This window comes from Tauraco erythrolophus, chromosome 5 (assembly GCF_009769465.1).
Source record: "Tauraco erythrolophus isolate bTauEry1 chromosome 5, bTauEry1.pri, whole genome shotgun sequence".
In the NCBI taxonomy this organism is placed as follows: domain Eukaryota; kingdom Metazoa; phylum Chordata; class Aves; order Musophagiformes; family Musophagidae; genus Tauraco; species Tauraco erythrolophus.
The window spans coordinates 23,219,510-23,361,747 of NC_141469.1; the positions used below are offsets into that span (position 1 = coordinate 23,219,510).

General features: G+C 45.7%; 2 protein-coding genes across 2 annotated transcripts; both read left to right on the forward strand.

Annotated features, from left to right (window-relative positions):
- The first annotated feature begins 17,608 nt into the window (after nt 1–17,608).
- SLC4A11 (solute carrier family 4 member 11) lies at nt 17,609–110,361 on the forward strand. Its single transcript, XM_086611609.1, has 21 exons — nt 17,609–17,834; nt 31,032–31,082; nt 41,845–41,997; nt 52,685–52,731; nt 57,233–57,464; nt 58,103–58,165; nt 58,708–58,789; nt 68,229–68,352; nt 72,067–72,273; nt 77,392–77,476; nt 86,953–87,078; nt 87,848–87,961; nt 88,844–88,976; nt 89,287–89,360; nt 94,381–94,630; nt 95,397–95,503; nt 96,675–96,843; nt 99,510–99,683; nt 104,491–104,686; nt 106,847–107,016; nt 110,259–110,361. Exons 1-21 carry the CDS (start codon nt 17,609–17,611, stop codon nt 110,320–110,322), a joined length of 2,847 nt encoding a protein of 948 aa, XP_086467735.1. The 3' UTR covers nt 110,323–110,361.
- A 16,006-nt stretch (nt 110,362–126,367) lies between these two features.
- Nucleotides 126,368–135,406, forward strand: LOC104383911 (5-hydroxytryptamine receptor 7). The gene is made up of 2 exons (XM_009992198.2): nt 126,368–126,876; nt 134,635–135,406. The coding sequence occupies exons 1-2, from the start codon at nt 126,368–126,370 to the stop codon at nt 135,404–135,406; spliced, it is 1,281 nt and encodes a 426-aa protein (XP_009990500.1).
- The last annotated feature ends 6,832 nt before the right edge of the window (nt 135,407–142,238 follow it).

Here is a 142,238-nt window from a genome sequence, read left to right on the forward strand (position 1 = left end):
GGGTTTTGTTTGTTGGTTTTTTTTTTTCAAGAAGTAAATACTGCCTGGCTGCTCTGTGCTAGATTATTTCTTGCCAAGGAAGGTGGTGAAGATGGCTAATACCTCCTCAGATCTGTCCTGTAAATGACCAAAGCGTGTGCCTCCATTCCTTACTTAGGGGTAGGGAACTGAAAGCTAGACAGCTCTATACTTGTCCCTTAGTGCACTAAACCAACCTGAAACAGCTGGTACAAGGGTTTCATCCTATCTGTGCTATTGAGGTGTGTTGATTAACTACTATGGGTTTCTACTTAATAGTAGGAAAACAGATCCCCTTGTTGCTTCCTTATTGCAGCCTGCAAGTCGTTCAGAATCATAGGATCACTTAGGTTGGAAAAGACCTTTAAAGTCATTGAGTCCAACCATTAACCCAGCACTGCCAAGTCCACCACTAAACCATGGCCCTCAGCACCACATCTATACTGCTTTTAAAAACTTTCAGAGATGGTGACTCAACCACTGCCCTGGGCAACCTGTCCCAAGGCTTGACAACCCCTTTGGGGAATAATTTTTTTCCTTATATCCAATCTAAACCTCCCCTGGCACAACTTAAGGATGTTTCCTTTCATCCTACTGCTTGTTACTTGGGAGAAGAGATCGACCCCCACTATGCTACAACCTCCTTCCAGGTAGTTGTAGAGAGCAAAAAGATCTCCCCTGAGCCTCCTTTTCCTAAGCCACTTTCCATCATTTATCAGCAGTCCTGGCTAACCAGGGAAGTCCCAGTTGACTGGAGGTTAGCAAACGTGACACCTATCAACAAGAAGGGCTGGAAGGAGGATCTACAGACCTGTCAGTCTGACCTCAGTGCCAGGGAAGGTTATGGAGCAGATCATCTTGAGTGCCATCCTGTGGCACATGGAGGACAACCAGGTGATGAGGTCTGGTCAGCATGGGTTTATGAAAGGCAAGTCCTACTAGACTAGCCTGATCTCTTTCTATGACATGGTGACCCACTTAGTGGATGTTGTCTACCTAGACTGTAGTAAAGCATTTGACACTGTTTCCCACAGCATTCTCCTGGAGAAACTGGCTGCTCATGGCTTGGATGGGTGTACTTGAGGTAAACTGTCTGGATGGCCAGGCCCAGAGTCAAATTCAGTTGGTGACTGGTGACAACTGATGTTCTCTCACCAATACTCAATAATGGGGCCAGCTATGCTTAATATCTTTGTCAATGATCTGTATGAGGGGATCGAGTGCACCCCTAGAAAGTCCACAGACAATGCCAAGTTGGGCAGAGGTGTTGATCTGCTTGAGGGTAGGAAGGCTCTGCAGAGGGATCTGGACAGGCTGGATCCATGGGCCGAGGCCAATTGTATGAGGTTCAACAAGGCTGAGTGCTGGGTCCCGCACATGGGTCACAACCACCCCATGCAACACTACAGGCTTGGGGAAGGGTGGCTGGAAAGCTGCCCAGCAGAAGAGGACTTGGGAGCGATAGTCAACAGCCAGCTGGATATGAGCCAGCAGGACCAGGGAAGTGATTGTCCCCTGTACTCAGCACTGCTAAGGCTGCACCTCAAACACTATGCTCAGCTTTGAGCACTTCTGCCAGCTCCCTCAGTGTCCTTGGGTGGATCCCCTCTGGCCCCATAGACTTGTGTGTGCCTAAGTGGAGTAGCAGGTCACTAACCATTTGCCCATGGATTATGGGGACTTTGTTCTGTTCCTTGTTCCTGTCTTCCAGCTCAGGGGCTGGGTACCCAGAGAACAACTGGTCTTAATGTTAGGCTGAGACAAGGAAGGCATTATGTACCTCAGCCTTTTCCTCATCTTTTGTCACTATGTTTACCTTCACATCCAATAAAGGAGGCAGATTCTCCTTAGTCCTCCTTTTGTTGCTAATGTATTTATAGAAACATTTTTTACTGTTTCTTTTTACAGTAGTAGCCAGATTAAGTTCGAGTTGAGTTTTGGCCCTCCTAATTTTCTCCCTGCATAACACACGATATCCTTGTTGTCCTTGAGTGACCTGCCCCTTCTTCCAAAGGTGATCAGCTCTCCTCTTTTTTTTTCCTGAGTTCCAGCCAGAGCTCTCTGTTCAGTCAGGTTGATCTTCTTCCCTGATGGCTCATCTTTTGGCACATGGGAACAGCCTTAGGATTTCCTTCTTGAAGAATGTCCAGCCTTTCCAGACACTTCTGCCCTTCAGGACTCTCTCCCAAGGGATACTGTCAACTGAGCTCCTGAACAGGCCAAAGACTACCCTCTGTAAGGCCGAGATAGCAGTTGTGCTGATGCCACTCTAAGAATCAAAAAGTCTATCGCTTTGATTGCTACATCCAAGATGGCCTCCAACCATCACATCACCCACAAGTCCTTCTCTATTCACAAAGAACAGGCCTGGTGGGGTGCTTTCCCTAGTTGACTCACTCATCAGCTGAGTCAGGAAGTTCTTTCACATGCTCCAGGAACCTCCCAGACTGTTTCCCCTCTGCTGTATTTTATTTCCAGCAGACATGTGGTGAGCTGAAGTCCCCCATGAGGATGAAAGCTGGAAATGGTGAGACTTCTTCCAGCTGCTTATAGAATATTTTGTCTGCCTCTTCATCCTCATTGGGTGGTGTATAACACACACCCACTATGTCTGCCTTGTTGGCCTTCCCCCTGATTCTTACCCATAAATGCTCAACCCTATTGTCACCATCATTTTGCTCCAGACAATCAAAACCCTCCTCAACATACAGTGCTACCCACCACCTCTCCTTCCTTGCCTACCCCTTCTCAAGAGTTTATAGACATCCGTTCCAGCACTACAATTATGTGTCATCCCACCATATTTCCGCAATGGTAACTATGTCATAGTTTTTTTTGTGCCTCACAATGACTTCCAGCTCCTCCTGTTTGTTACCCATGCTGTGTGCATTGGTGTAGGTGCACTTCAGTTGGGCTATTGATCCTGTTGCCTTTTTAAGGGGAGAAGCCCTAATTCTACGTGTGTAGTGTTAGAATTCTCAGGCACTTCCATGGTTTCTAACGCATCAATAAGGCTTGTGTCTTTACTGTTGCATGGTTCTCCATCCCCTACCTCCACTGAGACAGCAGACCTAAGGACCTTGCTAGCCCACTGACCCTCAAGTGCTCGCATGCTGCCCCCAGGCTTATCTTTAGTGAGCCTAGTTTTATCCCTTTGAGACCGGCTAATTCCTGTGTGAAGATCCTTCCCCCTTCGAGACAGGTGTGCCCTGACTGTTGTCAGCAGGTCTGGTGTTATGTAGACTGATGTTTGTTCAAAACCCCCAAATTCTGCTGGTGACACCATGCTTGGAGTCAGGTATTGATCTGCTGGTTCTTGTTTCTTCCCTCATCCTTCCCTGCCACTGGAAGGATAGAGGAGAAGACTACTTGTGCTCCTGATCCCTTAACCGATTGTCTAAAGGCCCTGAAGTCTCTCTTGATTGCCCTCAGGCTTCTTGTTGCAACTTCATTGCTGCCTACCTGAAACATCCATGTTGGGTAACAATCTGAGGGCTGTACCAGGGCAGGAAGCTTTCTCTTCATATCTTTAACCCCAGCCCCAGAGAGGCAGCGACTTCTCTAATTAGTGGGTCTGACTGGCATATAGGGCTTCCTGTTCCCTTCAGAAGGGAGCCTCATATAACCATGACCTGTCTCTTTTCCTTGTGGAAGTGGTTTTGATGCAGACTAGAGACTGACTTAACGTCAGTGACACTTCTAAGCTAGACAAACCATCATCCCTGTTACTGTTCAGTTCTGCTCGCAGAGCCTCGTACTTATTAGAGGAGTTGTGGCTGCCCCATCTCTGGAAATGTTCAAGGCCAGGTTGGATGAGGCTTTAGGCAACCTGGTGTAGTGGAGGGTGTCCCTGCCTATGGCAGAGGGGTTGGAACTGGATGATCTTGAAGGTCCCTTCCAACCCAAACCATTTTGTGATTCTATTTCCAAGGAGACACCTGATATGGACAGATGAACCCACAGCTCCTCATGGGGCAGAGAAGCAACCTGGTAGTGGAGGGTGTCCCTGCCCATGGCAGGGGTGTTGGAACTAGATGATCTTTGTCCTTTCCAACCCAAACTGTTCTCTGATTCTATTATGCAAGAGCACCTGGGAAGGTGGGGCAGTCACAGAGAAAACATGTCTGCTGTGCCAGGTAGGAATTTGTCACCATTTCCCCTAATCCCTTAAGTCACTGTGGAGAGAGGATAGGGAATCGTCTGTATGATGTGTCCTGTCTGCCTGCTGGGCCTGTCTCAAGGAATGCAGGATGAGATTTCAGTAGCCTATCTCTTATGCTCCCTGATACTCTTCACCCTACTTTGTGCTAATGGTGGGGAGGTGAAGCCATGAATTGGTCTGTCCAGAGGCGAGAATAAACCCATCAATTAGCTCAGCTTAATCTGAGCATCTATTTCTAAGCTTAGTTCTAACTTAGCTTTATTGCTGGTGGGACCTTCAGCTCACAATAAATCTCTGTTTCTGGCTGGCCAAGTGGCCTTCTCGTCCCTGTAGGGACCAGGTACTGGCACCCACATTCTCTTCCTAAGACCCAAGTCCCAAAGTGCTGTTGTGGTGCTGCGTTAGCTTTAATTGTTGTTTTACTGACTTCAGAGGGCAGGTGTCTCCTTAAAACTGATGTTCCTTTGAGGTGGTGGCCTCACAAAGCTGAGGAGATGTCATAACCCAGGGGTATGTGGAGACCTCCTGCTTTTGGTCCCCATGAATCCTCCACAAAGGATAGTGATGCCCCCTCTCTGAGAGGACTTGAACAAGGATGCTACTTTTCTCATGCTGAGCTCTTACTCTTTGCTGGCTACTTGAACTTGATGTGTTTCTTAAAATGCCTCTACTACTGCATCCTTTTACCAAATATTCTGTTCTGACCCCAGTCTGTGCGGTGTCAAGTTGAGTTGTTAAAACTTGGAAAACCAGTGCACTTCTGCTACTTGTACCCTAGTGCCCCATTGCTGGGGGAAGGTGGCACTTCAAGGAGAGAAAAGCGAAAGGCTTTGCATGCAACCCAAATTAAGTTAAACAAGCACAGCAGACTGTGAATCTGTTTTAGCAGCGAGTAAAACGCTATTGGGCTTTGAAGCTTGTTGTGGAACTTGAGGGTGGTGTGGTTTTTTTCTGTTCTTGTGTATTTGCTGCCAGCAATTGTATCTGCTCAGTGAGATGAAAGTCATCATCCCAAAGTGTGAAGAACCTTCACAACTGCATCCCAGCATACGATGCCTTTTTGCATTAAAAGTCAGGGTTTTAGCTCATCTGAAAGCTGTTACAGTTGCTCCCGATCACCAGCTTCTCTGTGCTGCGAGTCCTCATGAACCTGCTGCTGAGTTTGATTAAAAGCTTCTCTTTGCCTGGATCTTGGTCTTCATTAGGCTTGTTCTTGTCTTCACTGCTTCCCATGTGTTTTTGCTTGGTATGAAACTACACTGGCGCCTGGTGCCCTCCTCTTCTTGGTCATAAAGGTTTCAGGTAAATACTTATGTCCATGGATGTGGTGTGATCCAACTGGATGTGTTGGGCAAGGGGCTTTGCAAGTGCACATAGCTAAGATTTAATGTTATTCCTTATTACATCTCTAGATGTTGCTGAGCGTGCCTGTTTTTTATCTATTGCCCTCAGTTGTGTAATTCTTTATTGCTCTATTACATGACATCATCTGGTTCTGCTGCTCTGGTCTGTTCTCTGAGCTTCATAACATGTTGAGCTGAGTCTTGAGTAAGGACTATCATTTATTTCTAAATCCATTAGCGTTCTGAAAATAACTAAATAAACGCTGTGCTAAACTCCTTATCACCAGCACGTTGCCTCCAGCAGCAGTGAAAATATTCACATTGTTTGGGTTGCTGCTAACTGCAGAAGAGAGGCTGGGTTGCCAGTGGCTGGACTAGTTACTGAGGTTTTTTTTTCTTTAAATTGTACTCTTGCACAAAAAAAAGGCTGGCAAGTGTGTTCTCTACTGGAATCAACAATCTCTTAATGCTCTGAGGCAAAACGAAGGCTGAAGTCAGCTATTCAGCTGTGGCTCTGTGCAAATCCATTGTGTGTTTATCTCTGCCTGAGACTTACTCATTAGGCTGGCAGGACTCTCTGTATAGCTGTAACATCATTTAAGGATGGGTTTTTCCCATGATCTTGCCCACACAGAAACCAAAGTCGTGGAAAATCATCTCTTGCTGAATGTCACCTCTTAGGTGACTTCAGTGGCCCGGCCGGGTCTTGGCAATTCTACTGTGTCCCATAATGAGGAGTTGTGTTGGTTCTCAGGCACATGCTGGTAGGAGGGAGATGGAGACCAGGCTCTCTGGTCCTTGGACGACTGCTGCTGCAGGGTCTAGGGAGCAATGATCCAGGCAGAGATACTGTGTCCTATTGTTAATGAGCCATGAAATGGAGATGTGCTTTGACGACCTCCATGGAGACATCCTCTGTTTAATTGCTAGAGGAAGGTAAACTGACACTCAGGTGTTCAACTGGCAGGCTAGACCTTAAGCTATTTTGTGGGAGATAGATTTCAATGCCATGCTCCCTTGGAAGTAACTTTTTCCTTTATGCCAATATAACTACGAGTGATATTCCTCCAAATCCTGCCCTCAGGAGCCTGAAGACAGACCATAGCTGTAGGAGCAATGAAGTCCACGTGCTGCTGCTCCTCTCTTGAGCTGCTCGATTTACATCATCTCCCTTAGCTCTCTTCAGCTTTCTTACCCTATCCAGATATGATGTGCCTCTGCTTTCCTACAAGAGGTGGAAAGACTTGAGATGGTGTTTTGATGCACTGTAAGACTCGAGGTCTGGATTAGACTTAGGTTAGGCTTTTGTGTTGGTACTTTCCTGGGGAAATCTCTCTTCTCCTTTCCACACCTATCCTACAGGGAGCCTGGGAAGCCCTGTGATGTGCTGTACTGTACAGGATGCTTTCATTGGTCAGCCAAGGCGAGTGCATGGGGCTGCACTGTCTACTGGAAGCTTTCAGTGGTTACAAGTCTGTGTCAAACCTACAGCTCGCTGGTTGCAGCCTGGAGAGATCTCAAGATGAATCTTCTGCTAACTAAACTTTCTAGCAGACCACCAAATGTCCCTCTTGCTCCCTTTGTTTTCAAGATAAGCCCAGTTAGTGGGGACCTAACCCAGTCTTGTCTTGGTGTGTTGTGATCCCATCTTTCTAGAAAGGTGTGAGTTTGGCCAGTCTTGGACTACCTGATCTCAAATGCTTCTTGTGAAATGTCTTGTGAAAATCGATGGCTGGATGAGGAGCAAGTCTTTTAATATCCCTACTGAGGGGAAGGCCTGACCATCCCCTGTTCCTGGACCTACAGGAAAGAGATGGCTTTCTCATTCTGCAGTCTAGGTAGCTTTCAGGGATGGCCAAGCAGTCTCTAGTCAGTTTTGGCCCTTAGGGACTAAGATAAGGAGAACAGGGTTCTTTTGGTCCCTGCTAACCAATACGGTCAGGAGACAAAAGCCTGGGCAGCACTGGTGTCTGTCACATGAACCACAGCTTAGTGTTGCAGATGTTCAGGCACACTAGCTGCTGCTCTGCTGGCAGGTGGGATCTTCACACTGCAGGACCTTCCGGTCAGGATGCGTAAGTTTTGTTAGATAGTCCTTGTTCCTGCTGTTCCTGTAGAGGTGAGACATAATGGGAAAACTCCTCCAAAGAGGATACAGTTTATTCCTGCGGCCATCCCCTGCCCCAAATGCCTGCTGCTCAGGAGGGCTGGAGCAGGGACTCTGCAGTCAGATCCTCTCCAAGCTGCAGTTCCCTGCTGTAGTATCCACCTTCTTTCCATGAAGGCAATGGTTGGGTGAATTGATCCCCTTATGTGCTTGCAAGGGACCCTTAAAATACCTCCTTGGAGGTGAGAACATCTTTGTCTCAGGAAAAATTAATTGTGTTTTAGGGCATGGGGAGGCAGATGTGTTTTAGGGTAAGGACTGTGCAGCAAACGCAGTTACGATGTCTGAGCTCTGTCCTGCTCGCATCTCCTTGTTCTAGTTGGTGGTAACACAAGTTGGCTGAACGGTCCTGGACTAATAAAACCTGCATGCTGACGTGACTTTTGCCAGGGAGTTTCTGCCTCTAGCTCTGGCAGAGCATGCTGGAGAGACTGGCTGCCTTCCCTAGCTCCTACCAGTGCCAGGAGGAAATCACCATCTGGGTGCAATCTGCATCTAAAGGACTCTGACCTTCCCAGCAGCTCTCAGTCTGAGCACCATCCCTGGTCCTTGCTGTCCCTGCACAGCTCCAAGCATCTGTAGGAGAGAGCCAGCAGTGCTTGAGGAGCTGTGGGAAGCTGTGGGGGGGGGGGGGGGGGGGGGGGGGGGAGGGGGTGGTAACTCCAGGAGGGAAACAAAAGAATGAGTATTTATGTCTCTTTTAATCAAACATAACTAATTTCTCCTTTGTCAGACATGACCAGCTGTCCCCTTCTTAGTTGTGAACATGAGCAAGGAGAAGCAGAGTGTTGTGTCTTTTGCCTTAAAGCATCAGGCTTCTGGGTCAGCTCCTTGTGCTGTTGCCTCTTAAATTCCCCAGATCTCCCTTGTGCTAACGGGACTGTTGTGCCTTTTTACTGGAGTTGTTTTGCGACTGTTTCTGCAGTCTTTTCTCTTGTTTGGATGAGATTTGGACAGGGGAGCTCTTAAGGGGCAGCTTGAGATGCGCTCCCTTGTATCTGGGAGGTACTGATACTGCTCTAATATTTATTTCTGCATTTGCTGTGGGCTGGAGGACAGGCACAAAAAAAATAAATCTGACAGTTGCTAAACTCACCCTGATGACTCAATCTACAGGCTGAAACTGTAAGGTCACTAGTTACCTTGGCCTCTAATACTGAATCTTCTTGACTCTTAAAAGCAAACCTGGTGCCCCAAAACCGCTTCTCTGCAGAGCATCTTCAAATACATGTCCTGAAAATGGGCTCCTTAGTGCTGTGGTTGAGATCTGTGGGATCCAGCTCCAGGGGTAGGATTAAAGAGCACTGAAGCAAAAGGTGGTGGGCTAAACTCTTAACAGCTCCTGTTGGAGTTCTTGTCGTTTGGAAGGGTTTTAGTTATCTGGTGGTTCCCCTCCTCGGAGGGGGGTTCCCAGCAGGACACTGTGCTCCCTCTGCTGTGCTGCAGCATTTATTGCACTGTCCTTGCAAGCAGAGCTGCTCTCCTGCAGCTGGTAGCACAGAGCAGAGCTGTGCAACGGGACCTCGATTTACGGAGCAAATGGATGTTTCGCTTGAGTTGCAGCCAATGCAGCAGGAGTAGGGGGGATCTGAGGAGTTCAGAGTATGATTAAAAGAGAATAAACCAACTCTGACTGCAGGTATGGTAGTACTTAATTATTTATTATTATTGGTCCCATAAGCAGCTTCTTTGCTGTTGTTTAGTCTCGGCTGTGTCACAGGCATGGGAACCCCAGCGCTGCTTCTTGCTTGAGTATTGGAGAAGAGTTTCTCTGCAATGCTCGGGTCCACCTAGTGTTACTTTCTGGGCTCCAAACTCTTACGGTCTCCAACATCAGCCCACCAGAATAATCACAGTCTTGGCAAAAGCGTTGTCTTAAAAAGCAAGTATACCTGGTATGTGTCCCTGGCTTGGAGAAAATGCAAATATGTTCTTCTCAGTTACATGGCTGATCCTGCTGGACCAGGCAATCAGGTCTGGTTGTGAAGGCATGCAAAACCCCACTTCCCGCTGGTTTCTAGCCACAAACCTGCCCAGGTACAAAGAGCTGCTGAGTGCCAATCAGACAGTCAATAAGAAATTACTCGCTAAGAGAGGATAATGAACATCTGCCTTCAAGGGAGGTTGTCTTTGTGCATAAAGTTAGTAATTTGCTCTAGGGGAATACTCAGATGAGCTTCCTCAGAAGCTGAAGGGCTCAGGGGTGGGATGTAACTCTTGCTCCTTGGATCCAGTTCCCTCTGGGTGACTGTGCTTAGCTGGGCAAGTGGAGACTACTTGCAAAGATCAGGCCTGGAGACACTGGGGCAGACCAGCTAGTGCCAGACAGAAGGTATCTGATATCTCCTCTGGTGCCTGGCACTGTATCAGATAAGCTGATACCTTCCAGAAAGCTATACTGGTGGTGCAGCTAATATTTCTTGCAAGGGACACCAACTGCTATAATAATTCTTCATTATCATAGGGAAATATGGTTGAGTTTAGTGTATAAAAAGAAATGAATATGGGACCCAGTCTTCCACCGACACCTGTGTACCCATAGCATGTAGGTCTTGAAGGAACCTTATAAACACCTGCAGGAGACTTGAATGAAATACAGCCCCACAAAGTTGTTTGTATGAAATACAGCCTCACAAAGTTGTCCTTGCATGTTCTCACATATATTCCTGCAGTCCTCTCCTTCCTGGTTGTTTTCTTTCAGGAGGAACTGGCAAGGTCACCACTTGGGAGACTGGGCTCCCAATAACCTGATGTAACTGGGCACCATGAGTTCAACTTGTGCAAGGAGTTAAATGTTGTAATAAATCTGTACCATTTGAAGCAACAACTATTAACTTCAGTGTACACATCTTCCAAACCAACAAAACTGGATTAAAATCAGACCTCCTTGCTCTTCCTTCCGTGATCATTTTTGAGTAGGAATGGGTTTCTCTTGTGAGCTGAAGGAGGTGGCACTTAGCATTTGAAACTGGGAAACAAGCTGATTCCTTGAAATTAATCTTGGTGCTAAATATGTATAAATGCTCTTTTCTCTCATATTTGCTGGATTTACACAGTAGTTTAAGCCTTCAAGTCTTGGCAGGGGGTTTCCCACCTCCAGCTGAAATGGTGTCAAATGGTTTTCTAGGTGCTTTTTCTGGGTGTGATTTGCTGATTTAGAGGATGAGGAAGATTCATCCTGGGTATGTTGCCTTAAGACCAAGATCTGGATCCTTGAGACAGGCTGGATCATTGGGCTGAGGCCAATGGCATGAGCTTTAATAAGGCCAAGTGCAGAGTCCTTCACTTGGGGTATAAAAACCCCAAGCATCGCTATAGGCTCGGGGAAGAGTGGCTGGAGAGCTGCCTGGCAGAGAAGGACCTGGGGGTGTTGGTTGACTACTGGCTTGATATGAGCCAGCAATGTGCCCAGGTGGCCAAAAAGGCCAATGGGATACTGGCGTGTATCAAGAATAGTGTGACCAGCAGGAGCAGGGAAGTGATCCTGCCCCTGTACTCGGCACTGGTGAGGCCGCACCTGGAATATTGTGTCCAGTTTTGGGCCCCTCGCTTTAAGAGAGATATTGAGCTCCTGGAGCGAGTCCAAAGAAGGGCGACTAAACTGGTCAAGGGGCTGGAAAATAAAACTTATGAGGAGCGGCTGAGGGAGTTGGGGCTGTTTAGCCTGGAGAAGAGGAGGCTGAGGGGAGACCTGGTTACAGCCTACAAATACTTAAGAAGGGATGGTGGGGAGGTGGGGGAAGGGCTCTTCACATTAGTGATGGGTGACAGAACAAGAGGAAATGGGTATAAGCTTAGTCAGGGCAGATTCAGGTTGGATGTTAGAAAGTATTTTTTTTCTCTGAAAGGGTTGTCAGCCACTGGAATAGGCTGCCCAGGGAGGTGGTTGAGTCCCCATCCCTGGATGTGTTTAAGAATAGGCTGGATGAACTACTTAAGGATATGGTTTAATGGGAGATTAGGGACGGTTGGACTGGATGATCTCTAAGGTCTTTTCCAACCTAGAAATCTATGAAATCTGTAGCAATCAAAAGCCAAAGATGTCTTTAAGGTTTCTTTAAATGCTCTTCACTCTTATTTTCCAAATTTCCCAGAATTGCTGCATCTAGATCAGCTCAGACTCTTCTGGAGGAGAGAAAGATTAGGAAACGGAGAAACAAAACAGTTTGAGTCTAGCCTTTATGGTAGTACAGCTATTTATCCTAACATGATACTGTGCATACACTGGAGGTGATGCAAATGTACTCTTGCTGGTCTCTAATTTCTACCTTGATTTTACTTTGGCAGAGGAGTGTTAGGCTTCACCGCTTCCTCAACTGCTTCGTGTTCAGTGCTCCTGGGGAGACTGATTTGAGCAGGGAGACAAAAAAAAAAACCCCACATCAAGACTTGCTCAGGTTGTGAGCAAACAAGGTAGTAGTGGCCGGGGAAAACTCACCAAAAAAAAAAAGGCAAATTCTGTAAGAGTTTAAGTGTGTCTTTTTCTTAAAGCAAAGGTTGCAGGTTGGGGAGCATTGCTCTGCATCTGCTTTTAAAAACTCTGTTGATACTGCTTGGTTTTGTAGAGAAACTCGAGGCACATCACTGTGCTGTGCCCCAGGGATTTATTTTGAATCCCAGTGGGCTGCTTTTGACTCAAACATGCCTGTGCCAGGTTATTTCAGAGGAAGTTTTGAAGTGGCAAAGAAAACCAGTCTAGATGATGGTACTCTGGTGTACATCAGCATGCTTTACGGGAGAAGCAAGATTTTTCAGCCTGATGCTTTTTCCTAGCTCTGAAGTTTTTAGCAGCTGCTGCTAATGCTTCTAGTAGCCTTGTGTCCTTAGAAAACTGATTGTGTTTTGTTGGGGCTTTTTTATAATTGGAATTGGAGTGATAAGCCTCAATACAGAATGTGGAAAACAGACTTTAAACCCAGGCTGACGGAGTTGAGGTTGTTCAGCCTGGAGAAGAGAATGCCTCAGAGAGAACTTCTAGCAGCCTTCCAGTACCTAAAGGGGCTACAAGAAAGCTGGAGAGGGGCTTTTGACAAGGGTGTGTAGTGATTAGGGTAAGGGGCAATGGCTTTAAACTGAAAGAGGGGAGATTTCTATTAGATCTAAGGAAGAAATTCTTCACTCAGAGGGTGGTGAGGCACTGGCACAGGTTGCCCAGAGAAATTGTGGCTGCCCCATCCCTGGAAATGTTCAAGGCCAGGTTGGATGAGGCTTTGAGCAATGTGATCTACTGGAAGGTGTCCTGCCCATGGCAGGGGGGTTGGAACTGGATGATCTTTGAGGTCCCTTCCATCCCAAACCATTCTGTGATTCCCTTTTGAGTGCACCCGGGGCTGTACCGAGGGGTCGGAGCGCGGCGCCCCGAGGGCCTGCGCCCGGCCCGGGCCGCGGGGCGGTCGGGCGCTAGGACCCGGGCAGGGGTGTGACACCGCTCCGGCCCTTCCCCTCCCCGCCCGCTCCGGCACCGCCACTTTCTTTATTTTTTTTTTTTTTTTTTCGGCTGGGCCGTCTGTTTTTTTTTTTCCTGTGTGTGGTGGGGGAAAAACCCCACAACTAAATAAATAACTAGATAGAAACCCCTCGAAACCACAAGAAAGCCCGAAAAGTGTCGAGATGGTGAAGATGGGATGAAGAGGGGGGGAACCCCCTCCAACACCCCCCCGGCAGCCATGGCAGCGCGACGGGTGTTTCACCTCCAGCCGTGCGGTGAGAGGCAGAGAGGGGGGGCACAAGTGTACTGAGTTTTGCCGGTGTCTTGCGCGGTATCGTCCGTCCGTGCCCCCCGTTCTTCCACCCCGGGTTCCGCGGGGCTTGGGGATGCGATGGGGAAGGGCGGGCTGGGGGGGGGGGGGGGGGTGGGGGGTGTGGGGATGTGTCCTGCGTTCTTCTCTTGGAATGGTGCCGGGAATGGGGGCAGAAATCTGGGAAGTCTTCGGTTTGTATCATTGCTCAAGGCTGTTTTGTGGGGAGATGGTGACCCCCGCCCCCCCCCCTCCAAAAAAAAAAAAAAAAAACAAACACAAAGCACCAAACCAACAAACAAACTTGGGCTCCTCGGGGCACCAGCGAGATGTTCCAGCCCAAAAAGCACAGATGGTGGGGCTGAAAAGTACCGGGGCTGAAGGAGCGAGGGGAACCTTCGTGGCTTTTTTTTGTTCTGGGGGTGTTCCCCCCCCTTTTCTGGTCCTTGTTTATACCTGCCTTGGAGGGCAGGGCACGGAGCGGTCAGCTCTGCTCAGCTCCGGCCCTTTGCTGGCCGATGCCGTTGCCCGCAATAAATGGTGTAAAAACCGCAATAAAAAGAAAGAAAAGGTGAAACTGTATGGCTCGGGCTGAACTAATTGTAAAGGGCTCCAGCAGCCGTCTGCATTGGCCAGAAAAAAAAAAGCGATGTGCTGTGTGGTTTGGTGGTGGTGGTTGTTTTTTTAAAAAAGGCGAGGGAAGGGTGAATTTAAATACATTTTGTGATTTATGTTAAACTTTTTTAAAGTTGTGTTTTGAAGTGCCTCCCGTACCCCCGCTGTACCAAAGGAAGCGCTTCCTTCATCAGCATGGCTGCGTTAACGCAAAATTAAATGACAGGGACTTGGGTTCATGTACGAAAGTTGTGTGGTTTGGAGGTTTTTTTCGTCCTGGAGTAAAAGCAACTGTAGGTGGCACAACAGCTTTGCTCTCTGCAAAGCAGCGAGCAGGAGGTTTCTCCTCGAACTTCCCTTGAGGATCTCTTCTTGGGGAGGGTTGTGTGCTTGATTTTATTTTTTTTTCCCTCTCCTTCCTAGTTCAATGAAAGTTTTTGCTTCAGACCTGATATTCTTCCTCAAAGCTTTCTTCTGCATTGCTGTTTTTCACGTCCAGGACTTTGGCTCTCCCTTTTGAGACCTGATGGTGCAGAGACTGGCTGTCCATCAGCAATATCCATGTGAACAATCTCTCTTGGGGACATAAAATTTTTTTCCCCTCAATGTGCAGTTTGCAGGATTTCTCACGTGGGTTTTCTCTAGATATGAACATAGCCCTGTCCCTCAAATGCCATAGCTGAAGCTATACTTAAGGGATAAGCTGCTTGACCCAGGGCTGGAGAAATCCAGCAGTGTTTCAGCTTTCTCACCTGGGTTACTGTTGGAGTTGGTTTTGTGGTTGTTGGGTGTTGGTTTTGGGAGGCTGGAAGGAAACAGCGAAGCAACACTCTAGTCCTGTCTACACTGCAGCCTCAGTCATTCCTACCACCCCGCGTGTCGCCGGCTCCCTGCTATAATCAAGACGCGTTGGCTCATCCATCTCAGCCAGAGTCCTCGAGTTTTGAAATATCTGTGGCTTTTGCACAGTTGCTGCTCTGTAAGTGTTGTGTACCGCAGAGGAAGTCCCTTGCCGGCTCTCGTGTTGTTCCTTGGCAATTTGAACACTTCGGCTCGTTTAAACGAAGACAGCCAGAAATACGAGTTGGACTGTTAAACAGAGCCCTCGTGTGACTCTCCCAGTGGTGCAAGCTGCCTGTATGTAAACTTGTAGTGCCTCGACTTCGAGTAAATCTGTAGTAAATAATTTTAAGGCTGTAAATGGTTGCTAAAGCGAGCTTTATTCTTGGCTTTAAAAGCAAAGGGATCTGAAATAGAAGCTTTCTATATTGTCTTAAAAAAGCGTAAGGGAAAAGTTTGGTGTTTCTTGCAGAAGGGAGCTTGAGGTTAGCTGCAAAGTTGGATTTTACTCTGGAGTTGTTGGACTTAGCCTGGTGCTGTTTTATTTGCCTGTATCAGACTAAAACCTCAAACCCTGTCCTCGCAGAACTGCGGTGATGCGCTCTGTGTGTACTTTATGCCTAAAGACAGGTGCTAAATCACATTGCCTAGGGAGAAAGCTGTTCCCTCTTTTTTCCAGTGAGTAAATCTAATACTGTGCTGTCATTCAGATGTCTCTGGGAAGCCAGAGTGATTGCTATCAAAGTTTTCTACTGCTCCAGCTTGGGTGACACTTGAGTTACTTCTTCGTAATTCAAAACCACTGAGTTTCTTCTTCCTAATGTAAAACCACTTCAAGAAAAGTCCCGTTTCTTTATGTAGGATTTCTCCGGGAGTAAACAACTCTCTGGGACGCTTTAATGACTCATCATCATGAAACTGTCATCTACTCTCTAAATATGTAAATTACTGCCAAGCACACCAGCAGATATCCAGCATATGTTAAATCCAAGGTACCCTTGCTGCTAGCAGCAGCTGAGCACAGTGTGGGGCTATTGCTGCCAAAGTGGGGCAGGGAGTCTACTGTGAAGGATGCAGTGCAGTAAGCTTAAAAAACTGGGAATGCTGAGGCCGTTCCTTGAAAGGTCATCTTAACTTGACTCTGAGCAGTGTTCTGTGGTTGTGAAATCTGCAAAGTGTCTCCTTCAGGAGCTTGTGCTGGGACCTGGTGAAACTGAAAAACTTTTTTTTTATGCAATAAAACTTTCTAAATACGATGTGGTATAAGCTCCCTCTAAAGCCTTTCTGCAGAGCACAGTGACATGCTGGCCTGGAGCAGAGCACTGCAGGCTTCTGCATCTGTCGGTGCTGGCTTTGATATCAGTGTTTAGCTGTCACTTAAAACTCCACAGGTTTTTCTATTCCCCCTTTCTAAATTCGACCCTTGCTTGGACTTGCAATTTAAAAAAAAAAGTTAGACTGAAGCCTGTAGCATTTTGTTATTGAAGGAAGGATCTGCAAGCTCTGATGGACCAGTGGGAGCTGTGATATGGGTAGGGCACGGAGGGAAATAGAGTCCAGGTTCAGTCCTCATAGATGCCCTGCCAAAAAAACTGCAAGAAGGTGGGGAGAAGAGCATGAAAACCTGATACAAGCCATTGGAGTGGTTAATGTGGCCTCTATGCTTGCACTGGACAGGAGCTGTTCTTCCCTGTGTGTGCTTTTTGGTTCCCCAGGTTTGAAGGACCCGATGCAAACCGCAGCAGAAGGATTTGCAGGGCTGTGGCTTCCTTGAGGGTGTTCCTGCAGCCATAGCATGGTGGGATGGATGGAGACTAGCGAATGGAGGCTCTGGCAGGGGGAAAACTCGCAAATTCACAAAAAATCACAACACTGGTAGAGAGAAGATCTCAGGCAGTCAGTGTTTGGAGCTGGGCAACCTTTGTCTCAAGATGCTGTGGGAGTGGGTTTCAATCAGCAACGGTGATGGAGTGAGTTATTGCTGGGTGCTACCAGCTCGTGGGGGGTAGATAAAGAGTGGAAAATTAGAAAGGGGGCGGTCTAGGGGCTGAGGATGAGGAGGCCTTCCTTCCCTTTTGGTGTTGGGGCAGGTGCTGGCACCCTACAGTGGTGGGAGCTGCCACTTGGGCTCAACCTCTGGGGGAAAAGCACCTCATGGGGCACAGAGTTGGGCATCAGATTTATTTTCCTTTTCCTCTCGCCCATTGCCATCTCCTTCTCCAGGAGCTAAATGCCTCTTCCCCCTGCTCTGAGCCTAATTGCATCCCCAGGGTTTAACACGCGTGTGTTTGTTTTATTCAACGTGTTGGCTGTTCCCACCGGAACAGGCTGATTTTTTTAAAAATTTTTTAATTATTATTTTTTTTTTAGGGGTTGGGCTGGGGTTTTTTTTGCTTATTGTGCGCAACAAGCTACCGCACAAGATATTCATTGGAGGTGGGGGGAAGGAATTGTAGTAATGCCAATACTTCTTGAATATTATAAACCTGGCTTATCAGCCCGACGCAGAGCTGGAATTTGTCTCTTCCTGTGCTGCATCTCTGCTTTCTGAGAGGGGCGTTTAAATACAGGCTGGAGACGCAGCCTTTCCACTGTGCTCTGCTGGGCTGTGACAGCAGCAACGGGGCTGCTTGAGCAGCTGGTTTTCTTTTTTTGTTGTTTGTTTTTTTTTGCATTAATTCCTCTTCAAAAAGGAACTTCTCTGGGTAGAAGGCTCCGAGACTGCATGTCCCAACAGTATCCGCTGAAGGAGGTGAAGGGAGACGCGGTTTGCTTCGTACCTGGCTCTCCTCTCTTCTCTGTCCTAATGGAGCCAGCTTCTTTTTGTTACCCCCGGCTCACCTTTCTCCGCTCGCCCTACGGTCAGTTCGGGGCGAGCGCTGGCTCTTCGCAGGATTTGGCCCCGTGGCCGCAACGTTTGGTGACACAGAGGTGGACCGGGCCGGTGGATGGTGCGTGACCAGGGGTGAAAGGCTTGGGGATGGGAGAAGGGGGTGGTATAGGGTAACGGGGAAGCCTGCTGGGATTTGGGGGGCTTTGGAGTTGGTGGGTGAGGAGGAAAGCAACTCAAGTAGGACTCAGTGGTTGCATTGCTGTGGTCGTATTGATGCACTCCTGTCTCGGATGTCTCTTGGTGGTGCTTGCTTGGGTGCTGTCATCTCCACCAAGGTGCAGCTCTGGTCCTTGCTACCTCTTTGCAGCTGGGCAGGCTGGCCAGGGAGAGCTGAGAAACAACCTCAGTATGGAAAAAAAAATATAAAAATAGAAACTGATCTTAGCCAGTCTTTTGTTTCATAAGCTTGTTCGCTTGCTGAAATGAATCCAGCAGTGGTTGAAACCTGAAATACCTGCTGGAGGAGGGTGGGCAGGCTCAGTTCACCTTTAGGGCTGTGATGCTGTCACCTGTGTCCTTTAAACTCTTGTTAAAGGTATCAAGTGTGGGTATAGGGGAAGATATTAAAATCCTCTATTGCACATTTGCCTTGCTGCAAGGAAGTACCTTAAAAGCCTCAGCTGGGTTCAAAATTTTACACATTGCTTTACTGCAAAGGATCTATAAGAGGGCACTGAGTAAATCCTGCTGGTTTAGGAGCTGAGCTCTGCTGTTAAGTGCTGATCCCAAGGACAGGAGTCTTGCTGGTAAAACTTTTTTGGGGAAGGTATCAGGCTTGATGAGATGAGGTCCTGAGCAGTGCGATGTAGCTTTGAAGGTGGTCCTGCCAGGAGCAAGGAGCTGGGGTTAGAGACCTCCAAGGGTCTCTTCCACCCTCCAATGCTTTATGAACCACGGTTATACTTCCTTTCTATCTTATTAACAGTCTGAATATGATGTACCTTACCTGGAAAAGCTCATCGAGTGGCATGCAAGAGGGGGAAAAAAAAAAAAAATGGAGGAGACTGGATGAGCAGTCTCAGCAGAGAAAACGTGTAGGAGGTGTTTAAAAACATGCATTGCCTGTGGTTTCGTGCAGCGGAAACAAGCCTGTAGCAGGGACTCAAACCCAAGGGTACGTGGCTCTTGAGCGAATCCCTCTGCTAAGAGCGATGCCTCTTCCCGAGCCATGCCCGGGCTCGCCTGGCGCCGGGAACGGGTGCTGCCTCCTGGCAAATATCGATTGCTGGGGAATCTTCACTGGAGTCTGCAATTGTCAGAGTTACTGTAGAGGAGTGACCTCGTCTTGGCAGCGTTTTGATAACTCGCTGTTTATTTCTTACTTTTTTAGGATTCTGTCTTTATGAAGGCTGATTTAATGTTGCTTTGGGGAGTTTTTCCCCCCTTTTTTCCTTTTTTTTTTTTGGTCAGCATAGACCATTCCTCCAGGCTTTAAATATCAAGCTGGGGGAGACTTGGCTTATTCTTATGAAAATCTGGAGTTGTAAGGAAAGTGGAAGAGTAGAATAGGCTAGAGGGAGGGGGGAGAAGATGGGGCATCTTCCCTCTGAAGCTTTTTCAAGCACCACAGTTGAGCACTGGGCAGACAGACTCGGCTATAGCTCTCCTTGGATGAGGTGAGGTCTCTTCAGCTCTATTTTCTGCAACTTGCTGTCAGAGCGCGGTTTGACTGCCCTGTGTCTCATTCCGTTCTGCAGCCTCCTTGTCGAATGCGTGCATTAACCCTTGCACTGCTGCTGAACTGTCACGCTCGGTAGCATGGAGAGAAAAAAAAACCAACACCCAAACCACTGGCACCCAGCCCCGCAATCGCCTCACAGAGCGCAGTGACTACATCTTTAAGAAATCTATATCTACCTCTTGGCAGCAGTGGTGGTGGTGTTTGTGGTCGTTTGCCCCCTGCCCCCTCCCCTTCTTCTTCCTGCATCTTTGCATCCTCTTGTTTCTCTGTACTTCTGTCTGTAAGGTACAATATCTTCTCACTTCGGTTGAGCCTGGCTGCCACAAAGCTGCTTTTTTTCTTTTTTAAGGAGGCACACGGGTTTTCTCAGTACAGCATCCAGCAAAACGCCGGCTCTGACGTGCAGGGTCACTTTAATTATTCTATTTTTTTTTTTCCTCCCTCCTTGCTACTAGAAGCAAATAGCTCCGAGAGGCAGTGGCATCTAGGTGGCTGGAGGAGACCGACCCAAAGCCCAGCCTGGGCTGCGGTGGCATGCAGGGAGTGGTGCTTCGCAGGCGTGAAGTTAGTGGCCGGCTGGCATCACTGCCAGGGCTGGGAGAGCTGGGCTGGAGGTGCCCGTCTGGGAGCTAATGGGTCGCCCTCTCACTCCACCCATTCGCCGCTCGCCAATTGGAAGTGAGGGAGAAAGATGCTCTGGATGGGATTAATATTGGAGCCGTTGAAAAAGCACGAGCCGTTGCCTTCTCAGCCACCTGAGCCAAGTGGCATTTGGGAACAAGTGCAGTGGCTCGGGGGGAAGGAGCCAGGAGGGGAGCGGAGGCTGTTTGAACAGCATCTCTATTAAAGAAGTAGCACAGGTAAGTTGTGGTCTTAAAAAAAAAAAACAAAAAAACAAAAAAAACAACCCTAAAACTGAAGTAATACTGTTGCTGGGTGATGCATTTGGACAGGAAATCTAGAAAACCAGCTCTGCCAGCTCTTTAATTATTTAATTCACTAAAGTAAGGCAGTACTTGATGCATTTTCAATGGGCTTTGCTGCTTAGCGATGATATCTATTGCCTGTGCCGGATATCTCTGTGCTGCTGTGTTTTAAGGATGGAGTATACCTTTCGAATTGAATTTACATTAACTGGAGTGCTGCCTTTTCAGGGTTTGAATTTAGTTTGCGAGATATGCATGGGGAGATGAGCACAAGAGATCTGAACCTGTTCTGGATTTTCTCTAATTAATGCTAAAACATTCTACCAGCCTGTCTGTGAGGCTTTGCGTACTGATGTTTCACGTGGGGGGGAAAAGTGCAGTGCTGGGTGAAAACAAAATGTGTATATGTGATCTGCCTACAATGCTAGCAAACATCATCCCTGTTGCTGTAGCCATGGAAGCCATGTAGACGAACCATAAACAATGTCTTAATGAATAACACTGTCATGTATTGTCAATCTGCAATTGTTTCACCACCGGACAGGGGCATTTTTATTTTGGGTTGATGATGGACAGCAAAATCAGATGGGGTGCTGCTGGCTTTCCCCCCACCCTTGGTGTTGTCACTGCTGTTTTGGGGCTCCTAGACATAAAAACTGTATGGGGTTGATTTGTGTGATCCTGCCCAGCCTGTCATGATTTGAAATCCCTGTTTCTGTGGGGAGGGTTAGGGGTGCAGAGGGCAGCTGGGCTGCCATTGGGGTATCCTTTGGGCTGTTTTCCCTTTTAATGGCAGGGGGGAAGGTTTTTCTTTGTCTCTTGCCTGGAACCACAACTGTGAAAATGTGTTTGGGGGCTGGGTTCATTGCTCTCTACTTCTGTGTCTTTCCATGTTTCCAGTATAGACCTTGTTTAATATCTAACTTCTGGGTTTGGGTGAATTAGAGCTGGTGATCTCTTGTTCAGATGCTTTTTGTGGGGTGGTGGGGGGAAGGGGTACAAGAATAACTTCGCTGCAAGGTTTGGCCCAGCTGCTGCTGTCTCTCTAGTTTCTGGTGGCAATAATACAGGGGATAAAAACTTTATAGTAATGAACTTCGTGTTCCAAAACATGATTTGGGTACCCTGGGGTGATGCTGGAGTGTGAAACTGGTTGTGCTGGAGCATCTCTTCCCCTTAATCCCAAACAAGAGGTCTGTAGCTACTAGCTTACACCTTGCAGCTGCTTAATTTTTATTATTTAAAACAGTTGAACCACTGCAGGGAACAGCTCTCTTCCTCTGAATAACCCCAAGCAGGTGAAATGTTGATTGACTGTCTCTTAACCATTTTTGTGTTTTACATGGTACCACTGCAGATAAGTGGCAGGTGGTGGCCTCTAGAAGACCTGCTTGTACAAGGAAAGCATTTCAGCAAAGAAAAATATCAAAGCACCTTTTTGAAGCCCCTTTCAACCCTGACCAAGATTTGGAGCCATTGCAGTATCTTTTTTTGATTAGGAGTTATTAAGCTTTTGATGGGACCGAGTAAGAGCTTGTCTGAAAAGCTGTCAGTAAGAGTTAATGCTTTCTAAATTATTTAAATGTTTCAGGAGAAGTTGACTGAAAAGCCTCAACTGGTCTATTCTTGGGCCTTTTGCCAGCTTGTGGGATCTCTGGAGGTATCTGCTTTTGCTCCTCTCCATGTAGCGCTTATGCAAGAAACTCTTGCAAGTCTCACTTTTTTTTTGAGAGGATCCAACAAAATGAAGTCTCCCCCTTTAACCAGGAGTGAGGGGGGGGGGGAGGCAAATAGCCCAAATTCTGTGTCAGCCAGCCTAAATCCCAAAGTGTCGTCGTTCTCTTGGCTTGTCCTGCTGGCCAAGAAACCCAGCAGAGGAGGAAAAGCTATTCTGTTAGCAGAGCAGCTGCGTGGCTCTTGATTTCCAGGGTCGTTTCCTCTTGCAGCTCACCTCTGGGAGGCACCCTTGGATATTAATTGCTTGGGTGGGCTAAATTGTGATGAGTCGACCTGACCAGCCTGGTGCTGCTGGTAAATCCAAGCACCATGAACACCAGTCTTCCACGTGTATGGGTTTGGGGTTTTTCTTTTTTGGGGCGAGATCTCTGGTAGCTGTTGCTGCTGCAGCCAGTGATCTTCTATTAAATGGTTTTATTGCGGTGGGTGCTCTGGAGGAAGGTGGGGAGGGCATGAAGAGGGGGAATTGTTGAGTGCAGGGAGGAAAATGCTTTGAAAGCAGACATGTCTGATCCCTGAGCTTGTGTGTGGGTGTGTGTTTGCCTGGGAGGGAGCAGGCAGGAGGATGCTTCCTGCTTTATCCTTCCAGTATGATGCTTTATTATTTTCACAGCCAGTGACTGTGAAAATTAGTTCTGGGCTTCTGTTTACCAGAGTGACCATGGCATGATTTAAGATCTCCTTGTGCCATTTCCTTTCATCAGAAGAATATCCAGCCCCTTGCATATAATCCTTGGTTTGAGACTCTTAGTGCTTGCTGAGCCATGAAGCTATGAAGTTGAGTTTTCTGCCTGGATTGGGACCGGCATCTGGTGGAGGATGCTGTTTAGATAGACATATGGAGCAAAGCTTTATGTCTAAGTAGCTGGTGCATGGTGGGCTAGCCCAGGACTTGTCAGAGGGCTGGTGTTGTGTCCTTCAAAAATCAGAGAAATAGGACACTTCACAGGTGTTAGAGATATTTAGTTCCCTCTTAGTCTCAAAAATGGGAATTTTGGGGATATGAAACCCTTATGGGAAGCAAAGAGGTGGTGAAAATCCTTTAGGGGTACTTCTAGTAGAGGGGCAGGGGAGACAAGTGTCACATCTGTGCAATTCTGTGGCAAGAAGAGTATGTTCTCTACATACTCATGAACAGTATGTTCATGAACAGAGTATGTTCTCTACATACTCAAGAGTATGTTCTCTACTCATACTCAACACACATAACTTTGAGTGCTCTTTATTAACAGAATCATCCTCTCCTGCGAGGATTGCTGAAGAACTTGGCTGTGTCTACACTTAAGGAGGGCAAAGCTTGTGTCCCTGCAGGCCTGAGCCTCTTGGCTAAAGCAGCAATTTCCTATTGGATTGGGCTACTTGAAAGCATCTCCCGTCTTGGTATCTACTCTGGCCAACACTTTTATCTTCTAAAAGCTTACCAAGGTGAAGGGATTTGGAATAGATTTAAATCTTCCTGGGTCATGGCTGTCTTCTAGACTGTTTCTAAGATCTCAAAAGTTGATTTCTTGTAGATGTTTGCGTGTGGGTGATGTGTTAACTCATTTAGGTAGAGGTCTCGAACAAGAATTGCTGCTTTGTTATGAAGTGGTGCCAGTGCCTGATGGTTATACCGTACTGTGCCTACATTGAAGCTCTGGGCATGGCATGTGGGGATGAGGCCCTCGTCCATCCTTTAGTGTCTGGCTGTGTTTTTCAAAGGCTTGACAGCTTCATGAGGAGGAGGAATAAGCTGAGAAGAAAAGTGGGGGCAGCAGTGCAGAAGGGGAACATAGACAAGGGAACCTGCCCTTCCCATGAGTGCTGGCTGGAATATGCCCTTGGGTTTTCACTGTGCTGACTGGTACGTTGCTAACTCTTTATTCTTCAAATACTGCTGTAGAAAGCAGTATTGGAAATATTTGGACACATGTGATGTGCATGTAACTTGAGAGGAGGAGGAACACAGCTGGTCCTTTACGGAGCTGGGTAGCTTGTCGTGGGGCTCTGCTCAGCCCTTGTCGGCAGGTATGCCACTGAGATGAATGAAGGACAAGTTGAGCGATAGGGCTCTAGTGTGCCCTGGGAAAGAAGGATTAATCCCCCTCAGTCGCTGCTTGGGATGAAACGTGCATGGATGTGTCCACACTGAGAAAGCATGGATTGTGCTTGCAGGGGGTGTGAGACTGTAAAGCTGCAGTGAAGAAGAGTTCTTTAGTTGATCTTGACTCTTATCTCTTGAAGATAAAACTCCCTGGAAGGTAGCGGAGTGCTGTTGTTTCCATGTAATGACACAGAAAAGGTCTTTTTACCCCTCTTGATTTTTTCTATTATGTTTTCCTTTGCCTTTATCAATACGAACCGATGCTTTCTGGAGGAAAACCTACGTCTGGGTTTGCCACAGGCAGCAGTGCTTATACTCCATATTTACTGGGCACATTCCTGCCCAAGTATTAACAAACATGCCTTACTCATCTTATGCTTCCTTGAATTACAGAGGTTGGTTTTGAAACCCTGACTTGTGTGGTTTGTTTTTTTCTTTTGTCACACCTCTCTAGGTGTAGAGAAAAACAGGTAAAATCTCAAGCTCTTGTCCTGTATGTCAATTATTATTGCCTAGAGCAGCTGCGTATGAACACACTCCTTATCTCTGACTGTGCCGCTATGAGCCGTGCTTTCACCAACGTTTTCCAGTGGAAGTGTGCAGGGCTGTGAGAAGGATCAGCTGCTTGAAGTGTAGATAGAAATGAGGAGTGGTAACTTGAGGCAAAACAGCTTTTTGCATGCTGCTGTCCATTCGTTCTTGCTGACTTGAATAGTTTTAAAAAATTGACAACAAATGTCTCCACCAGGAGACCTCACTGCTTGATTCTTCCCTGAAGACTGCCAGAATCTCATGTTTTATGAGGAAAAGTGATGTTATGCAGGAGGATCCTGCAATATTGATATACTTGGACCTGATCAGCTAGTCAGCGGGATCAGATTTGCTACCTGTCAATCTCTTTTCCTGTTCTTCTCCAGCTATGAAGTGAATTCTCCTCCAGCTGTTGAGCTCTTGCTGTGTACGGAGGTTTTTAGACTCTGTTGCAAGCTCCTTTCAGTCAATGCTCCACACAATTAAAAAAAAGCCTCTCCTGCAGGTTTCCCTTGGGATATTATTCTTTCTCTGTGTGGTTTTTTAAGTCTATTTGGTTTTCTGCTGACTTTGGATGGAGGAGAGCAGCATCACTTGCTTAAGTATGTTAAGCACAAATTGTGGCTCTTGCCCCTGCCCCAAACTGCATGAACCTGAGTGCAGCTCCCTGGTCACTTGTGCAGCTGTGGTCTCCCTTGTCCTGTGATGTTAATTCACGGTGAGGTGAAGAGAACAATAAGTAAGAAGCAAACTGAGTGTTGAATATCCGGCCTGATGGAGCCTTGGATAAAGGGTGGCTTTGTCACCTTCCCCCAGATCTAAGCCTTAGATGAGACAATACACCTGTTCAAGCTGGACTTGGCTCCAGATCTGTTTGAGGTGGTGCAACCAAGTGCTGTGTTCGCCATCAGGTAGGGGAGCTGCTGCCTGGCTATTTAATGGTAGCGGTGGATGCTTTTTGCATTAACGGACAAACTCCTGGAAGTCATCTTGAAGTAGCCAAAACCTTGTGTCAAAGCTAAAGCCTTACGTGTCTTTTGGGAAGTGGATTTCTTTCCAGATAACTGGGCAGTTGAGTCTGTGATGCTGAGAATTGGTAATTCCTTCTGAGACAAAGTTGGGAAAGCCTGAAGGTCTTTCAGCTGAAAAGGTGATGTTTGTTGTACCTTCTTGCTCAGAGGATCAAGTGTTTTGCTTTATCAGCTTTAAGGCAAGCCTATGCCATTCTATGATTGCATTTGCTGGTGAGTTTCAGAACTGTCCTCGGAGCTTCAGCAAAGCAATGTTGAAGGAGGTGGTGGAAACTGGGATATGGGAGCACACACTGAGTAAAAGTTGGTGAAGGTACTCAATGTTTTCCCATCAGTACTTATGAGGTAACTAAATGCTTCAGGTGTACAGGCTGCCTATGTTCAGAGACAACCCAAGAGCAGCCAAGGTTAAACGGCCTGAAAGTGAATGAATATCTCTCCAATAACTCTTTTGAAATTATATTGCCTCAAAGTAAACTCCAATTGAATATCAAGACACTAGAACTTGGGGAGATTTACTGGAGGGAAGTCATAAAAGCTGAAGTCTGTAATACCACTTGTAGAAAGTTTGGGAGAGCTGTTTTTTGCTTCAATATAAGGCTTGTGCTGCAGAGGGCTGTTTACTCGGAAGATGCCAGCAGCAGAACATTGTAATTGAGTTACTGAAGTATCCAGAGAATGTGTTTTTATTTGTAATCCGCTAATATTGCAAGGCTTAAGAGAACTTATTACTAATATTAAAACAAGAGAGTTAAAATGGTTTATTAGATCTGAGACAGGTTTCCCAGAGGAATTTAATAATGAAGGATGGCATGGTAGAGCCTGTTGTGTTTTTGTTAAATGCAAATGTAAAAATGGTAAGAATGTAAGAAATCAGGAAGCATATCCATTTCTTGCCTGATACTTCCCACTGTGGATCATCTGATTCCTCCTATTCCTAAGGCCAAGCACCTTACGCTACAGCAAACTTGACTGTCCTACTAGTTAAGTAGTAAACTTCATATACCTCCCCCTTGGTGGCTCTTGTAGTTACTGCAATAGCTTCAAGTCAAAAGGCAATGACTGACTTCTGAATTCTTAAGCTGTATCCCTGAGTGTAGAAAAATAGACTTTGTTTTCCATTGTGCAGCGCTTCAGCTCTTCACTTTTCACCTTTTGAATTCAATGCTCAGAAAGGGATGAGAAACTAGTCAGAAGCTTTTCTTTGAAAAAGCAGCTAAGCAGTGACACTTTTAATGCCTGTCCAATTTAGTCTCATCTAACAGAGATCCCTGTAGGGAATAAGATGGAGTGGCAGTAGAAACTTATTTGCTGGAGTAAATTAACTCTTAAAAATGAAAAGCACTGCTGAAACTGTCAAAAGAGCTATACCACCTACTTTTTGGTAGATAATGGAAGATGGTATCTTGTTCTGCCTTTGGACAGGGAGAGCAAGTGATGAGTCTGGTTGCCCTGTCCTTGTAGATGTTGGATGAGAGAGAGTCTGGAGAGTGAGGCCATTGATCTCCGAGAGCTACTAGAGGCACGAGAGCAAATTTGATGTGTGGAGTATCTTAGCTTCTCAGGGTAATGCTTTCTAGCTTTGCCTCTAGAAGCCGGACCTTATGTCATGCTGAAGCTGCTTTACTTGGATTTTTTTAATCGCTGAGATCTGAAAGAAAACCTGGGGGAAGGGAACTAGCAACATGGGTTTGGTGGATCTGCGGGAAGTGGTTTGCTGGTGGTAGAGAGGAGGAACTCCCACCCTGTAGTAATGAAGTGCTCCCAGACTTCAGGTCGTCTCCTCCAGCCTGCAAAGGCTAATGAAAGGGCTGATGGATACTTCACGGAAACACTTCTGCAACTTCTGGCAAACCCTGGATCATTTGCAATGTTGATCTCTAATGTATTTGGAGACTCGTTTTCCTACCCAGGCTTCCCTAAGCTCAACAATAGCATTGGGTACTGCAGTGTTTCAGAATTGCCCCTTGAGAGAGCTCTTTCAGTTTCAGGAGTGGAGGTGAGATGGGGAGAGGAAATGCAGGTTTTGGGGAGGGGTGAGCGTTGGTCAGACTGTGGGTATGTGCCTTATTGCTAGAGAAGAGAGGACTCCGCCTTGCTGTCAGTTCTGTACAACTCAAACCCATTGCTCTTGTCTTCAGCAAAACTGGACAAAGGAGCTGAGTCCTTGGATGTTCAAATCCCGTAAGCCTTGTGAAAGTAGAGGTACATGGAGCCTTCTGTTCCGTTTACCTTGCTGACTGCTGCTGAGCATGCACGTAAGGACAAGGCCAGCTAGACTTTGCTTAGCTTATGTTTATGGGATGCTAGATACACTTCCTTGTGCTAAACTGGGGAAATACGGGGAGAAGGGGGAAAGATTCACCCCCTTTTCTCCTTCCTTTGTTCTACTTAGTTAAAAAGTTAGGTAGATGTCTCTCTCTTTAGATTCTGAGATGCAGATGATGTAGCCCCCAATTTATTCTTCCTACCTCCGCTTCTGCTAATGTGCTGACCTTTAAGCAAGTCCCGTAACTCGGGGTGTGTGTCTGGACTCGTGTAAACACCCCATTGCCTTTTACCTGCTGGGCATGTTACACAGGGTTCCTGATGTTAATGTGCGTAGCCCCTTCCGTGGGGGTTGTATCAACTTTTCCAAATGCTCCAAGACTGTTTTGAAGTCTGAATCCTGTTGGTGCTATGGGACAGCATTACATAGGGAGAAGACAAATTACCAGGGCTGGACTTTAGCCAGGATATAGTAGGGTGAATGCCTGACTTTTTTTTTTTTCCCAAACGTGCCATTGCATCTTTAATTGCAAGGTTAAGACCTCTGTTTTATGACTCATCTGAAAAAACAGCACCTCCAACATAATTGCCTGAACATGTTGCCTAGGGGACTATCGCTCATTAGTGACTCAGACAAACGAGTGCCACCTAATGAAATGGCACTGCCTGCTGTAATACCCCAGCCTTGCCCTTTTCATGCCTAGTCCACGCAGCGACCAAGCCAGAATCTCCCATAAAGGCATGACGTCAACCCAGGCAATGCTGCGGTTGGAAGATATTTCTGATGAAGAAAGCAACCAACTCTGAATTCCTGTTAATTGGATGTTATCAACTCATAGAAATCACAGAATCATAGAATGATTTGGGTTGGAAGAGACCTTTAAGTATCATCTAGTTCCAACTCCCCTGCCATGGGCAGGGACATCTTCCACTACACCAGGTTGCTCAAAGCCCCATCCAACCTGGCCTTGAACACTTCCAGGAGTGGGGCAGCCACAACTTCTCTGGGCAGCCTGTTCCGGTGCCTCACCACCCTCACAGTGAAGAATTTCTTCCTTAGATCTAACCAAAATCTCCCCTCTTTCATTTTAAAGCCATTATCTCTTGTCAAAATAGGTGTGTTCAGGTAAAAAGCAAACAATGTCTCATCTTTCCTAGTGAAAGATGAACATGTTGCTTCAGGCTCCCTCAAGCTATAATACAAATGAGAAATTGATATACCATCCTGGTGGGAATGTCAGATCCTTCGGTAATCCATCTGCCTAGGCGTATTTTGTTTGTTTCTCTGAAATGCGTAAATGCAATCATTGGACAATAAGAGTCTCTTTAAAAAACTTTCCTTTGATCATTAGCATGCTAATCAGTCTGGATGGATCTTAGCTTTCCCTTCCAGGTGGAGGGAAACAATTGACTGGTGTAATGGGTGCCCCTTGGCCACGGTGCCTTTGTTCCTCTAGCCCATTGTTCTGGGATGAACTTGGAACATTGTGTTTCTCTCCTGGACCAGACACTTGAATTGCCCTTGGGTTTATGGGGTGTTCTTTTTTTTAATGGTCATCAGGGTGTCTCTCCAGGAACTTGTGCAGCCAAAAGCTGTCTGCACTGGAAGGTCTGAGCCATGCTGAGCTGTGACAAGCGTTAGGGCTGGAAGGTGCTGTCATCAGCGGTGTGACTTGTATCCGTCTGGTGTACAAATGCTCCCAGTGGACTAGGATGAATTATGATGCTTGAAAACGTGGCACACTGTAAAGGGGAAAAAAAAAACCCACATAACCAGTAAGCCAAAAGTTATGGGGTAGAGACAGGGTCTTTGGGAAATGGTCTCATGCCTCAAACAAAAAGCAGGAAGCCTAATCTGTAGAACAATAAAGCAGGCAAAACCTCTTTCCTTGTTGGCCCAAATTCATCCCAGGCTTGCGTAGGTAATGTTTGATTAGCCTAATGAAGTGGGGAAAGACAGAGCAAGTCTATTCCTTTTTCTGATTGCGTTTTGGCTGGGAAGAGGCATATAAAGAGGCAGGATCTAATAGCGGCTTTCAAAGGGACTGCTTAGGTGACTCTTGCTCAAGGCTCAAAATAAAGAGCTCTGGTAGCTCCCTGTAAAATGAGGCATGCACCTGTGCAGAATAGCTGGTGCTTCTAGCCCACGCAGTCTGAACTGTCAAATACTGTTGGCACTAACAGCCAGGCTGGGTTTGGGGCACCAGACTTTGATCACACCTGAAAAGCAAGTGCTTCTGTGCTGTTTGAGCATCTGTTTGCATGGTAAATACCCAATTTGCCAGCAGTTAACTGCAGAACTGACTCACTAACAAATAAAGTACGTTCTATAACGAATCATGGGGGCTTGGTCCTGGTGCTGCTGTGTTTGTGGGTTTGCTCTTGGTCAGCGTCATTTCCCATTTGTGGCTTTCTCATGAGACCCTGTTGGTGCAGATGGTGTTTGCTGCAGGACCCCAGCTCAGGAAGCAGGCCAAGGAAGGCTGCAGTGTTCTGGTGCTTATCTTCAAGTGCCAAGCACTGTTTTGGGATATCCTAATGATTAGGAGGAGCAGCAGAGTAGGATGTGAAATTCCTGCTCTCATCTAAATTAAACTGATGGTTCTTATCTGAGCATAAGCTACAACCTAAACTTCATTATGGCTTGTGTTTTTTGTAAAACCCTTGCCGATGCTTAGCCTGTATTATTTTTGGTTGCACTTGTTCAGGTTTGATAGGTCACTGAGATGATCAGGCTTGTCCACATCTTTAGTCTTGCTGTTTTGTGGTCCTAGCTCAGGATGTCCGAGACTGGCAGTGACTGTGACTGGATAGGATATTCTGGTAAGTGTGAAAGTCAATAAACAAAAGGTTAAAGTTGCCACATTGAGGAAAACCTGATGCCTCCAGTATTTTGGGGCTGGCTTTCTGCTGTAAACCAGGCCTACAGTGAGTTCAGCTGTAAGATGATGTTCAGCATCTTGATTCTTATGTTTCCTTCTCTTTTCTGTCTTCTTAGAGTCTCCACCAGCAGCGATGTCAAGAAATGGATACTTCTTTGAAGAGAGCGGCAAGTATTATTTGACTTCTTTGTGCGTAGTATCGCCTTACCGGTGGGAGGGCAGAGCTACAGGGTCAGCTGAGAACTCGTAACAGGTGATGCAAAATCTGTTTGGCTTAAGCAGCGTGCAAAGAGTCTTGCATGGTAGTTGTGTAATCTAGTGCTGGAAGCAGACTCTGCATTTTTAAATCCTGTAGATATTCTAGATATTCAAAGCAGTAAATAATCATCTTCATGCTGTCATCAGTGACTATTCTGGGTGGCTCCTTGTTTTTCAGGTTCTTTCAGGATGTTTTCCTGTAGTGTAGGCTGGCAGGTGTATCTACTTATCTTTTCCTGGAGCGGCGATCATGTGTAGGTGTCAGATCCCTTTGGGGACATCCTGCCAAGAACATCAGGCAAATGTTGGATGGCTCTGGTAAATGCATCTTTCAGTGGCCTGGAAAGATTTTTTTTTTTCTTTCAATCAAGGTTAAGTTGTGGCATTTGGAAACTGCTTCAACAAAGGTGGCTGAGCATGTGAAGGGGGGTTTTAGGGAGAGATCATCCTGAGATTTCAACTCAAGACCGGCCTTGTCAAGATGTAGTTTCTAAGGGCCTGGAGCTTCTTGCCCTTGAGAAGGTGCAGTGCTTGGAGTATTCAGGACTTCCAGCTGCTGAGAGCAGACTAAAATGCTCCAGTTATTCAGGCCTGTAGATACTTGTTGCTGTCCCAAGGCTCATCTTTCTTGTTCCAAGGGGCAAAGTCTTAGGTTAACATCTGGGAAGGGGAAACTGAATGTCTGCCGGATGTCAGCTGCAGTAGATCCAGCTTTGCTATTGACAGAGCTTCCTTTGGCACTGGCTTGCTTGCTTTCTCTGAAAGTGTTACATGGAGCCAATTTCTAGGAGTAAAAGGATGAAACTGGAAGCAAGTACTCTCAGCTCTAGTAAGGAGTCTTTTTGGAAGACTGGCTTGAGTTCCAGAAGGACAGAAATTAATGCCTGATATCAGGGATGCTTTATTTCTTCAGTATTGGCAGGTTTTCTGAGCGCATGTGGGACATGAGGACTTGGGTAGTCATGCTCCTACCTTCCCTAGGTTGCTTGTGGCCCCTTGGGATGTGGTTGGTGCTTTCTTGAAGACTGGGAATGTAAGAGGGTGATCCCAATTGGGACCTGGAGAGATGTCTAAGCTGCCAGCATCTGGCTGAGAGCAGTGTAAGGGCTTGGGGAGGAATACTGCAGTATGATTTGGAGGAAGAAGAAAGGCAGCTGTCTTCTGGAGCCACCTACTTCATCACAAGGCTTCCTGCCACAGGGAACATGAGCACAGCTGTCTGTCCTAGCACCTTATGTGAAAAGCTCTACATGCCCCCTTCCAGGACTCAATGTCTTGTCTTCCTCAAACTATCCAAACAAAAAGGCAGATCTCTGGATGTTTTTAGAGCATGTGTTTGTAGTTGTGGCATTCCCTGTGCAAAGCTCTCCTATGAGATATGCAACTTGGTGCCACGGCAGTGAGCACTTATTTTTGCCCTATTTGTGTTATTACTCAGCTTCCTCCCTCATCTTAAGGAGACAGCACCTTAAGAGCAACCATTAAGGGCATTAAGCATGAAATCATGTATGCTTCTTTCCTGTTGTGCTTCTGCATGGTTTGGGAGAAGGAGGAAAAGTTGGTTGCCACATCATCTTCAGCTAGCACGCAGTATTGAATACTCTGTTAACTGTGATTGAAAATACAGTTGATTCCTTGGTTATTTCACTCTCAAATCTGCTGTCATTCTTGTTCCTCATTACAAACTGACCTTTTTCAATAGTTCAGTTGCTACTGAGTGATGAGTCACCTTCTACTGCCTGATTTAACTGAGGGCTTGTGTGTTTCTGCACAGAATATATGGGCAGCACATCTCAGGGGTTGCCAGTGCGAATATTCACATCCCTCTGCGAGGCAGTGCTTTGGCTTTCTCTGTGCAGAAGCTTCACGCACTCAGATTCTTGAAGACTTACCCAAAAACTTAATCAGGGCTAGAGGAAACCGCAGAGAAAGAAGTTACCTTTTCACATAGTTTCAAAACTACATGTTTTGAAATGGAGCTGTAATCATTAAGCTGTTTCTTGGCACCACTTGTTTGGATCTGCCAGCTCATTGCGGAGATCAAGAGATGCTCTTGCCTCACCTTTAAAATAATAAAAAAACCAAACAGCTAGTCTCCTAAACTGTGTGCTGTGGGGAGGGCAAAGATTCCCTTAGCACTTAGATTTTTCTTTTCCCCTTTCTTGGTTCTATTGCTCTTTGCGCAGTTGAGTTTTTTCCTTATCTTCTCTTGAGATCTTGCATATACATATGCGTTTCTGTATCATTAGTAATTAGGATGTTTTTGTTTCTGACCATATCTGAGGTTCTGTTTGGAGACTGTGTTTGTCCCTACCATTTAACTTCTTTCTTGCCCTTGTTGCATTCTCAATAGCAGCTGCAGCAACGCTAAAAGTGAAAAGTTGAGACTTCAGTTTTAGTTTAAATTGTTGTAGAGTGAAGGTAATCTGGGCTGCAGCACCAAAGCAGTGCCTTGTAAGAATCTCCTGGATATTTACTGTTCATAAAAACTTATGGAAGTATCTAGTAGTATGTAGCTCTGTTAAGTACTGAGGAAAGCCCAGGGAGGATTTTCTGGTGAATGGATGCTCATATATGACTATTCTGGAAGTGCAGAGGGTTATTATGGTCCCAACAACATACCAACCTATTTGATGACTTCCTTAACTGGTTAAAAATCTGGGAAGTTAATCAAAGGAGCCCATGTCTTTAGCTACAAGTTCCAGTTTTCAGCATGCTCTGGTTTTCCCCTATTGCTGGAAGAACTTACTGAAAGCCCCTTTTGTGGCCTTCAGTGCATTACAGAAGTAGAACACATGCAATATGACTGGGGGGAAAAACCAGCAATCAATGTGCAGAATAACTACTCATCAAGCCCCACATTGTCTCTGGGCTGTCAGTCTCCTACACCCTCCGTGGTGGTGGGGGGGCAGTATTCAGTGCCTGTTACAAGTGGATTAGCTCTAAAGGCATTGGTGTTAGCTGCAAGTGATTAAATTCTGCCAGTGTACAATGAGCTTTTTTAATTGACTCAAGAACTTTCCCTGAGAAGACACAGAACCAGAGGCTTTCTAGTTCCTCTTGCAAAATCCAAAGGAAGGAGTCCCCGTATACTGCTGGGTATATCTGAATTGTTGCATTGTTTTAAAGCTGGCTCAACAGATATTGCAGCATAAATTTTTGTGTTCCAGAGCAAATCCCTCATTGCTTGGTCTCGTCTGACTTATTGGTTTTGCTGGCACAGTAAATTGCAGTTGTGTTGAAGGACCCCAAGGCTCCAGTCTGGCTTGGGGTGTTTGGGTATATTTTATCTTCTTGGTTTTGTTTTTCAGTTTGCAGTTCGGCTTGGTATCTGTGGTGGAGGGTTTTCTTCTCTTTTAAATTTATCTTTATCTGTCTTGGAATTGTTTGCCTAACTAGGAGATCAATCTAAATGCCTTTTCGAAACAAATCCTCTTGCAATGGGTTTCCCTTGATGAGATGCTCAGTTTACCAGCAGGAGATGCACTGCTGCTACCTATGGAAAGCCCGAGAGGGTGGCTTGCAGGTCTCTTGCAGATTGTTTTATTTCTGAGAACTGTCTATCAGGAGGCATATAATAAAATGAACACTCGTGATTTCTGTGGGTTCTGGTTTAGAACTGAAATTCCACGTGCTGCTGTGTTCTGTAAAAACAACAAAAAATAAAAACAAAACCCTACTGAGTTACTTGGATTATTCACAACATTTCCTAGAAATCTGGCTGCAAAATACAATACTGGAATTAATTCAAAAGTGCCTGGGTGTTGGGTGTTGCATTGGGGTTTTTTTGTAGCAGATCAGTTCTTTCAGTTCTGTTATGAATTATTACTGAAGTGGCAGGGGAAACTCTATTTCCATGTGGCTCTTCATGACAAAAGACTGACTTTAAAGTAGAGTTGGAAACACACGACCAAAGTTATGACTGGCCAGTAGTGGAGAGATCTGTTATTTAAAGGATGCAGGTCTGATCTTGGTGACTCCACCTGCTAGACACTTTCAACCTCTTTCATTTATTTTTTTTTTAGAAGAGAAGGTTGTGATTTAATCTGTGGTTGTGAAGCACTCTGAAAGCTTTGGGTGATAGACTGACATCTCCATAGAAGGTGGCCATGGCTCCACAAGGCCACAAACCCATATCTGATGAGCTTCCAGTGACTACTTAAGAGCTGAGAGGTGTCATCCAACCTTTCTCAAGCTCTTCTGCCTCTCAAGCTACCTGAGGAGGTGCTAGGATTGGAGGACACTCCTTTAAATCCAATCTTGATGATAGAGAGGTCGTTAGTCCACCTGTGCCAACCCATAATGTTCAGCTTAGTAAAGAGGGTCTTCTAACAAAAGCATGGGAGGTAAGCTCTAGATCTCTCTTGCCAATTAGTTGTCTGCAGCAAACTCTCAGCAGTCCAACAACTCAGTCTGTGGACAGCCCCTAGGCACCAGTTGTCTTCTCCTAGGCTGGTATAAACCCTGTCCATGTGCTGCCTGCTGCATGATGAGTAAACCTCCTTAGGACAAAAATAGCGACCCTTACCAGGGAATCTCAACTGTGAACCGAAAGAGAAGCTTAAAATTCTAGAAAGCATCCAGCTGAATGCAGAACTGCTTTATTTAATCAGCGTGGCTTAAATTTTTAGCTTTGTGGGAGCCAGCTTTGCAAAATGTGATTTGATAGCAGCCTTCGGAGGGGATTGCTGTGTGGCTACAGCACGGCAGTCGTTCTTGCCTGTGAAATGGAGTAATGTTGGGAAGGAAGGAATTGTTCATGGCTGCTTTTCGGGCTCTTGCGATTCAAAACAATAAGTAACCTCCCAACTTTGAAGTGTAACCTCAGCAGGAACATGTAAAACTTAAGCAAATATTTCAGTAAAAGATGCTGTTCTATCCATGATTGCTCTTTTTTTTTTTCCTGAAAAATGAGAGCTATTTTGATAAGTAGGTAATTATGCCAAAATCAGTGTATGAGATGTCACCAGAAGCTTGCCTTGGGTAGTGTGAGAACAAACAGGATGCTATTTAAACCCCTTTTCCTAGAATACCGTGCAGATTGTAGAACTGATACAGAGCTCTGCCCAGCCTCTCCTGAATCCTTCGATTACTTTATCCCTGCCAACATTAAGGGACTGTAAGGTTATCCAACCTTTGGAGGCAATGTGGGTCCGTGTTTTTGTGCAGAGAGTACAGGTCAAAATGGAGGTGGAGGCTCCATTATTAAAGTTTCCTTTTGCACCCAATGTTGGGAATTTGGGTATTTTGAGTGATGCAGTGGATCTGCAGTACTTGGGGAACAAAGCAAGCCCTCTGATAGCTTAAAGCTCAGGCTGATCACTTTAGCTCAGATTAATTAAACCTCATGCCTGTCTTGAAAATTAATGTCTATTGTTAGTTAGAGCAAGATGAAAATCCACAGGAGTGGAAAAATGAGATGAAGGTGCCTTTTCTTTTTTAACTTAACACCAATGTCGTGGCTGGTTTTTAGGTAGATAGGGGGCTTAATTCTCTCTTGAGTTCCTTAGCACTGTATTACAGCTGAGCACTGGGATGCTCAAAGAACCAGACCTGATTTTAGGGTAATGCCTATGTCCCACTTGATGCCCTCTTATCTTTAAAAGCTATTTAATATATATTATTACTGTTTCTGTTGTCTGTCTGTACTTGACTTGTAATTCTCCTGAGAAAGTGGATGCAAATAGCTCTTGGGCTCTTCCAAAACAAGAACTTGCAAACTTCTGCACTTGACTGTCTGCAGCAGAGCTGGCTATTTGGTTGTGTGAGATTTCTAGCTTGAAATGCTGAGAGTGGTGTCAACCACTGTATTTCAGTTCTGAATGGATCAGGATCAGTGACAAAAATATCTAAACCAGTGATGTCAGAAGGAAAGGCTTCGCTTTTCCCAGGGTAAAAGGTCTGAGACTCCTGAATCGGACAGGAGCACAGTGCATACTGGTGCTCCCTTGTTCTGGTGAGGTGGCCACAAGTGCTGTTACGCAAAACCAGTAAAAAGGACTCTCCTGCAACTTCCTGCCTTCTCTGCCTAAAAACTCATTTGAGAAATCTGAGATGACTTTTAACATGGTGAATCATGAATTACCAATCATATGGGCTCAAAAGAACCCTTTTAGTGTAACTTCAGCTTTCTGAAAAATTCTTGTGGGAGAGACTGACTCTGATTTTGGAAGAAGAGCAGATGCCACCCCATGATTCTGGAAGCTGGGGCTTGGATTGGGCTGAGGGAATAGGCATTGCTGTGCAAACAGGTGCTATAAATGAGAACGCTTTTCCAGACTTGTAGTGTACCTTGGAATTTGAGGGTAAAAATCAGTGGTTTCCGGAAAACTGCTTTGAGCATTCAGAGTGTTAACATAGCATATGTGGTCCTTCAGAAATAAAGCCAGCAATTTTTGCAGAGACTTGGCAGAGGTTGATAACTTTTGATGAACTTTGATTTTAGCTTTTCTACTTTACTCTGCTGATCTAGCTACGTGGATATGTAGCTTATCTTCTCCATGTAACTTTTCCTAAAACAGTAGCAGCAATATATCATCTACCTAAAAGACTTGTGTAACATGCACATGCCTGGAACTGTGCAACATCTGGATAATGCAAGAAAAAAACATGCCTATTTTCCCCCAGAAACCTCCTTCTTGGATGTTTTTTTTCCAGCTTGATGTTCTAAACTGAGACTGCAGCAAAGTGTGGCTAGATGCATTTTCCTCTCCTAACCTCCTGGTTGGTGTGCATGCTTGCAGGTGTTGATTAAAATACCGTGATTGGCTTTGTCTCATCTGAAGCACACAGGTTGTGCTGGGACTGTGTCTGGCGTAAGTCTCATAACCTGGGATGTGAGATGATGTCCTTAGTAATAGAGCTGCTTCTCTCCCAGGAAATTGAGTTTGAATGATTAAGATTTAGGCTTTCTTGGAGAAGTCTGCAGCCCCTGGGTTGTGAGTGCTGCTCCCATGGAGCAATTAAGCTTTTCTGGGCAATGTATATGATGTGGCTGAAGTTGGTGCTTCCTGCTAACTACTGCTCTGCTGATTTTTTTATTAGCCCAGCTGCAGCTGCCAGGTGCCACTAAGGCAGTGGAGGGAGAGGTAGAGCCACCTCGGATTGCTGCAGCTCAGTTCACTGCTCTTCCCAACAGAGCCCTGAGCTCTTAAAACTCAGCTCAAAAGCAAAATAGCTGCAGGGTAAGGACCTTGGCAGAGTTGTGAGAGGGGTGATAGCAGCAGGACGGAGGAGATGAAGTGAATCTGAGAAAGCAGTGAGAATAAGGAGAGAAGGCTGGAGATGAATATTGAGATATTAAAGCAAGGCAGGCCTGGGCTAGGCATGAATTATAGAAGAAGGGGTGATGCTTTAGAGAGGGATAGCTAGATAAATTGCTTTTTTTTTTCCTAAGCACCTGCATAAAATGGGGAGATGGCTTATTTTCATGCTATATAGAATGGGCTGAGGTACTGGAAGACCTAGGGTCAAGGTGTCTGCTGCTTACGGCTGTGCAGGGCGAGGAGTTCGTTTTATTCCTGCAGCACTGGTGCTGTCCTTGGCCTTGGGCACTTCTCATACTTTTTCATTTCTCTTTTCTATGAGATGGGTCCTGCAGGGTGGATTGTCCTGACTATAAGGTGTTCTTCAAGGTGCAGGAGATCTGCACTGATCTTCTCAGCCAGCCTTAACTCAGCTCCTGACTCTGGCTTCCTACTCAGCAAAACCTCCTTTCTCTCGTGCTTTTAGACCATATTCCAGGCTGAAGTGGCACTCCTTGTGCTCAGAGGTCAGACGGACCCTCCTGTGTAGCTAGCTCGTGGTGCTTCAGCAAATGCTGCCTTCATATGAAGTGATAGAGATGGGGGGGCGGACACCACTTTGGAGATCTTAAACTCTTCCTCAGCCAATTTGAGGCAGTTTGCAAAGGCATCTAACCCCACCTCCGCCTCCCTGAAGCAACTGCTTACAGCACAGGCGATAAAGTGTTACTGAGACCGTGCTTCCATATGGAAACCTGATTGCTATTTACATAAATTGTGCAATGGCTGTATTGGATTCTACTCTGAACTTCTGCAAAACGCCCGTCAGACGTTCAGAGGAGCTTGAACAGCTTCTGCTGTCGCCTGTGGCATCTGCTGCCTTTCAAGCAGCGGGAGTGGAACGCGGCGATGGTTGGTTGATGAGGGGGGAAACAGCTGCCAGGGCTGGAGATGACTGTTGAACCGTGCTCAGAGAGAAAGGTGCATCTACCATGCACACAGCTCATCCTCTTACCTCGAGGTGACCCTATATTTGTCAGGCATAAGTTGCTCATGTCTTAAAACAATGCCTTTGCAAGCTAACAGGCTGAAGGATTCAAAACAGGAGTGGTTTGAAGCCTTGAGGTGCTTTAGTGACAAAGCAGACACCTGCCCGGGAGCTCAGTTCCTGTACAGCCCAGGTTTGGGATTATTTGCAAGCTGAGTGTTTTTGTCCGTCCCTTGCCCAAGGGACGTGAGTCTCGGCTGCCTTTTGTTCTGCTTTTTCCTCCCCTAAAGAGGGAGGAACAGAGGATGCTTCCCTTGCCAGAGTCCTCGCTGACCTCTGCCCAACCCTCTGATCTTACTCCACCCTTGCCCTTCTTCCAGCCCCTGTGCTGCTTCTCTCCTGTCTCCAGCCCTTGCCGCTTTTCAGGGCTCTCTGCTGCTCTGCTCTTATCAAGCCAGCTTCAGTGGGCTTGGGAAATGAAACATAAATAGTCTTCCTTGCTTGGCTTTTGCCCATCTGTGTCTTAATTAGGACAGTAGGGAAAAAAACTTCAACCATGTTCTCTGAACTGTCTTGCCCCCATGTACCTCCCATCTGACCCGTTGAGTGGGAAGGACGGAGAAGCGTAGGCTTGTTGTGACAACTTCCCTGGGGCTGCAATCCTGGATGTGGCTGAGATGGAAAAGCCAGGATGATGGATTTGAGCTCACCCTAGGCTGATTTTTTTTTTTTTTTTTTTTTGCTTTGCAAGGCTGCCCGAGCTCTCCTGGCACCAGGGATGCTGTCAGCATTGGTGGGTGCTCTGCTTTGCTAAGGAGAGGTTATGGTGTCCATCATGCATTTTGGAGGAACCAAACCCCGGGTTTGGCACTTTGTCTGTGACTGAGATGCTTGCCTGGGGCTTTGTAGTACTTCAGAAGGCAGCAGGCACCCTGTCTGGCTGTCATCCATCCCTCCAGGACACAAGCTGCCCCTCAGTCATGGCACATCTGTCAGCCCTTGAGCAGATGTTTCATCCTTGGTGATGCTCATAGTGTCATGATACTTCAGGAATTGTGTCCAGGTGTTTCCTATGCTTTCCTCACCTTGCTTCTTTCTGTCTGTTTTTGGACAAGTTTCCGTTGTGCAGGGATGGAAAGAGCCACCTAAGCTCCACCAGCAGCAGAGGGACAGCACCCTTGGTGCATTTTGGGTGTCTAGGAGGCTGGATGGGGACAACAATGACCTGACTGCTTTTGAAGCCCTTCAGAGTGGTTCTGATAAGACCAATTCATATTTATTCCTGTTGAGCAGGTAGATGAAGGAGGCAGAGATTGGGAGGGGGGTTCATCTGAGGTTTTCTGGCAGGTTTCCTATGGGTCAGACAAGCAGCTCAGCAGTCACGTGAAGGCCTGAAGCCCCTGTAGCCCTCCTGGGGAGATGCCAAGCACCCGTTGGCATGTCGCTCGTGGCAGGAAGTGCTGCAGCCCATGTCCTGCATTGCTGAGTTCCTGTTTGTGGCTTCCCTGCTCAGGGCTGGTTGTTTTGTTGTGCGTTTTTTTTTTTGTGGTGGCGAGCTGCTGGCTCGATCTCTGAGACCGCGAGAGCGGCTTTCAGCTGCTGCCACCTCTACATCTGCTTATGAGGCTTTAAAAAAAGCCATCAATATTTCAGTTTCCATTCAAGCCTCGGCCTGGAAGCTCACTCTCTTCATTTTGCTGTAGTGCCTAAAGCAAGCTAATGAAATACATCCCTCCTGCTTCAAATTAGGTGTAAAAGACTTGTCAGAAGATGGGTCGAAGTTGCTGAATAATCCTAGTAATGTAAAAATTGACATTCTATAATGTCCCTAATTCTCCTAATTAAATATGATACATGAGCACACCACAAGAGTCCTCCAGCTGCTTCGTAATGGAACGTTGCAGTAAACCAGCTTGCTGGTGAATGAGACCAGGCTGACTCCAGTTCAAAGTGTTGCGAGAGGCTAAGGAGTTGTCCTCTGTAATTTAGACACTTGTCTCACTCTTTCAGTGCTGCCATCTCCTGTGACCTGCTTGTCTGTCCATATCAGATGTCTCCTTGGAAATGTTTTCATAGAATCACAAAACGGTTTGGGTTGGAAGGGACCTTCAAGATCATTCAGTTCCAACCCCTCTGCCATGGGCAGGGACACCCTCCACTACACCAGGTTGCCCAAAGCCTCATCCAACCTGGCCGTGAACACTTCCAGGGATGGGGCAGCCACAACTTCTCTGGGCAACCTGGTCCAGTGCCTCACCACCCTCATTGTAAATAATTTCTTCTTTAGATATAATCAAAATCTCCCCTCTTTCAGTTTAAAGCCATTGCCCTGTGTCCTATCACTGCACACCCTTGTCCAAAGCCCCTCTCCAGCTTTCCTGTAGTCCCTGTGATACTGGAAGGTTGCCCTGCTAACCGCCCTCCCTGTCTCCCCAGCAGGGTACCTCAAGTGTGACACGGACGATGGCTGTGAGACCAAGGAGGAGCCAGGGGGCGAGGAGCTCTTCGATGCAGTGAACTCCTCCATCGTGTCCGGGGAAAGCATCCGCTTCTTCGTCAACGTCAACCTGGAGGTGCCGCCGAATGCCGCTGGTGAGTGCCACTGCCCACCCTGAAACAGGGCCGGGGGACACAGTCGTTCCTTGCTGTGAAACTTTGGAGGAGCAACTCTTTTGGAAAACCTGATAAAAGCCTGGCTGCTGAGCAGGTCTCCAGCCATCCCGACTCCTTTTTCCTTCCCCTTTTTTGCAGTGTGGGGCCATGCCATCTCTCTTGTGGCTGTGGCCTGGGCACGGGGTGAAAGTTGTTTTCTAGTGAGAAATTAAGGGTTTTTTGGTGCGTGTGGTCCCTGTAGATAACTTGAACGTGGCTCTGGGGCTTCCCAAGGTTTTTGGAGGCTTTGTTGATCGTGTTTTAATTGAAGTGCTGGAGGTGAGTTGGAGCTGTGGATCACCCGGGTCAGTCTCTGCTCTCTACAGCACCTCTAAGGGAAGAAAGAGTGTGGGAGGACTTTTGCGGTTGGACATGTGCATTTTGGATTTAATCATCCTGGCTGGAGGCAAGCAATCCCTACATGTGCTGTTTTGAGGCAGATAGCAGAAACGAGGAGAAAAGCAGCTGGTTGGACACATCTGATGGAAGTCAGGCCCCTGCAGTGCACAACTACACCCATAGTCCAGGGGAAAACCCCGATGTGTGTTGTGCTCTGTTTATAAATACAAACTGACTGCTACAGGTGAGTCCCCAAGTGTCAAGTTGTCCCAAACGTGCTTTGTGGGATCCATGCCTGCAACTTTGCGCCAGAGAGAAGTGTGTTTGCTGGACGTGAGCCCACCAGTGAAACGCACTGCTGGGATGTCCACTCTCGGGGAGCTGCAGTGTCAGCTTGGAGTGGTGGCTTGGCTTGGCTTGGGCAGGGTAAGTGTTTTGGGAGGGGGTGGAGGAGAGCTGCTTGAAAAGCAAGTGTGACAGAGATGGCTTTACAGATTGGTGGAGGGACTTTGTGTCAGGCCGGTGCTGTGCTGCTCCTCGGGGGAGGTGGCTGAGAACGAAGAGGTGGCTATGCAGTTAGGTTGCAGATGGACATGTCTGTCCAAAACTGTGCTCCTTGTGTGCTCCCTGCCAAGCCAGTGTCTTTTAGAAACTTTGACCGACATGGAGAGCAAGGTGAAAGGGGACTTCCAAACAGCCTAGTTCACATGGATTGTGAAGGTATCTAACATGCTTTCTGTCAAGGAATAAAATCTCTAGATTGCTTGAGAGGTTGCTTTTGCCTGTAGCACACCATTTTAACATCCTCTGTAATGCATATAAAATAGCTTGGGTTGGAAGGGACCTTCAAGATCATCTGGTTCCAACCTCCCTGCTGTGGGCAGGGACACCTTCCGCTAACACCAGGTTGCTCAAAGCCTCATCCAGCCTGGCTGTATGCTAAATGGTGGAGGAGGAGGAGGACTGTAGTGGTATGTGCCTAGGAAAACGCAGCCTTTGGGACACAGCAGCAGCCAGAGCTTCATCGAGGCAGCCTGGAGCCTGCCTACATGGGCACTGGCTGTTTTGGAGATTAAATACAAGGGCTCTGGATTATCCTTGGCGTCACAGGTTCGGAGAGTGCTTTAAGTTTGCTCAAAGTTATTTTTAGATTACGAGCAAATCCCAATTGATCTACAGAGAGCAATTATTGGAAATGGTGCTGCAGAATAGGCAGGGCCTGGACCTCTGCTTGGCTGTCTTGAAGTCTCCTTTTTGAATAGGAGCGGTGACTTGAAGTGAAGAATAATATCTAGCAATTTTCAAGCCTGCAATTTTACAAATACCATCTTAATTGAAAGATTTAAGGGGAACTGTACTCTGCTATGACAAGTCTGGGCTTAATGCCGTGGGGTGCATTGTTCGGGATGAGGAATGCAAGTGCTGTGGATTCTTCTGCGTTTGAAGAAGCTGATTTTCCTTGTGTGTCCTCCTGGGCTTTTTCTAAGTGTGTTCCTTTCCTTTCAGAACAGGACAAAAAAGGCTTCTTTGTTTCCCTCAAGCACTGATATTTGTGGCAGTGGTATTAGTTGTATCCTTTTTTCTTCTGCTGAGATGCTTAGGATTTTTAAGGAAAAAATGGACTTCTAGTGTGCTGGAGTCCCCTTTCAACTGCAAGGATGAAGGTTTTAAAAATGAGCTTCAGACAGAACTGAAGTCCAGACTTTCATTAAGGCCATGTGTGAAGTAAGATTTTTTATTTTTTTTCCCATGACAGTATCAAAGCAGTCCAGGTAGCTGAAATCCAGGTTCTTCTCTGTGAGCATCAGCCATAGGATTCCTCAGATTCCAGATTTTGAGTCATCTTAGCTGTCAGCTCTTTCTCAGAGGTGATTTTGCTGAAGCATCTTCTGATTTTATACATATTAAATCAGTCTCTGGCTGCAGAGGGCATAGCTGGTCCTCTTGGAGAGCTGACTTCTCAGGTGGCTGAAAGTGGCTGAGATGAACCTGTTAAGCTCTTCTGCATTTAATTAAAGTAGCCTGAACTGCTGGAAGAAAAACTGCTCTTCACAAGCTTTTGAAGCTTTTTCCAGAAATGGGCTTTAACTGTGCCCTTGCTGAGGTGTATCTGGGAGTGCTGCTCCTGTTCAGCTCTGCAAGGGGATGTTTTTCAGAAATGCCCTTGCATTGCTGCTGCTCCTTGCTGAGTGTTTTGCTTCTCATTCAGGCTTTGCATTCCTGGGACAAAACTGTGGAGCTGAGCACCTGCAGCTGTTGTTTCCAGTAAAACAAACTGAATAGAAAGGGAGAGAGAAAAAAACAGACAGGTTTGTCCAGGCAATGCAAGATCCAACCCCCCCAAACACTTACTTTCCATCCCCCTAGGGAGCTAGTGCTCCAGGATCCTACAGGATCCTCTGATGCTCTTTAAACAGTGGAAAAGCAAGTGTGGGAATGACATCTTTCTGTCCCCATCCGATTTTCTCGATTTCTCCAATCTGGCATTGCCGTCTTGTGTTGTGCAACCCATCGCGACGCTTGCTGGGGTTGCTGGATGGTTGCTGCCTGGCCAGAGAGGGACTGACCATGGGCCATCTTCTGCAGAGAGGGCTCTGCAGTGCTGCCTGTGACTTACTCCCTAGCATCAGATGCACTTGCTGCATTAAACACACTTGCTTAATTTCCAGCAGGAAAAACCTCTAAGGTGACTTGAAACAAGGTGCGTAACTGCTCTGTGATATCTGTGGGTCTCTATGTACATTCTAGTCCTCGCAGTTTGGTCTCTTGGCTGAACATGGTGTCCACACTCTCTCCTGCTGGAGACTTTTACTGGCGAACTACTGTCAGGTTGGTGCCCGCCTTAGTGTAGGGCTAAAAGATCCAAAAATCTCATCTGAGGAGGGGATGAGTCGGTGCTCCAGGGGCTGGGTGCTGGCAATCAGTGTAAGTGGAATTACAGATGTGATGACAGCTCTGCCATCATCCTGTCAAGCTGTTAATCTCTGTATGATGTATGTAGAGCTCGCTATGAGCATAATTGGATGCACTTTACTGTAATTCTGTTTTTAAAAGATCATTGTGTGAGATTAAAAATTGAGCCAACGAAACATAGCATGGCTCATAAAACTCTGACAATTAACCGTTGTCGTAAAATGCTGGGCTGTGCGCACGGATGTGTGTAAAACAGGATAGCTTGAACGAATCTAGGGTTTAAGGTATGACCCATCTCATTCTTTTAATTAATAATGGCTGCTGTTGCTTGGAATATGGATCCTAAATCAGTGCACATGCCCAGGCACTAAAATGCTTCTCAGTCTTGATCCTTGAGACCTTTCTCCTGGGTCTTTCTCCCAAAGAAATAGCTGCTTTGTGGGAACTGATGATAACCTTTTTTATTCTCTTCTGCCTCTCATCCTTCCAGCTTAGGTTTTGGTGGCAAGACTTCTATTTTTAGCAAACATTGGTAGCTCCTACGTGAAGGTGGGTCTTTATCTGAAGCTGGGTGCTTTTGGACCTGCAATCTGTGTTTTCAGGGGAAGATCAGGATGTGTTTTAGAGAGACTGAGACTTCTACTTCAGTCACCATAAATGTATAGTAAGTAAAATATCAGATCTGTACCCTACTGCATATATTTTTTGCAGGGGTCAGTGCTGCATTCCTGCCCCAAATGAAGTCCCTTTTCCCTGAGGTCAGAGAGGGAGCCCCACCCCAGGAGCAGGGCTGTTGCCTTTCCTGTGCTGCATGTGGCAAATTCGACTTGATGCTGTGCTCCCTGGGGAATTTGTACCAGAGAGAATGAGGAGCGTCAGTGAGCTTGGTGTGCAGTGGAGGGGGAAGACCCGTCACTCTTGGGAAGACCTCTTTTTTTCTTCTCCAAACCAATGTGCTGCAAGCCTTGCTTGTTTTATAGCTACCGGGTTAGCTGTTTAGTGGCTTGCAGGCTTGTGCATGGCTTTACAACTGCTTTCCTGTTCTCTCACCTGGCTAAAAGTGTATTAACTCTTCTGTCTTAGTGCTACATGGATGCGAATTTGACTGTTTCTCTTTGTATTTTTATAAATCCCTCTGGAGCCTGAGCTGGAGAGGGGCTTTTTACAAGGGTGTGTAGTGATAGGACAAGGGACAATGGCTTTAAACTGAAAGAGGGGAGATTTCGATTAGATCTAAGGAAGAAATTTTTTACAATGAGGGTGGTGAGGCACTGGACCAGGTTGCCCAGAGAAGTTGTGGCTGCCCCATCCCTGGAAGTGTTCAAGGCCAGGTTGGATGGGGCTTTGAGCAACCTCATGTAGTGGAAGGTGTCCCGGCACAGGGGTTGGAACTAAATGATCTTTGAGGTCCCTTCCAACTCTAACCATTCTATGATTCTATACTTGTGTCTGTATATCTCTGTTCTGTGTCCCTCTAACCTGTCACAGAGCCATCAAACTAGGGGATTCAACCACTTGCTGCTTTATCTGCAGCATGCTTGGGAATAAATCCCTGCAAATAGGTACAGCAATTTGGTTTAGGTTGATCCTTGAAGTTGGCAGCCAGGCAGTGCAAACCTCGCTTGCAGAGGGTCTGCGAAGTGCACGAGGCCACAGCCTCACCAGCAGTCACAGTGTTCTCATCTGCTTGGCAGCTCCCTTAAACTAGCTGGGCAAGTATTTTCATCGTTCGCACCTTGGTTCTTGGTTTTAAAGCAATTATTTGAATCTTGTTCTTAGAACTTGGAGTTTTAAAACAGTTCACCTTCTCTTTTCCTCCGGTTACAATAGAGGGGTTTGCACAGGCTTTTAAGCTGAACTTGGACACAGTTTATCAGGGAGTTGTGTAGCTGTAGATGCTCAACTTCTGCAACCTGCATTGCTCCTTAGAGCCGATGCTCGTACTGGTGGTTTCAGCTGCAGAGGGGTGCCTGAAGCTGTTTTGGGGGGAAGAAGGGAAAATCCTGATGGCAGCGAAAAGCCAATCGGAAAGCAGGATGTGGCTTTGTTGGGGTGTGGGGGGGAAATAACGGAACACGATTTACGCTTCGGGAAAAATTAAAGCCTGTTCCACCCTCTGGACAATTGATCATTCCTAGATACGGAGAATCAACAGTTTCCTGTAACTCGCTCCAGAGGCACGCACGTGCACGCTCGCCGCCGCCGCTGCTCCGAGCAAAACACGATGCACTGACTCCTGGCCCGGCCCCTGCCGAGATGAGTTTTGTTTTTTTTCTTTAAGGAGATGAGGAGAAATGCTAGATGCTGGCGCCAAGGATATTCCAGAGAGAGCAGCGTCCAGAGACAAGTGGTCTGGGCCTGAATGGGTATCATTCTGCACACAATAGTCACATTTCCTCACATTAATACCAAGGTCCTTTTTATGTCCCGAGGCACAATACTGACCCACGCGTTCCATCTGATAACTCCTGTTTTAGCAGTTTGATGTCAGTGTGGGATGTTGGGCTCCCGAAGCTTCCTATACTCTAATGGAAAGTGGATACACCGATTGTGTTGCGGGGGCGGGAGACGGCCTCCTTCCGAATTTCCTGACGAGGGTGTTGTCAAAGCGGTGCTTACGAAGCCAAGGGAGGTGCGGGGGGGTTTGGGGAGGGCGGGTGGTGCTGCACGGAGGCAGCTGTCTCCCTTTTAGGTGCTTCACCTTGGGTTTGCTTCAGCAGCTTCCTCCGGGGTTTTGAGTGCCCTGTCCTTCCAGTTAGCACGGAAAAAAAGTGCACTTTTTGCCCTGCCCCAAACTTAATGATAAAACCTATTGCAGCTTTTAAAAAAAAATAAAAATAATTTGTGCTTTTGTGGTGCGTGCATGTCCGAGGAGTTGAGGGTGTAAGAAGTGACACAGTGCTTGGCACTCTTATCTGGTCCCTGGCTCTGTGCAGGAGCCCTGGTCAGTCTGTCTGTGCTGTCTGCCTGTCCAATTCCTCCACCACGGCTGGAGGAGTGCAAGGTGATGGTCCTTCACCTGCCCAGCTGTTGTGTGGTCTGTGCTGAGCGTTTTTTCAGGTGAAGTTTTCCTCCCCACCCTGCCTGCTCCTTTCCAGCCTGCTCCAGAAACTTGCAGCTAAATTGCTTATTCCCACCTGTCTTTAAAAACATGGATTTTGGTTTAAAAGGGATGAACCCAGCTGATTTTAGGCTTTCTGTTGCAGCTCAGCCCACTGCCCTGTCATGGGAATGTGGGATAGTTGGGGCACAATTATTTGTCTAATAAGGTTTAACCGAAATTACTGAAGTATTTTAGGGAGGAGACCAGACTTGGCACAGCTGCGGCAGGACAGCAAACCAAAGGATCCCCTTGAGATCCTGCTTGTGCAATCCATTGCTTCCAGTGATGAGTTAGAGGTATCTCCAGTGCTCCTAACAAGCTCTTCCTGTGCCATGTGCTGATGGGAATTTGCTTATATCTATTTTTTTTCAGGCAACAGATTCTAAAAACAGAACAGCTTTTGCTACTCATGATGTGGTTCAACACAAGTGGTCGAGGCTTAGATTTGCGCAGACCCCTGAAGAAAGCCCAGATAAATAGCTTTTTTTAAGAACAAAAGCCCCCAAACCTTTAATACTTTCACTTACACCAGATTCTTGATATTTTTCTGAGAAAACTGTGGAAGTCCTAATGTAGTATTCTACTCTGATTTATTAGCCTATTTACCATATGGATGCACTGGGAGGTGCCTGTTCATCTGGTGGTGTGCCCTGACACCTGTGTAGTGAAAAAGTTCCTGCTCTCCAAATTCCACTCCCATATTCCAAAGAAAATATGGTCTTAAGATACTTCAGACATCTGCTGTGGAGCTGCTTTGCTTCAAAGACTCTCGTGTCTTCAGGGCAGCACTGGGGACCTGTAGAAGGAAAAGGGATCTTAAGCAAAAGGAGATTTTGTAAGGCAAAAGGTGAAAAGCCTAAAATGTTGGCATATGATTTTCATGGGTTTGTTTTCAGAGTTGTCTTCACATAGAGAGTGGAGGGGAAGAGATTGAGGAATTTTGTTTCTCCAGGTTGCTATCAGGGCTGTTATGTAAAGAGCAGCTGGGATGAAACTGCTTTGGAGTATAGCAAATAAATTTCCCACTGTGTTTCTTGCTTCCAAGTATTAAATCTCCTTGTTCATGTCAAGAAGCTGGGCTGGTCCTGTTCATCTGCAAATGGTGGGAAATAAAAAATGGAGACATGCCACAGTGCCCTGGCAGGGCTCTCGATCTGCTGACACGAGGCTCTAATGTAGGCAGTTCATCACACTTGCTAAAATTGAAGTGAACTCCCAGCGAGTCGCTTGTAGCACATTCAGTGATGCTGTGTGCTCGTCTGCATGCATCCTAGAAATTTGGGATATGCGTGTCGCCTTGATGTGGCTGCCAGGGGATGTCGGAGATGCGTTGCTGACCTTTTGGTTTTCCCTTGGGCAGAACCTGGAACGCAGCCTAACAGATAAGGTCGGTCACCCCTGGCAGCTCTCCTTTAACCATGTGTGAGGACAGGGGCAGTAATGCCCATAGCTAGCTAGCTTGCCTAAAATAGACTTTTGCAGCATTTGTCCAGCGAGGAGGACCACAAAAACAGAAAGGAAAATTTTCTGTAGCCCTGACCTCTTCTTTCTCTTTAATTATACTTAACCTTGACATTTGGGTGTGAAATCTAGTTATTACTCCTGGTAGTGAGACACAACTGATGACTGATGGTTAGTTTCTTCCTTGTCAGTAGAAGGTGAATCCATGGTTTTCTGTATCAAACTTGTCCCCATGAAGGGCTCTGCTATGGAGGTGCAAGGGTTGAGGGTGTTGCATCTTTTCAGCAACTCTGTAACGGGTGAAGTGGTGATAGTGCCGTGAAGGAGGAGAAAATGAGTGGCAGGCTGGTGGTGGTTGGTCTTGGTCTTTACCTAAGCCATCTCCCAATGGTTGCATCATGGGCAACCTCATTGCAGGGTTTTATCCCACATTGCCTACCACTATCTATCCCACATTGCCTTCCACTGCATTGAGTAAATGGTTGGTTCATCAGCCAGGAAGAAGAGCACTTGAGAAGTCTCTGTGTACTTTTCCCCCTATCTTTCGTGTTTGAGTGGTTTTGCTACTCTCCCTCAGTAATATTATAGCACTCCAGTGGGTATTTAAGATAACTCAGAACTTGGATGGCCATATCAGTCCCTCCTTTCCCTTGATCAAGTCTGAGTGGCATGTGGCTCAGCTGAAATGATGAAGGCGGCTCTGGGCCTTCCAAAGCGTCACCTCTGTACCCAGAAGAGCTTTTTTTGAAAAGTTTGAAAGTCTCTAGTCCAACAGATGTAATTAGATGGTTTTGCTTGTGTTGATAAAGGCAGCACTTGGTGCTCATCTGAGATGAGTACCTGAGAGAGCTGTCAGAGAAGATTGATACGCTCTTGAAACTGATAAGAGGAGCCAAGAGTTGCTGCATAATAAAAGGACAGCATGAATTTCTGTGGCGTTTGCATGCGTCCGTAAGGATGGACTGCAGATATGCAGATCTTTCTCTATAGCACGTGCCTGCTATTGTTAAGGGTTGTGGGTGTTTTTTTGTCTCTCCAGAACTATTTCTGGCAAGAGCAGAAAAACCAAAACATGTTTTCTCCTCAATAAATATTTATGGGTTCCAAATCTCGCAGCATATTTTTGCATGTGTAATTAGGCTGTAAGTTGAGTAAGTGAGTGTTGGAAAACTACAAATGTAAGAGCCTGGGGAAAACGCTTGATGTTTCTGGTTTATTTGGGTGCTTGCTTTTTAATAATAAATAAGTGTTTTTGAGATAAAACAGCTTGTGTTTTCCAAAGGGTGTGTCAAAAGCTCTAATAATTGGGACCGTTGCACCAGCAGACTTGTCTAGTTAAGTGATGCTTTTAATGACGTGCACAGCATCCAAGTGAACTTGGAGAGAAGTTGGGTGATGTAACCAAAGCCTCTGAACCATCTTATTTTGTTTAGTGGGAGATGAAGGCAATCCTTTCCCTCTTCTCTACTGCAGTCAACTCTGCTCCCAGTTTGAGTTGCAGCCTTTTAACCCTACCGTGGACATGACTCGAATTCCTGTTTGATATGGGATAGTTCTGGTTAAAGCAGCTTCCTGTGTGAAAGGAAAAAAAAAAAACCAAATCTTTTTTTTGGCATTCTGATGTTTTCATGTGAATTGCAGCCTCAGTCAGCTTATTTTTTTGGAGAGTAGCAAGGCTGGGCTTGAAGGTGCCTGTGTGTGGTCAGCCTGTGAAATGGGATTGCAGCAGTTCTTACAGGTTAGGATTCGAAATCCAGATCTGGAAAGGAAGCAAAACCCTTGTCTGAATAGCTGTAACTCTGTTACATCTCTGTGTTTTTCCACAGCTTGGCCTCTGGAAAAATTTTTGGTCTTCAGTGGGTTTTTCCATGCTGTCACTACGCTCATCTGAATGAAAACTGTTGATGCATTGCCTGTATAATTTCGGTAGCAACTCAGTCTGGTCGGTTTTTTAGAGGGTGTGAAGATGAGGACTTAAGGAGAAGGATCCCCAGACAGCACCTGTGGTACTAGCGATGGTACAGAGAAGCTGCCTTGGATGCAACCAGTATGTGGCAAAAACAACTAGGCTTTATTTGAATTTTAGCTTATACCCGAAAAACTGCCTCATAGATACCCGAAGAGAATGTTAATGTTGGTGCTTGGAAGTTTGAACTGGGAACTTCCCGGGTATCCCCATCCCTGTATCTCAGCTGCATGTGAATTGACATTTAATAGTCTCTAAACAGCAGTTTTCTTTCCCAAGAGCTCTGTTCCTTTACGCTTAGATTTATGGAGGCAGCGTGGTGAGTTGACAGGACACTAATGTGCTCGTCGTCGGGGCGCTGCGTGCCATCGCTCGCAGCCCGCTCCCTTGGAAGCGCCTGGGTGGTGGTGTTGACTCCTTAACGAGGACAAGAAGGGTTTCCAAAGGAGTGTGACTCATGCAATCTTAGCCTCAATCTATCAAACGGCGATGCATGGGATTAAATGATTACCTAAAGGATTAGGAGTTAGATTTTTGGGAGGAGGAGAGAGGGGAGGGGTGGAGGGTAAAAATACATAGGGAATCTGAAAAGAAACAAAAAAAAAAGCTGCAGGGCACAAACCCCAACTGATCAGATAATGCCAAAGGCTGCTTCTGCACTTGGTTCACACTTCCAAAATGGGAAATGTTGTTAAAAATTGAATCTCTACTTTTCTCTAGAGATCATCCTCTGCCAAGAGAGTGATACTTCTTGTTCTGAGCCTTCTGCTGGTCCCCGCTGCCTGTCGGGTACCTGTGATAGTAACACTTTTCTGATTTGATTTTATTTTCTTTCTGCTTTCCAGCTGAAAACGAAAGTGCTGGCTGCGTGTTACTGCACACATCGAGGAAGGTAAGTAGGGATGCTGTGTAATCAATTTATTATGTTTTTCATCATGTAGAAGCAGAGAAAAGGATCTTGATACACTCCGTGGGGGTGGGGGGGTGTGTTTCACTGACCTAAACAGAGGGCATATTAATGCCTCTTTCCTTGAATTCCTCTGTCTTCCTTTAACCTGAAAAGCCATGTGCTGCTCATTCTCCAATTTCGCTGTAATTCTGATTGTCCCAGGCAATTCCTTGACATGTTAATTCTTCACCTTCTCTCCTGCAGCTGCCCGCAAAGGGGATCCAAGCATGCACCATGGGTTCAGGCTGCTGAGCTCCTCTCGAGCCGAAAGCAGAAACACCCAATAGACGTTGCTGTAATTTGGTTTCCTGTTTATTCCAGCTAATCAGATCTGCCTTCACGAGGTTCAGCAGGAGTGAATTCCCTGGAAACTTGAGGGCAGTTAGGAAACAACTCTTAGTTTACTCTTAGTTGCTCTCAAAATCGTAATTCAATGAAGATAAGGGGGAAACACAAAAAAATCCCCTTGTATAGGCCATATTACTACAAACCTCCGACTAGGAAAGTACACAGAGTATGCAGAGAGGAAATGGGTCGATATTTAATACCACATGAGGTCTTGGTCTTTGGGGCTTGTGATGCTTTAAGTTGTCTTGATTCTTGCCTCATCTGGCAGTTGGAGGGGCTGGTTGCTTGAAAACTTGTAGCATCACTGATCCTGCTAAATCATATTGCAGGCTTTGTTAGGAGATATAACTGGGGTTCTTAAATCTGTGTATCAAAGCCTTGGAGGCTTTTTGAGGAATCCCAGGGAGCTCTTTAACTCTGCTTTGCTTTAGGCCTCTAAGACACCTTGTCAGAATTTGAGTGGTTTCAGCAGGCTGAATTGTAGGGGGAGGAAAATGTGTAATAGCTATAGTAGAAGAAACCTTAACCCCAAGTTAAGAAAAAAAAAAAACACACCAAAACCAGAAAAACAAACAAACAAAACCCCAAACAAACCCAACAAGAACATAAAATTCAGCATTGTTTGATATTAAGTCATAGAAGCTAAAATAAGTTATGTGCTCTGGAATGGAAATATCTTTGTCAATAATTTGTCTTGTCCCATACTAGTGCCAAGGTTCTCTGAGTCTGTACACACTTGACTGAAAGTAACCTAAGAACTTAATCACTCAAGTGCAATTTCTAAGCCCAAATGTGGGATCTGCCTCTGATAAGAAATAGTTGGAAACTGCTAACACGTAAGTGTCTCTTCTATTTTATTTTTCCTTTTCAGGGCTGTAGGGATTCCTGCTTTTCTGGCCTGTAGCTCTTGCTTGAGCGTTTTAGTGTGCTGTTGAGCAACAAATACCAGAGAGCTAACATGCTTTAGCAGGGCTTGAGAAAAGATACTATTGCCAGTTTTCGCCTCCAGGGAGGGCGAGTGGAAATTTTGCGCTTCAAATGCGAAGGAGATTGGGACCTGAGTCACGGAGGAGATGGCTCCAAATATCTGGGAAGGGGAAACCACTAGCAGAAAAGTAGTTGGGTCAGAAGCTTTGTCTGGAGATGTTTCCCTGCTAGGTTGTCCCTGGCTCTGGTGGTAGTCTGTGGTTCTTGTGAGCCTTCAGGAGTGCTGGAAGGGCAATCTGTGTCTTGGGCAAGTTGCTCTCTGGCATGGCACTTGGTAGGCATAAATAAGGAGAAGCTCTTTGACGTGGTTTGAACTATCTAATCAGCATCATGGTGTGTTTCTGAAGGAATCGGCCCAAGTGACCATAGCAACAGCACAGGCAGAGCTCTGCTCAGGACAACACACTTTTTGGACACCCCTCCTCATAAGGTTCTTCCAGTGTCTGTAAGAGAAGGTGGTCTCCGGAGCAGCCACCCAACAGAGAACTTGCATTTTGGGCTGCCTTGAGTGTTGAGAGCTCTGTTTTTCCACAGATAGAGTGTGCAACTTTGGCCAAGAGACCTGCCTGAATTTAGGGAAGGCTGTTTCAATGTATTCCCCCTTCTTTGGCACAAGGGCCTCTGTTCTTGCCACGATGTAATGCACAGCTTTGCAGTCAAGGATACTCAATGCTATTAAAGTGGCTATTGGGTAGCTGTCTTGAGTTTCTTCCTGAGCAGTTTCCAGCAGCAGGTATCCTGCTGTGACTTGCCTATCTAGCTAAAAATATTTGTGAAGGAGCAATCATTAATCTCTCCTGAAACTACCGGGTGTCCTGAATGGAACAGTTCTATTTGAGCTATTTCCGAGGTGTTGCTGTACCAGTGCTTCCACTAACTTGATTTTGGTTTGTCTCGGAGTGATGTATTTGTAGCCTTTCATGGTGACTAGTTGCCTTGTGATGTTTTAATGTGCATATCTTCTCCAATGTTATGGGAGTGATGAGTATTGCCCCTATTTCCTACAAAGGACCCGGAGATGGGGGAATAAAACAGGACTGAGGCATGGAAAATTATTTACCCAAGGCATTGCCTGAAGCCTCTGACAAAGCCGGAGCTGAATCCTTATGACTTGCAGTAAGCTGTAGTACTGTCCTGCCACAACAAGCAAATGATGCTGTCATGCTCAGCTCACTGGAGGATCAGTGTTGATTGAGATGATGTGAGCAGATCATAGCCCTCTTCTGAACACTGTTGATTAATTTCTGCTGTCCCTCAGCTATCCCTCAACTTTCTCCTTCCACTGTTCTGCTTCTGGTGGCTTCTCTCATGCATGGGAGAAGTTGATGCCACAAAGGTACTCTTGATTTTTTTTGAAAGCTGTTTGGCACCGTGGCACTCCTGATGTTCTTACCCTTCCTCATATCTCCATGCATACCTCCTCTGCCATCTACCTTGTTAAATCCTGTCTAGGTCATTTTGCCTCTTTGCTGTTTGAACCTACATCCTAGGTTGGACTCCATGTGCCAGACAAGCTGAAATGAGTTACTTTTGGGAGGTGGTTGCTAGTCATATGGTGACCCCATGAGCACCAGTGTTTCAGATGGTGATAGGTGTTTTAACCTGTGCTCGTGCAGTGATAATGAGACTGACTTGCCTGCTTGCAGTTATATGGTCTCTTTTAGGTGGATTTGTAATGTAGCTGTGTCATTGTCTCCTATCCTAAGAGCAGATGGCTGCAAAGCCTTGGGGGTGGGAGCTGAAATCCTTCAGAGAATCCTCACTTCCAAAGATGCTGTGTAAGAAGTGATTGATGCAAAGTAAAACAGTGCTAACTGCAATGGATGTGTACTGACAACTTGATAGTTGCTGTGATAATTACAGTAATTAGTGAGATATTAGCATTTTTTTCCCTGTGTCTAGGCTATAAATGGAAAAGGTAGAGAAGGGTATATGTGAGAGGAGGTATCGATGACTCAGATCTTGGGGTGGTCCCGTAAATTGGAGGGAATGTGCCAAGGTCCTGGTTGTGGAGGCAGCTTGATGTCAGAGTTGTAAAAGCAATTGAGAACTTGATTCTTACTGAGCGTAAGGGAAGCTGGGGGTTTAAATGTATCATGACAATCTGGTCCTCAACATCATGAATTCAAGCCTGGCTGGTTTCTCAACCGATAACAAAATGCAGTTCCCATTTCCTCACTCAGTCTTAAGCTGTTGAAGGAGAGGACAGGACTCTGAGTGCTAACTGTGTGTGTGGATTTCCAGGGACTCTGAAATGGGAATGATGTATTTGTACCTTGATCACCCAATTAACGAACTTCACAGCTGACAAATATAGAAGGGAGTTGAGGTTCTGTAATACAGCGTGGCTGTTTCTTCCACCTCAAGGCCAACAAGCCTGGGACAGCAGGAGGAACCAGCAGAGAGTTGAGACAGTTGAAGCCTCTGTCTGCTGTCTTTTTTTCTTTCCTTCATCGATTCAAAGCTGAATGTTATGCACAAAAGAAAACTTCCTTGGGAGTGAGAACAATAGAAATTTAGAAAGTGTCGAAAAAGGTGATGAGCTAGATGGTATTCCCCATCTCCCACTTCAGGCTGTCTAACTGGGAGGCACTGGGGACAGATGGTTCCCAGTTTGAGAAATACTGGGTTAGGTTGCGCTGAGATGCGTACTGGTAATTTTTCCTGCTGCTGAGCTCAGAGTCCATTTCTTCCAAATAACTTTTCCCACATATCTGCAGACTACTTGAATTATTTAAACCTAAAGAGGATTTTAAATGCTACCTTAAGCATTTTTGCTTTTAGGCTAACTTCTGTGCTTTATCCTAGGCAACAAAACTTTTTTTTTTAAATTCTGCTTTCTATATCAGGGTGTAAATGGTGCCTAGGCATTCACCTGTGGTGACTCTGTTAGGATAAGCCTTGAAAATGCAGGCCTTCAATGCGTTAATAACATAACAGAAAACTCCTTTTCTGCTATAATGTGATCTGAATGGTCAAAGTGATTCCAGAACCATTGGTTTGGTGGCAGTAACCTCAGGAAAACTGTCTGTGAACTACCCACATCCTAGTCCTTTGCTGTTGGGTATTGTTTGCAGCTGTCTAACGCTCTGACCTCTTCTTAACACAGTACCTGAAATTAAAGAATTTTGAGGAGGAAGTCAGAGCCCACCGAGACCTGGATGGGTTCTTGGCCAGAGCCAGCATCATCCTTGATGAAACGGCCACGTCCTTGGACGATGTTCTTCGAGAGATGTTGAAACACTTTGCTGAAGATCCTGAGAACATGGAGCCAAGCTGCAACTTCGAAAAAATCATGAGCACTTTATTCACAGATTCAGGGACCCCACGAGAAGGGAATGGTAATCAACTCTTGATTTGGTTTTGCCTGTGGGTTACTGTTAAGTTGTCATCCTTTCTATTGGTGATGTGTTGAACACGCACGACTGTGTGGTCCCCAGACTTGCGTGTGACACTGGGGGTTTGTTTTTCCATGTTACCCCCAGGCTGAAGGGTCTCATGTCTCTGGGGTTTTTGTTTTTGTTGAGTCTTGCCCCTATTTTGTTAAGATATTGTACATAGTGGTGTCCTCTGGGGTGAGAAGTCTGCAGCACTGGAGTGTCTTGTTTGGACCTATTAGGTGTGCTCATCCTCAGACAAGTGTCTGATGCTCTTCAGCAAAGAGACACTTGCCAGTTTCCCTTCAGAAATGGCTCCTTTGCCTGGTGATTCTCCATCTGAATTCACATAGGCTGAGGAAATTTGAATGCTTTGGACAAGTAATTGGTTGGGGAGGGCTGAGCCTTCACATCTCTCCCAGCCCACTGGAAGGGATGAGAGGTGCTTTGTTTTCCTCCAGAAGCTCAACTAGGGCAGCCCTAGCCAATGTTCCTGGCTCATGTGTCACCTTAAGCTCTCAGCAAATGTCATAGTGTAGTCTAAAACGCTACCTTTTAGCCCAAGATGTAAAGAAGCTTAACTAAGCGTTGTTTCTCTGTAGGCACCCATGATGTTTCAGAGTCAACAGGAATGAATATACAAACATGTACATCGCACCTCAAATGTAACTGTCACAGCCTGAGTGAATTTGTTTAACAGATATGTCAAGTCCTGAGCATGTAGTAAGCATGTTCATGCTTTGGTTACTTCTTGCTACCTGTCTTAGAGCTTCGCATTTATAATCCCTTTAATTTAGGCTTTCTGCCAATAAGGAAAAATTAAGCAATGCCATAAAATAATACAAGTATAGTAATTAGGAAGAGGGGGAGAGAGGGCAAGGGATTCGGAAGACAACACCTCTTCCAGTCTTCTCTGTGTGTATGTTGAATAATGCTAATCTAATAACCTAATGCTGCAGTAGGTTGATGTTGGGAGGAGAAAACAGCTGCTTTTCCAACCTGTGAGTAGTCTAAGGACAGAATTCAAAAGCATCAGGACAAACGTTTCCATCTCTCTCTTGTCACCCCCACCCTTGCATCAACCCACTGTGCAGATAAATCAGTGCGCTTGGTATTAGTAATCAGCTTCTGTTTGAAAGGAAATATTATTTGCAGTTGCAAACCAAACGTGGACAGCCTGTAACGTTTCCCTCTCTTCTTTTTGTAGTTCACCTCTTATCAGATACAATTCAAGGGGTGACAGCAACAGTCACAGGGGTGCAGTATCAGCAGTCCTGGCTCTGTATCATGTAAGTACCTGGCTTAAATTGGCAGAAACCACTGGCTGCTCAAAACTTGTAACTTTTCCTGCTGCTGGGAGGAATAGTAGTGGTTCAGAACATGCCCTTGTGAGTCAAGATAGCGACGCCGTCTCCATCTATGCATCCTGGCCAGTGGGATCTCAGTCTCAGCATTGGGTTCTTCCTCTCTGCAAATGGTCAAGCAGCAGCCTGAGCAGAGATGACCACAGTCTCTACGGAGCGTTAAGCTGCTGGATGCTGTTGAAATCTGGTGTTAACAAGCTAAGAATGCTGAAAAGAATCTGAGCCAGAAAATGCTCATTACTGGGAAACGTTAACAAGAGGAACTTCTGAAAGGGACAAGCAAACTGGTTCATGGACTACTTTGCCAAAGTCTGGGAACTTGTACCAAAAGATTTCTTAGGTCCTTTGATGAAAACATTTAAACTTTGTAACTGAAAATTGAAGTCAGAAATTCCAACGCTATTCAGACACTGATGACTGTCTGACAATCAATTCAGACACTGGTAATTGTCAGCACTGTTAAACATTGGAGTGGACCCTTAAGAGAGTAAGGACTCTGTCACCTGAGATTTATGAGACACGGTGGCTTCACCCCAGCTTCTGCTTGACCAAAACTGGCTTTTGAAATTATTGTCCTAAAGTCAAGCGTGTTGGGTGAGCCAACCTGTCCCTTCACCGAGGAAGGCCAGGACCTGAGTCACTGAGCCAACCAAAGCAGTGTGATTTGACTTTTCTGTTGATTTATGCATATGCCCTCTCCAAATTCAAGTTGTCAAGAAATATGTTGATTCCCAGAGAAAATACTAGGATATGTTGGATGGGTGCCTAAAGGCTCAGGGAGTGCATGCATATATTTTAGCCTTCACAGCCAGTTTGCTAGGACAACTGTCACAACAGCTTTCCTTCTACTAGCAGTTCTATCCTATCCTCTGCTTATGGCTGGAAAAAATGTATTCTGCCTTGGAAATAGATGTTTGTTTTCTTTAAAAAAAACAAAACAAAAAACCACTCAAACAAACCAAAACACCACCAAGGAAAGAAAAACCTTCTTTCTAATCTCTTATGAAAGAGAAAAATGTGGCCTTTATGCAAAAAGGTAAATATTGCGTATCAGGGTTCTGTTCTGTGAAATAAATGAACTGGATGACGTATGTGCTACTATCAGCTCTACTCTTACGCCTGGCATGTACAGACTGGCTTGCACAAAGAAGAAAATAAGTTTATACAGTAAAACGTTCCTTCTGGTACTGATCAAACAAAGGGCTTTTGAGCAGCTTTCTCTACTTTGGACGCCATAGGTAGCGTAGTGGCAGTGAGGATGTATACATCCTGCTCTAGGAAGGGTGGAGGGTGGAAGCTTCTATTGTGGCATGTGACATGGCTCTATGGAGGGCTTCGGAGAGTGTTGACTTAATTACAAAGTGTTTCTAGAGGTCATGATACAAATGTTGTGATTATGTACACGAAGCTGAAAAGGGCTGGTTCAGCCTTTCTACAGAAAGTGTGCCAAAGCTTTAAATGCATCCATGTGAGTAATACCAGCTTCCACGACAAGACACATGATTTGAAAAATAAGCTTACAGCCTGAAGGTGTTTTGTACAAAACTTTCCTTGTTTCTTCCTTTTGTTGCTGTGAAGAGGGAGAAGAAAGTGATGGGAAAGCAGTGATGAGTTATTAACTATAATTATCTAATTATTGCACTGTACTTCTGTAGCTATTGTGCAACAGATTGTGAACCATATTTTTAGATCTTACGTTTTTCTTGAAGTCAGATTGCAAAACAACTTCCAAAACTCTGAAGTAAAAGGAACTTGTTGATGAAAAAAACTTTTCCTATGAGTGGGAAGAATCTTTAAGATACTGCTGTTCTTTATCCTTGCATTTAGTCTATACTCTTTGTTAAATTTTAAATTAGCACTACTGTTTTTGTGCACCTGAACTAATTTTTTATTCCTAGTTGACGAGATCGGCTTGAGTATCATAATAGGATTATATTAATGAGGAAGAGCGGCTCAGAGATATGGTTTTGGTAGTGCTGCTTCTGCGTTCGTTTTGAGGGGAAATATTAAAGCTGAAATTAGCTTACAGTCAAAAAGAAAAAACTTGTATATGATTTTCAATGAGTTGTGCAGAGCCAGGCTGCAGAAGAGCATTCCTAATAGACACAGAAATTTGATTTCGTCTCCCCTGTGCTGGAGAAGGGGCTGCTCTTCCTTATCTGACTATCCTCAGTGGGAAGAGGGGTGGGGAAAACCTAGGATGAAATAGCTGTTCTGCTTCTCTTGCAATTGGTGCTTTCCTGACAGTTTCAGGTCTATTGAGCTGCCAGCAAGGTCAGACGTACTATATGGATCAGGGCTATAGCCACACAACAGAATAAACCATTGGGAAATTGAAGATCTTAAGGCTTGAATGTTTCACTGAAGTCCAGGAAAACAACTGGCTTCTGATTCACTATAAGCTTTAGGGCTTTTTCTAGCAAGAATGACCAAAACTTGATCTTGCTGAAGCCATGCTAGAGCACATAAGCTTATGGAAACCTTGAGACTCCCTCCTTAAAATTTTGTGTAGCTGAGAGTAGCACAGTACTGCATGCCCCACTAACCAGCAGTCTTCAACTCTAGAAGAATGAAGGTTGCTAGGTATTTGTGTATGTGATGGTGTTCTTACTAGAAAGCAAATCTTCAGAGCTATAAATTACCTTCCTCAGTCAAGGACATAGAATCATAGAATGGTTAGAGTTGGAAGGGACCTCAAAGATCATCCAGTTCCAACCCCTGTGCCGTGGGCAGGGAAACCCTCCACTACACTAGGTTGCCCAAAGCCTCATCCAACCTGGCCTTGAACACTTCCAGGAATGGGGCATCTATGACTTTTCTGGGCAACCTGTTCCAGTGCCTCACCACCCTCTGAGTGAAAAATTTCTTCCTTCAATCTAATCTAAATCTGACCTCTTTCAGTTTAAAGCCATAGCCCCTTGTCCTATCACTACACACCCTTGTAAAAAGTCCCTCTCCAGCTTTCCTGTAGGCCCCTTTAAAGTACTGGAAGGCTGCTATAAGATCACTCCGGAGCCTTCTCTTCTCCAGGCTGAACAGCCCCAACTCTCTCAGCCTGTCTCCATAGCAGAGGTGTTCCAGCCCTTGGATCATCTTCGTGGCCCTCCTCTGGACCCACTCCAGCAGCTCATGTCCTTCTTGTGCTGGGGACTCCAGAACTGTATTTCAGGTGGGGTCTCACAAGAGCAGCGTAGAGGGGTGGAATCCCCTCCCTTGACCTGCTGGCCACACTGCTTTGGATGCAGCCCAGGATACGGTTGGCTTTCTGGGCTGCCAGTGCACATTGCTGGCTCACGTTGAGCTTCTCATCCACCAGCACTCGCAAGTCCTTTTCCTCAGGGCTGCTCTCAATCCATTCTCTGCCCAGCCTGTACTTGTGCTTGGGATTGCCCCGACCCACATGCAGGACCTTGCACTCGGCCTTGTTGAACTTCATGAGGTCCTCACAGGCCCACCTCTCCAGCCTGTCAAGGTCCCTGTGGATGGCATCCCTTCCCTCCAGCGTGTCCACAACACCACACAGCTTGGTGTCATCTGCAAACTTGCTGAGGGTGCACTCAATCCCACTGTCCGTGTCACCAACAAAGATAGCACCGGCCCCATTACTGACCCCTGAGGAGCACCACTCGTCACTGGCCTCCACTTGGACATTGAACCATTGACCGCAACTCTTTGAGTGCGACCATCCAGCCAATTCCGTATCCACTGAGTGGTCCATCCATCAAAACCATGTCTTTCCAGTTTAGAGACAAGGATGTTGTGTGGGACAGTATCAAATGCTTTGGATAAGTCGAGGTAGACGATGTCAGCTGCTCTTCCCCTATTCACATGATCTCATATCTTAGAAACCATGGACACAACTCTCTTTTTCTCCTATTCCTAGCATTTCCCGGAACAGCAAGACACAAACTGGCATGGAGATCTTTCCACTTCACTCTGAAGCTGCTGATTGATTGTTTCACTGGCTATCTCTCATCCCAAGCTCTCCAGACCTATCCCAGAACAGGAGTGCTAAACTGTATCCTCAGACTTAGTTATTTAGCATGAGGAAGTTCTCCTGTTAGTAGGAGCTTAGGAAGGTACCTTGGTACCCCTCTAGCATGCAATGGCTGGCAGCAGGTAGATGTACTGCCAGAAGGGTTCTTGGAGTTCCCTGTGAACCACCCAGACCTACCATGATCCAGAGCCTTGAGGAGATAACCTGGATGTTTTGCATGTCTAGATCAGGAAAGGTAAGGAATAAGCCCCTGAGAGCTATTGGTTTTGGTGTTGCACAGCTTTGTGGCTCAAAAAAACCCAAGGCAGGCCCCCCGCTTATCCAATGGAGAGTATATGGAGAAGTGACTCTCATCACAAGCCTGTCAGACCAAATTGCTTCTTTCACTGTCTGACAAATGGAGATGCAAATGGCTATTTTAATTTTCTTTTCCCTTGGAGTGAAGGGTACCTACTGCTAAGGATGTTAAAGTAACTGTTAGCTGACTACTGGTGGATCTCTCTCCTTGATGTCCTCTTAAGAGAAACACTAGCTGTGTAGGTTATTGAACAAGTGCTACCTGAGCTGAGTGGGATTCCTCAGGCATCACAGCATCCAGGTTATATTCTTCTTGCCAGGAGACAGATATAATTGCTTTCTTTCAAAGCTGAATCCTTAGGAAAAACATGAAGGCAAGCTGCTTCAGTAGAGGCTGGACTGAGTAGTTGAAGAGCATTTTCCTTTGGCTGCATTGATATGGCACGTGGACTGGTGAAGGACTGACTTTCAGTGCATTCAACTGGTTTGCTAAAGCTGTTTTCACAGGCCAAGCAGAGGGAAAAAGCCTCTCTGCAAGTGAAGAGTGTGACTTGGAGAGACTTTATAGCTTTGTGTTGCTATAAAATTGCCTACTCTCATATAGTGTGTCATTGCAGTGATTCCTCTGGAGAAGTTTAACTCGGAAAAACCCAGATAGCATTTCAAAAACAAACAGTTATTTTGGGTGGGGTTATTTTGGGTGTCAAGCAGTACTGCTGTTCAAATAGAGTAAAGCTTGAGTAGTAACTTCTCGGATTTAATGTATAACTGATGCTTGTGTGAAACATGTTACTAATGGATCTCTCACCAAAAGTAAAAGCAAAGCCTGGTTCATGTGTTTAAGAATTTGTCCAGACCCAGAGCTGCGTGGGTCTTTAGAAAAACCACATTGCTTCTGGTTTAGCTGTTGAGTAAGTTTCAGATAGATGCTTCAGTTACTGTGTATTCCTCAGAATAGTGCCCTTTCTTTCAAAAAGCAAAGTGGGATGCTATGGGAAATTACAGTTCAACTGTTTAAAACAAATGTTATCCTTTAGAGGAACGATTACAGGGTTCGGAGTCTTGTAAACAAAGAGACTGTTCTCCAAAATGTACGACCATCATCTCTCAAGTGCTCTTTGGGTTCAAAGAACCAATTAATTTTCTTGCAAGTGCCTGTAGCCACCCTTGCTGGGCTGTCCTGGGTTATGCTGGAGAACTGAAGCTCTTGAAGGTGCAGTGTTATGGAAAGGAGTTCTCAAATTCAAACTCTTTGTTAGGAATTTGGATCTCAAAGGAGATCTGTTAGAGAGAAAGATGTCTCATTTCAGTGCCTGCAGTATGTGTACAGGGAGGAGGAGTCATCTCCTTATGCATCAACTTTCCCCAAGAGTGATTAACTGCCAGAGAGCATGGGTCTTTCTGGAGCCCAGCAACATGCATTTACCGGTCCAAACCGATATCCAGCTTGGAGTGACTTTGGTGCTGAAACAACCCCGTGCCAAGCTGCGGGTGAGCTGGCTTGCTGGTCACAGTTTCATTCCTCACTTGCAAATTCTGGTTTCTGAAAGCTTGTGCCTGGAGCTGCTCTGCAGAGGAAGATTTATTTGCAGTGGATGAGAACAAGAAGTGTCATTGTTGTTCTACATGGGGACAGGAAAAGGCTGGCTAGCTGATTACCTCTGCTGGGCACTTTTTCTTACTGCAGGGGATAATTTGTTTCTGAATTAACTTCCTTTCTTGCCCTGTTTAAAGCGGGTTTCTGTTTCTCTTGGGTCTCCATAGTTTGACCCTTTTTATGATTTGTTTGAGAAATGTGTTATTAGTCTGATAACATCTTGGGCGTGGGGCAGACCTGCGGCGTGTGTGACTCGGTGTATCAGTGATTTTGGTGGAGCATTGCCAGTTCTCACCATCTGAGTGCCACGCTTAACACTACTAAATACGCAGCCTGGAAAGAGAGGAGGACAGCGAAGCAGGAATGCGTGCTATGGTTTAAATGCCCTTTTTTATGAGCTCCATTACTGGAAGATCTAGATAAAATTGCTGAGAACACAACCTGGCATCTCATTAAATCATAGCCCGGCGTTTCCTTGTGTGACTAATACTGAGGTGAAAATAGACTTTTCAGCTTGTTGGCCAAACCAAAGGAGAATCGAATTTAGCTCAACCCAGAGGAAAAGGGGACTTGGAGACTTTGGCCAAACCAGACTTGATTTAGAGTCAGCTGAAAATGTCTTGCTAGTTCTCAGGGTTTTTTGGGCTTTGGCTATTTACCCTTCAGCATTTGTTTTCTTAGTGGGAATTTACTTAAGTGCTACTTGAAAAAAGCTACTTCATTTTGAAAGTGACTCTCCTCTTGGCCCAAACTGTTCTGAGTTTTACCTGCAGTCTTGCATAACTTGATTTCTCCGTGTGAACCAAATAACTCTTGAGTTGAAGTGGTGTTGTAGCCCTGTAGATTGGCACTGTTGGCAGGACTGGCATCTCTGGATAGCACAGCCTTAGAGACAAGTTACTGGAGCTGAAACATGACCCTGTCCTTTCAGGAAGGAAGCTAGATAGAGGAACATATGGCTTGCTTAATTGTTGCACTATATAATAGATTTTTTTCTAAATAACTTGGCAATATTGCTACATGGCTTCACATATTGTAGCTATGGGAGCAAGGCTCCTGCATGTTGGCTTTCCTGCCTCGGGTAAGAGCAAACTGAAGTTCTGGGGGTTTTTACAAGGTTTCAGTTCTTGAGTTTACTCCAATGGAGTGGGAGCAGGCAAGCGGGTACCACTGAGCACCACTGCTGAGAGGTGGCTGGTAACTTCTACCTCCACAACATGTGTAACGTTACGTGCACATCCGCGCCTTGATATCCTCCCCCCATTGCAGGCACCACCAGCACATGTGCTGGTGTCATCAGCCCTTGCCCTGTAATAAGTTTTCTCTGGCCATGCTTTGCACTTCAGTAGTTTCTTGCTAGGTCAGGTAGTGCCATGGTAGGAAAGGGATGGATGGCTGGAAAGTGTTAGTACAGCTCTGTGAGCAATAGGTATCTGATACCTGTTTCTGGCCATCTCTGGAGTAGAAATGATGTTCAAACTGCCCAGAAAGCATTCCTTTTCAAAACAAATTCACCAGCGAGCTCAACGGCTGAAAGTGCTGAGAACAGAGCGCAAAGTGAGTGTGATTTTTGCTAACGGTGCATGAACCATTCGTTGTTGACCAGTTCAGGTGGATGAAGGTGAGAGAACTGAAGGTCTTGGACTGCTTGAAGGTTCTCCTGTTAGTCTAAAGCCCAGAGTTTACATATTTTCCCCGTTAACTTGTTGAACTGTAACACAAGGAGACTTGTATGCTCTCCAGCCACAGCAGGATTGCTACTGACACCTTTGATTTGTTTGTGATTACCAGTGTTGTCTGTGCTCATTTGATCCCTTGGCAGAGAAGTACAAGGATTGTTGCAGATCCAAAAGATGGACCCAGCAGAGCAGATAGCCTGTGCACTCTGTTTTCAATTACTTCAGAAGAGATTTATTCCTAACCTTAGGACCCGCCTTGATTTTTCTCCCTTCAAGGCTGATTCAAGCAGTCAGAGTAGAAAAAGGACAAGGGGCTGTGGTGGAGGGGAGTTGGGAATTAAGTTAAATACTGTCATCTTACTCATGACCTATATTGTTCTAATTAAGCTGTTTTGGTTGCTCTCAGATGAGTGCCTTTGTCAGATTAATTTGCGTAAGTAAGTTGCTTCCAATCTGTGATCGGGAAGTCAAACTCAATAATAAAATATTTGGTGGTAGGATTTTGTATGCAAGTTAAGAACTTAATAGAAAATGCGATGTACTCCTGCCCAGTACATCTGCAGCCAGAGATCTCCAGGAGCCATTACTGGGACAACCTTCAGGGTGCATGGGTGTGGGAATAAATGTTAAAAGGAAAGAGATGGGCTAGGATTATGGAAGAGAAGTCAAAGGAGAGATGATTTAACGACTGTGATAGATGCTTACTACTTGAGTGAAAGGGAGCAATCAGTTTAAGTGACTTTAAACCAGGAAAAAAAAATATCACTCTGGGGCCTGAAAACACATTTCCATACTACTTTCAGTGTCAGTAGACACAACCTATGTATGTGTATCATCAGTGCTTTTCAGAAGAGTTGAGAAGTAACAGGTGGCTTTAATGGGAACAGGAGATCTGCAGTCTAGACTGGTGTTAACCTCTTCCTGCAACTGCACCAAGCCACATTGCCCCTTTGTCAGAGTTTCCCAGCAGGGAAAACGATGGCTACTCAGATCACAGCTCTGTTTAAATATCCCAAGGTAGAGACAGACCTGGTCTTTCATGGCTTCCACATATGGTCTTGGTGTTTATTTCAAACAACTTGTTGCTAGTCTTTGTTATGGGAGTCAAACAGCCATCATGTGTCCAGCAGAGCTGGCTGGATTGCAGCCAAGGATTTCCCTCTGAGCAGCACTCCTGCCTGCTGCAGCCTCTGTAGACCTTGAGCAAGGAGGTCAGCTTGGTTTCAGTAACACTTTTCTGTACCAGAAAGGGGAAAGATAACAGCTGAGAGCAAATGGGGAAAGCCATTCAAACAGAGATCTGCCCAAGGCAGAATAAGTGGAAAAACGTTGGTCTGGCATCTTGCCTTAACGGTTCTAGAAGCACTTTGGGAGATGAGGTGAAGTGAAATGCAATGAAGTGGAAACTGCTTTCCAGTAATGTAGGTGTTGGGTTTTTTCTAAGAGGGTGGGTTTTTTTGTAGAAGCTTCTGTAGCACTGCAGGTACTAGATATGTTGCATCCTCTGTCTGTTGATTTCTTGGCTATTAAAAAGCAGATGGGGAAGAGGAAGAATACACCTTAATCTTGAAGTTATTTCCCATAAAAACATGAATATTCAAGTTCTACAAAAAAGCTAGCAGAATTGGGCTAACAGTAACTTAAAGTCACTGTTTTAGACTTTAGAAGTGACCCTTTCACAGCCAGCAACGCTGTTTCTCAAAGTCAAAATGGGTGTTTATAAACCTTGTGCACAGGGAAGGAGCGTACCATATGTCAAAGTGCCATGTATAACAATGCCATCTTCATTGACAGTTGCACTATAAAGTCCCTTCAGCGACGTCACGTTTGCATCAGCCGCCTGGAGAGGCCTCAGAATTGGGGTGAAAACTCCTGCGAAGTCAGATTTGTGATATTAGTCCTGGCTCCTCCTAAAATGGTGAGTATTGCTCTCGCTTGCTCTGGTGCTTCAGAGGGTTCTCCCAGGATTGCTTCATCTCCTTCTAGTGTTAATGGCAACACACTATTTTTAAAACACATGGGGATGTGAAAAGACCTGAGATCATCTCAGCAGTTGTCAAGATGGTTTAGACACTGTTAGAATAAACGGTTGCATCCTTGTCTCATACTGGCGAACGGCCTTGAGCCTGACTGGGAGGAGAGCACTGCAGATCAAGTGTGTCTGTAGTCCCCATGCACTCTTTGCAAGATCTGCTACTGTGATGCATGTAAATGACTCCACAGATTCCACCCCTTCCAGCTTTACCAGTTTAGCTTCTATTCTTAGAGGTAAGGAATGCTGTTTCATGTTAGTCGTGCTTGTGAAAGGGCTCTTGCGAGTCTGCAGCTGATACCTCACTGCAAAGATCTGGATTGCTTCCCAGCAAACTCTCTTGATGGATCTGACAGGTACGCTGCAGGTGTGGTTGCAGTAGTTGTGGATGGACTGATGTAACCAAGAAGATGATGTAGTTTTATGAGCTCTGTTGTAGTACGGGCAAGACTATTTGGGACTTGAGGTTCTTGTAAGGTCAGACTGTCCTGAGGTCCTTTGGGATGTGTTTTCGTAGCTTTTGGCACTTGAAAACAGCAAGGTTGAAGTTGGCTCAAGTGTACTTACTGGTTCTCTGATGTAGACAAGGCCAACAAGTGACATAATAGTACACTTTTACTGCCATATCACAGGGGGCATCAAGGTCAATTTGTGATCCCTGTTCTGCCTTCCTAGAAAGCACTGGCCTGATCAAGGTGATGTGTTCTACTAGCTAATGGTTGAACGGTTCAAAGCTCAAGACCTTTTCACACTTCAACAGGCTGTTTACACCTTGGGGCTACTAGGTCTGTGTGTCTGGGAGATGCTGGAGAGGTTAAGGACCTTGTCTGGAACAGGGCATATCCTGATTCAGCTTCCTGCTCTTCAATGCTATCTGTGTGACCCTGGGACCTTCTAGTCTGGTCTGTCTGTCTCCTCTCCCTCCACCACCACCCTTGTTTAAATGGAAATACTGGTGTTTCCTTATTTCCCAGGATTACTGGCAGATCTTTTCCTATCTGAGCAGTTTAATGCTTTTGGCGTCGATCTCAAACCCAACAGGCTGAAAACATATCGGTGTTCCTTAGGAAAAGCAGCAGGCAAACAACTGAACCCGTGCTCGATTGCGTTGATCTCTCTCTCATTGTATGGCAGGTCGCTTATCTCCGGCCAGCTACGTGCAAAGCACCCAGCGAACAGCTCCGCATCCGCTTGTATCCTGAAAGCTTGCAATTCCAATGGACGGCATCAAATTAAGGAAAGGGAGTGGAAGCCAAGCAGAGCGGCAGTTGCCAATATGCTCTTTATTTTAAATGAGTTTAGCCAGCTCTAAGTACGCATTTCTGGTACAGCAGTTAAAATAATTAACCTGCTGACAGTAACATTAAATGAGCCTTGCTGGGGGGGGTGGAGGGGACAAACCAGAAAACGGGCATCTGTTGCGCTGCAGAATCCAGTTCCTTGGGCTCCTCTAACACGGAGGATGGAAACAACTTGTTCTTTTGCAAATCTCTGTGCTCTTTCTCCAAACAGTTCCTCTCTCTCTCTGAGAAAGCAGAGAAAGAGAGCAGCATTGGGCAGCTTGAAGTAACCCCTTGCAGTGTCCGGCCCGAGGACCACTGCTTCTTAGAGGTGAAAGGAGGAGCCTCCCCTGTGATGGCAAAGCCAGGCTGGCTCTGTCTGAAAGGACCAAGATCAAAAACTGTAAAAGCAACTCCCAGAGTGTATTATCTTCACTTAAATCCAAATCCTTTCCTAGAAACTTACATTGATTGTGTCTTAGCAAGCATGTCTGAAGGGATGTTTCCTGTGATGGACGAGAGGTAGAGGTAGGGCAGTGTAAGTGATGGAGCGAGTACAGTTAGTGATGATTTTCCAGTTCTGGTGTCCCCACCACAAGAGAGACATAGATGTGTTGGAGCGTGTTCAGAGGAGGGCCACAAAGATCATCCAGGGGCTGGAGCACCTCAGCTACGAGGACAGGTTGCAGGAGCTGGGATTGTTCAGCCTTGGAAAGAGAAGACTTCAGGGGCACCTGATAGCTGCCTTCCAATACCTGAAGGGAACCTACAGGAAGACTGGGGAGGGACTTTTTACAAGATTGCCCACTGATAGGACAAGGGGAAATGGGTTTAAGTTGAAGGAGAACAGATTTAGATTAGATCTTAGGAAGAAATTCTTCAGTACGAGGGTGGTAAGACTTTGGAATAAATTGCCCAGAGAAGTTGTGGATGCCCCCTCCCTGGAGGTGTTCAAGGCCAGGTTGGACGGAGCCTTGAGTAGCCTGGTCTCGTTGAGAGGCGTCCCTGCCCATGACAGGGAGGTTGGATTAGATGATCTCTAAGGTCCTTTCCAGCCTATGCCATTCTATGATTTTGGGACTAGTGCAGTGCTACCCACATGCCCATGCCTCTGTCAAGCAACACTGAATTATTTGGTTGTGTTTATGAAGAAATTCTTCATATGCTTTGTTATGAATCATGAAAACTAATTCAGATCAATCACATATGCTTGCCACTACGTTTCACAGTAATGTGAGACGCTTGGAGCCTGTCCAAAGGAGGGTGGTTGGCTGGGTGTCTCTAGCAGTTGCTGCATGATGAGTGTTGAGTGTGGGTAAGGAGAGTGGGTTAAAACTTTTCATTGCAAAGAGCTCTTTAATGAGCTATGGTTGTACATAACTTTGCCTTGGCAAGTATCTTATCTGTCCTGACCAAAGTGGTACAAGCAGTTGAGCAGGTCAAGGTTTGTAGAGCTTGAATCTGGTGGGGTTGTGCAGGGATGGGCAGCTCAGTCTCCTTTTGCTGTTCCCTTTGTATCCAATATCCAAATTGCTTGGAGCAATAGGAAAGCAGGCTTGGATACTGTTGAAGCTGGACCCTCAAAGATCAGTCCTGTGGCTCACAGAGGTGTTAAAGTCTGCAAATAGGCACTTGTTTCCTTTTTCATGTTTGTGAGTCTCCGGTCTCTTCCAGGCATTTCATGAAGATAGTGCTGCTTATGTTCACGCTCAGCTGCTTCTTTCCATGCTTTCCTCTGTATGAGTAGTTACTTTAGCTGAGAGCTCTAAATCTCCACTTGTGCTGCCAGAATTGCCCCAGAGAGGCCAACTGAATTGAGTTTTAATGCCCAGAAAATAGGAAGCTGATGAAGCCGATGCGCACAATAATCTCAGTCTTCTGCAAAAGACATCAGGACATTTCTACCTGCAGGAACCTTGACGACAGTGTCTTTCCACCCCCGTAGCAGTAATACTGAGATGCTATAGGATGGCAAAAACTATTACTAGTGTAGTCTTAGCAGCCTTGAAGAGAGACCAGGGATAAAAATGCATGCTCAGCATGATTCAGCTTTGGCTCAAATCCTGGGAAGTTGATTAAGATTGATCAGTGCTTCTGGTCAGGGCCTATATGTTGATGCCTTCACAGGATCCTGCTGTGGTTGGTGTGTTCATCTGCAGCAGCTTCCACACGTGCCCTTCTCCATCTGGGGTCCTGGAAGCCAGGCAGCTTGCTCCTTCAGATGATGCTCAATGAGGCAAATAAGTGATTTTACCTTTTGGAAGCAAAAGAAAATAGTTTTACAAGGTGTCTTTTGTCTTCTTTTTTTTTCTTCACTCAGAAAAGTACCAAAACTGCCACTGAAGTGGGCAGGACCTTTGCTACAATGTTTTCGGACATAACCTTTCGGCAGAAACTCCTAGAAACCAAAACAGAAGAGGAGTTCAAGGAAGCCTTAGTTCACCAACGCCACTTGTTGACAGTGGTGAATCAGAGACCCTCAGCGATGAGCGATGGGCACAAGTCGCATGGTCCTAAGCCACTCAAGGTAAGGCTGGTCGACATCTGCCATGCCACTGCTTCAGCCATGTCCAAATGCATAAACATGAGGGTTTTGGGGAAGGAGGTGAAGCACTTGTGCTGCTTTCATCCCCATTGGGCTCTCCTAGCAAGCTCTCAGCGCTGAGATTTCTACAAATGGCTGCTCTGTGTACGTCCACCTGCCTCAGCTCCTGCTGTAAAGCTAAAGAAAACACTTCAAAGAGGCAGGTGCCGAAGGGATGCAGAGCAGTTTAGGGGCTGAAATGGTTACAGGGCTTTGATTCCAGATGCTCAGTCAAGAGTGGGATTAATGGATCACTGTGCGTTGTCAGTCCAAGGTACTTAATCCTTACAATCAGAAGTTTCTGAAGAAGCTGCTGCTTGTCTTTCCTGAAGCCAAAAGACTTCCTAGCCATCCCTGCACTGTAATTTCACTTGAAAGTTGCCTGTCAGTATTTGGCCTGACTTCTTGCTGTTTGATCTGTAGCTCTGTAAAACATTACTTTGTACTTTAAAGTTTGAGGGAAATGCTGTAACTCCGCTTTCTTTTCTGGAATTTCCTGTGTATTGGTCATCACTTTGCTTTTCCGTTCAGAAATCCATTCTTTAACCAGACAGCATACCTGAAAAACAAACTGTGCCATCTCTAGCTTGCTACTTCTGTCCCTGAATTACAAATGACCTTAAAGCTTTGAGTGCCTACAGTGCAGAAGCTGGTTAACTTATCACTTTTTTTTTTCCTGGAATAGACTTAAGGGTTTTGATCCGCACATCTGGAAATGAGCAAAGCTCATGTTTTTCCTGCAGAATCCCCTTGCTTATAGGTGGTGCTTTGAACTTTCCTAGACCCCATACCTGCTCTTAAGTTTGCAGAACAAGCCCTGAAACCCTCTTCAAACCTAGGCCATTCAGAGTAGTGGTATTTGGAGTAGTTGCAGTAATGTATTTAAGTAGAGCATGTTTAACCCTTTACTCTTGGTCTTTCAGAGGGGTTTTTGGTAGAGCAGTTGAAGTGTCTGGCTTTGTCTTCTGCTAAAGCTTGCTGTTCTGAAGTGCCTGTAGAGGATTTTCTGCACTGTGGTTTGAGCAGGAGGGCTGGATGCAACACTGAGCTCTTGTAGGTGTTATCCCTGAGAAGTGATGGTTCCTACCTGCCTCGCTGGGCAAGCAGCCTTGGTCAGGCAGACTTTGGCTCTGAGCCGGTGCTGTCGGTAGTGACGCTTGTTTCCTTAGCGCTTGCTCTTGGCGTTGACCGTTCTTGGTCTGGATTTGGCAAATCATTCTTTTTAAAATGTTTTATTCTTCAGCTCTCATGAAGCACAGCCTGTGTAGTAGTGACTCTGCTTTCTCTTGTCTCTTGGAAGAAGCTGTCTCACACCCTGCCTTGCCAGCATAGACCTTGAGAGCTGGGATGGAGATTTCTTTTCCTGGCAAGCAAAGATTTGCCTGGAGAAGTGAGGTTGATTTGAGATCATAGCCTGCATTCCTCAGTTCCTGTGAGAGCTATCTCCAGCAGCATCTGCTCCCTCTCTGCCTGCCCTGTGCGATAGCCTTCTAGAAGGGAAGCAATTAATATGAGCACAAACTTATTTGAAACTTGGGGGTGGTTCACAGGTTGAAATTACCCCCCGTGAAATAAAATACCCTAATCCCGAGCCACTGTGTTGTCAAAAAATCTGCCTCCTGCCTCCCTTATTCTCCTGATCCTGCAGTGATGGGGCAGAAATGGGCCTCAAATGCTCTGTGAGTGAGATTTTTGCAAGTGCTCATTTTTGCCTCTAAGATACTGAAGGGGACACGACAGTTGCATACCATGCTGTGCCTACAGCAGAGTCGGTTTGCTTTGGCTCATCTGGGAGGATTATTTAGGCAAGGCTACATACTCAATCATAATTAAGTCAGCTTGAAATCCTCTTGTTTACTGAAGCATCTAATTGTGATTTCGTTCATAGAGGAGCCCCAACAGTTGTGATGCTTTCTGACTGTCATTTTGTGTCTGTCTGATACCTGCGTGGATTTGCTGAGGGGGTTGGGCTGTATTTGCTCCGCATCAGCAGACAGAGGGTGGACAGTGTGTGTCCCTGGTCTGTGTAAAATAGTCCTGCAGCCCCCCACTACTTTAGGGGAGAACTGAGAAAGGGTCAACGTTGTTGGAGCAGATATTTTCTGTTTGGCTTGGTTAACTGCCCTTAAATGCTGGCTTAGCCTCTTCCTCTAACCCAAACGATGGTCACTTATGGCAAGAGACTTAGAGGGATTTGTAAAATGGAAAGTGGAAAATTCATGAACTTGGTCTAGGTGTTTGGTGTGTCTACGCTCCTTTTGCTGCTCTTTCCTCCCTCATGTATTGGGAAGCAGCATGGACAAAGCAATGGAAGGACTTCCAGAACAGGAGAATAAGGAGGCTGAAGGAGGATTTGGTGCTGGATACCTGAGCTGTGGCTTCTAAAGGCTGATAAGCCTTGAGCTTGGTGTTGGAATGCAGCTCTGGCCTCCTGGATAAGGCCACCTGGTATGAGGATGTTAAATCAAAAAGGCAACAGGGCCATGAGAGAGGTGCCACCACGAATGGGAGTAGAAAGCCAATAGGTCAGCCAAACTTGACCCACTGAAGGAGAAAAAAGCAGGGAATAGCAGTCCAAGAAATTCCCAGTACTGGAGTGCATGAGGAAACAGATCAAAAAGGGCAAGAACGAAGTGTCAGCACTGTCCTTCCCAAGATATTTGGAAACCTCACAAGGTGCAAACTCAGAAGATGGCAGGAGGCAAAAGCCAGACGATGAGGCTTTGAGCAATCTGGTATAGTGGAGGGTGTCCCTGCCTATGGCAGGGGGGTTGGAACTGGATGATCTTTGAGGTCCCTTCCAACCCAAACGATTCTGTCATTCTGTATCTGGAGCGGAGTTAGACAATGAAGATGCGTAGTGGATAGATTGGGAGATAAAAGTAAAACCAAAAAGGGCAGTAACTTCAGAGGTCAGTAAACTTGGTCTTTGATCTCCTCCATGCAACCTAAGTTGGGTATGAAGTTAGAGCAGAGAGGAAAGTTAAGGATTAGAAGAAAACTTTCCCCATACGTAACCACTACTGAGGTTTACATTCCCATGCCCTACCCTAGGCTAAACTTGCACGTACGGAAGAAATAAATGCATGAAGGAATTCGGGATCTCAAATATAACCCATTGGCTCCCCGTTCTCTCAAATGTGCCTCGATGTCTTGCAGGACAAGAAGTTAGGCAGTGCTTTCCTCTTCTGCACACTCACTGCTGCCTACGAACAGGCAATGTGCATGAGTGCCCCTTCCCTCCTGTCCCGTGCTCAGCCCTGGGCCAGCAGTGAGCGTGTGGTTTCTCCCCTGGAAGATGAGATACCCCGAGCATCGTTTCCTAGTCCTCACTGCAGTGAGACGAGTAAACATATTAGTCATTAAAGCTATTGTGATTCTCTGGCTGACTCGTGCCTTCAGGAATGTCTTTCTAGGGGGAAAAAAAAATTAAATTGCTTTTCAAGTGCATATGGCTTTGATGTCCAAATATGCCTCCAAATATGGTTTAAGCTCATGGGGTTTTTTTGGAAATGCTTAAAATGCAGATGTTATGCTGATGTCTGCTGTCTTTTTGTCCTGGTTGTTCATGTTAGAGAGATGAAACTATCCTGAAGTAATACAGGTGTATTGGCAAAATGCAAAGTGCAAGAGAATTGACTTAAGTAGGTGAAATATGAGATGTGATAATAGCTGATAAAGGAACTGGTCCTCTGACGAATCTTTTGCACTCCAAACCCTAGTGTTTGCTGTGCCCAGTGTGTTCCTTCAAAAGGAGATGTTTACTTGTTGTGTTTTATTTACGACTCTGATCTTCCAGGTGCTGCAAGGCAGGTGAGTCCCATGAGAAAAGATAAATCTGTGTAGTCTGTTAATTAAGCACTGTAGCATCAAGTCCTTTCTAGAGTAGTAGTTTTTATCCTTTTCCACATAAAACCAGCCAAAGAGTCAGGAAAGTGTCCATGCTGTTTTGAGATGGTCTGTTGGTGTAAATTTTGGATCCGAGATTCCCTCACCACCACCACCCCCTTACACTCTCTAAGCAGAGGTTGTAAGTCTTCTCTGCCTAGTTCTGCAACAAACATATGAAATGTTTTAGATGAGACAGCTGGGGTAATTAGCACTGTATAAAGGTGCATTTGAGTTTTTAGAATAGTATGTGTACTCTGAGTTGAGGATAACAGGAAAGAATCTGACAGGTGTCTCATTTGCAAGTGTTGCCTACTCTGACGCTTTCCGTGTGCTTTCCACAAGGATATGGTTGTGAGAATTGGGAGGCTGTAAGTCAATAGCAGCTGTTACATATTTCTCAAAAGCTCCTTATTGCCTGAGGTGTGTATCAGATCATATAAACAATCCTACTGAGTCTTGCCAGCCCCCAAACCAGAAATAAAAGGAAGTGCGTTGGGTTTTTGGAACCTGGACACAATGGTCTTACTGTCTTTCAGTGGGCAGAAACTATCATTTAGTTAGGTGAAGCTATTCTAGCTTGTTCTCTTTTTGGTGGAGTTTGAGGTGTAGACAGTTCCCTTATTACGTTGATTTGAGGTCTCCCTTTTCTGTGGCAGTGCCAAGGAAGGGAGTGCTTGCTGGCGATCCCCTTCCAGAGGCTTCACGTGGATTTGGGGAAAGAGGCTTTTTTGTGGTGACATCTAAAGAAAAAGTTGGCTGGAGGGGTGGGAAGGTCACCTCTGACCTGATGTTTATCCCATGGGGACCCAGGCATTACTCAGCACCCCAAGGTCTAATTCTGATGTTGGCCAGGGTGTTTCCAGTGGGTCACTTCCACACTGTGCGTGAGCTCCCTCACCTGCCAAGCAGGGATGCAGATATAAATGGGAGGGGGAAAAGGGAAGGAAGGGAGGAAAACAGGGTGGTCTGGGGGACTTTTCTCTCTTACAATGCTTTTGAGGATATAAATTGAAGTGCGAAGAGTTTATTTTTATTATCATTACAAAATCCGATTTGAATGCCCTATTCAAAATGACCAGTTTTGCTCCTATCGGTGTTGAATAAGGAGGTTAATCTCTTTAACAATACATGAGCCTTTAAACTGACACAGCACTTCCTTCCTTTCTTTAGTTGCATGAGTTTCTCAATGTTGGCAAGGGGATTTCTGATGACATTGCACGAAGATTTCCAGTGTACGCTTTGGACTTCACTGACGGTATGTTGGCCAATGTTTATGAAAGTATTGGCCTGATTTTGAATTTTTGTGATGCGATGTCCTGTTTACAGTGTGCATTGAATGTGTTCTTTGATATGCGTAATAGCTCTCTTATTTCTGATTTAAAAGACTATTTTGACAAAACCCTGCGCGTAGGCAGCGTGGCGCACTACAGATGAGAATCTTGCAGGGTTCCCTTAATGAAGATGCTAGCTGTATGTAGATGAGGATTTTAATTTTAATTAAGCAATGAAGCGATTAAATGGATTGATTATTGTCGTGCGTAGACACAGATCAAGTCATTGAAGCCGAATTAGTGAGCACTGGCCTAATAGGCCCCTTTCTGCTGTCTTTGCAAGCCAGCATCAATGGCAATTATGGTGATACTGCGGGAGTTGAGAATGCCTGAACAAAGTCGGAGCTGCAGTATCTTCAGCTTGGTGCTTTTAAAAACAGGATATAGTTTGTCTGCCGTACCCAGATCACAGAAGCAGCAATACGATGTTTATACTGAGCCTCAGGTTTCGGGCTTTATATAGCTCCCCCAATGGCCTTGTTGGTTTTAAGAGTCACTTTTTCCCTTTTTTACTTTCACATGAGATTCTTAAAGGCTGTGGTAAGTCTTCAGGGCTAACTGGTTAGAGCCTCAGCCTGACATTAAAACATGTTCATTTCCTTATAGCTTACTGGGAGTTAGTTAATATATTTGAGTATCAAACACAAAAAGTTTGTATAAAATAAACATGAGGAGTGTAGGCAGGAAGAATATTGGGGGTCTGTCAACACTTTCCTGCTGTTAAATCCTCCTTAGCACAAGCTACAGCGTTCCAGCCCTCTTCTCTGCACCTCTGTTGAGGGCTGTCTCCCTTGGAGTTGGCATGAGAAAATAAGATGTGCACCTGAGCTGTGTTTTGTAGACAAGTATTCTGGTGCAAAGACACCTTCCACAGCAGCTTAATCTGAGAGTAAGTGTGACAGTTGTGTGTCTTCCACTCCATTTCAGTTAAGATGGTCACCACTGGTGGAGGAGTGTAGCAATCGGTCATTGGCTGCTCGGCTGAAGGAGATGCCACGTGTCTGTCTGGGGGAGCTGGCAAGTGATTGCTTCCCACAAAGATCCAGCTTTATCTTCTGGAAGTGCTTCACCCACCATGATGGGTTCTGAAGTTAGTGGGTATCCACTCTACCAGGAAGATGAGATGCTGGTTTAGCACAGTGATTGAGTGCGGAATGCCTTCTCCAGGTGCTTTGTAACTGCTAGGAAGACACTGTTTTCAGGAGGCTTGGAGTGAAAGGAGGGCAGGCTCCATCTGAAGTCAAGCTAATGTTATGTTATCTGGAGATTTGAGAGTACATTGAGGAGAAAGAGGGAGAAGAAATTATTTTCAGGGTAGCAGCAGGAAGCCTGATAAAAATATTTCCATATGTGTGTGTGTGCATCATTGGCACCAGATCTGGCAGGGGACTTCAGCTCCTAATTTGGCCAACTCTGGAGTGGGTTCAGGACATTTCATTTCTATGGTCGTTGCTCTGTAGGGCAGTCAAAGTCTAACTTTGTCATTATAAAGCGATACTGAAGCACTTCAGAAGAGAAGTGCTGCAGGACTTCTGTTCAGGGAGAACCATCCCGTGGGGACTCATGTGCATCTCGAGACAAAGCAGTGTCTGCTTGCTCTACCTATGGCTGTCAGTGTCCTGAGCGCAGCAGGTTCACAGGCACAAATGCTTCATGAGATGGTCCTGCAGCCAACCTTGACTGTCAACAGACTTGGAAATCTATTTCAGGGTCTGTGTTCTGGCCCTGCATGTATCCAAAGTAACCTGTGCATGCTGCCTTTCATCCCTGGGACTGTCAGCTATAGCCAGGTCCACAAGCTTTCCGTAAACCAATGTACATAGCGGATCAGGCCTGGTCTAAACAAGGTGCTGGGATTGACTAGCTTGAAAGAATTGTTCTCTTGGGTCCATCTGCCCTGAGTGATGAAATACTGACATAGTGAGAACCCAGCATTACAAATTCCTGAAAAACAGTTTTAGGATGAAATACAAATATATGTTAAAAAGCATCAGTACGTTGTTACACGATTTCTGGAGAGTGGAAGAAGCAGAAAGGAGCCAAATGAAATTCAAGAACTACTGCAGCTCAAATGTGAAGTACTCACCTTAGGAACAGTTGTACTCTTTCAAACAGGATGTGGGGAAAAGGATTTTTATAAAACCTGTATGTATTAGTATGTGCCATTTCTTCCCAGAAACCAGAAATTAGGATGAATTCTTTGGGATTTGCGTGGAATAAAAACCAGATGGAGCATAATGCATCTGCCATAAACCACCAAGACCGAAGGTGATCAGGAATGTGAAATTCCTGGACCATCTCAAAGCAGCAGTGTACCAGAACATTGGGGATTTGAGCTATCCAAGTATCTACGCTCCAGACAACCACACGTGCATCATCAAAGAGCTCTGAATTACAAAAATGCCTTTTTTGAATGGTTGGAGTCTCCAAATCCTCAATCTGAGAAGCATCCTGGGGTTTTGGTTTAGACAGATAAACCAATTAAGGACCGGGTGATAAATAAAAAGGATTTTGTAGGGCCAGCAAATGTTTTGTCAGTTGGACTTCTCTAGGACTGGTGATCTTCACATGCTGCACAAAGCTGGCCATTAAATTATCCTTAACCATCAAGATTTGGGAGAGGAAAGAAAGGAATCATCTTTATCTTTTTTTCTGTTTTCCTTCAGCTTAGGCATTTATCAAGTTTAGGTCTGTTTTGGATTGTAAGTCTTGTGCGTTTTACTGAACACACAAGGATCAAGGAAGAGTTTTCTAATTTTTTGATCCAGGACTTCAGTGATATAATTGGCTTGTAATAGGTGTCTTCCAGCAGGAGCATCTGAAGATGAACAACTGAGCCTAAGAACACCTGTAACTTCCCTTTAAAGTTAGAATTAACGCAGTTTGGCATGTAGTCTCCTCTTAATGACTGCAACCTTTGTTTACAGGATTCTGCTTTCTTAAAAAAAAGTTTGTACATAATTTAATCCTGACCTTGTCAAATAGGCTCAAAACTTGTGTATCAGTATTATTACTCTTTAGACTATAGGAACCATAGGAGCTTTCTGAGTTTTTTTGTTTTGAGACTGGTTTGAACAAAGAAGGGAATTCTGCCTGGATTCAGCTAAAAGTTTCCTGAAACCCGTTAAAGCTACTACCCTTATTCTTCCGTGTGTATTTTCTGATACCACACGGAGGAATAAATGCTTATGAATGTAGAGCTTGGAGTGCCCAGGGGGCAAATTTGAGATGCCTGAGGTTTTTATGGTGAGCTTCAGTGCTGTGTTCTGCTGTATCGCTTCACCTCTGGGGAAGGGAGGGCGAAGGGAAGAGAGGAGACCTGAGGTTTATCCTGTTTTAACCTGTCCTCGGCACACAGCCGTGGGGGGTGGATAGTCCAGCTGGAGATGTGGGTTCCTCCCTGTCCTTGGTCCTGCAATGGCTTGCTAACCAGCTCCTGAGAGTAAGGCGAGTGCATCTGCTGGCAGCATCCTCAGGATTTGGTGGTGGTGTTTTGCAGGAGGGAGATCTCCAAAGCTCCCTGTAATCAGGCATGTTTAGAAGGAAGGCTTGAAGGCACTGGAAAAACGAGATTTGAAAGGAAAGTTTTGTCTTGCTAGTTTAAACCTGCTAAAATGTTGACTGTGGATTAGTTGTGGCATGTGCCAAATCTTCACTGACTCTTCAACCTGGTTACACTGGCCACCTTGTTTGGCAGGATTGCTTTCCTGACAGAGGAGGAAAATTAAAGGGATTGCGGATTTTTTTCCCTTTTCTTCAGTGCCTTTGCTGCCCTAGGTTAGATGTGGGGTAGCTCCTGTGTCACTCTGCAGCCTTTCGTTCCTAAATATCACCTGGATGTAAAAGTTCAACAGCTACTTGAAGACTGACTTGTTGGAAGCTTTGGGGCATCGTGACCTGGGTTCACAGCTATGATACTTTTGAAGTTTCTCTTTGTGTTAGTGGTGGATGGGAATGCATTAAAGGTGCATAAAACCATCTTGTTTTGTCTGTGGATGTTGTTTTCCAAGAGTCTAGTGCTTTGTGGTAAATGAACTGAAAGAAACAGGAGAAGGGAAAGCTCTGAGCCCTTGATTTGTTTCTTCACACTCCTGTAGACGAAGCATATGGAAGCAGGGACTGGTAACCTGGGATGAGTACAAGGAAGTTTCTTGTGTACTCTGAGACCAGGTTAGAAAAACTAAGGCCCTGACAGAGTCAAATCTGGCCAGCGATATTAGAAATAACAGAAAAGGATTTTATAGGTATGTGAGAGAAAACAGAAAAATGAGAGAGAATGTGGGGCCCCTCCAGAAAGATACGGGTGACCTGGTTGCTGAGGACATGGAGAAGGCTGAAACTTTCAACAACTTTTTTGCCTCAGTCGTCACTGGCAACCACTCGAACCACACCACCCAAATCACAGAGGATGCTGGCTGGGTCTCAGAGTGAAGAACCACCCAGGGTAGGAGTCGATGAAGTCTGGGAACACCTAGAGAACCTGAAAGTGCACAAGTCCATGGGACCTGATGAGATACATCCACGGGTCCTGAAGGAACTGGCGGCTGAAGTTGCTAGGCCACTAGCCATCATATTTGAGAGGTCCTGGCAGTCTGGTGAGATTCCTACAGATTGGAAAAGGGCAGACGTAACCCCCATCTTTAAAAAAGGGACCAAGGACAACCCAGGAAACTACAGACCAGTCAGCCTTACCTCTGTGCCAGGTAAAATCATGGAACAGGTTCTCCTGGTAGCTGTACTAAGGCACATAAAAAATAACCAAGTGGTTGGTGACAGCCAACATGGCTTCACTATAGGGGCAAGTCGTGCCTGACTAATTTAGTGGCCTTCTACAACAAAGCTACAGTGCTGGTTGACGTGGGTAAAGCAACAGATGTCATTTTCCTGGACTTGTGCAAGGCATTTGACACTGTCCCACATGACATCCTTGTCTATAAAATGGAGAGACATGGATTTGACAGACGGACCACTCGGTGGATAAAGAACTGGCTGGATGGTCGCACTCAAAGAGTTGTGGTCAATGGCGCTATGTCTACTTGGAGACCAGTGTCAAGCGGTGTCCCTCAGGGGTCTGTTTGGGGTCCAGTGCTGTTCAACATCTTTGTCAGCCACATGGATGACAGCATTGAGTGCACCCTCAGTAAATTTGCCGATGACACCAAGTTGTGTGGTGCCGTGGACTCACTTGAGGGAAGAGATGCCATCCAGAGGGACCTTGATAGGCTTGAGAATTGGGCCAGTGCAAACTGCATGAGCTTCAACGAGTCAAAATGCAAGGTCCTTCACCTGGGTTGGGCCAATCCTAGGCACAAATACAAACTGGGCACAGAGTGGGTTGAGAGTAGCCCTGAAGAGAAGGATTTGGGGGTGTTTATAGATGAGAAGCTCAATATGAGCCGGCAGTACGTTCATGCAGCCCAGAAGGCCAACCGCATCCTGGGATGTATCAAGAGAAGCGTGGTCAGCAGGTCGAGAGAGGTGATTCTCCCCCTCTACTGTGCTCTTGTGAGACCCCACCTTGAATACTGCGTCCAGTTCTGGTGTCCCCACCATAAGAGAGACATAGATTTGTTGGAGTGTGTTCAGAGGAGGGCCACGAAGATGGTCCAGGGGCTGGAGCACCTCTGCTATGAGGACAGGTTGCGGGAGCTGGGATTGTTCAGCCTTGAAAAGAGAAGACTTCAGGGGCACCTGATAGCTACCTTCCAATACCTGAAGGGAACCTACAGGAAGGCTGGGGAGGGACTTTTTACAAGAGTGTCCACTGATAGGACAAGGGGAAATGTGTTTAAGTTGAAGGAGAACAGATTTAGATTAGACCTTAGGAAGAAATTCTTCAGTACGAGGGTGGTAAGGCTTTGGAATAAACTGCTCAGAGAAGTTGTGGATGCCCCCTCCCTGGAGGTGTTCAAGGCCAGGTTGGACAGAGCCTTGAGTAGCCTGGTCTAGTTGAGAGGCGTCCCTGCCCATGACAGGGAGGTTGGATTAGATGATCTCTGAGGTCCCTTCCAGCCTATGCCATTCTATGATTCATATGCTTGACTTCTCTGCTCCAAATCAGTAAGAGTGGATTTTCTTTTCCAGCTAAGTTCTTAGTCTTGCTTGTGATATACTTTTCACAGGACTTTAGGAAAAACTCCTCTTCTGTTCATCTCCAGAAAATTGGGTAGAGTCCAGCAGCTACTAACATAAGTGAGAGGCCAGCTTGAGGGCATTAGCAGAAGTTTGTAATGCTTTGAGTTTTTATGGCTCAAAACCTATGAACAGATATCCTTACTGTGTGTTTTTTACCATTGAAAGGTGATTTCTTTTTTCTTTTTTTAAATCAGGGCTTTAATAGACACATCCTTGCTGCTGTGCTGCGGATCAGTATAATTAAACTTGTTTTGCGTTGGATATTTCAGAGAACTGGGAAAGAACATTAATAGTCAGACATTTCATAGAATATCCATCTGTCTCAATTTTGATTCAGTAAATGTACAATTAGTAAACTTAAGGAGCTCTAGTCCCAGTCTCTGGGTCTCTTGGTCGTTAACTTACTGATGCAGAATACCAAGCAAAGCGAGGCCAGCAATGCTGCAGGTTTCTCTGAAACTCTAACCTTGTCTTTGAAAGCTGTGACATTTCAGAAATTCAAGCAAGTTAAATAGAACTGTCATGTTGATGAACATAATTGCTTCCTATTTCAATGTGTAGATGTATCTTAATTTCAAGGGATTGCTTCTGTAATAGTCAGCTACTCAAATTTCGCAGCTGGACTGAGAGTTGATTTTTCTGCTACAAATGTACGTTGTGCAATTGGAGTGACACGTTTTTCAATGGCTTTATGAGCCTGCTGCAGATTAAATGCCATCGTAATGCAGCTCACCTTCTTTTAAATGAGGTACTGTCAGTCTCTGGGTTGCAAATAGACCCTGAAAACGTTTAGCCAGATGTTGACTTTAAAAAGGCAAAAGGTAAATTGTGGTTAGCACTGGATTTTAGTGCTTGTCTCAGGTGAATCTGTACAAGGAGGCGGTGTTTGCTCATGATTCTAAGTGCAATTAGAGTGATTAATCGTGTTGGTGAAAGAGTATGTTTAATCTGATGTAGCTATTGTCTCCATTTTGAACTGAATTTTGCTGCCCACCAGAAGGGATACTTTGCTCCTTGGATCTCATCTGACTGATTATGGACTAAAAGTACTGCTTTGTACTGGAAGTCTTAGACCCAGCCATGATGTGGCAGAAGGACCTCCATGATCAGCAAGGACTCCTACTTGCTTTGCAAGGACTGAAGCTGAAACTAAAAGCCTCGCATGAGCTTTTGTGATGCTCTTCAAGGCTTCTTCCTTTCTTCTGCCCTCTCATCCTATGGTTTACCTACCTGAAAGCTTTTTGTTCAGAAGGTATCTCATCCCTTCTGTAGCTTTCTCTGCTCAGCAAATGAGCCTTTTTTTTTCCTGTTAGTTGCTTCTCTAGTTCTTGTTTCCTGTCTTTTTATGCATGATTTCAAAGCTTTCAGGCATTGTTGCCTCTGGCCTTTCATGTTGGAAAGATTCCTTTGTCCAAAAAGTGGTGTTCTGGAGCAGTGTAGAGTCCTTCGAACAAGGATGTGACCATCTCTACTTTTGAGACTACCACTCAGTCCAGTTTGCCCTAGCAAGTCTTTAGTTTTCTCTAAAGATCTCAGGCACTTGGGAGTGTGAGGTAGGAGCCTGCAGCTGGACTTGAGATCACATGAGAAACTTTCATCTGCAAGAAGTAAATTTAAAGCCCTCTGGTTGCCAAGAGTGGTCAGGAACGTGGTCTGTGGTTTCTGAATCTTCACAATAAATTGAAAGGAATCTGCCTTGAAACAGCTGGTCCAATGACTCCTGGAAGGTCAGGCTCATATTTGCATGCTTGATGTCTACTGTCAAGTTTCCGCTCCTGCTTTTTTTAAATTATTTTTTTTCAAGGATGCTGAGCATTGGAAGTCCTATTTATGTCTGTTTCTCTCACGTCTGAACAGGAACGATCACAAGGTATCCTTTATTCATGCAGCTGCCTATTTGTTACTCACCATTTTTGGTTTTTGCATCCTCCTTCTGTCCCTATCTCTGTACTGCAGATGGTGCAGAGAAGAGATGTTAGGTAAGATCCCAAAGTCATTGAGCCATTGCTTTTCATTCCAGTGATACAGTTAGTCTGTTGTAGCAATGTCCAGATTTGCTCAGGTGTTGCACCAGCAGCCTCAAATGCAAAGCCTTCCCTTCTCTGGTTCGACTCATTGGCTTGTAGCTCCCTCAGCAAGGGACTGACACTAGCAAAGGCTTAGGTGGGCAATTGGGAGCTCAGGTGTAGATGCCTGTGTGGGAGTTCACTGCTCAGGAGGCTTCCAGAAAGGGGAATTGGGCAACATCAAGCTTGTGCAAATGTCTTGTAGCAGGATGGTCGTCAAGGATGGTGGCACAGGCAAGTTGAAGGCTGCTTCAAAGTTTTGTTTGAAAAGGTATTCTCTGGCGTAGCCTCTCTGAGGAGGCTGTTCTGTGGAAAAAAACTTATATTCTCCTTGAGCAATATCAGCTGTTGTCATCTCTCATCCTTTCTCTTGTGTGATGTGAGCTCACTGGGGATGAACATCAGCCTGAAAACAGGAAAGGGAAGGGAAGCTACTTCAGAGGCCCTTAAATTCATATTATGACACTTTAATTCTCTTTCTGGCTGCTTTTGTTTTGGCCTGGTGTGTTTTTTCCGATGGAGATGAGAGGGGGTGAGTGGATGGAAAAGAAAGAAGCCATTCTTTTGGAAGGGCTTTTTTTTTAAAGCAAAACTCTTAATGTACGCATTCCTGACCTCTTGTGCTATTTGTTTTTGTAAGCCTGCTAGCACTAATTGGCTCAGCATAGCATATTATTGATTCAAGCCTATAACCTCAGACTTCTGCCTAGGGAAAAATGAAGTGCTTCATGTTTGCCTGCCCAAAGCATCGTGAGTTGCAAAGATGAGTGATCATCGTGAAGCACGTTAGGGGCATAGCCTGCAATACCTATAAAGTTTGTCTTAAAAAGGTGGTGGTGGTGGGGTTATAAACCCAAAATTTACGGCTTCTGCTTTCATCCTCTTCCAAACTTTTGGGACTGGCAAAACTGAACAAAAGGCTTTCAGTATTTCCTGTTTTGACAATGCCAGAAAAATATGTTGAAGTAGTCTGGTGGCATGTTGGTGCTTCTACTTCTGGTCCCAGATGAACAAGAGTTATGCTTGTGCTAAAGCAAATGTTAAAAACCTACCTATCCATTTAAGACTGAAGTGTGGAATGAATTTCTACCTCTGCCTTTCAGCATTAAAATAACTAATTGTACACATTGCTGATGCAAGTAGGGTTTCAATGCTTTGCAAGTGGGCAGTAGTAACATGACTTTTGCATTTTACACTAGGTGTTACTGGAAGCAACAAAGCTATAGGAAAATACATCACGACTATGATCTTTCTGTATTTTGCCTGCCTCCTTCCATCCATTGCTTTTGGGTCACTCAATGATGAAAACACCCGAGGAGCTATTGGTAAGTGTCAGTTTTGTGCATCTGTTATAGGTTCTCATGTATTCAAGCTGGGTAGCTCTGGTCATAGAAAGTTTTGATGGATTTTATGTGCTGAAAAAAACACCACTGAAGGTTTTTCTAACTGTTATGTTCATGACTTTTTCCTCAGAAGACTAGAAAAGTTGAACACTACTTTGGGTAGTAGCATCTGACTTGACTGATGCAGATATATGCTACTATATTTTTAAATGATGCTCACTTCATAACTATGTAGCTATCTGCATGACATTCCTAGTACAAGATCCTGTGCTTTTGATCTGAATTTGTGTGCCAATATCCAAACTGTTGATAGAGCAGATGATGATTTACTCTGTCCCAGTCGTGGCCCTGAAGCGGTTCATACTGCTGTTACAGCTCCTAGGAATCATAGTTGAAATCTTGTCCTGAAGGCTTCCACAAACACTGGTTGTTTTTTTATAGCTGTTTGGGTTTTTTAATATTGTTTGTGTTTATTTCAAATTAAAACAACCAAAAAAAACCCCAAACCAAGCAAAAAAAACCCACTTAACTTTAATGGTTCAACATCTGGAAACCTGATGGCATCCTAAATTACTGGTACAAGTCAGCTGGCAGAGAGTCACTTCTTGTTTTTGTGATGTTTTACTTCTGTACCCTCTGAACACTGCTCTTACTCATTAGTGGTTGGCTTCTATGCCTTGTGAATGCTCTTTGGTCAGGGAGGTGTTGGTTAAAAACCCTGTTTGTTTCCATCCTTCCTAATTACTTGTAGATGTGCAGAAGACAATCGTCGGCCAGTGTATTGGAGGGCTGCTTTATGCACTCTTTTCTGGGCAACCTCTAGTTGTGCTCCTAACTACGGCCCCTTTAGCACTCTACATTAATGGTAAGTGTTAACACGTACGTCAGGGGACTGATGGGATCGACTGGTGGAACGGGACTTTGTGCAAGGCCCTTGCAATCCTGTTAGAGCTTTAGTTGCATTTCTTTGATAAATCAGTATTGAAGGGCTGCTTCTGGTGCTGAGGGAAAGGGGAGGAGTTTGATTCAAGTTTAAAGTTGGTTCCTAAAGGAATCATTTTGCATAGGAAAAAAACCACTTTGTGAGAATAAGCATTTCTTCTTCAAGGAGGAGATCTTTTTCATCTGATCATTTCCTCATGTGGCCACGTTTAACCATCTTGAGGATAAGAACCTGAGACAAAGTCTTTTTATTGTGTTTTTTTTTTTTAATTGGTCTTTTAAGGTGTGATCAATAACTTTCCAGTTACAGCTGCAAGCTGTTGTTACTAAGCTGGAGGTGTAAAGGAGAAAACTCAATATTTATAGGAACAGTCATGTGGGCTATAACTAGCTTGGAAGGTTTAAGGCGTGAGATTTTGTCCACAATGCAGTGACTGAGTAAACATGCTGCAAAAGCATATATGAGATCCCTTGCTCAACAGGGTCCAGAAATGTCAGTGAGAGCAAATTCCATGGGCTGATTTTTGTGGCCTTGATCTCTAGGAAAGATGCTTTGAGCTGTGTTGGGAGAAAATTTTCCAAGTGCTTCTCCCTGTTTCTAGTGGAGAAAAGGGAGGGAGGAGAACGATTTGGGTTGGTCCAGTGTTTGGATGGGAGTGTAAGAACAGAGTTTTAATGCTGTCTGCCACAAGTGTTTTGCAGTGAAGTCTTAAAATTGGTTCTTTTTTTGCCATCAAGCAGATGGGAATCACAGGGTGGTAATGACAAAAGTTTAATCTGACATGTCAGTGCTTCATTTTTGCAGTCATCCGAGGAATCTGTGATGACTACAACTTGGATTTCAGTGCTTTCTATGCCTGGATTGGACTGTGGAACAGCTTTTTCCTTGTGATGTACTCCCTCTTTAATTTCAGTCTTCTGATGAAGCTCTTTAAAAGGTAGCTATTTTCAAGAAGTCATATTTTGATCAGATTATTCAGCAAATGGAAAAATTATACATTCCACAAGCTCCTTAATTACAAACTTGCTGCAAAATGTATTTTGCAAGATGAGGCTAGTATCATTTCAGCTTATTGTTCCAGTGTGAAAGAAGCTTTTAAAGATTCACTGGGTTTTGTTTCCTGAGGAGGAGTCTAGCTAAAATTGGTGTATTTTCATGTAAATGCATGAATATGCTGATTTTCCTTTGAGTGGAGATGAATGCAAACTCTGCTAATGGCTATATTAATTCCTGGGATTTTTCCACAGGTCAACAGAAGAAATAATTGCACTTTTTATATCCATCACGTTTGTACTTGATGCCTTCAAAGGCATTATTAAAGGTAAGTCTTGCAACGTGTTTTTCAGTGCAAATCTCTGCTTTACTTTGTTGTCAAAGGAAAATACAAGGCTTCAAATATGCATGATGTTTGCTTGTTCCATGTTTGTCCAGAGTCTTCAGGAAAAAAAGTGTCTGAAGCAGCAACTGTCAGCAGTTTACCTGGATATGCAGAATTTCTATCAGTTCAAATGTCAATTAATTGGCATAAGATTACTGTTGTGTATTAACAAATGGAGAAATCTATGAAGACAGGCTGAGATAGTTGGGGTTGTTCAGCCTGGAGAAGAGAAGGCTCTGGGGACACCTTCCAGCAGCCTTCCAGTACCTAAAGGGGGCCTACAAGAAAACTGGAGAGGGGCTTTTGACAAGGACATGGAGTGACAGGACAAGGGGCAATGGCTTTAAACTGAAAGAGGGGAAATTTCGATTAGATCTAAGGAAGAAATTCTTCACTGTGAGGGTGGTGAGGCACTGGCACAGGTTTCCCAGAGAAGTTGTGGCTGCCCCATCCCTGGAAGTGTTCAAGGCCAGGTTGGATGAGGCTTTGAGCAACCTGGTGTAGTGGAGGGTGTCCCTGCCCATGGCAGGGGGGTTGGAACTAGGTGATCTTGAAGGTCCCTTCTGACCCAAACCATTCGATGATTCTATGCAATCGTTTTAATGTTGCTATGAAAGTCTTCTGATATGAATCTCTTTGATCTTGGCAAAAAAAAAAAGTCCAATATAAATGCAGCGCATCTAGACCTCTTTCCTTTCCACATTACTAAAACTATATGGAGGGAAGGTTGAAACATGAGTTGAGGTGGTCCATTCTTATGTGAGCTCTGGAACCCTTCTTTAACGGCAACATAAGGACTGCAGTGCCTTCCAAGCATGCTCCTAAAGCTATTCTGCCCTTTCCAGCCAACTTCGTCCCCAGTTCTGGGTTAAGTTCTAGGTCAGTATTCATGAGCAGTCTTGGGGTTTAACTGATTTCTCTGGCATCTTTCTTCCTCTTGGTCAGGATCGGCAGAGAAGGTAGTTGTGAAGGTGAAAGATGTTAGCAGAAGTGTCATGTGGATGGCAGCCTTTATGTTCATCCCAGCGAGGAGCTGGCCAAGTCTACATTCCTTGTTTATTTTGTCCAACAGCCCCAAGTTTGGACTCTTGCCTGAAATCCTTCAGGGCATACCCAAGCACACTGAGCATCCCCTGTTTTCAAGACCTTCAGGCTTGGCTCATTATGGTATCTTGCTTGCAAGGAGAACACCTTCAAAGAGCAGGTTTAATGCTGCAAAGCAATTTGAAGTTAGGTATTTCCTTGCTTCATTGGGAATCCTTAATTTGGCTCCTTGGGCATGTACTTTTTGCAGTCAGAGGGCTTTCTTTTCTCTGCAGAACACCTGCATCTTTCAGATGTCCTGCTTAGACAAAGCTTGGTGAAGGAGAAGCTGTTCTGGAATACTTTGCTTTCACCTTGCCGACTGTGTAGCTGTGAGCTTTGCTTGATGTGTGCTGTTTGTGCCTGGTTCTGGAGGCATGGGACAGCCTCCCTGTGGCACTAAGGCGTTCCACAAGAGAATATTCAACTGCTCTGTAAAAATTAGCAAATGCAGATGTTCACAGTGCTTCTGTAGTAGAGAGCTGATTTCCCATAGCAGGGGAATGGGGCGCAGGTTAAAGGTACAGGAAGCATCCATTGGTCTCAGCTGCCAGACTTTCAGGAATATGCAGGTAATACCTCAGAGTATTGCAGTGGGGACAGGAGAGGATCCTGGAAGTTAATTAGTGAGTTAGTGTAATTCTCTCTTGTAAGGGCTGAGTTTGTAGGAACAATGCTAATAAAAATCAAACCAACGCTCCACTCGCTTGCCAGCTCATGTTGGCTTGAGCTGCATCTGGGAGTGTTTAATGCATCAACAGATGGGACCCCTGGTCCAGCTGCGTTCCCAGATGCAGAAGGGCACCGATGCTGGCAGGCACAGACTTTATCCTTAACCCTCTCAGTGCTCATATTTAAACACGCGACACCAGTGCAGCTCAGAGCTGCACGCTCGTCTGTCTTGCGCTCTTGTTTTGTAGCAGGAGGTGATGGTTGCTGCTGCCATCTCCCCTTGCCACTCAAAAATTCAGCTGAGCGGTTCAGTAGGAAGAGAAAGCTGGTACCATTCTGTTAAACGTGTCCTAGTTACAGCTGGCCATCTGACAGTGACTTTGGGCTTCCTTAGTGGCCTTGGACACACTGTTCTTGCTCAGATGTGTTTTCCTCAGTCTGTTCATAGCCTTGTTTTTTGGTTTGTTTTTTTTTTTTGCAAGGTGCCCATACATGTGCAGGAAAGAAGGGGGGGGAGGGATGCGATCCTGTACAGAGGAGTCAAGCCGTGTGCCTTCACGCCATCCTGGTGACACTTTGTTTTTTGCCGTGTGGCCCGGCCACCGAAGCTGTGTTTGTTTGGTCTTGACATCTGCACTCTGCAGGAAACGGCGGCGAACCGGCCGAAGCAAACAAAGCGAGTTAATGTTGTTGGAGGGAACCTGAGCGCGCGTTAGGCTGGAGAGCGACTCTTTCAGCAAGGGCACAGCCTGCTTTGCTGCTCTCTCTGAACGTGGGCAACAAGATTCACCTAGCTCTGTTACAAAACCGACCTAAATTTGCAGGAATCAAATACTTTATAGCAAGTCCATGGTGCGGGACGAAGGCCTCTGCCAGCCATCTTGGCATGTTCTTGTTGCTTTAACTAAAATACAAGAGTAAAGTCAAAGTTTTTTTCCCTTATATCCAGGATTGAGTGGAGCAAGCCTAGCCAGCTTTGAGGTGAGTGCAAATTGAATTGCAGCCTGAGAGGTAGTGTCCATAGATGTAATCAGGCTGAACACAGAGCAGCAAAGATGTGCTCAGCCCTAAATGTGTTATTGCAATGTAGCCAAGTGTGGGAAATTGAGAAAATCCACTAGACCCCTCAAAACCTAACTTGTTTCTTATTTGTTCAAGTCCAAATCTAAATATGGAGGCATGCAAATACATTCTGCATAATTGCTGAGTTGTATGTGCTGTCCATTTATCATAAGCTCAGTAATCGTGCGTGTCTCTAGGACTTAGAAACATTCAGGGTCAGCTGAGATGGTGGACAGGCTTTTAGCCCTGGCCAACTGCTAATCCGCAGGAAATACTGCCATCATCGTTTTTGTTATGACAAAAGTGTCCTTTAATGTTCAGAGCCAGAAACTGCAAATCCTCCAACAACCTGTTCTGTGCTGGTGTGTGGGTCAGGGCAGTGCTCCGTGCCTCAGTTTACCTATTTGCGAAGCAGGTGTGAGTGTCCTGCCTGGGCTGGATGCAGCTGCGGGGATGGAGGGAGGAAATGATAGCAGAGCCTCTTCCGTAGCACGTGATGCAGAAACACGCAGTGCTAACGGAGGTTGTCATGAGAACGCTCCTTACTGGGGCAACCTTTCTCCTGTTTTAAAAGTGCAGTGATCCCCTCACTTCTGGCTGCTGCTGAGAGCAAATTGAAAGGTTAATTCTTGAAGTGTAAACCTTTTATGATCTTTAAGTTTGTATACAGAAGTATTGAATGCGAAGGAACCTGTCTCTTCTCTTGTGACCTACGTGCCCTGTTGACCCCATCTACTTGTGAAACGCCCAGACTCCTTTTAAAACATAAAGGTGGTACAAGGAAGATTATTACCGCTGTTAAAATAGCGGCATGGCTAAACGTGGGGTGTTTTACATTGCGATGAGCTCGAAATCAGCAGTAACACAAACTGTGCTTTGGCCAAATTCAGGGTGGTCGCAAATACCAGTTGTGCTCTGTGTGAACGTTTAAAGCTTACTGTGCTAGTTTTCAAATATCTAGAATTATGGGTTGTTTGCCTGCTTTCCATGTAGCTGCTGCAGATGGAGAAGCTGAAGTGCTTTGGGGTTTCAGAAACTTGGTTATTATTTGAGGGTAGAGGGAAACGTTATGAAGAGCGTTATTGCCTAAGCCTCAGATTGTTGCATTTTGGCCGAAAGAGGATAGTCTTGCCCTAAAATTCTCAAAGTTTCAAGGCGTATTTTGACTGAACCAAAGAAAGGTAGAGAGACTGCAAAGCTCTGACATGGTGGTTTCCATCCTCCTGTACCTCCCCATTGATATGGGGGAGCGCGGGGGCTGCCTGCTGCCATCGGATCGCATAACATGGGAGTAGCAAGGCTCACTCCCATCTTCTGTTTTCACTTGGTCCTTGTGACACCTCAGGCTCTTATTCCCAAAAGAGGTGAAATCATCCCAACACCACGTTTGTATGCTTGAAGCTGGCCGATGTCATAGAAATGGAAATACAGGTGTCTAAACACTCAAGAGCGTGTTTACAACTGTTAATTACTTACATAAATGTCTCCGAGCTAACCTAATACGTTTATGGATGGTTTCAAAGTCATTACTGGGTGTTTCACTTGTACAGGTTTACTTCAGGTGCTCTGTAACTCTGGTTCAATTTGCGGTGTAAATTCAAATGTTCTGCCAAGTTTTGCATATCATCAAAATCTGCATTCAAAATGTGCATTATCATCTTAAAAATCTGGGCCAGCCTTGGAGGAAAAGTAATCACTGTACATTCCGTAGTCCACTTAAGAACCTGTACTGCCTGGCTGCTCTTAATTTTTTTAGAGATCCTGATGAAAGTTGTTTACCAGGCTGTTGAAAGTAGCCATCTTTACACGCATATATGTGTGTATTCAGAGCAGTGATTCCAGTACTAGGAAAAAAAAAAAAATCATGTAAATAACTAGCACTGGAAGTCTTTACAGTTCTAGCATGTTGCTTTAGCTCAATTTACTTTCACCTGATGAAATAAATGAAAAATAAATTTCTAAAGTGCTGGCTTCATAAGAAAAGCAGCTCTCCTGATTTATTTTCACGAGTTTGAGGGGTAGAGTTATAAACTTGGTGAAGCATAATGTTAATACTGCATGGTCAAGCAAGATAAAACCACTTTATTTTACTTGCTTTGATTGTCACAAACCTATCCTAATGCTTGCCTGTTGGTTGTTTGTACAGTTTTTAAGAAATATTACTACTATGGGCGCGCAGGAGATGGTTACTTGGAAAAAGCACGAACTGATGCTATTCCAAGCCTCGGCATCAATACCACCTTCTTGATGAATTCATCAGTGAGCAGATCCATGTCCCTAGAGAATCAAACAGGCACGCATGATGTGCATTATGGACGTGAAACTGCCGTCCTTAGTCTCATGTTGATGTTGGGTACCCTTTGGCTTGGTCATACGCTCTATCAGTTTAAGAAAAGGTGAGTTACTTCAGTCTTAGAGCTCAGACTATTGGTTATTTCGTACTACATGTAAGGAATCGCTAATGGTTTAGATCTTTAATGTTGTAACCCAGAAAAATCAGGTGGAACTCTTCCCTTAGTGGCAGTGGAAGCCAAAGCCGGCGATGAACTTGGCTGGCCACCTGGAAAATGTTAGCAGCAGAACAAAATGTTCGGTTGCTGGACGATGATGCCCTTCCGTATTTGGTTTGGCGTTGCAAGTGACTTTTTGGAAAGCATTGGGTGAACCATGTATTTCATGTTGGAGCTCCTGTAACTCGCCCCAAATAGGCGTTGAACTGTTTTGAGGGGGGCAAAAATCCCTGATGGTGTCAGGGATGTCCCTGAAGGTCTGCTGGGAATGTACCTTTAGTGTGCTCTTGGGAATCAAATTCCTAGCTCTAATTTGGGTTGTGCTTCTATTGCCCTTAAAACTCTTCATTTGAAATGTTTGAGTAAGTAATTAAACTAAAATGGAAATGAGACACAAATTGGTGCTTGGAAGACTTTTTCTAGCTTGCATCTTATTTTCTTGTTTCTTTGTGGGTTTTGCTTATGCATTCATCAACTTTCAAAGGCCATATAGATTCCCAAGGATTTAAAGCTGAATTGAAGACTAATTCTTCACTCCAAAATTGCAAGATTGGACTGAATTTTCATGTGTTAAAGCCTTAACAGTGTCTGGATTGGGAAATTGTCACTACAGCATGATGTTGATGAAGACTTTTTTATCTTTAAATTGCAGCCCATATTTGCATGCGAGAGTACGTGAAATTTTGTCCGACTGTGCCTTACCGATTTCAGTATTGACTTTCTCTGTTGTGGGTTCCTATATCTTCAAGGAAATCGAAAGTAAGTTTGTATTTCTATTCTATGAAATATTGGGGGAAGGTATTTAGGGTGTAGGGAAAAGAGAAATGAAATCCCAGCGAGGTTTTGCTAAAAAATAGCAACTTTCTTATAATTCCACAAATACTACATGTACCTCCTCCCACCTCAACAACTCAGATTTCCTCAGTATTAGATTTAATTAATTCAAAACCCTGGTCAAACAAGGCAGAGTGAAGTTTTTTCTCTCGATAAATTTATTCCAGTGCGTCTTTTTGTTTCAGTGTAATTTAAAGTATGTATCTCTTACAATAAAGAGAATCAACAATTTTTGGCAAAGAACAAGGAGCAGACTGATTAGCAGGCAGGAAGGGTTGTTGCCAGTCATACAGACGTAGAGTTGATGATCCCAGTCTGTCCTCTTTGTCTCCAGTTTGTTTTTCTAATTTAGGTGAAATGGTGTGGAGCATCTGGGCAGTTCTAAGTTACACAAGGAAATCTAAAAGTGAGACACCATTCATTGGCCAAATAGATCAGCTTTTCCATATCAGGAAGCGATAATGGGGACAGGAATTGCATTGTCCTGTAGTGACGTGAGTGGATGATGTGAGGAAATGTATGGAAACAAATAAGAAATAGCTTTTTTTTTTCTTTGATGGCCATTCCATCCAGTTGGATTGCAAAACGATATGTGGCCATGTGTGTTTTATCCCTAGTCATGGATTTCTTCCAATGGCAGGAAAGTACAGTCATTTTATACTAAAATGCCTTGCACAGCTTGTTGGATATGAGGAAGTTTTAAACCCCCTTTGTGAATTGATTAACTGAGCAGGAGAAGTATACCACTAGTTAGAAATAAGGATTTCTAATCTAAAAATGCCTCACATCTGTGGAAGACGAGTTTCCCTCTTTTGTTTTGCTCAAATGTATGTAATGTCTCACTAGAACTAGCAGTGATCTGTCAAATCGGGATGGCAGCCATGTTCTAAGAGGATAGAGGAAAAAAAAAAAGAACTAAAACAGCCAGACGAGCCCATCTTCTATGGCTTTCTGGCTTCCATGTGCCAGAGCATCATGCCTGACTTGCTGCGTTGGTTCTCTATAGTTTGTAATGTAGGCAAAAACATTACTTGAGTCCATATGGATTGTGGGACAAGATAAGTGCCTCCTAACATCATTCCCTACCTCTTTCCAGTGTCCAAATTTAACTATAACCCATCTGAGAGGTTGTTCGTGCTGGCCCCAGTCCAGTCCCTCTCCATCGGATCAGTGATGAGCGCCATGGGGCTGGGATTCCTTCTGTCAATGCTCTTCTTCATAGAGCAGAACATCGTGGCGTCACTCACAAACGCCCCGGAGAACAGGTAATACTTTTGGTGGTACTTTTCCTCTGTGGAGGGACGTCCTTGAGTCTCTTCCCAGCACTGCTTGTCCAAAGCTCGTCTGAATATCAGAAAAGATATTCAGGGCATCTTCAGAACTTCTGTTGTCACAGATGAAAGTAACTCTACTGTGTAACTCCTCGCTAACCCCAAAGCCCAATGTTGTAGCAATGAGTCAAAAATGCAAAGCATCAATGAGCTCCGCGCCTCAGCCTGCTGCTTCTTTGCCCATGTGTGAATATCACGTAGATATTTTATATGGCTTGAGGTCTGTGGATCTACCTCCAGATGTTCAAGGAATGTCTGACCTATATGGACACTTGCAGTGCTCTTGCAGTGCAGAGACTTTTTTGAAAATGAAAAGTCAGTGACCTGCAGAAATGTCATAGCATAATATGCTGCAGTTGAGCATCAGAAAAAGTGTTCGGAGCTCTTAGTCTCCAATTAAAAAAGTGGAAGTGAAGTAAAACAGGATGTCTGATGTCTGATAGGTCTGATTTATGTGCCAACATGAGATGTTGCACTATTAAAATATTCCATCTGATGTTTTTGTGCCAACTACCAACAGATACGATATCAAGAACAAACGTGTGTGACTTTTCCAGAGAAACTGCTATGTCTCGGAGGATTTTTTGCTAATGTCATGCGTTGGGAGGGTTCTCTCCTTGCATAACATACATTAGCATTCTCCATGTTGTAGCTGGAGTGACACTGAATTGAGGAAGACAAGCTCAAATTGAGTTATGTTAATTTGGTTTTCTTCGACTATTTGATTTCTTCTCTTACTTTTTTTAATATTCCTTTAGAGAAGTATTGCATAAATCTGATATAAGTGGGTCACCTCTTTCCTAATATGAGCTGCTTCTAAACTTTTAGTGTTTTCCACTAGGGTGTCTTTAAGGAATGTAAAATATTCTTTGGAGCTCTTCATAGTGTTTTTCATGATGCCTTTTACTGGGCTGAGTTTATGCTGACCTGGTATCAGTGCATGAGTCTTTAGAGAAAGGAGGAACTAGGACTTGACACCACCTCTTTGTGATACCATCCCACGATAACATTACTGTCATCTGTACCTGCCAAATGGAGAATGTACCTGCTCAAAGCAGGTATATGCAGCACACAGTGCTGCAAGACTGCTGAGACCAACAGTGTCCCAAGGGGACTAAAATGATGCTGCTGTTAGATGTATGGCCTTTGTACATAGAAAGGCGTCTGAACAGGGCAGACGGGACAATCAAACGATAACCCTGGGGATGCTGGAGATGCCTTTGCTCTGAGAAAGCGGCACATGAGCAGGGACTGTGCTTTCAAATTGTGAGCCAACACAGGAAGTGCGTTTATGATTCCCACCCTTCCTGCCAGCACCTTCCAGCTTCCAGAGGCTTTGCAGTGTAGACATCTACCTGACCTAGTCACCCCATGGCCGCCTCAGTCAACGGAGGTGAGCGCTTCCAGTGAGACGAGTTCTTTTGTTCCAAAACTGAACCGCATCCAAGATTGCTGCTGCCCCAACAATGGCATCTGCTGCTCTTTGAGGTAGACATTAAGTATAGATCTTCATGTGCTGGGTCATGTCTACTAGCTCCATGCACCTCATGTCCTAGAGCATCTTGAATGGTTCCAAGTCTCTGCTTAGGTATTGAATGGAGCTTGCTTGGGCAGTATTAAAACACCTAAAAGGTGCTCCGTTTCCAGTTGATGGTGCCTGGAGAGCAATTCAGCTGATCTCTTGTGTTGTGTCAGGGTGACAACTGCTGTCTGCTTTGATGCCCAGGCAGAAACATAGGTAGAAACCTTTAAGTTAGGTATCGAAGTCTGAGAGCTGAATCCTTTCCTAGCCTTTTTCTAAACTTTACTCATGGCGTTTGAGCAGTTGGTATCAGATGGGTGTGTTCAGGAATGGGGCAGAGCTTTGCAAATAACAGCAAGGTTAAACTAGACGTGAGTTCAGTGTTAGCAGCTGCTCTCTATGTGGTCCTTGCACAGTGAATGTGAAGTGGTCACCTTCCTTGGTGAAGGCTGCCGGTTTCCCTCTCCCCTAAGAAACAAAACGGGGAGGCTACCCTGCATTCACCAAGGATTGGAGCATATCTGCTCAATGAACTACCAAGGAGGAGCTGAAGTTTAAGGAATTCATGTCCTGTTCTCTTATCATGCAGTAGCAATTGCATAATTAGGGGATTACTGCAGCATCCTGAGCACGTGTTCTGCTCATGGCTAGGGAGGGAAATCAGGGTTAAAAACAAGATGGAGGGAAACTTCAGTGTCAATAGTTTGGCAACTCATACCCAGGTTTCTAACCACTCCCTACGTGGACTCTGCTAGCAAGTATACGTGTATGTTTTGAGTGGACTCTGCAATAAATGTAGGAGCAAAACACTGATGAAATTTTCATGGGCTGTTATTTTAGTGGATTGCCTTTCTGCTCAGCGTTGCTCTTTCCAGGAGATGACTGCTCTGGGAGCAAACTATCAAGTTTCATTACGTTTAGCGTTCATGTAACGCAGGCTGTAAAGCAGGAGGAGTGTGAAATTGCTCTGTGCATGGAAATGCACTTCAGTGTCTAACATCTGAGCTCAGGTTTAGCAAGAGCAGCCTGTTACAGTTTGCACCAGGTGTAACTGCTGTCAACAAAAACCTTGTTTCAGGTTGGTGAAGGGAACAGCCTATCACTGGGACCTCCTGCTCGTTGCGCTGATTAACACGGGGCTATCGGTCTTCGGTCTCCCGTGGATCCATGCAGCCTTCCCTCACTCTCCAATGCACGTCCGTGCCCTGGCCTATGTGGAGGAGAGGGTTGAAAATGGACACATCTATGAGACGTAAGTAGGAACCATGGACCTGTCTTGGATCTCTCCGGTTTCGTTTGTGATTTCCTATGTTTTGGGTACAGTGCCTTGCCTGTTCAGGGAGTTGGCTGTTGTCTTCTTGAAGACCTGCAAGATATGAAGCTGGAGGAGAGGTGCACCAAAAGAAGCCACCTCAGCCAGCATGGCCTGTGACCCCCTCTTCATCCCCCTTCACCAAAGCACTTGTTTTAGGACAGACACAAATTTATGCTCTTGTCAGTGGTTGGCGGCGGTCTGCAGGGATTCCACCCACTCTGGTGCGAATTGTCCTCTGGAGGAGTTGGCCAAGGCCTTTTTCGGGTTTATTGTTGTGGAAAGCTAAGGAGATGCTTTGGCCAGATCTTTCCAGATGTCTTCACCAGAAAAAATCCAGTCTGATTCATTGCCTGAAACCTGTCTGGTGGTTATTGCGAAGGGTAGGAAAAATGCAGCATTACTTCAGAGCTCCCATAGCATCTTCTGCCATGTTTTGGGAAGGCGAGATGCTTATTCTCCTGGTTTTAAGCAAAAGCAACTGTGAAGCCACACCCAGGTTGCGACTTTAAGACCAGCTTTTTTGCTGTTATGAGTTGTCCAACACACTCTTCTCAGAGACCTATTTAAAAGAAAATAAATAAAAAAACTAATTTCTCGTGAAACCTGCTCCAAAATAGAGATTATCTGGTCTGTTTGATCTCAGTATGTTACAGTTGAGTGCTTTTTACCTCGAGTGGTAATTTCCACTCACATGCCATTAGTTTTAATTATCCTGTCTTGGTTTCTATTTTCAGAGTTGCCACTTATCAAAAGTGAGGCTAAGTGGTCATTTACTTTGGGGGTTGGAGTGGGTCTGTCTTTTAATTTAAGTCTTGCCTTCACGCTGTTCTTGGTGCCAGCTGGCCCAGCCCAGCCTGGCACGGCTGCTTTTTAGGTTGGTGATGGACAGATTTCACCTTCCACATCAGGAAATTACTGAGTTCTGCTGTTCCCTGTGATTCTTTTACAGACCATTCCTGGGAGATCAGTCCCTTGGGCTTGTGTTCCCATTAACATGGGTTGGTATTAGTTGTTTCCACAACTATGTCTTCAATGCCTACCTCAAAAAAAGCAACTTTGAGTTTTGTAGGGCTTTAATTCATACCCTTGCTCCTGGTGTCCATGATCTACTCTGAGATACCTCTGGTCTCTGTTTCTCTGAGATGCAGAATTTAGCCTTTGAAGTCCATGTACCAAGCCTCCCTGCTGTGTCCTCTGTTGTCAATTTTAATACCTGATGGCTTTTTGTTTCCTGTTTTGCCACTCACTGACTTTATGCTGCACTCTGGCTTCTCCCTCACAAAGTCCAGTTCACTGCCTGAGTTGAGGACTACCTTCTGCCCTTATCCTCTGATCTTTCACCCAGCTGCCCTAAAAGAGAATGGGAGAGCCCTCTTTTAGCCATGTTAACCTAGATATGGCTCTGCTGATTATCTTGAAAAGGACTGAGGGATGTCCTCATCTCACTAAGCGCGTTCCCTCGCCGCACAGCTCTCCCTCTGCTGCAGGCAAATCAGGATGTAAACGAGTGCTGTGAACTGGATATTAGGAGCGAAGAAGGGAATGAGGATTTCGTACTTATTTGAACTCCCTTTGAGACTGAAGCTTTTCGTTCTCTGCAAAGCATTGAGCTATAAACAGGAGGCTCTGAGCAATGTTATCATCTGGCCTTTTTTTTTCCTCTCCTAGACAGCTTTGCTGAAAAAGCAACGTATTGAAGCTCAATTAGCAAATCGGGAGTTCTTTCAGTGCTGGCTCCCTTGGCAGGCTCTTTTCCTGCACTCGAATCAAAGCTCTCAGTGAGGGTGATGATATAAACAAGAATAAAGATCTGTCACAACGAAAGCATAATTTTCTTCTGCGCTGTAGAGTAACCGCTTGAGTTTCACATGGCAATCTGCAAGTAGGCTCTCGTTATGTGTATGGAGGAGGTCGGGAATGGCTAATCCCGTGCTAGCTGTGTTTAAAGGATTCTGGGGAAATGAGCCCGGATTATGCTCTTTAATCTCCATTAATTACTTCATTTTCATTGCAGCATGAGCTTTCTGGAGCTGTTTCCTCAAAGGCCAAACCAGATTCTGAATGCATGCAGATTACGGGATTTCTATTGATTTAATGTGACTTTTCTTGATGTCCTTACCCTGGAAACAAGAAAGGTGCTAGAAGTGGCAAAACACCAATACAAGGCTGGGAACTTCAGCTTTAAAGATATTAAGTTTGGTCAATTATGAGTGATTTTAACTATGTTCTGATAAGAAATTCCAAACTATTTTAAATAAGTGTTGTTAGCAGGAGCTGACAGTAATAGTTGCAGTACATCTTGTGTGTGATCAAAGACTCTTCAGTGCTGTGATTGCTGCATCCCTCAGAGATGACAGGCAGAAAATTTCATGAACTTCAAAAATCCATTACTGAAAGGGCTGCTACTCTGAGCTGTTCTTGTACTCGGAGACTTGCATCTGATTGAAACGTGGTGACTTTGTATCTAATTTTGATCCTGAGCTCTTTGGTTTGCATGACTTCACTTGCGAGGAACCTAGCAGACTCATGTGTGCTCAGACTGATGTTTGAAGGTCACAAGCATCCCCAGCGGTGGGTTAGATCTCTGCTTGAAATAGCAGGAATGTTTCTTCTGTAGCAGCTTGTCCAGTGAAGCCAGGAGAACTCTTGCTGTACCTGGATGAGGCTAAATCAGTTAGTGCATCCTTTCACTCCTGCTTTACTGGGCCACTCAAGAGGCTTATAGTGGTTCTGGTAGCTCTGAAGTACTCTGACCACTCCTTATCAGACTAGAAGATTACTCTGAATTAGCACCTGCAGTTGCACTTTAAGCTGCTTGGCTCTGTCATCTCTGAGACTTCTGTTCTGTGGTGATCCAGACCTGGAGGCAATAAAAAGGATGCCAGACTAGATCCACCTAGGTCATGTCCCAGTTCTCCCAGGGCTGGCAAACAGCAGTCTAAAGATAATAGAGTGAAGAGAAGTGCTCTACTCTCCCTCAGCTTCTCTAGGCATTGACAAGGGACCTCCTGACATAAGAGACTTGCAAGAGGATCTGAACAAAATCCATTTGGAATGAGGAAAGCTGTAGTTTCAGCTGTTTAGACCTAGCCAGAGGAGGAGAGGTTAACAGCTCCTGTGTCTCTTCTGTGCATCCTCTCTTGGTGATCCTGGATAATGGGTATGAACTGCCTCATTACTCACCAAGGAATTCAAGTGTTGTTCTCTGGACTTTGTGTACTGTATCTGTTGTTCCTTGGGTCTCTTGACCACTCATGTTAATTCTGTTGTGTTATCCAAATTCTGAGGACAAGCCTTAGGCTGTCACCCGTTCTCTCTCTCTTTCTGTGCAAGGGTCCTCATCCCCACAGCTTCATTATGCTCTTGAATGTATCATCAGATTTGGAGTTCAACCTGACCTTACTTATAAGCAAGACTCTCAAAAACCTAATATTGAAAGAAATCACTGCAAAGCAATCTTCTCTAGGACAGAAGTGATTACAAAGTCCCTGCAGTGCATGTGTAAAAGAGGGAAATGTGTTTTGATAGATCTTGTGGCTGGCTCTTGTGTTAATCCTCAGTGTTTTGTGTACAGGGTTAATTCCAGGGTATGAGCTCTCACATCCAGGGAATGAGGCCACCAAATGACACCAAAACGGCCTGCGGACAAGAGGTTTTTTTCCCCGATAACAGAGGGATTTACGCACTAGCTTATCCACTGAATTGGTGGATTTATCTTCTCCAAAAAAAGTCACGTTAAGAATCTCCTTTTTCCTCTATAAGGAGTCTTGGAAGATGAAGGTTTTCTTTCCTTCTATTGTTTCTGGCAATTTATTTTTTTAAAAACTCGAACGAGATGCTCACAGGTTTTGTTCAAGTGGAAAAAAAAAAAGAAAGCAACTTCCCCTCACCCCCCAAGGTGGCTCTGAAAGTTGCATGCTTTCCTGTCAGTCTTTTTTCTTCTTCCCCCCATTAAAAAAAAAAAATAAAATCAATCTGTGGTCTGTCAGCTCTGGAAAAATTTGCACTCATTAATTACATGTTTTGCATGGTAATAGGCAATTTGCAGCACAACTGCTATTATCCACAGCAGAGTTAAATTTCTAGCTCCCTGCCTAGTGCTCTCAGCATTCCCTTCCATATAAACAAGGCGATCCTCATATACATCAAAAATGCTGACTCGCAGTCAAGAGAGTGCAGGCTTTTTTTATTTTACAAGAGGTTCATTAGTTCCCGTAGAAGTCGATGAGTTTTCTTTTGGATAAAAGCCAATTGCATATGCACTGGGTAAATCGAGGAAAGGATTAGTGCCCAGAAAGAGGATTCTTGCCTGTTGGTGGGGTGTTTTTAGGGTTGTTGTGTGGTATTTGGTGGTTGTGTTGTGTGTTTTGGGTTTTTTTTTGTGTGTTTTTTGGTTTGGTTTTGTGGTTGTTTTTTTTTTTTTCAATGTGCTAAACAGAATTACTTTAGAGGGCAATTTAGTTCAGGATAGGATCTGTGGAGCTTTACAGAGGGGAATTGGCATTTTTCCAGCTGCTCTGTTTGAGCTGCGGATTAAGTGCCTGGCCTGGATCCAGTAGAGCTTTGCCTTCTCAGTGTCAGCACGGGGCCAGAAGTGCTGATCTCAGTGCAGTGAAGATGAGTTTCCCTTTCCCAAGCAGCATGTGTCCTGCACCTATGTGGAGCAGTAAAGCCCCAGTGATAAGCTTACGTGGATACTGGGATATTATCCTACGCCCCCTAATCCTTGTTTTCTTGCTTTCAGGATTGTGAGTGTGAAGGAGACCCGGCTGACGAGTCTAGCGGCAAACTTCTTCGTTGGCCTTTCGCTCCTACTCCTTCCTTTCCCTCTCCAGTGGATCCCAAAGCCAGTCCTCTATGGCCTCTTCCTCTACATTGCATTGACCTCCATTGATGGGAACCAGCTCTTCGAAAGAGTGGCTCTCCTGCTCAAAGAACAGGTATGCAGACTGGGGCACCAGCCTGGTGGAACAGAGAAAGAAACTGTATTTATAACCTTAGCACCAAACTGGGCCGGGAGCTAAAGTGGAAAGCTGCTGGTGTTGGGAACGGGGTTGTCCCCCAAAATCATGTTCTTGGGAGACTGATTTCCAGCTCCAACCTGTTTTTTGCATATCCCTTTCACCTTTTGTCTGCAAAGAGGGAGTGAAACTTGATTCTATGATTGTCTAGTTTAGCCTGGCTGCCACTGAGACACGAGCAGGAGAAGGTTTTTCCATTAAAGTGGACAAATGAGTGGGAGAATAACCCAGTGTCAGACAATAAAAGTGGCATGGTTATTGGTGGGTTAAAAAAAGGTGGTAACAGAACTGTTCATAGAATTGTACTAGTCTGTCTTTCAAATTGTGCATAAATTGCTTTCTGTGTTTCCCTGCCACAAAAACGTTTGAGCTTTCTTGTTCGGAGCAATGTCTCAGATATAATCCTACTCAGTTTGTTGAGAATTGTTCTGGAGCTGCTGACTCCAGAAGGCAAAAATGAGTGCGTGAATGGAGTCAGGATAGCTGCTACCAGTGAAGACACCCCCTAAACCCTGTGGAGAGTGCAAATCAAAAACATATTCAAACAATGCCTTCTTTAAAAAAAACAAATTGCACAAACTGTTGCTCACTGCATGTAGGGTGCTTGTAAGTTTTTAAAAACCCACTGCGATGTCTGTCAGCTGCAGAGTACATGCATTTTAAAATAATAAAAAAATTAAAAGGCACATGCACAATGTCAGTAAATGGTGATCTTGGATTTCCCAAACAAAGCTTCAGAACAGGTAATTTCTTGCTATATTTTATGCTTTCATTTTGACTTGTGTGAAATACTGCAAGATAGGGTTTTAAAGTCAAAATGAAATCACTTGGGTTATTGAAACCCTTCTGATGTGGGATGAAACAAATCTGGAAGATCTGTTTTCAAGCCATCTCTGTAAGATCTGTTTTCAAGCCATCTCTGTAAGAAGGTGTTAGCTTGCAGTGTGGGTGGTACCTGGGGGCGATGAGTCTCCAGCTCACCTTCTCTTTCATAACAGTCAAGCCCAACATTTGGTTCTGCATCGCTACTAATCTTGATCTCGAATATTACATGCCAGAGGTTAAAACTGTGAAATCTGGGTAAAGGTTACATTTGTCATGTCAATTTTTGGATGAGGATTGGATAGTTACTGATGTATGTGGAATATTACTTCTGGTTTTAGTACAAATTGTGTGTGGAAATTTCCAAGCTTTGGTTTGGAAAAATTAAAAAATGTTCTCAAATATGGAGATCTCCCTTTTCTGGAACCCTTTTAATGAGTCATGGCACAATCTGAAATCCGTTGAGTCTGTATCAGCGCCAGCAGACAGTCGCTCATACTCTTCATTGATGTATAGACAGTGAGTCAAAGCCTCTGCTGAGACATGAGCAAGTAACTGTCAAAAGAAACCACGAGTGATATTTAGCCTATTAATGTCACTTTTTTCCTCCCCTTCCTTCTCAAAAACGACTAGCTTCTATGAGTTGAGAAAATCCCTACAGGCTGAGTACAGCCTCTTCCCACACCTCCCCAGTCTCACCTCTTGGTCTTCCCCTGCCTGGGGTTCAGCCAAGAAGTGGGGCCACCAGGAACAAGCATGGAGTCTGATCAGCAGAGAACAGAAGGCTATAAAATAATGAGGAGCTGGGTTTTGAGTGGAGAAACCATCTAGCAGTAACACCACCCGAATGCATCTGCTGACCATCACCCCCCTGCACACCCCCACAGGCCCTTCACGTATTGCTGCAAAGCCCTGATAATCCTGCTCAGGGGAATCTCATTACTGTACTTATCAAGATATTTTATCGCGCTCCAGATGCTCCCAAAGGCAGTCTTAGCTGTGTGGTGTGTCTTTTCTTCTCCAGGTTTCTAGTGCCCGGTCATCTTCTGTGTGTTGCTGCCGGTGCTGTGGTTTAAGGTGCTTGCTTTAACCCTACAAATCCTGTGTTCAGCTGTCAAACCTGTTAAGGACTCTGATGTTGATGCACTCTGTGTGTGTGTAAATTGATGCCTGCCTTGTTTTCAAAATCCTGGGCCACATTCTGCAGTCACAAGTCCAGGTCACTGCATGTCTAACGTGTGATCCTTCTCTTCCCAGACTGCTTATCCTCCGACACATTACATCCGCAGAGTGCCCCAGAGGAAGATCCACTATTTCACAGGCTTGCAGGTCCTGCAGCTCCTCATCCTCTGTGGTTTTGGCATGTCACCGTTGCCCTACATGAAGATGATCTTCCCGCTTATCATGATAGGGATGATCCCGATCAGGTATGAAGCTTGGCCGCCTTTTTTTCCCTGTCTCCCATGCCTTTTGTCTTCAGACTTGAACTTGAGGAAGTCTGAGTGGTCTAAAAGGGCAACAGGTACTTTCTTGAGTAGCCAGAGCCTGGAAGTGTGTGATGGTGACCTCCTCTTCACCAGTTGCTCAGGCTTAAGGAGGAACAGTGCAGAGATCCTGTGATTTCACTGATGCTGGGTGTTGTGCAGAGGGTTCTGGGCTGGCAGGTGCTTTTCTTACAGTTATCAGAGAAAAATAAGTCTCCTTCTGCAATTTGTGAGATGCCTGGTCTTCCTGAGAAGTGATAGTCTGAGCCTTCCCTCTAGTCATTTGATAATGTTCCTTATTGCTATTTGATTTCCTAAGGCCTGTGCTCAGAGCACAGCTAAGAAACTTTTCCTAAGAGGAATTCTTATCTCTTAACCAGTGCTATGGTGACCTTGCAGACCTCCTGCACTGCTGAATGCCATTGCCAATGATCCATTAGGTCAAACTGGCCATGTCTTAGTCTTAAAATGTATCTTTACAACTGGGGAGGACCCCACAATATCTTGCAGTTTTGAGAGAGAATCATTGGGAAATTTAACTAATTTCTTCCTTAATGTTCATTAACAGTGACTGCCCATCCTTCTCCACTTAAATCACTCATGCTCTCCATCCTTTGGACATGATGCGAAGCCATAATAAGATCTTGGAAGGAACAGATCTGCTTCCAGTCCACTTGATTGTTTTTAGGCCAGTGTGACATCCAGCGATATGTAGTTGTTTTTGAGTTTCCAGTCTCTGATTTTTCTGTCTGATCTCAAAGTTCAGGGCTACCAATGTGATAATCTGCCAAGGCAGCTATTGTGCTGTTTTCCCTGGGTGTTAAAGATGGGTCCAGTTCTTTGTAAAACAAAAGCAAATGTCAAAACTACCACAGCTTTCAACAGGATCAGGTTAGAGCTATTTGGGCTGGATTTTTTTAAAGATAAACAAAATCTTGGAAAACACTGAAATTATTGTTCCTATGGTAAGAGTCTCTCACCCGCCCGTCGCATAGGCGTCACTTTGGATGACTGGTTAAGTGACTGGTAAATACTTCAACTGCATGCGGTGCTGGATGATTGACTCATGTGGGAATTGCAGATCTCTGCACAGAGCAGCTCAGTACAGAAAAGAAAATGTGGGAAACTCTTCACCAAATGTTCAAGTATTGGACGTAGTGTAATAAGCTAAATTAGCGTGGAGAGAGCTGTGTCAAAAAACCTGATGTTGTAATAAGAGCTAGATAACTTAGTGGGACAAATATATCATCTTTTGAGTAAATAAGGTGCTATCATCTTATACTAGCGCTGTTGCTAACTCATTTCTCTTTCCAGAGCAGCTTTTTCTGGTAGCTGGATAATCAGCCCTACTGCTAAGAGAAACATCGTGCTACCTGGCATGATACACAGATTTGCCCTTGGCTTTCCTTTCTCTGTTTTTTTGCCTTCATGTAGCTTCTGCAGGCTCCAGCTGAGAAGGCAGCACCACGATGCATGAGCTCGTAGTTAACAATGACTTTTTCACAAAGATTTGGCACTCTAAATAGATGAGACAGAGCAAAAGAAATGAAATATATTTTCTCTTTTTTTTTTTTTGTAGTGAAGGGAGGAAGAGGAGATGGGAGACTAGCCCAGGGGTCAAAGTCAAGAATCAAACCCATATGAGTGAGTCATGGCTCAGTATCCCATCCAAAAAAAACAGCCATGTTACTTGTCTGTCTCAAAGCCACATTTCCATCTGTCTGACAGCATTAGATACATGATTTGCATTGTCAGTGGTGAGGGACCATCTTCTTCTACTGGTGTGGTGTTAATGTGAAAGATAACGGATTTCAATGGCGCTTCATTATTGCAGTAGAGAACAGCCTGTTGGGAGAAAATGTGATCTCTTTGGGTATCCTCAGTTCCTGGCTTGGATTCAAAACTTTGGGATGACTAGTTTTTGGTTACACTCTAATACCTGCTCTGAGGAGTACTGAGGTTAAGGTTGTTCAGAGAGGAAGAATCTTTCCAAGTTCTCTGTGGTGCTTATCTGTGCTCTCACCACTCTCAAATATTTTATTTCATGACAAGTCAATTTAAGCAGATTCTGGTACTTCTCAGTAGTAAGTGCTATTTGGGATCTCTTGCATGGCTATTGAAAAGGCCCTTCCAAGTCTTAAAATGGCTTTTTTGTAGTGCTTTGTGCCTTATTTTAACAGCTGAGGAATAGCTTCCTTGTTAAGCAAGGGAAGGTGTCAAACTAAATATGCAGTAGGGTTTAATGAGAACAACTTCACAGTGTATTGTTGCAGTGCCTTGCCTTTCTCACCCAAATATGTTAATTCACAAGGACGTTCTTGCAAACAAATAATAATAAAAAACCAACCCAAAAGTAAAGAAATCACTGTCTCTATGATCCAATGGAGAATCCAGACACTGAGTAGGGATGGAGTCTTACCAGCAAGCGGAGGAATGAATGTGACAGCCCTTTTTAGGCTCTTGATGTGTTCTCAAGTTTTCCTGATAGACTTAGTTCTTCTCTAAAGACTGAAGCATCTGGATTGTCTATTAAGGCTTCTTTGTGGCAGAGCTGAAAGGAGTGAGCTGGTGTACTTGGAGAACTGAAGTAGTGCAAGACAAATAACCCTGGTATGCAGATCTTTGAGTCAGCCCTCTAAATTTAGAGGGTTTCTCCTGGAAGCTCAGTGTCTGGTATTGATAGTGTTGTAATGAGAGTAAGGCTGCGGGTCAGGTTTGTGTGTTGGGAAAGTGGTGAAGAAAGTAGAAATTAGGAGTAAATGATGATTCTTGGCAGAGTAACCCATCCACTAGCCAACTGGAGATAGCAGGAAGCTATTGGCAGCCTCCCCGGCACAAACCAGGAGCAGGTGAGGTGGTACAGTTTGGGCACTTTTTAAGACTTTATCGTGAGAGTGTTCTAGGAAACAGATGTTTCTTCTGAAGGATAAGGATGAACTCTTTCCTCTTCAACTGAAATGAGGCTTCTTCCAGGAGGAGCTCTGCACTGTTATTCCTATAAATGCTGTATTTGCTTGCAGGATTGGTTGTTTTTGCCTTCCCCTACTTAATCCCCCTTTTAGCTGGGCGAAATCTGTTGTATGCGTGGCTGTGGACAAACTCAACTGAGAGTCTCAAGACAGACGAACAAAATGTTACACAACAATAAACAGACACTAATGCACTCTTTCTGGTTCAATTTTTAGGTATAACCTGCTCCCTAGGATCATCGAAGCCAAGTACTTGGATGCTATGGATGCAGAGCATTAAACGGGGTCCTCTGCACACCGAGCAGTGAGGACAGCTCTTTTGGAATTGAAAGGCAGCTTTGCCGAGGCGTAGAACAATCTATCTGCAGTTCTTTCTTTCACCACTTTCTTTCTGCTCTAATATGGCATTGGTAATGCACACATATCAAAGACCAACCGAGCGTTGAAGTGTCAGACCAAAACAGCCTTGGACTTGGGAGGCCAATGCTCTTTGGAGCCGAGAGGCAAGCAAGCTTTACGGAAATGCTACTTGCCCCGTCCCAAAACTGGAAACCCCAAAGATCAGCATGTCTGTACAGTTGGAGAAAGTGTTCTCAGAGTTGTCATGTGTTCCCTTGTTTGAGGGGTGGGGGGAACCTCTTTTATGCACCATGCCCCTTTCTTCCAAAACACTATAAGGACAACAACTGACCCTTCTTTTACAGAATGACAGTCCTGTTCTGGCCTTTGAATTCAATTTCCCATGCATCCAGTATTCTCCAATTGGTATTCCAGGTGGGATGGCCTCATGCTAAACCACTGATGTCGGAAGAGATGCCTGGCTATCTCTTCAGATTAGCAGGGTTGGAAACATGATTTGTACTGACACAATCCACAGCTTTGGATGAATATTTAATTCCTAGAAATGAGCTGGAAATGTTCAGGGGTTGGGCTGCATGGTGATGTTGATGAAACCACATCTGGGTCTAAGCTATTTGGGAATTATTTTGGATCTTTCTACCATTTACTTCTTGGAAATTGAATACAGAAGTGTAGTTTTGCACAACTGCAATGTTCTTGCTTGCACCCAGATTCAGATGCTGAAACTTGTCAAAGGGCAGTAGTGTTAATGATTGCATATACATATGTACAGTAGTGCCTATGTGTACATATATACATATGGATTTGTGTATATATTTTGCATAGATATACAAATAGGCCTGGTTCTTTCAAAATATCAGAAGTGTTTTGTGCAGTCAGTGTTACCTGTGATGTCTTGACCATATACTTGTTCTCTGCTTGAGTGCTGCTTTTCCTCATTTGAGATACGGTCACTGTTTTTCCTTTTGAAGCTGCTCAGTTACTGTTTTTGTTCATGTGTTGCTTTATTCAAGGTGTTCCTTTGCTTTCTTCTTCCCATGCCTTGAGACCTTCATCGTTCTGTCTTGATGCTCCAACATGTGAATTTTGCATTTAATTTTAATGTACAGCATGCAATGAAAGTTTTCCTCTTTCACCTAATTTGTTGGTCATTTCATTGTTTTTGTTTTGTAGCTAATCTCCAGTTTTCCCCACTCCCAGACATTATATTATATATTTCTGGATGAATCTAACTTCGGCTGTCTTTTATATTTCAGTTTATTTAATTTTGCTTGTACTATGGTCAGTTTTCTTACTCGGAGTACTGTGAAACAAGCTGCCCTTTAGTTCAGTGCTTGCCCTTTGCTGCACACTCCAGATCACAGGTAAAGTGTTAAGAAAAATCTGGACCTCTGAAGATAATGAATTTTCAAAACAACAGAAATGAGGGAAGAAGGCTAATATAAAATGAAATGCAAATGTATTAGCATAGAGAAGTTTTTCTTACCAATTGCTTGCCCAGTAAATGGTTAGAGGGTGGGTTTTTTAATGAGCACATGTCCTACTGAGTTGGGTGTTCCTCTGCATGATGAGGAAGACCGACTGTAACGAGGGAGGAAGGCATTGGGTAAAAAGCTCCTATGCTGAAAGTAAGACAGACTTAAGCCACTGAAAATTTGGTGCATTTGCGCTAAATATCGGATGGTATTTCATCTTAATGTAGCTGCCTATGGCTTTAAAACATGTATGAAAACTAGATTTTTATTTTCTTATGAAACCCTTCATCTTTGTATTGACACTTGATGGAGGAGAGCAGTAAGAGTGCTCCCAAGAACGTAGCCATGGCTAATATCTTCCAGAGCAAGGGAAAGCCCTCAGCTTAGCAAGCAAAACAGCATTGTGTGACCCTGAAAGCCTGTCCTTTGTGTTGCACCAACCAACTCTTGTGGGACTGCTGGGAAGCCTCAGGGTCTGGATGACCACCCCAGTACATCAAAGCAGGTAGTGCCACGCATTTGGCTTTCAGTCAGTCTTGGAGACAGCAGGGATAACTCATGCCATGTCTCATAAGCGAGATGATAGCAGGTATAAATCCATGCATGTTTTCTGACCGTCTTCATCGATATTTCCTGGCTTTTGAGTCATTTCTGTGGTGACATCACCAATAGCTGTTGCCAAGGTCTACGTGTAGGCACAGGAGGCAAACAGGATTTTGGGGCAGTGCAAAGGCAGAGGTGGTAAAAGTATGTCTGATCTTCAGTCAGTGGAAAAAGAGCAGGTGACAACGAACAGTTCAGTGCCTGTTGTAAGACAGGGAGCGCAAAGGCCTGATGATGCTTAAATAACATGCTTTTCCCACGGATGTCAAAAGATTTAACCAAAACTAGAATGAAAAGCATCATCCTGTGGTTGAGTAAGCTATTAAACGCACGTGTCCTGGGGTTGTGTTTCTGGTGTCTCAGCTCTTGGCAGGAAGAAGTCAGCCTGTGGGCTGGTTTAAATCATATTGTGGATGCTGTGGTTGGAGGAAAGAGAGGACTTGCCCAAAGGAATGTGGCTCTGGTCCTCTTTGAGGAAGAGCAGAGGCCCCGGGTGAAATTTCCTCTAGCACAGAGCATGGTGGGATGAACTGGCATGCGAGTCTTGCCAGAGGAAGTAGTTTTGTGATGTACCCTCCATGCTCCTACTTAGAAGGACAAAAACTGTCCCTGTTTAAAGCCTCTTTGAAAGCATTGATTTCAGATAGAGTCAAGTTTTGCTAACTGAAGTCGCTTAAAACCCAAATAGCTTGTTGGGGTGACATATCCATCACAACTCTCGTTTGTCTTTTATTGCTGTTGCTTTACCAGTGTGACTTGAGTGTTCGTATTTTCTTTGTAGCATCAATAGGATTCTGTTTCGCAAGGTTTTCTTTCGACAGAAGTCAGGGGCCAAAGAATCAACTGATGGGGAATCAGCACAACTCAGGAAAACAAGTTATGCTGGCTTAGACTGGTTGAACGCTTGGACCCATGTCTCTTTATATGGGTAGAAGGGAGATGAGAGACTCTCGAGGCCTCTTGGCTCATAAGGGGTTGTAATGATCCTGCAGAGGATTTTTTTCGTACCAATACCTTTTCTCTTCTTGTTTGCTTCTGGTTTTGCTGACTCAAGTGCAGGCGTTTCCAGGAAGTAGGCTAACTAGGGAAGGAGAGTTTGTTCAGAGTTGATTGAGCACTTTAATACTTCTGTGAAGGTTAAGACAGTTAGAATGTAAAAGAAGTTTTACTATAAGCTCTTTATATACGCACAATGCTATGTATAACTGTTGCCAAAGAACTGGGTTTGAAAGATGTTGGTAGCTCTTGAGAGTCCATGATGTCCAGCTGGAACCGCAAGGTAATAAAAAGCTGCTGAATTCTGGATTTTAGAAGTTATCTTTTGACAGCTGCCAAAACGATCAGAAACTGAGAGTAGAAAAAACTTCTACTCTCAAACTTGTAATTTTTGAGCCTTGCATTGAATGTAGGAGCTAGAAGTTAGTTTGACAATTAAAATTGGAGTTATACCTGAACAGTTTTGTTGGTCTGAGACTTATTTTGTTGCCTTCAAAAATACCGTTGACGCGCCGTGTATGGAAATAGATGTGTTTCTCCATGTAAATTAAGGAAAGTTGGTGAAAACATGACTGCTGAACAGGCGGCATAGCACTTTCTAGATTGCTTAGGAAGCAAATCTGACAACTTCACTACCAACAATCCCCAAATTCTCTGGCGTCAACATTTGAAGCTATTAATAAATGTCAAGCTCTACTTGGATATGCATCAGTGCATTGCTGCAAAAGGAAGGGGATGGAGTAAATCTATTGGACTGGTTTGCTTCAGCGCTGCCATCTGGTGAAATGCTTGAGGATGAGCCCAACAACGGCGGGACATGATACATACTTCCTGATGACCTGCTCTGAAAACAAATAAGGTAGATGGTCATTGTCGTGTTTTCCGTACGCTGCAGGTCAGACAGTTTTTCCCAAAAGTCCTATATCCCCAGCCGCACCAAAAGACTGAAACTGTTTGTAAACTTTTGCATAGTGTATTTGACTGCTTTAGAAACTGCTGCTGAACTGTGTTCTGTGGACACTCTTTGAAGAAACATGAAGTTGGCCAAAGCTGAATATAGTTGGAGAACACTTGGGGGTGGGAGGGAAGGAGTTTTTTGTGGAGTTCTCAGCAACAAAGGGACCTGGGACATGGCATGTCACCAAAAGCACCCTACTGTTTTCCAGTCTGTCTCTCACTAAGCATGTATCTACCCTACCTGTTGACATATGTTCATGTTACTCCTTGATCAAGCTTTTTCTTCCTCTTGTTCATTGTGTTCTGTATCTGCCCTTTTTAATGTTTCCACCTACCTGGAAGGTTATCAGGCGGAACCAGGGTTGGCTCAAGCTCATCTCTTGTGTCTGTCCCCTCAAAAAACTTCAGTGCAAGCCGCCATCTGCCACCTCCAGACCCAGCTCTCATCTTCCCCAGCCCTTCCCTGGAAGCGTTGGCTCTGGCATCCCCACAGTGGAAATGCTGCCAAAATGCCGAGTGGGTACTTTTCTCTGGAGAACTCGGGCCTGTGTCTGAGCAGCAGCGTGGCAGCGACTGCTCTCTTGGGGCTTGCTTTGCCATAATAGGCAATTATAGAAAGATTCATAATTGTCCTACAGTTGCACTCTTCTGCATCTCTTCAGACGATTGCTTTATGGCGCAGTGTCCAAGTTGGGCTGTCCTCCTTTCATCTGTCAAGCGTCCAAAACAACTTAAATAGACATAATGAGATGGGTTTGCCCCATTTTCTGTCTGTTCTGAGGCCTGTGGATGTTAGAAGAGAATAGTCTTCTCTAATTGTTTTCATATCTAATTAAGACATTTAAGTACCAAACCCGGTCCATTACGCTACTGGCTGCAGATCTGGTTGCAAAGAGCAAACCATCAATATTGTGTAAAGAGCAGGCAGACGAGGGACTTGCCAGAGTACGTGGTTTAGAAACACAAATTAGCACTTTCCTCTTCAGCTTTTGTGTGTTTTCCTTTCAAACTAAGACAATCCTTGGCTGTCTTTGCCTTGTAGAAGACTCTGCATGAGCTCGGATCACTTGGCGCTCTTCTGATGTCGCATTAAATATTAAGAGCCTGTCCTGGGGGAGATGCTGCCTTCTGTTCCCCATTTGCATCTCTGCTGCAAAGAGCTGCTTGCTTGGAGAGCTGAAGGTCTGCTCTTGGAGCAGAAGAGGTGATGCCTGTGGCATCTGAGATGGTCATGTGAGTGAGACACATTCTTGCTGCTGCAAAAGCTATCAGTATCCTTCATTTAGCTGCAGGTGGGAGTCCCAAAGGTGAGCAAAATGGCAAAAAATTGGAGAAAAACAGTTTGCAATTAAATTCTCTCCCTCTTAACCTGACCTATGCTGGCTTTTTGCTCTTAGCATGCCAATAAAATAAATAAAACAAGGAGCTCTTTGGCAGTCACTTCACTGTTATGTGATCAGGGTTTTGCAGAAAATCGGCATATCGAATTCAACAACGGGAGTATCAGTTCGGGCGCGTGGGAGGCTTGTGGAAGGGCTGAGATCAGTTCTCCTGCTGCCTGTCAGCAGCGATCGGTGTCTCGGTGTGCTTTTTCTAGGCATCAAATTTAGGTAAGTTTCATGTGACTGGATAACTTAGACGGTTTCTGTAGGCGTCCATACAAGCGATGGCAGAGTAATGCGTCTGTGCTGGTCTCTGCCAGATGTGCCCGGAGCAGAAGATGCACCTCTTGTGCTGTGAGCGATGACATCACTAGTTTTGCAGGTGATCTCTTTTCAAGAGGGGGCTGGTTGACATCTGAGTGACATGACTGAGCTCATGCAGTGTACCCTCCTCTCCATGAGCTGCTTACCTTGGGAGCTGTGCTAAGCCACCTTTCTATTATTTAAAGCATTTATCTATAACGTCACATATTTCTGAACTTCAAGCTGGGGACCGGTGCCACTCATTTCAAACTGCATTCCCAGAAGAGTCCCCCTCTGCGTCAATAGGTTTTTAAGTGGTTGGCATCTTTATTGCAGAGCTTCCTTTGCCTGCCTAGGTGTTAGCAGCTGCCTCCCATCTCCAAGACTTCTGATGCCAAAGCATAACTGGGAGCCCCGTTTTAAGTGCCCACATACGGAAGCTGTATCTGCTGGGATATGCGTTGAATGTGTCCATCCCTGGCAGGTGCTGGGCTGTGATCTGAAGCATCCAGTGAGTCTGAGTGGATCTATTCCCATGGGAGAAAGCATGATTCAGCTGGCAAGCAAGAAGCTTCTTACACTGTTGACCCTTGGAGGATTTTAGCCTGTTGTGTTTGACGGAGCTGCTCTGATTTAATAAGTAAGGTGGCTTAGTGCTCTGTTATTTTTGAAAGTGTTTAGCCCCTCTGTTCTCTCTGTCCTCTTTAGTGACGTGAAGTTGTACCTTGTTCCCACACAGATGCTGTTACCCTAGAAAACAGGAATTCTCTTGTTAAAAAAAAAACCACCTTATTTCTTCAAAGTACATTCTCCTGAGCGTTAGTGCAAACCAAACCCTCTTCCCCTTGGCCCGGCCTGAGAAAGGGGCTGTATCTTGGATAGTCCCTCATTTCCCCTCCTGCTTTCCTTGAAGGGACTGTAAATGCAGGATAAACTCTGAGGAGGTGATTTTAGAGGAGAAACCTTCCTGAGGCAGACCTGACTCGTCTCAAATCCTGAATCCCATTTCCATGCAGGCAGGTGCTCATGGAGCCACTTGGCTGGGGTGGTCTGCAGTGTTACCAGAAGACCACCTGTTGGCTTTATTTTCCGATATGTCACATGGCGTGTAACTGGTTAAATACTTCTGTATTTGGTGACCAGGAGGTTTCTGTCCCAGGTTGCTGGGGAACAGTTTGAAGTGAGGGGAAAGCACATGTTCCTATTTAGGGAGATATGGCCTATGGACATTGCACTTGCTAAATATGCTCTCCAAGCGCATGCCTCTACTAGTGTTGATTTTACCGTGAATGATTTCTTTTGATAAGAGTTCCTTGGGGTGGGAGAGAGGGAATTCCTTTATTGCATAAAGAAACTCTGTATTTAAGAATGAAATAAAAAAAAATACGCTGTTTATATATTTCTACTTTGTGCCTAATCAGCGTCCTTTATTTAACCTTTAGCTCCCAGCACAGCTTGGACTTCTCTCCTGGTGCTGATGTACATATTTTGCTGGTGGGGGTCCCTGTAGCTGAGATGTTTCTGTAAGCCCCAACACTCCAGAGAGCATCTGGACCCTGGCTAGCATTGCCTTTGTGCCTCTGACTTTCTCCTTGTCATCTAAACCAGGGATTAGCCCAAAACCTATTGAGTTTTGTGTCATGACACCTATTGAGAATGGTCCATTTCCCCAAGGAGTAAATTCACTAGTTACCTATCATGGGACACAGGCTTGGATAGTTGTCCTCCAGCTCCCTCTAGCTCATCACGATCTTTGAGGAGCTCACTTTGCAGAAGAGAAGGGGGCTTTTTGCATGTGAATGCAAGCCATGTGGGTCTGGCAGCATCTTCTGAGAGGAGCCAGAGCCTCCAAACTTGCTCCTTATCTATCTCTACTTACCTCCAGCCACTGCATCTCTCCATGTCCTGCAGGATTCACCTTCCAAGCTAGAGGGCTAGTTTGGACCTTTATCAGTGTGAGCTGTCCTAGAAGTAATGTTGGTGACCACCTTATATGTATCATCTATGAAAAATACATGCGGACAGGCCATCAGGAAAAAGAGATAACAGTCCTTGCAGTGTTAACTTCAGAGGACTGTTGAGCATGTGGGCAGCTTCAAATTTTTGGAACCTGAGCTTTTTCATGCTCTGGCATGGGGACCTTCAGGATGTGCCAGTCCCTGAGGCAGTGAAGGAGTGCTTGTGTTGCATGGGTCTCGTACCATCCACTTCTGCTGAAGGGTGAAACAGGAGCAGGGTGTGGGGAGGTTCATGAGCATTTTCATAGCTCTGCATTGCCTTCAGGTAGGTAGATTATATCCCTCTTTGCAGCCAGACCCAAAAAGGGATCTCCAAAAGAAGACCAATAGAGAGATCCTCAAACTGATGTGCAAGGACTAAGGCCATGGCAGCAAGAAGCAGCTTAGGGTGAGAGGGGGGAGTAGGGCACATGGCAAATGTCTCTCCCTTTTGAGGTCTTGGTCTGTGATGAAGGATTGCATACCTGGGTTGATTGCCGTGAACACCTGGGGATCCTCTTGCAAGATGACTGGAGAGGGAAGAGTGTGTTCCTATCCAACACCTCCTGGACAGGCAGGAGGCCCCAAGAATGGACATGGGCTGGGTAAGAAGTAGTGGTGCATCCATTAAAGAAAGCCTCCTGAGAGCCGTGGGGTCACCTGGGCCCATGATCCCTCTGTGGCTGTTGTCCTTCTCCAGTCCATGAGGGGCTCTCCCCAGGACAGCCCCCAGGTCCCTGCCTGGTGCCCAGGAGTAGCCTTAGGAAGCATCTTTGGGCTGAAGGGAGATGTAATGAAGGGCTCAGTGCTACACCAGAGCCACATATGTGTGGGGATGCAGGGAGACCCTCAGGATAGGTGCTGGGGAGCAGAGAGTGGGTGGGCAGGCCATGTTTGTCACCACCTAGCTGCTGCTGCAATGGGGTTTTAGCTGATGGGCATCTGCCTGCAACTGTGGGCAGCCTGGCAAGACCATAACCCCATGAGGTACAAAGCATCTCCGTTCAAAGCAGATGTCTAATAACAGTTGGTTTAAATGTCAGTGATATTTGGTACAGATTTAAGCTTGGGAAGGAAGGGGTCAGATGAGGACATGTTTCCCACCACTACATCCTTCCTTTCCCACCAGGACACGCAGGCAATGCACTGCTGGGAGACTTACACGAGGGGTTTAAATATCTATTGGCTAAAAGTTGCACGGAGAAACCGTTAGAAGAAGAAGAACCTGGCCCCAGGAGTGTGATCTGCAATCTGCTCTGTATCATGTCTTGATACGGAGGACATAGAAAAATGGATTATTCAGGGTGGCTGCACCTGGGCTTTCGTCACACTGACACAAGTTTGTCAGCACATTTCCCTTCTCAATGTCCTGCTTTGATTTAAACTGGAAAGGGAGTTGGCATGTTCCTCCCTCGCCTGTGCTTCCCAGCCCTACAAAGGGCTAAAATACCTTCACAGAGCAATCCAGGTCCGACAGTGTCTGGTGCTGCCCCCAGATGTGCATCTGCCACTGCAGCAAAGTTGGTGGGAAAGGGCCTGTTAGTCCCTGTCCACTGCGTTTTGGGGGGATGGAGGACTCGGAGATGAACCAGAAGAGAAAGCAGAAACATTGCTGTCAGCGAGGCATCAAGTTCTTGGTGTAGAAGCTAAAAAACCCATTAATTGTGGCTTCTTTTTAAAAAAAAAAAAAAAAAAAAAATATTTTGGAGGGAGGGGGCGTTTGCAGCCCTGAGCCTTCGCAGGCACCAAAACCCGCTGGTTTTCATCAGGGATTTAATCTGCTGAGAGCAGGTGCCATCTAGGGGACAGACAAAAGAAGACAAGGAGAGGTTTCACTTCCAAACCTGCGGTATTTGCTCCATTGCCCCAACCCACCTGTGAAGGGCCTCAACCCACCTCTGCTTCCAGTTGCTTCAGCACTGAGCGCAGAGAACCCCGGGCTCAAAATGGGGAGCTGGTGGGTGCATGGCTTGATGCAAGATTAGCCAGCCCCCGATCCCGAGCAGAAAGCATGTGTCTTTGTGCAGGACTCGTGCCCAAAGCTATGGACTAGAGAATCCTGCACCGAGGTTTTTCTTCAGTGGGTTGCTCTAAGCATATGGAGAAACCATGAGTGAGCCAGATGTTTCCAGCTCTAGGCTTGCCACGATGTCCTAGAGCAACTTTCCCTCTTCCTGCTGCTCTCTGGAGGGCTGTATCCTGGTGGCTTTTAGGAAATATTTGGCCAGCAGTACTTGCTCTGCATCACCCTCTTCTCTCCCTCTTGAATTTGGATGGTCCAGAGGGTGCAACATGGGCATCACACATTGAGGGGGGCTGGCTCAATGCTGCATGACTCTTTATCTGAGCCCAAAAAAGCTAAATCAGCACCTACTTCACTGCATACACATAAAACCAGGCTCTAACCAAACCCTTGGAGGTGGTGGATGGAGTGCAGTAGGTGAAAACACTGCAAGTCCATCACTTTGAATAAACAGCAAGCACTAGTGATACCATCTCTCTAATAGAAGTCTGGCCAACAGGTGTCTAAAGCTACAAATCAGAGCTGCATGACTGAAGAAACGGTTTGTGTTGGAAACTTCAGCTAAATCATTCATTTTTCACCCTTTCCTTTCTTATTTCAGGCTTTTTTGATTTTTCTCTGCTAGCATCCCTGGAAGTTCTTTTAGCACCCACCATGGGCATCTTCAGGGTGAACGAAGGTTTGCAGTGGGGGTGCTCCTCTCCCTCCACCTCATCCTCATCCTGCAGCAAATGTTCCTCCAGCTCATCTCCATCCTCCCCCAAGGCAGTCTCACCTTTGGTAGGACATGGGGATGAGGCACCGGTGCTGCCAGCACATGGCTTGCCCTGGCTTTAACTGTGATGGGGCAGAGAAATAATGCTTTGAGAGCCCTCCCAGCTAAGCAAAATTTGCAAATCGTGGGAGATTTAGACACTAAAAGCTGCCTGTTCTCTGTGCAGACTCCAGCAGAGGGAGTGTGGCTGCATCTAACAACGTTTATACCCATTTCTCTTCAGCAAAAGCACCTTTTTGAGATGAATGGCTCCTTTGGATGGCATTTTCCCACGAGGTTCTCATTTCCTCCCTATTTGCTCAAACAAGCAAAATAAAAAATATGTATATATATAAAACCTTTATAAATAGATGAAAAGTTTGGGTTTTGTGTGGTTTGGGTTTTTTTTTTCTATTTAGGGAAGATACAGTAGGAAAAACAAACTGAAGACCCATCTTGGAGTTTTAAGTCTCAGGTAGGTGGTTATCAATGCTGTGTTGGCTTTTCCCTTCATGGGAAAAAGGATTTTAGGCAGAAAGCCCTTTGCTGGTTGGATCTTCTTACTGAAAGCTTCCGGCTACTGATGTCACTGCTATGGGACTGGTCCCCATGGGGTGATCTGAGCAGCGTCCCTTCACCTTGTTCCTACTACCCACCTCTGTCCTGGAGAATGAGTTTCCGCAAGGGGGCAAATCTCTGTATTGCTGCTGTGGCACAGAAGGAAGCCAAAAGGATGGGAAGAGGCAGAGATGCTCAGCTGGGCTGAGGGCTTAGGTCCTGGAAGAGGGACAGGGAGGAGATCTTATCCTGCTCTGACCAAAACTGTTCCACTTCAATGCTATCATGTCTTATTTAGGGACTCTTCTCTGAACACCTTTCATCCTTTACAAAATTGTGGTTTGAAAGTCTAAATGCAGAGCTTCACTGCCTTCTTGGGCCTTTCAAGTGCCTCAGTTTCCCCCTAAGCTCCAGTTCATTTGCCACAGACCTCTGCCAGCCCTGTTCCCCAGCCTATGTGCCAAGGGGCTGAGGCCACACCTCAAGTCTAGCCCTGAACCCCAAGTCAGGGTTGGTCAGAGACCCAACCATCTCTTGGGTCCACGTTCCCACCACACTGAGATGGGGTTTGCTGGGTGAACGCCTCTGAGGAGCGAGGCTTCAATGTTCATCAGGAGGAGATGGGGCTCTTTGGGAGGGAGGAGCCTCAAAGGGAAAGCAGTACACATACCCATGGAGAATAGGTGATGCTTTGAGCAATTTGGGTCCCTGAAATACCTTCATCACCATTAGTCCTGATCACAACCACTGGAGAAGAACTGTGGTATCTACATGTGGTCGGGTTATTGGCCACTCTGCTGTGAAAGTGGGTTAAGCCTCTGTTTCCAAATCAGAGAGGGTTTAGATACCCCAGACCAGTTCATCAGGAGCTTCTCTGGAGGCAAGACCAGTCCTTAGTGATGCTCCTTGGAAGCTGATAGTGTCAAGTGATTAATTTTATCCATCTAGGCAGGCTCTGCCTGCTCTGAGGGAGAAATGTCAACAGGGAAGATTGCTTTGGGATGCTAGTCCTGAAAACATTGAGAGGCTGAGGACCTTGGAGTTAATGAGATTTATCAGAATTTGCATATTAATAACTGTTCCTACTGCCTTGCCATTAGAGTTAACAAGGTGTAATATTAACAATTAATAGTTAATAAAATAGCCACTTTAGTGGTCCTTCGTACATGAAGATGGAAGAATACATCTGGGCACTGCCTTCATGAAACGGTGGGATGACTTTGTTCATTTCTTGCCTGCTGCAGATGGAGGGGGGGAAATTTGGGCTATTTTGCATCTTCAACTTCTTGTATTTATTTTTCAAGGACAATTTTATTTGGGGTTCATCTGTCTCACTCCAGCAACATCTCTGCTCCTCCAAATCTGTTCTCTCTTCTCAGTCAAAGAGAGAAAGCTATGGTTAGCAGCTAAGCTAAGGCATACTGGCCATTTCCTCCCCTAATTGCCATTAAATGTAATTAATGCTTCTCAGTGTGCCCCAGGAGCAAGTGTCTTAACAAGGTCGCCATGGCCGGCAGCTGGAAAAATGCTGCACTGAGATTTTCAGGGAGAAGAAGAATTGTTATAATTTTTAACCCTTCCTTCATGCAAAAATTGGCATTTTCCTTTCTGTCCTCCCTAAAATCAGCTCGTGCAGCAAACGTACCCTCCAGCTGCTCAGTGCGTGTCCATGAGCTGGCCGGTGCCTCACTGCCCTTGGTTTTCCAGGGATTTTGCTGCTCCTCAAATTATCAGAACAGCTCATTCCTCCGGAAAGATGGGAAAAAAACCTCCTCTGGAGTCTCCAGACGTGCAGTGGTTTTGGAAGGGAGAAGATATAGGTTGTATCCTATAGAAATGGAGCTGGGATGGGAGAGAGGGAGGTTAATCCTGTTTCTTGAAGCTATTGCAGGATTTTGAGGCTGTGCCATAAGTAGTGTAAGGGGTTGGCCAGAGCAAAGGGCCCATGAAGTTCCTCACCTTTCTGAGCACCTTTGCTCCTTCCTTCCTCCACCAGGACATGAACTTGACCCCTGTGCATAAGCTGGCTGCTTACCAGTGGCGCACAGAGAGGAAAAAATATCCCTCCCTGTCCCTCCTTGCTCATGCACAGGAGTTGCTCACTGTGTTACTCTCCCAAAGGTTCTCTCCAGGGAAGCTGGAAAAGCCCCTCCCGACCATGTCCCACCCTGTATCCTTCCTGCCACATCCCGGTCGCAGAGGTGGAAAGAGCAGGGCAGGAGTTTGCAGCTCATGAGCAGATGCTTTTCCTGAAATTCTCTGAGCATCTGATGACAGAGTGCCTTGGAGTGGAACAGCTGGTCCTTAGGGGATGGTTTTCTCTTTGGATAAATCTGTCTGGGTTTTGAGACAGCGGAATCCTTTTGGTCCTGCAGCAGGGAGTTCTGCAGATCCCCCTTTCTCCTTGGATGTACAGGGTGTGTTTTGCTGCCAAATATTGGTGAGTTCAGCCCAGCTGCTGAAGCAGCCCCCTCTCCCCAGGTCACACAGGGGCCAGGCTTTGCAGGTTGATGTTGGTGTATTGGTCCCGTCCCATCTTGGCACATCAGTGTTCCGGAGGGACTGCAAAAACCCGCCCGGAACGCGGAAAGCAAAAAAGCCCGAGCTTCAGCACACCCCGGCCTGACAAGGAAGCTATTTTATCCAGCCTCCCACGCACGCTGTGATGCTTGAGCAGCAAAAGAGTTCTTGTGTTGAGTACAGCCTTAACTACCCTGGTTTAGCTCGCCAGAGCTTTCCTTGCAGATGTGCTTTTCGTGGAACATCTGCCCCAAAAACCTCTTGGGGTTAGTGCTGCCTTTGACCTGAGATAACACAGTTTTCTCCATCTCAGCGATTTGAAGGTGGTTTTTTTCATAATCAGCCCTCCATGCTGTCCCTGGTAGGACTGGAGGGTGCCAGCGTGTTTGCACAGCCCCGGGCTGGGTGAAGGACCTGGTGGCATCAGGGATGGAGGTGCCCGTCTCACTCCCAAATTGCTTAACATGGGGCAGGGCAGTGGGAAACACTTTCTGAACATGCAAACAGCTCCAAAGCTGCCTGCCTGCATCTCTCCTGGCTGAACACCCAGCACCCTGAGGGGTGCAGGATGAAGCAAGAGGAGATGCCCCACGCTGTCCCCCGGCCCTGGGAAGCAGCAGACGGGGCTGAGCTCCCAGGAGAATGTCTTTTAGGACCAACTAATGCAGGAGATACTCTGCTCCACTTCTTTTGTCCTGGGAGGAGCGAAGAGCAACTGTCTGATGCCCTGGGTTGAAGTGCTGGGGTAATCCCAGCATTGAAGCTCCCGTGAAATGTTTGGCAGAGAGGGAGATGGATGCGGACCTCTGAGTGGTCTTGTCTGGTTTGTTTATTCTCTCTGTTTCCATTTTACTAGGAGAAGAGAAAGGCTCATCTTCAGGGATCTGCATCTCCCTGGCTATTTGCTGCTCTGGGACCTCCTACAAGCAGGGAGTGGGGGGTGGAAAAATGGATGGAGGAGGGAAAGAAACCCTCTCCTGTAAAATAACATTTTTTAAAAAAATTAATAACAGGGAAGGGTGCTGTGGAAATAGCCTTTCTCCATCCCCCTGGTCTGTACCCTGCCCGTAGGGTTCCCGGCTGCTCCTCGTGCTCCTGCCTCGCTGCGCGTCCAAAGGCATCTTCGCAACTTCCAGCCTTTCCCTTGAGGTCCTTCCCCACCACCACCTTCCCCCTCCTCCATCTCTGCAGGGTTGGAGCGGCTGTAGGACTCCGCCTGGACCCACCCCCTCCTTTGCTCCTCCCCGGGGCTCCGAAGGAGCCGGGGACCAGCTGGGTCCCTGCCCGGGGAGAGGCGAGGGGAGGGCGGTAGGAGGGACCGGCGAGACGGGGAGGGGAGAAGGAGGAGGATGCTCCGGGGATGGCTCTTTGCTTTTTCGCCTGCCCGGAGCTCACAGGGGCTCGTTTGGAGGATGTCTCACCCCCTCGGCACAGGTAACTCCGGGACCTCCATAATTTTAACCCCGGGGGGGGGGGGGAGGGGTGCTGCAAAGGGGAGGAAGGGGTTACAATCCTGCTTTGATTTAAACAAAACTCCTTTCGAAGGGAAAAGGGGCTTTGAAACAAAAAAGAGGAGGCTGCAGGCTGTGCATGATGCTTGGAGCCCTGCTCAGGGCTGAGCCCTGCCCTAAAGTTTCCTTCTCGATGGCTGAGAAATACTTCCAAGGGCGAATAATCGTGGGGTGGGAGCTGCTCTCCGAGTGCCTGTGTCGGGTGTGTGGTGGTGATGGACACAGCTCCGGACCCGGGTTGGGATGCCCTGACAATCACCTGCCTGTGCATGGTACCCCGGGGTGCCGGGCCGGCTCTTCCCGCTCCCATCCCTGCACCATGCTCCTGGGGGACGTACAGGTGTGTGTTGTCGTGTGCGTGGATTTCCAGTCACGGCTTTGAAGTTTACGTGGAGATCCGGCTGGTGATGGGTGCACGCACGTTTTGTGGCCGCGACTTGCATTATCACATGCTCTTCCATATCCAAATGTGGGAATGTGCATGTGGTTGCATGGGATTTGAACGTATGGATGGGCAAGAGCAGCGGCACAGCTCAGCAGTAACCCGTTAAAACACGGGCAGTTGTGCTCGGCTGCCGTTATCCGTCCCTCAGGAAAGGCACGCAGACCATCAGGCAGCCGTTGCAGGAGAACTGGGCAGCTTGTGCTCCTTTAAAAGTGGAAACGAGCTTTCTCCAAGCATCCTCCAGCAAACTGCGTGTCTTTCGGCAGACTTGGGCTTCTCGCTGAGCACGTGCGACCCAGCCGCAGCTTTGGGAGGCAAGAGCTGGGGTGGGGGGTATTTTCTTTTCTTAGCCTGTTTGTGATAAAACGTTCTGGTTTGTCACTGGAGGTGCAATCACTGGGAGAAAACTCGTGCCATTGCCCGCCGCGGTGAGCTCGGAGCATGTTGCTAAGGGCCAGCCCCAGCCGCTTTCTGGAGCACCATCTTCTCTTTGTGGAGAACGCGGAGCCGCAGCACCCAGCTTGGAAATCACTCCCAAATGCATTCATGACTGAGGAACCCTCCATCCCAGCCGAGCCAGACCTCCTGTCCTCCAACCTCACCAATGTGACGGACTGCGGCGAGGAGATCCTGCTCTATGGGGACACCGAGAAGATTGTCATCGGAGCGATGCTCTCCATCATCATCCTCACGACCATTGCCGGTAATGGTTTGGTCATCATCTCCGTGTGCATCGTCAAGAAGCTCCGGCAACCCTCCAACTACCTGGTGGTGTCCCTCGCAGCCGCTGACCTGTCGGTGGCCTTCGCTGTCATGCCCTTTGTGACCATCACAGACCTGGTCGGGGGAGAGTGGCTCTTTGGGAAGGTTTTTTGCAACGTGTTTATCGCCATGGATGTTATGTGTTGCACCGCCTCCATCATGACCCTGTGCATCATCAGCGTGGACAGGTAAGGGATGACAAGGCACCTGCCATGTATTCAGGTGGGCTCCAATACAAGGGTGTTTCTGGAGGCTGAGGGCTACTAGAATCATGTTCCTCATTGGATAAATGCTTCTGCGTGTGTTTTCCAGATGCATAGGGTAGCTGAGGGATTTCTGTATGAATTAGCTGCCTCTGTTTCTTTGGAAGAGCTGGATTTAAGGTGCTTTCTCAAATAACTTCTCTAAGTTAGTTGCTTAGTCCTCCCCTCTAGGCAGCTGCTTCACATCATTCCTTCTTGGCTTGAGGAACAGAGCCGAGAGGATAGACCCATGACCTGACCTTCTCCATGGAAGGAGGCTGGACCATAAAATTATTCAACAAATCAAAAAAAAAACCCCAAATGCACTTTGAAAATCCAGGTTACAAAGCTTGTGGAGCCTTTTCCTACAGGATGCTCTGCTGCTGCCTGGACCCGTGCCTTGGCAAAGGATGTCGGCAACTCCCCCCACCCCATCCCAAGTCCCCAGAACCCCTGGTTTAGCCCAGTGCATGCATTTATGAGGATTTGCTGGCTTAAACTCCCGCACCTGGGGATGGGAGGGAAAGGCTAAGCCCGTCTGGCAAACTGGCAGGACTCGGGCAAGTCAGCACCCCCATGGGTCTAATTATAGCAGCCTGCGTCATTAGGGACCTTGCGCTGCCGAGCCGATGGGCCGGATCCAGGTCTGACGTGCGTGCTGGCTGTCTTGGGCGGGTTGGTTCGGGGTTCCGCCGGCACCGCTGAGCCGGGCTGGTTTGGGATAAGCAGCTCAGGGAAGGGAGACAGCGGATGAGATGCGTCCCTGCAGCTACACGACCTCCCTGGTCACCCTCCCCAGGTGTGAAACCAGGTGGCAAAACAGAAAGGGGAGAGCAAATCCTGCTGCTGCGGATCGACGTTGCCCTCCGTCGAGCTCCTGCTCCGCAGCCCTCGCTCCCTGCCAGCCACGGCTCCCCCACGGGCTGCCCTTTGCTCCGCGGCCCCGACCAGCTCCGCGCTGACAGTCAGAAAGCACAATCGCTCCCAGGGCACAGGACGAGGTCCAGCTCTGCTGCTGAACTCGCTTCGTTTTAATAAAAAAGCCTGTTCTTAAAAAAAGCAGGTGTATTCAGAGCTGACAGGAGACTGTCTCTGTTAGAGGGAGGAGAATAAATGCAGTGGAGAAATATATCAGCGCTTCCTCTGGGTGGGTAAGGAGCCTCACATAGGCTTTGCTTTAAAAAATCTCCTTTCCTTTTTCCCCTTCCCTTCCTTTTTTCCCCTTTTCCCTTCCCTTTTCCCCTTTTCCCTTCCCCTTTCCCTTCTCTTTTCCCTTCCCTTCGGTTTTTCCTTCCCTTTTCCCTTCTCTTCCCTTTCCCTTCTCTTTTCCCTTCCGTTTTCCCTTCCCTTTTCCCTTCTCTTCCCTTTCCCCTTTTCTCTTCCCTTTTCCCTTCCCTTCCTTTTTCCCTTCCCTTTTCCCTTCTCTTCCCTTTCCCCTTTTCCCTCCCTTTTCCCTTCCCTTCCCTCTCCCCTTCTCTTCCCTCCCCCCTTCCCTTTCATTTTCCCTTCCCTTCCCCCTTTATCCCCTTCTTCTAGCCATCCCATCCCTTGGGGAAACACTCTTCCAAACACACACACAAATAGGACAGACCTTTCATAAAAATAATTCCAATTTGTTCCACTTGTTCATCACATTTCTCCCCACCAGTGTCACCGCTCCCGTGAGCAGACCATAATCCGCGGACAGCTCACCGGCAGGTGCCCAGTGTTGACGTTGGTCCATCTTTCTCCACTGGAATGGGGAGCAGGAGGTTTCTGGGGAGCTGTGGACACCAGCATGGAGCTGGGGGTCCTTATGTGCTCAGGTCAAATCCTGGGCGGTGCTGAGTGCCCCAGGGAAGGCAGCGGGAGGAAATTACTCAGTGTAGGATGGTCAGGAGTTGTATCTGCGTGATCAAACCCCCCGCTTACACGGGAGCAGCCCTAAGGCTGGTCGGAGTTGCACCCACCGGTCATACGGCTAAGGACGATGCTGGAGGCACTGATGGGGGCACCTCAACCTCTCTGGGGGAGCATCTCTGCCCAGTTCGCCCAGAGGAGGTTGGTGGAGCTCTGAGCAGCCCAGGAGCAGGGCAGCTTTGGGCCCTTGCCACAAAACTCATGCTGCCAGCGTTGAGCTGCAGAGAGGGAAAACTGTCCCAGACCCTGTCTCGGGTAGCTCTCAAGCACCTCCTCACCTCTGCTGCAACATCTCCAAGTGCCGGCCATGCAAACCCCACCGTCCTTTTTGGATGTCGGAGAAAAGAAGGGAGCTGCAGCAATGGAAGTGACGGAGGGAGCAAGTTGCTTCAGACCTCTCAGCAGGGTGATGGCGGAAAAACCTGTGATAGAAGAGGCTACCACTGAACCCAAGTCTTCTGGCATGGGCTCATTCCTTGGGTGTGTTTGCACAGAGACCGTGCTGTGCAGGAGCTTGGCTGGGCTGAGGCATCACTGTTTGCTCCCAGACCTTCATCTTCCCCCTTCAAATGCCTGATGGGGAAGTTGAGTAGTGAGAGGGCAATTGCTTGAGATGCATTTCTAGGCTGAAAAAGAGAAAAGATTGTATTTTGAGTGGAAGGAGGACTCGCAGGGCAGAGGGGAAGGGGTGGACAGTCCTCCTGGCTGTGCCTACCGTGGCTTGGGGTGGGATGAAGGGCAGCCTGTCAGTACAGGGGGGTTGGTGGGCTCCATCAGGGCTTCAGGAGGGAAGGAGAATAACTGGGATGTCCTCTGATGCACAAAGGAGGGGTAGGTGACAGGAACACCATCCTGCTGCTTTGTGCCCCAAGTGTCCCCAGGAACAGGCTGTGAGTTGTGTGAATTATCCCAGAGCAGTATCTTGAGCATCCTGTAAGTCATCATCGCTCCACATCAACCCACCACCCTCGCTGCTCCCACAAGGCGGCTGATGGAGGTGGATTGAGGGTCAGCATGGATCCAGGACCACGCCTGGATCCATACCTCTCCTCAGCCTTGGGATGGGTGGGATTTTAGATATAGCTTCTGATGGAAACATCTCTAAGCATGGTTTTCAGCTTCTGTGTTGATCCATAGCTGAGTTTGCAGAAAGACTGAAACACCTACTCCAAAAGAGATGAAATGGTTGATCAGCTCAAGTGAGACACCAACTGAAATTTCCACCTGTGACAGGGCAAGCTGTTCCTCCTGCCCTGCAAGAAAGAAGAGTAGCAGCACTGGTGCTTCTCAGAAATACACATCCCTCCTCTAGTTCCGTCCTGAACGCCAACTGGATCAGCACGGGTAGGCAGCAGCCTGCTGCTGCCAAAGAGGAGGTTGTGTTTTTATTGGTGACTGAAGTGTCCTCATACTTTGGTTCGCTTAGGTATAAAAGACACTTGGTTTGCCCAAAATGATGAGTACTATTAAAATGTAGGCTGTTGTTATTGATTACGAATGCGGGGCACTTTTTAAAAGCCTCTTGATTGAAGCTAGTAGAACTAATCTTGTCTGAAGGGGGGGTTTGATTGATTTTCTTTTAAATCAAAAAAGAAAAAAGCTGGAAAGATTCATCTTTCTCTTACATTTGTCTTATATAAAAGCCTGCCAATGTTATAGATTCTTTATTGCCACAAACCAAAAACAAAAGAACAACAAAAAAAACACTTTTGGCTACTCAGCTTTTGATGAATCTCTCCATAAAAATGCCAAGCAGCTGGCAAAAGAAGCTCCCCAAACCCCACATATCGCTTCACCTTTTTCTAGTGAAAGAAATAGTCTCCATCCCTTTCCCAGGCAGCTCCTCTGGGACTCTCCCTGAAAGAAAAAAAAGGCATTTTTTACCTAAAATCAGATTATGTGCTTCAAATTGGCAGGATCCTCAGTAAAAAGGATCTCTCCCAAAAGAGTCGATGGGATGAAACTCACACAGTGTTTTACTGGATTGCCTTCACCATGTCCTTCATCCAAACATGTCCCAGACCAGATAGGTCCCTGCACTGTATCTCCAGCAAGCTGGGATGCATCCCTGGGATGGTCCCACCAGCACTGGCTTAGGGCACGGGCAGATGAAGCCACAGGTAGCTGCAGCCTCCAGCTGCCCTTCGCATCCTCCACCTGGAGTTTTCCGCTCCTTCAGCAAGATGGGACAGGCACAGCTTCAGCCTGGAAGCCAGGTACAGAGCTTAGATTTGTCCCAGAGAAGGCCTGGGGTCGTGGTAAAGGAGTGGAATCCAGGAAACCCCAATTCTGGGCTCATTTGGGCTCAGCCAGCCTGTGTGAGCAAAGGTTTGTCCTTCCCCAGTTTGCCAGCTGCAGAATGGAGATAGGGCCACCTTGGAGAGGTTTTGTTTTTCTTTGTTATTTAATCTATTATTATTTATTATAAATTTAATTTATTATTTAATCCCTGACATAAGGATTCAACAATTACTGCTGAGCATAGAATAAATGAACTGAATCAGCTAATCGGTTGAGGCGGAGGCCAACCTGGGGCAGGTCTCCTACCCCGTGGCCAGGTCTCCAGGCATCCACGGGAGCAAGGAGGAGGAAGGAGTTTATTGCACAAGGAAGGAGTGACTGCACAACCAGCTCTGCATGGGAGGTGTCCTGCAAAGCCACACAAACCGCCGGGAAATTGCTGCTCCGGGAACTGCCTTTTGTTACCTGGCTATCACTAAACTCGATTAACGACAACACACACACACAAAAAAAAAAGAATCAAAGCAAGAGAATTTGATTTGAATTTCATCACGTCTGTGCCATCTCGCTTCCCGCACTGCTGTAAGCGCTGCCCTATTTTGAGGTTTTCCCGCTCTCATCAAAATGGTAAGCAAAGACCTCAAAACGGCCCCGTTTCCTCCAGCAGTGACGGCACGAGGCACCCGAAGATGAAATGTGTCAGCTTTGCCCGCTTTTTAAATCTTGTCACTGTGCATTTTGCTCAGCTAGTGTGTAAATTCCTTGAAGTTTCAGCAAATCCCTAGTGGATCGGCTTCTAAAGAAAACCCAGTAATAGCATAATAAAGGATATCACACAACACAGCATCTATTAGTTTGCAAAGTTCTTGGCTTGGATATGCAGAGGAGTGATTGTGGGTTCTGAATTTGGAGCTGCAACAGCAGGACGTGATTTTTTTTCCCAGCCTAGACATCAAGTCTGCTCTCCCTCCATAGCCTGTTCCTACAACACAAGGGATATTTAGCAGCATCATAGAATGGTTTGGATTGGAAGATCATCCAGTTCCAACCCCCCTGCCATGGCCAGGGACACCTTCCACTACACCAGGTTGCTCAAAGCCTCATCCAACCTGGCCTTGAACACTTCCAGGGATGGGGCAGCCACAACTTCTCTGGGCAATCTGTTCCAGTGCCTCACCACCCTCAGAGTGAAGAATTTCTTCCTTAGATCTAACCGAAATCTCCTCTTTCAGTTTAAAGCCATTGCCCTGTGTCCTATCACTACACGCCCTTGTCAAAAACCCCTCTCCAGCTTTCTTGTAGCCCCTTTAGGTACTGGAAGGCTGCTAGAAGATCTCCCCAGAGCCTTCTCTTCTCCAGGTTGAACAGCCTCAACTCTCTCAGCCGATCTCCATAGCAGAGGTGCTCCAGCCCTCTGCTCCCACGTGTATCTCCGAGGCCTGAGCTCCCAGCCAGGCTCATCACTTCTTGCTGTGCTCAGCCCAGGTAGGAAGGAGGAGATGGTATGTTTTGGAAGAATAGCACCAAAACCAGCCCTGTTGTCCATTTCCATCTTACCAGATCTTTTCCTTCATAGACAGGGCTCCATGGGGTGGTGGGGTTAAAAGCTCTTTTCTGTTTCTAGAGGCTGCGTTGCCTTTGCACCCATGAATGTCGTCCTTCAGCCTGCACCACTGCTGGGTGTTCAAGGAGCACAGGCGGTGGTGGAGCATTTTGCTTGGGTTTTGTGAGTAAAGCCAGCTGAAGAAAATACAGAGGAAAAAAAGGAAAAGAATAACTCAGTCAATGAATTCAAATTCATTTTATCAGGGAGTCAGGGGAGAATATTTTGGGCTTTGAATTTATTTAGCAGCGGGGAGAGGAGGAGAAATTGGATTTTTCAAATTTTATTGCCATCTATCTTCCAGTCTTGGGGGAGGATCTGGAAAAGGGAAATAATCAGGGAAGAAAAATCTTCTAACACCTACAATGAGACTGACTGTTGGGAAAAAAAAATAAGAATACAACAGAGGTAAAATTCTCTGTAGAAATCTTTCTTTTGGCAGAAAAGCTCGTTCTTCCTTTGAACAGCTTTCAGCAAAAAATATCCGTACAGCTGCTTTTCTCACTGCCCTTCTGGACCAACGTATTTTATCCAAGACAATTAAGAGGTGATGCGATCCTGACTAAAAATGCCAGCAAAGTCCTGAGAGCAGGCAGGTTTGAATCAGAAAGGCTGTAACATTACAGAAATCCATACGACAGCTGGAGGCTTTTGCTGGACTGATTGAGACCAAATAGGAGGCGGAAGTTTTCCAATGGGAACATTGACTGACAGTGGCCAACCCCCTACTGATTTATTGGTTTACAATAGCTATTTACCAACTAACAGTTGACGTATCGTAGTCACACAAACTCTATCTATCAAGGCTGGAGATTGTTCAAAATTACACACCATAGTCTAACCAGGAGCTAATGGGTGATGAAGTCTCCAGCTCCTTTCAGTCAAGCTAATAAGGTAACTCCTAACTCCAGGCATCTTGAATCTCTGGATCACCATATGCTTTTCGGATGTCCTACTTGGAGTTTCTCTCATTCTACTCCCCAGGGAGGGATGGACACAATTATTTCAGGAGCTATGGGCTGTGAAAGGGAAAAGATTGCTCCAGCTGTTTGTGTCTCTCCTGTCTTGGTTTCCTGAGGTCATCTCCAGTAGATGTTGCAGGGACCTGTAGGTTTGTCGTCATATTGCAGACTGGATGGAGAGGGGAGCAATGGGGTGCGCTGCTGACAGTGGTGTCTCCTGTGGGTGCCACTGCTGCAAGATGCAAACAAGCATTCCTTCGGCTGAAGGAAGGTGTGAGTCAGCAGCTGTCAGCCTTGTGCCGCAGTCCATCACCCAATCGCTAGCTTTGCTTTCTGCACCCATCCAGACACATCCTTAAATCTTCCCAAAGACAAGGTTGCACCTTGCTCGCACACTGCCTCAGGGACATCTCAGCCACAGGTTGTATTTCTTCCCCGAGTTCCTAAGTTGCCTGGACAAATAAGAGAAGGGTGTTGTCCTTCCCATTTGCCATCAAACACTGCTATGCGTCTACTCGTTTCATCTGGAATCACCCATCCCACTCCTGGGTGTTTCCCCGGGAGGGCAACAGTCTGGAGTGAGTTACATGCCGTGGCTGAAAGCTGTTTCATGTTCTCTATACAAACTAGTTCTGGTGGAAAACTGAGCTTTTTTTAAGCATTCTTATTCCCCAGGAGATCACGTGGAGCTTGGACTGCACTCAGCAGTTAAATGACATCTCATGTCATGCATAGGGTGGTTGCAGGAAAGTAGTGGGGAACAGTCGAAACAGAGTGTTTAGGCAACAGAGCTAAAGGGGTGCAAAATGGGTTCCAGAGAAGATGCTGCAGCTCTATGTCTGCAGGAACATTTTCATTTGGGGAATTCATTTCTTGTCCCCATCCGGGGCCAAAATTCTCCTGTGACAGAGCGTTAACAGCTGATTGGGAATGAAAACCGCCCAATGGCATTCATATCTCGCAACTCTCCCAACCCTTTGCAACTCTTCTCTTTTCCAGGTATCTGGGGATCACTCGGCCGCTGACGTACCCCGTGAGACAAAACGGGAAGCTGATGGCCAAGATGGTCTTCATCGTTTGGCTCCTGTCTGCCTCCATCACCCTTCCTCCTCTTTTTGGCTGGGCCAAGAATGTCACTGTGGAAAGAGTTTGTCTCATCAGCCAGGACTTTGGGTACACAGTCTACTCCACAGGGGTGGCTTTCTACATCCCCATGGCGGTCATGCTCGTCATGTACAGCCGGATCTACAAAGCTGCCAAGGTCAGCGCCGAGAAGCACCGCTTCATGAACTTCCCCAAGCACTATGAAGAGGAGGGTGTCTACTGCCTGGAGGCCTCCAACCGGAGCCACCACAGCTCCAAACGTACCAAAGCAGTTGAGGAGTGCGCAACGCTCTCCAAACTGCTCCGGCAAGACCGAAAGAATATTTCCATCTTCAAACGGGAGCAGAAAGCAGCCAGGACCCTCGGCATTATTGTTGGGGCGTTCACGTTTTGCTGGCTTCCGTTCTTCTTGATGTCAACGGCTCGGCCTTTCATCTGCGGCATCCGCTGCAGCTGCATGCCCCTGCGGCTGGAGAGGACTCTGCTCTGGCTGGGATACACCAACTCCCTCATCAACCCCTTGATTTATGCTTTCTTTAACAGAGACTTGAGGACTACTTTCTGGAACCTCCTGAGGTGCAAGTACAGGAACATCAACAGGAGGCTTTCTGCCGCCAGCATGCACGAGGCCCTGAAAGCCACAGAAAGGCACGAGTGCATCCTGTAGAGCCACGTCATAGAATGGTCTGGGTTGGAAGGGACCTCAAAGATCATGTAGTTCCAACCCCCTGCCATGGGCAGGGACACCTTCCACTGCACCAGGTTGCCCAAAGCCCCATCCATCCTGGCCTCGAACACTTCCAGGGATGGGGCATCTACAACTTCTCTGGGCAACATCCTCTCGCTCAGTGCCTGACCAACGAACTCCTGCCTCTCCATTTCAGGTTCCTTGCTTCTCTTGCCTCTCGGGGCTGGTAGAAGCCCGGCGTGCCATAGCCGCTGAGAGTGACACCCCTTCCCCTTGCCCTCAGCGGGAACAAGTGGACAGCTCTTCCTTCTCACCATGTCCCAAGTGGGGACTGAGAAGCCACGAGCGAGACCAGTGGGGTTCAAGTTCTACCGCCAACTGTGGGCAAGTCACACCACCTTTCTGTGCCTCGGTTTTCCCATCTGTTTAAAAAAAAAGAAGGAAAAGCAACTCTCTCAACCAAACCAAAAAAACCCCAACCCTAAAAATTTGATAAGACTGTGGCTTTCCACCTTTGAAAAGGGCTCTAAGGTCTGTGAAGGGCACACAATATACTTCGTAAAGATGATGTTGGCTGCACTTCTCTATCGACTAGGACAGCGGCTATAGGGTTCGTTGTAGATCTGAGCACTCATGTCATCACAGCTTAGAAAAACTCTTTCCGCTGATGTAATTGCATTTTACACACCGAGCTCATGTCCAGGTTTGCACGTCGGAGCGGTAATACCAATGACCCCATTTCCCCTCACACTGTAGCACTTGAAAGAGGTGCGCTCACAGAACGGAACACAGATGGACATGAAGTTTCCTTTATGGTTGGATATGAAAGTCCAACAGCCTCCTCATCAGGGCAATGACCAGTGAGCAAAGACAGTTATGGTTATTGGGTTGTATTGTAATTAATTTTCAGACGAGTGATGTGTGTTCATAATTTGTGGCTAATTGACTCCATAAAAGCACGCTTTGGTTGACAACAGAAGAAAGTATATAATTTCTCTGACAGCTTTACAGTGCTTCAGTATGATGTTCAGCAAGCTTGAAAAAATACACTAAATGATGTATCCTTTTTTTTAAAAAAAAAAAAAAAACAAACAAACAAAAAAACCCAAAACAACCCAGAAAAAGAGTCTGGTTTCCTTATTTTGGTATAGATTCTTCGGTCGCTTTGACTTTAAAGTGTCTCTTTACTTTTATGTGATGGTAAGACTTTTTTTCCTGTGGTCCTCTTTGCTCTTGACCAACCTTCCTTTGCAGCCGCACAAACTCTTTTCCATTCATAGATGTTATCTGCTCCATGGGGTCAGTTTGAGCATCTCCTATCTGGGCTCTCTTGTCAAAGCCAGACCAGACCATTTAGAGGCTTGGGAAAGGGATTAGTAGCCCTCCCTCCACTACACGTTTTCTTTATCAAGCAAGGGTGCATGAGTGATGGTAGTGTCATCTCTTGCAATGTCATACAGTACGATGACTCCACAAGTTGGCTGTTGGATGGCTTGGCTGACTGCTGGCATGGTTTGGCTTAGTAAACAAGATTTCTCCTGTGAAGTCTTTTGTGCTCCCACTTCCCCTCTTTTTAATAGATATTTTCCCCCTATTTCTTTTTATACCCACTTTCGCTGTAGATGCTCAACAAGGTCTCCAGTTTAGACTGGCGATTCACAGCAGGGAAACTGGCTCAAGCCCACTGGGAATTCCCCAAGGGACTGAGAGGTTAGGCACAGGAACAGCAATGTGTCAAGATGTTCTCTAAGCTCACATCCTCACAGCTGGAGCCAGAATTGCACATATGAGCAGGGGAGGTTGTTGTAGCTGTTGTATGTGTCTCCAGGGTAAATGCTTAAAGACCACACAGTGAAGAGATTTGAAGGAAGACCTTGCCAGTAGAGATCCTAAAGGTTTAGCTGAAGCCCTGCTTCACCTGCTCTCTCACCCAGCTCTTTGCATAGTAGTGAGTGATTCTGTTAAGATGGTTAACATCTTCCTATCTATCCATTGCCCATGGGTTGCTACCCACAGTTGTATGTTGGTGTTAGGTTTGGGCAAGGCTCCCTAAGTCCCCTGTGACAGGACCATGCTGTCTGTTGAAGGCAGGGCATTGCATGCCTTGAAGTCACGTTCAGCACCTAGCCCCAGCTGCTCAAAGGCTGCCATGCATCTCTAAAGTCATATATTCTTGTCCAGAACAAACACAAAATCCAGCCTCACTGAACTGCCCAGGGTGCATGCCAGCAGTAAAGACCTCTCCTCCACTGTTCTGCTGAAAATGGATGCTATTGCCCAGGGAAATTTGAGTGGTGTCCCTGAGATGCCCTGTGGTCTTGTATCCTGCAAACCAGAAACCAGATCAATGCAATGAGGCAAGAGAAGGCATGAGCATATCCTCACTCTCTTGCTTCCGCACTGCTGCCACACGAACTGGTGCTGAACCTCACCACAACTTCTCTACTTCCCCTTGATAGTGTACATTCACCTTGATGCACTTATTACTTATCACCCTTCCCAAGCTTGGTTGCAACTTCTTATGATGTTTCTGCTTCCAAGCCCATACAATAAGTCCCCACACACCACATCTCTAGGGCACGGTCTGACTGCCCATCTCAGGACTGGATTATCAAAACAAACTCCACCTTTCCTCCTAGAAAACACTCTGGGCCATTGTATCCTCTGTCACAACAATTTAGGAGCAGCTGGTGGCTGAGTCTGACCTGCCATGGGGACATGAGGTTGCTGCAGGGTTTGAGTTCCTCCCTGGGCTCCTCCAGCACCTTCCCTGCCATGGAGCTAACGGTGCCCTTTTGACAGAGCTGTCTGGATTAAAACTAACCAGCTGCTGGTTCAGACTGCCTCGTCAGGAGGTGAAAGCCCCAAGACAGCCCATTTCATATCCAGCACATTAAAAAAAAACTGTCTATTTTGTTCTGCTGCAGTATATTTACATGCCTAAGGTCATAGTGGCATGGTTTTACTTTTATTCTGTATTATGGGTTCTTAAACTGCCTTCAAAACTCATAATGTTGTTTAATTCGGCTTAACATCCCTATTCTGATGGTATTTCTAGTGCTGCTTATAAGCATTTTGCAGAAGAGCTGTGAAAGAGTGTTTGAGCCTTTTAAATGAAGTCATATGAATACTGTTTTTTCTGGTTTGATGGTTCTTCCAGAAGAAAAAGAGTAGGGGAAAGAACATGATTCTGGATGATCCAAACCTCAAACTTCCTTTAAGCAAGGAATCAAGCAAAATCGTTCATTTGTCTTAAAAAAAAAAAAAAAAGTAAAAAATCAGTTTTCTTTGACTTGGAATTGAATGTTTTGTTTCACTCAAGGCTTATCTGATAACCTTTTTTTTCCCTTATATTTTCATTTTAAGCTGTAGTTGTGTTAAAAGAAAATCTTTGTTCCCAGAAACAATCCTGAAAGTTTGCCTCCAATAATAGCTTCACTGAAACAAAACATTTTGCTCGAAAAATGAGATAGCTAGTATGATTTTTCTATTGTCTCAAGCTGTGAGACATCAGCTTAAACTCTTGCTTTTTAACTCTCCAAGATTAAATTGTGTTTAGGTTATTTAACTTAAATAATGTGCATCCAATGACACTGAGGCCTTTTCCACGCACGAGTGAGCACCAACCATTTAGTTAAGCCAGTCGAGATCCTTGTTGATGAGCCACTACATCATGTTGAAAACACTCTGGGGTTGTTTTTTTGTTTTTTTTTTTTTTTTTTTAATCGGAAAGGAATCAACATATTTGGCATCTGCCAAAAAAAAAAAAAAGCATCTTAAAATAAATCTGAGCCTTTTTGAAACTTATTTTAGTGCACACGCATGTGTCTAACCAAACTATTTAAGATTTAAGAGAAATTAGCATTTAGGCAAAGATCTGAGATCATGAAGAAAAGTATCAATTTAGGAGGACAAGAGAAACTTTCGCAGGCAATCAGAGAGTCCCAGCAGAGTAGCAGCAACGCAGCAGAAAAGAACGAGGAGCTTTGGGCAGAGGAAATCGAAGTAATTCGGGCATAAAATGAGGAGGTCTCAAGTCAGCTTTTCATTCCACTCCACATGCAAGGGAAGCACATACAGAAATACAGGCAGAAGCAACCTGGGGAGAAAAGACAGTTTTGACAAACCCCTATGGCTGCCCCAGCTGACGTTGGGAAGTTTTTGATGATGACGTTGAGCAAAGCCAGGTGAGATCAGCCAGAGACGTAACAAAAAGCCCGTGGTGGGCACGGCCTGTGTGTCTCTTGTCAAAGAGCGTGAAATCTTCCCCACTCTCTGAAGTCAGCACTTTGTGGATGGGTTTGGCCGAGAGACACAAGCGTTGGAGATACGCACGGACAGCTCAGCAAACCCACCATGTTCGTCTCCGCTTGGGTCCTTCCATCTCTACCGTCTCCTGATGATAATGTAATATTAAGACAGCTGCACCACATCAGACTGGAAGCTGATCTAACCCAGGATCCAATCTCAAGCAGAGGCCAGTGGTGGATTCTTAGAGATAGACCAGCAAACCCGTTGTGGTATCCTTCCTTGTCCCAGGAATTAAAGGTTCAGCAACTTGCTGACTCAGAAGTGGTCTTGTAGCATTTGATAACCTCCAACAGGTGCTTTTCTTCTATTTATGTTTTTCCAACTCCGCCATCCTGGGGCAATGAGTTTCACAATTTAATTACTTTTCAGGTGAAGAACTACCTCCCTTCACTCATTTCAAAGCCGCCATCTGCTGAGCTCATTAGGTGCTGGCTAATCCTTGCATTAAGAAGGAGAGCGAGTGATCATCCCTGTTCACCCTCTCCACGCCAGTTATGTTCTGTAGACCTCTACCATATTCTTCTCTTCAAAATAAAAAGTCTATTTTTAGACAGTCTGGATCAAATAAACTGAATCATATATAAACTGAAAGAGGGGAGATTCAGATTAGATCTAAGGAAGAAATTCTTCACTCTAGAGTGGTGAGGCACTGGAACAGGTTGTCCAGAGAAGTTGTGGCTGCCCCATCCCTGAAAGTGTTTAAGGCCAGGTTGGATGAGGCTTTGAGCAACCTGGTGTAGTGGAAGGAGTCCCTGCCCATGGCAGGGGGGTTGGAACTGGATGATCTTGAAGGTCCCTTCCAACTGTGATTCTATACGTCTTCCCACCGTCCACTACTTTCAAAGCATCCAACCAGTTTTAGTTCCAGAAATTCCCTGCTTAGACATGGTTTCTGTGCAAGGCTCAGTGTAACCCCATGCTTTTCCACAGGCAAATGTCAAATTTTGCATCTAGGACTGGATAACCCCATGTAGCAGCCCAGGCTGGAGCACCTGGCAGAGCAGGATCTGGCATCCAGGGCACTGCTGAGCTTGGCAAGGAGAAGGTGAAGGGGAGAGATAACAGTGGGCAACCAGTGCCTTGAGTGGGATTACAGGGAAGATGGAGGCAGATCCATCCAAAGAGGTGAGGGAATCTCCTTCTTTGGAGATATTCAGACCTCAGCTGGATGAGGTCTTGAGCAATCTGAGCTACCTCTGAAGCTGTCTTTGTTTTGAGCATGACAATGTTTCAGAAACCTCCAGGTTTCCCTTCCAACTTCAGTATTATGATTTGTCTAGTTTCCCACTCAAACTCATATAAATATTTATCATCCGTATTTTTTGGCAAGACAATCTACAGATCTCCTACATGCCATGTAAAAAAGCTCCTTGTATTTTGAACCTTCTAATAGCGATTAAGTCGCACATCTAATAAAACTGAAAGTCAGCCATGTGACACTTTCTACCTGTGTTCTAACGCAAGAAATTGTTTTCTTTTGTTTTTTTTTATTGCCTTTTTCATCTGGACACATTGCATATTCACCATGCAAGATCTTCAGTTCTCTGACTCTATTCCTTTTCTCCATCTTGTGCATCACTCCGAAACAGGGCTTAAGCGAAAACCCCAACACCACCAAACGAACAGGAAAGCCACTGCTGTAAAGTCATCTTGTGGCACATAATTAATGCAACAGGTGGCTACTTCCAGCTCTTCCCAGTACTGCCACATAGGGAAGGAAGCAGATTCTGCTCTGCTCAGGTAGTTCCACTTTCTTCTAACGACTACATGATCTTTCATGTAGAACACACAATTTCAGAAGAAATCAAGAAGAAAGTGGGAGCTGAAAGATGATGTACAAATGTCTTATTCTGTGAAGAGCTAAATATATCTTGCAAATAGACAGTTTTGTTTAGCTCTCTTTGGTTGCATCAATACTTCTGTCTGGGTGAACCTTGTCCCTTGGACATCTAGGTGGACATCCATTTACAACACACAGAAACTCCCACTTGGGTTGTTTCCACGTTTCCTATTTGACATATCTGCTTCCCTGTGACAAGAGTATCTCGGCTGTCTTAAGGGAAAAAAAAAAAAATGTGAAAGGCAGCATCTCCTGTGGAGAAATAACCCTAGGAAGGGTCTTGTGGCTCTCTGACGAAGCATGCGAACCCAAGAGGTCTCATGAAAGCAGCTGAACCTGGGGTGTAAGGAACAGCACATAGGCAGTGGTAGTTGGACCAGGGTAGGATTTGCTGGTGATGGACATGAATAGGGTCCCTGGGCAGAGGACATGGAGAAGGTGGAGGTGCAGCATGGCATGGCATCCCAGCCTAGGTGGAAGGGGAGCTCTCTCTGCAGCCAACACTGACAGAAGGTCTGACATCCAACCTGATGGAGGACAACAGTCAAACTTGGTTGAGCCCCATGTCCTTTGAGTGCTGGAGGAAAGCATCACTTGGCTGGGCAGGTTGCAAGAAGAGCCATCCTGAAGGCACAGTGACTGACAGAGTCAGGATACATC

Bases quoted from the DNA above. Each gene is read 5' to 3' on its own strand.
- LOC104383911 (XM_009992198.2), top strand. From the start codon at position 126,368: ATGTTGCTAAGGGCCAGCCCCAGCCGCTTTCTGGAGCACCATCTTCTC. The intron at 126,877-134,634 runs GTAAGGGATGAC...TCTCTTTTCCAG, and splicing joins TGCATCATCAGCGTGGACAG to GTATCTGGGGATCACTCGGC.
- SLC4A11 (XM_086611609.1), top strand. From the start codon at position 17,609: ATGTCCCAACAGTATCCGCTGAAGGAGGTGAAGGGAGACGCGGTTTGC. The intron at 72,274-77,391 runs GTAAGGCTGGTC...TCCTTTCTTTAG, and splicing joins ATGGTCCTAAGCCACTCAAG to TTGCATGAGTTTCTCAATGT. The intron at 94,631-95,396 runs GTGAGTTACTTC...TTTAAATTGCAG, and splicing joins CTCTATCAGTTTAAGAAAAG to CCCATATTTGCATGCGAGAG.